The sequence below is a fragment of the Spea bombifrons genome, chromosome 5 (genome assembly GCF_027358695.1).
Source record: "Spea bombifrons isolate aSpeBom1 chromosome 5, aSpeBom1.2.pri, whole genome shotgun sequence".
Taxonomy (NCBI): domain Eukaryota; kingdom Metazoa; phylum Chordata; class Amphibia; order Anura; family Pelobatidae; genus Spea; species Spea bombifrons.
The window spans coordinates 101,394,814-101,538,992 of NC_071091.1; positions in this window are offsets into that span (position 1 = coordinate 101,394,814).

Genomic DNA, 144,179 nt, shown 5'->3' on the forward strand with positions numbered 1-144,179 from the left:
TGGTCCAGTTATGGAGATTATAGTAACTGGCCCCAAATGAATGCTGAGTGCTGGGTTATGATGTCATATCAGGGTGCTCATCACCAGAGGCATACATAGAGTGTGTGAGCATGGATGTGTATAAGCAAGTGTGTTTGAGCTTGGATGTGTATGTGTGAGGATGGATACGTATGTGCATGTGAGCGAAGACATGTACTACCACAACAAGAGGACATAGTCTTAAGCTAGAGGACAATGGTTTAAAAGTAATATCAGGAAATATTACTTTGCTGAAAGATTGTGAATACATGAACTAGCCTTCCAGTAGAAATGGTAGATATTAATGCAGTGAAGAAATTTAAGTAAGCATAGGATGGGCATATGGTTAAGCTCTAAATAAGATAAGGCCAGGGACAAAGGAAAGAATTTGGAATTTGGGCAGACTAGATGGGCCGAATGGTCCTTATCAGCCATCACTTTCTATGTCTCTATGTGTGTCTAAGCATGGACGTGTATGTGAGCACAGATGCGTATGTGAGCATGGATGTGTAAATATTTGTGAGCATGTATGTATATGTGTAACAGTGTTTGAGCATGTATGTATAAGCCTGTGCAAATGTGAGAGTGTGTGGAAAAATGTGTGCTACTTTTATGTAAGCTACAGGCAAGGGAATGATCAGGAGATACCAAATATAATAATGAATAAGAGGAAAGATAGAGAAAAAAGAGAGAGATGATAAGATGGGGGAGAGGGTTGAATAAAGAGAAAGGAGAGAGATAATGAGAAGTGGTAAGGTAAGGAGAAAAGAGAGATAAGGTGTCAAAGGAGAAATGAAAGAGATGAGATAAATAAAAAGAGAAGGGAGAAATGTAGGGAGAAAAGAAACGGGGGATATGTAGGGAGAAAAAGGAGACAGAAAGTGGATGCGGAGATATACAGAAATGGGGGAGATTGGTACTCCCTGATAGTGATACACCACCATTCCCATCATTATATAGCGATCCAGGTGGTGGTACATCATGATTCTTGTCATTATATAGTGATCCAGATGGTACAGCATGACTTCTATCATTAAATAGTGATCCAAACACAGATGGTGGTACAGCATGACTCCTTTCACTACATACTGAGCCAGACACAGTTGATGGCATAGCATAACTCCCATCACTATCATTTGAGCCAGGTACTGATGACGGTACTGCATTACTCTCATCACTATATGCTGGGCCACACACTGACAGTGGTACAGCATAACTCCCATCTCACATCATCATTTTCTTTTTTGCTTTTTTGTTGCTTTTTTCACTCTCTCACTGGCTTACTCACTCCTACGCTCTCTATAACTCTCTCTAACTCATGCTCTCTCACACTCACTCTCTTTCTCACACTTACTCATGCTTTCTCACACCCTCACTTACTCTTACACTTTTTCACTCAGTCTCTCTCATGTACTCACACTCTTACTCACTCTCTCTCTCTCTCAATGTCCCCCTACCTTCTCCACTGAATACTTCTGCATCCCTGTCTCCTTTCCCGCAACTTTGCTTTTTCTCTTGCCTCTTTTTTCTTTCTTCTATATTAATTTTTCATCCACTTCTCCAGATATTAACTCCATTGACCAGGGATTCCGGAGCTCTTCTGCATAAGGACGCACCATGGAGGGAGAGGGTGTGCATGGAGGCTCTGTAACCTTGTTAAGGCACCACCCAGGAGGCAACACAAATAAAATATAGAATTTGATGGCAGATACAAAACATTCGGCCCATCTAGTTTGCCCATTTTTTCTGTCCTCTGTCTCATCTTAGATTCAGGATAGCTGTATACCCATCCCATGCTTGTTTAAATTAATTCCCTGTATTAACCTTTAACACTTCTGTTGGGAAGCTCTTCCATTTTCTACCACCCTGCATGTAGATTTTAAATATATACCTCTTCTGCTGTGTTCTTTTGAATGTCATTGTTTTAGGAACTCTCAGGACCAGCAGCATATTCTGGTATAGACCGTCTAGCCTTGGTCTGACAAAAGCAGCTATAGAAATGTCATATGTTTAGAAACCACAAATGTACACTACACACACAATAAAGGATTCCAAGAGGGTATTAACCCATTAAGTAATAGAAGGTCATGAAAAGCCCACAGTAAATCCATAGCACCCTGTATGCAAACATGCCTTTTCCATGTATTACACACACTTCTGGCACTGAACAGGATAAACATTTCGAAAGGTCAACCCTTTTACAATATGTCATAACATGTGTAAACAACCTAATGTGGCTTACGTTCATAGAAAATAGATTCAGTAAAGTGTTTTTTTTTTTATCTGTTGTATACTGATGAATGACTTTCTATGTTTATGTCTGGGGTCACTGGCTGAAGTTTACTTAAATAAAACATCCGTATTATAAGGCACATTGTGCTGTCTGATTTTTCTGTAATTTAACAATGAAACATAGAACTTGGCAGCAGATAAGAACCATTTGGACCATCTTGTTTGTCCATCTTTCCTGATGTAAAGCCTCTTTAGTTTGATGCATATAATAGCTGTGTGGTGCCTTTAAATTTCTGTGTGGTCTGTTTTACAAATGCCATATAAGAGATGCATTCAGCCAAATGCATCTGCTCCACGTGATGTACTCATGTCAGCTCTGGTGCTGCGGAACGCTGCGTGTAGGGGTCTGGTGCGGGGGTGTAAAATCTTCCCATTGATTTCAGTTGGAGCACTTTCCTGCCACTGATTGCCAGCTTAAACAAGAAAGTACTTGGGTTACTCACAAAGCACTTTCCTATACATTCTTCTATAGTGGTTGTGTCAGGGACATTAAACTGTCTTTGGTCCTTGGTCTTGTCATATCTTTACGGTAGCCATATGCACCCTCGCCGTATAAGCTTCTACTACTTCACATGGCTGTTCCGTTTATCGACCACATTCTAAGTAAAGTAAAACTACCTTTCATTACATCTAAGCCTCCAAGCCTTGCATCTTATCCTAAAATTTCTACTTTTTTAAAAACAAAAAATTATTTCACTTTAAGGTCCCCCTCTCTCTTCTCTCCTCCAAGCTGATGAAATATAGATTGTGTCCTTACACAAATCTATGATGGTAGAAAGAAGTCTGTTACCAGATTATATTTCAAATACCATGATTAAGGAGCCCTTTATCTGTCAACATTTATGAAAAATACTTTCTAGGTAGACCAAAGGCAGATTATGAATGGAAGTTCATTAACCAACATTGGAGGGACAAACGTAACAAGGAAGTCTAAGGTGTTGGCAGGACTAACTCTAGGTTGTCTCTGGAATCTCTGGGTGAAGCCTTCCTTCCTAGAGTCTCCGGGTCAGGTTCTTTTTTCTGTAGCCCATATACTTTCTATCTGACAATATATATATGCCAGCTCAGCTGCTCAAGTCTACCCAGGATGCTCCTGCACTTATTATAACCCAACTGTATTAATGCCTCGTTGTCTATGTGAGGTCTTGTGTACGGAGAAGAAGGACTCATACTTCTTTTGGGGTTTTAAAATCATAGATGATTTCTTCCATATACTTTTTATATACTTTTTTATATATACTAAATTCTATCCATTTCACCAACCTCTGGTTGTTGAGATTTAAATGACAATTATTAGAACTGAAAAAAAAAGAAAATACAAAAACCTCTCTTTCTATACATGATGTTCTGTGGCTGCCCAAGGTGTCTACTAGCAGGTTGTATGTGAAACCAGCACAAATGTGCCACTGACCAACATATCTGCCAGTATTATGGTATATACACATATTAAATGATCTCTATTTCAGTTTTTTTTAAACTTACTGCAGTGCCGGTTGCAAAATAATTTATAATTACGTTAAATGGATCTATAAGTTATCATACGTTGTAAAAAAAAAAAGGTTCTTTAAATAGCGATCTTTAAATAATCGCTTGTTTTTCTTGCTGCCTATGAAGGAACCGTCAGGAATGACATAAAATAAATATGTATGAGAGTCAATATTTATACAACATGCCCTGTTCCCACTGGAATTTCCTGGGCATAGATTTCATTTGGTTACAGCAAAGACTTTTTTTTTTAACCTGAAGACTTCTACTAACTGAAAAATCAATTTAGTAAGAACAATTCTCACAATTTTTACTCAAAATTCTTTAGAACCTTTAGGTAGTGATGGTAGGTACAGAGGAATTTTTTTATTAAATATTCATGCAACAAAGAGTAGGTACAGAGGAGTAGTTGTAGTGGTAAGTTGTGAGGCAAAATCTTTCATATGCGTAAGTTGAGTACTTTTCTTTTTCGTTATAAGATTGTAACACAACAAAATCCAACGCAACCCTACAGTATCTGAGCTCCAGGTTTTAAAAAAATATATTATGCAGATTTTTTTAATACTCAATTTGTACCATACAGTATTATGAGAAAATTGCCATAATTCTCAGATTTATGTGGACAGAATCTATTAATAGCCACAATCCAGAACTTTGGCAAGAGGCAACTGTGGTTAAGTTTTTAAATGAACAGTCAAGCGCTCGAAATTTTACTTTTTAATGCATATTGGAGCACATATTGCATGGACAGGAATGCATTTTGCACCTGGAACAAGTGTTCTTTAGTAATTGAAGTTGGAAAATGAGACTTCTGTTATCATAACTACTTAACTACTCCCCTGATTGGCTCTACTAAATCCTAAAAGCATAGGTATGTAAACATGCATGTATGCAGTCAGGTGTGTAACTAGAACCCCCCCCCCAGCTTCATCAAGCAAACCGTTCCACCTTTGCCCCAAGGAGCTTATCAGTGCCATACTACCCCCTAAACAGCTTATCTGGGCCATCTTTGCCACAAATAGCTTGTATGCGCTATCATTACCCCTTCCTCTCTCCAAAATATTCTCTGAGACACATATGTAAACACACTTACAGAAATGTACACATGCTAACACGCAAACTTACTAACACACACCAGCACACTTATTCAAACACACACTCCCTCTTACACCACTTACACATGCTCACACACAAACATACACATTCATGCTCACACACACTTATACATACACATTCATGCTCACAGACTTATACATAGGCATTCAAGCTCACACATATTTATACATACACATTCATGCTCACACACACTTATACATACACATCCGTGCTTACAGACACTTATACATAGACATTCAAGCTCACACATATTTATACATACACATCCATGTTCACACACATTTACACATGGACATTCACGCTCATATACACTTATACATAGACATTCACACCCACATACACGTTAATAGAAAACATACATACCCTGTCCCTCCTGCTCCCAGGAGTTCTACTCAACATGTACAAGAAGTATATTATGGTATATCCCCTGCTTTCATTAGAGGCCACTGGGGATGAGTTAGATGAAACAAAGGTCACCCTGACATAGTTAACTTGGAGGTTCCTGTATGCCAGGTATATTTAACTTCCAAAAGTCCTCCACAAAACAATCACTTTTCATTTGAAGCCGCCAAACAAGAATCAAACATCCACATGCTTTTTATATGAGGAACAGCAGGTACTTTCTTTATATTCTTCATTCAGTAGACTTTGAATAAACAAGGACATTGTTTTCTTACCAGCTCGCAGTAATTGCATTTTATGCATTCCTTTGTTCTTTCAATAAAAGAACATTTCCAGAGGCAGTAAAACCATGAAATTTGGAAATAACAAAATATATATGGTATGTCAGTTACATTCTTTCATATCAAAAAATGTTGGCAATGTGCGTGAATTAGAAATGTAAACAAACTTTTTAAAACAAATTAGGAAATTCTGATATTTGTTAATAAATATTCATAACTAATATATTCCCTAGAATATCTAATGAAAAACATTATATTGGTTCAATAAGCTTCTTTTCCGTACATTTTAATTATCTCTATTCTAGATTCTATGGTACCGGATTACCACTCAAAAGCTAAACTTTTGATCATAATTCTTAAAAGGAAACTCCAGTTTTCTAGGCAGTCTCTTGAAAAACAATACTGTATATTAAAATACTTTGTAACTAGTTTAATAGTTTTAAAGATTAAAAAAAATAAAGACTTGGTTGCTTAAAGCAGCCTCACGCTTGTAGGGTGGAAGGACCATAGTGTGAAATCATGACTATGTATCAAGGACCTGCAAAAGAAATTCTACAAAGTAACCGCCGGTGAATTCCATCTATAAAGTTATGAGTTATGGAATGTTAACTTGTGTCATTGGACAATACTTAAAAGGTCAGTTCTGTGCTAAAGTTTTAATTTTAGAGCAATCTCCATAGAGCCCAACATTCGGTTGCAGCGCATGAAATGTGTCACTAGCTTGTTTTACGGACCTATTGCTGTAAAAACTAGTGATTTTCGTAAACGTAATCAGAAACCCTCCAAAAAGATATATATAATTAAGTTTACTAAACTTAGTACTTTTGGTAGGCTGATGTCTCTTTGCTACTTTTAAATTACAAATTACAAAAAAATCAGCTTTCAGACCTTAAGATAAATAAGCATGAAATTACGATAGAGGATAGCGTTTAATTTGGGTAGGTTCTAATTTTAAAATGTGCAAAGTCTGTATTTTTTTTTTTACATTTATTGGGTCCAACTTCAAATACTTTTATTATTTCTCTGAAATCGCCATAACTCATACCCGGACTGGTAGATATTTATCTTAATTTGCAATGCTCTTCCTTGCTGCTGCTTTTTCAATTAGTCGAAGTGGTGTTTATAAATTAAAATTAAACTTGAAAAGACAATAGCATAAAGGTAAAGTAGGAAATTATAAGTAACAGACTTGGAGCTGCTTCAAATGAACATTGTGAACCAGACCATAAGTCCAAATATAATAGGATGATGAACTGGAATATTAGCTTGAAAGTTGTGTTAATGCTTTTATACAAAAAAAACCCTGCAAACACTGGGGGGACTCCATGAAACTTTTTCCGAGCGGGTCCTTATTTATTCACTTCCGTGTGGCGAGGAGCTGGATATGTGCAGCAGCACGCTACTTTTTTTCTACTTGTGTAGCGTGTGGCCAGAGATGGTCCTTACTTGGGTCCCATTAGGTCCATGAGACCCAGGTGGCACTTTGAGAGGGGAGGAAAATTGCAGCTCCATTTTTTCTGGATATATTTGTGGAGTAAGAGCAATGTTTCTGCACCGCTCTTTCTCCGTCAGTCTATCTATCGTGCCTCTTTTACCTCACTTCACCAAAAAGGCAGAGCCTCATACCCCAGAGCCCCAGCCTCTCTCCTGTATGTAATGAAATTTACAGGGGGGGCATGGATGAAAGTACGGGGGCAATTATAAAAAGCTATACACACATATATACATAGATACAAACATACATACATGTACACACAAATGTGTGCAGAACATTTATAAATTAACAATCTGCTTAGAGTGTAATAAGAAAAAAATAATGGAGGTGCTCAGCTGGAATACCAGGAGTCTGTCACACTCTCCTCCTCTTTCTCTTTGCCTCAACCTTTCCCCCATCTCTCCTCCTCTTCATCTCTCCCTTACCTTTCTACCGCCCCAATTTCTCATTATCTCTTCCATTCATCTTTCTTTCATCTCTCCATTTCCTTTCTATCTCACATCCCCCTTTCTCTTTATCACTCCCCTTTCTTTTTTATCACTCTTTGTTCTGTTTCTCGTCCCATCCTTTCTATTTATCTATTTTCCACTTTCTCTTTACCTCACCTTTTCTCTATTTCCCCCTTCCTTTTTATCTCTACTCTTCTTTCTCTTTATATCTCCTTTTTCTCCCTACCTCTCCCCTTTCTATTTTATCAATCTTTTTTTCTTTGATACCCCTATCTCTTCTCTTCTGATTTATCACTCTCTCTTTTCTTCAATCCCCTATCTCTCATCTTTCTCTTTATCTCATCACTTCCATTTCTTTTCATATTTCCCTTCTCTCTCTCTATCTCCCCTTTTTTTCATTATCTCCCCCTTTCTCATTATCTCTCTCTCATGTTTCATTATCTCTCACTTCCCCCCACCTCTCACCCTTTCTCGTTTCAATTTATCTCAACTCTCCCTTTTCTCTTTATTTCTCCTCCGTTTATCCTGCCTCCTCTTTATCTCTCTCCTTTCTCTTTATCTTTCCACTGTCCACCTCATTCTTCTCATAACTCTCCTCTTGCTTGCTTGCAGTCACCAATAGCATTTCAGTAGGGGGGGCATGTTATTATGTAGGGGGCCATGCCCTCTCAGCAATTCCACTGTGTATCAGCCAAAAATACGAGGTATTTTCATGCACTCTATAATGTACTAATTTTTTTGAGCCCATCAAAGTACTAAAGTCGTCTCAAGGATATTTTTAGTGAAAAAAGGGCAGAGAAAAAAACCTGTTTGCCAAACTGCTGAAAACATCGCCTGCCATTAATTTGAAGTAAACGAAAAAGAAAATGATGACATGGGAAGGCAATTGTGGGTATACTACAGGCGCTAACATTAGGTTTGTTAGAGGTTATAATTATATGTAAGGCCCGGGAGGTCTGGATGCTTGTCATTACTACGGTATTTTTGTAGAACTCTTGATCGGGTTTTCATTTTCACATAAAACCACTTTGTGAAACCACAAAGTGGTTTTGTTTGTAGAACACCAGAGATTTAAATGAATTTCTCATTTTTTTAACTCTTTAAGTTGCAAGGTGGCACATAATGCATAAATGTCTCATTATCTCTCCCCATCGCTCTCCTTTCTCCCCATCTCTTATTATCTCTGTCCTTTTTCTGTATCTCAACTCTACCATTTCTCTTCACTTCTCTGTATCTTCTCTTTATCTCCATTTCTCTTCTTCTCTTTATCTCTATCTCTCTTCTTTCTAATTGTTCCTTCTTCTCTCCCCTTGCTTGCTTGCAGCCCCCGACAAAGTTTCAGTTGGGGGGACACAATATTATGTAGATAGCTACCAATTAGTTGCAAAATCACATATAAAATCTCCTTAAAAACCCACTTTCTTGACACATCTCTAACTACATCCCCCAAAAGTGGTGTCCCACATTGGATATTTAAAATGTAGACTGTATGCTATCTGGGCATATCTTCAAGAATTTTGTGATGTTTTCTAATCCCGGTCTAAAACACCCTCACTTTCTCATTCTTAATCACTCCGCCGGACACACTGACTAATGAAAGCTTAAGGAGAGCGGGCTTCATTAGAATTGAAATAAAGTATCGGATCAGTGCGGTGTTTGAGCAGGGAAAGTCACCCAACATATCACATCACTGACAATAATGGCGGCCTCCAGGGTAAAGTGAATTTATTGGAACAAAACAAGAGAAAAAACTAATTTGTATCAATAGTTTATACAGCACTGGGTTTTATGCTCAAGGACAAATCTTTTTTCCTTTAAAAAAGCTGGTCTTGACCGCACGTTAAGAACTAAAACTGAAGATGACTGTACTGTATGAGATTATGATGGATCTCGTGAGCTTTGAAACCTATCATTTTTACAGTCTTTTATGTCATAAAGCATTAAATCTGTGCCAACATGAAACCTGATGGGCTGAGTGCAGTGCCGAGCCGTGACAAGTCTGAATAGAGACCCACAATAGGAGTAAAGACATAAGTCTCTAGCCCCAGCACAGGAGAGCTCTCCATTCTGCGCTTTGGCGTTTGGAATAATGCTCGGCTGTGTACAGCTTTCTGTTTGCGCAGCCTGTCATTATGCTAGTATTCCCTCACCGTGGGATAGAATTACCGTTTTTTTGTTTAAATGAGCAGCATCTGCTGGATTGGTGTGGTCAGAAAGTGATGTCATTTTCTCGAACCCTTTAAACACCAATGTTTGTGTTTTGCAATACATTGAAATAAGCCCGAGGTGCACTCAAAGGGTTAAAATCTGTTTTAATTGTGTATCAAAAATGGGTAGCAATCTGTTGCTCTGATGAATTTGTACACATTTCGGATGCATATATATATATATATATTTTTTTTTTTTTATTATTATTTTTTTTTTAACCTTTGTGATATATACTCTGGTGAAGCTAAACTGCTTCTCGCCTTTGGTCTATGTCATACTTAACCAAACAGTGGAAGCTGTGAATATGGTTAGATAGAAACACAGAAACATTGAATCTGATGGCATGTTTGAACCGTTCGGCCCATCTAGTCTGCCCATTTCAATTCATTTAAATCTGTATTAACCTCTTTCACTTCTGCTGGGAGGCTGTTCCACTTATCTACCACAACCTTGGTAAAGGGACCACCAGTAGGGAAAGGGGACATGACTGCTGGCTTAGGCCTTAGGCTGCCTGCCATTATTCCCCTTTCCCATTGGGCAGCGTGTACAACATTGCAGGTTTTGGGGTTAAGGGAAGATGAGAGAGATGGCTTTTATCTCTTTCCCCCTGGACACCGCTCAAGCTTTGTTGAAGCTGAAAGTTCATTCTATGGTTTGGGATGTTGCTTTTGTTGTGTCGTCCCCTTTGCTTGTTAACTTTGTCATCCAGGCGCTTGCCCTGAAGACGGCTTATGGCACTGGGAGTCTTGGTCACGCTGGCGGAGGAACCCACTGGGTAGCTGGAGGGTTTTAAAGGTTATGTTACGGTGTTGCAATAAAATGGGAAGCAGCGCTACTGGTATCCACATTATTGATCACACCAAAAACAAGAAGGGCAAGTATAGCGGGTCTGATTGATTAATTCTTCAGCCTTGCTGTGGTGGGATCTCATAGCGTGGATGCTAATGTGTAAATATTAATAAATTATGTGACAAATGGTTATATTCTATTCTGAAATAGACCGCTACCAGTGGAATGTCTGGGTTGTCACCATGGTGTTAGCTGAAATTGCCTATTGCCCTTCCCGCTGAGCCTTTGTTCCATGCCATATTTCCTTAAGTATCAGTCAACAGGAGCGTAATAAATTAACTCATTGGAATCCAGATGCAGAGAGCATTGCAATAAATCAATGTGATTGTCCTGTTCATATTAACTATCTGTAGAAAGGAAGAATGTAAAAGGTCTAAAGTACAACGAATGGAACTCCCACCAAGCGTTTTTAGCCTTATGCTGTTGTCCTATGGTTACAAAGAATATGTTTATAATATTTATAGGAAAAAGCCACATAAATAGTAACTATGAGATATGTCTCATGATCCGGAGCGAATTTTCACAAACTTAAAGCCTCTTGGAGATCGGAACATGGCACGTGATTGCGTCATGGCACAGAATGCAACATAACTACATACTACATATCAACACGCGACTTTGTGGCATTTTCACATGTTTCAAGAATGGTCTGCTCTAGGTTCTCCTGGTAGAAAATACCATGGATGGCGAACTGCAACATTTTCTTCAGCTACAGTCTCAACTTTAGAGCTTTCCTTTCTTTTCTTCCACGATATTTATGATAAACGGGGGAAGTGATCCATCACAAATTGAATGTTTTTGGTTTTGATATTATTTTTACACGTGTGAAGGGTATTTTGCTGCATTGTTCAAAGATTTGACAATAACAACGTGAGGTCTAAAAAGACCATCATGCACATATTTCTTCAGGGTGTTTTGATACCATCAGAATTTGGATGAGACACATTTTAGTAAGATTTGGGACAAGATTCCTTTGCTGAGAGAAAAAATTCTGCCAGGAAAACAAATCCATATCGCATCTGTTCTGCTCGTTTTGCGTTGGACTGTTATTTACAACACAACAGCAAAACAATTTTACCACCAAATGCAATTTTCCAACAAGAGACGAGTCAAAGTCAACAATGAAGAAGATGAGTCAAAGTTTTTTTGCTTCCTTATTACTCTTTACCTGCCATTACTTATTCTTCTCCAAGTTAACTGTTTCAGTGAACCCAAACTGGATATGGAGGGACGTTATCCCACAGAATCAGTCAGCGTTTTTGTGGATGATAGTAGAAGTACATCTGTCGTGAACAATGTAAACACTAGCACTAAGTTGTGTAGCCGTGGAAAGAACGCACAGTTCGATTGGGACCATACCATGTGCAGTAAATCTGTTTTCACAGAACCCCGGCACTTCAGAAGGAATGCTAGAACCATGACAACTGCTGGCTTGGGGATGAAGTCTCCAAGTATGCAAGCCTTAGTACCAGGTGGCCAAGGCAGTTGCCTGGGGTGTCTTAATCAGGGGGGCATTCACCGATGCAGGAGCTGGGCCGGTTGGGGAGGTCATGTATCTGCTTCTAACCACCCAAAAATGAAGGAAGCACAAGGTTTGTTCATACAGGCCGCTACTTCAGTGCTCCCCACATTGTATGCTGGTGATTGATGAGACCTTGTATGAACAGACCTTGCGCTCCTACCACGGAAATCAAGGAGATAGAAAAGGAAAGGAAGAAAGGTAAGAGACAAAGGGGAGAGATGCTAGTAAGAAAGAGCAGAGAGGGTGAGAAAGGGTAGAGATAATGATAAATATGAGAGATAGGGAGAGATTAAGGAGGAGGAGAATTAAGGAGAAAGTAGAGAGATAAAGAAAAAGGGGATAGATAATGAGAAAGGGAAGAGGCAGTGTGTGTTTTGAAAGTTTTGTGTTAGACGTGTGCATGCAAGGGAGAGCGTAAGCCAGGATGTTTGTGTGTAAGGGCAAGCGTGAATGTGCATGTACAGTGCTGTGTAAAAGTATTTACCCAGTCCCTATTTCTTCTATTTCTGCTATCTGTCATGTTTAAATGTTTCAGATCATCCAACCAATTAAACACAAAATGCACATTTCGGGTTATCATTGTCTAATAGTGAGATTCCCTTGTTGGGCTGACTCATTTAGTTGTGACAAATATGCGAAAACAGAAGAAATTCGGGAAGGGATACATACCTTGCTACAGCACTCTATATGTGTATGGGTATGCAAGAACAGCCCTGGGGGCAATAATGGAGTGGAGGAACCCAATGAATGAGGTGCAGGTCTGGTACCTTGTAATTTAATGGGCTTCATTGGGGAAAAAATTGTGCCAGGTAATGGCTAATACCCCAATGGCACATGAGGGCCGGATATGGAAGGGGGTAAGAGAGCCTTTCTAAGGGGTATAAAAAGGAGGCCTGGAACGGCAGTTACCAGATTTTATTCAAAGAAGACATTTTCCTGCCCATCCTCTTTGGTAGCCGGGTGCTCAGGTTTTGAAGCTGGTGGAGTTAACCATCTGTAGGTGCTGTTACTCGTGGTGCACAGAGATGTAAGTGCGGGATGCTCCAGGGGCACTTGCCCTTGTGATTTGGATAGTTATATGGCTGCTGCGTGTAATGCATGCCTGGGTGTGATGGGTCAGCTTCCCCTGCATAAGAACTAATTGATCATCCATGCAAAAGAATGGGGGAGGCACAAGAAAATATTCTTTTCTGGGGTGCCACTTCGTCTGGAACCCGGGGTGTACATAAAGAATACCAATGGCCAGAGATGACAAGGATCATAGGTTATAGACACAACATTATTAAGTACCTGGGGTCCATGCACTAAGAAATCTTTTGGTCAGTTGAGTTATAGATTCACTTAACTGAACATACTCAACTAAGAACACACGCCCTTACATGCTAACGCTTACACAGATTCACAAGTAAGTTGCTTGTGAGGGCATGCGAAAGCCTTCAACTTTAAATTCAGGTGAGTTCAACTGAATCCTGCATGTCCTCTCCTGAAACTTTCAACCCTCCCAATGAAAAGGAGATACTTTTGTATGTTATTGTTTCTTTTTTTAATAGGTCTGTGATACTCCTGATAGGCCCATATTTTGAGTATAAGCTGAGTTTTGTCTTGGTGTAAAGTCTTTTTTATTTTATTTATTTTGTTTTGATCCATGGCTATTAGATGTTACAATTTTCACTGTGAAAATTAAGTTCAGGACTACCTTTAGCTAGAATTTATGTATCATTGTTTAGGGAATCAACGAGGTAAGACTTGAATAGGCCTCTCTTTAAACATTAATGGGCAGGGGATTTAACCCCAAATGAAGACAGCCTGTAGGGACCCACAGCCCAACAATGATTCAAATAAACAATCGATAATGGAAACGCTCTAGCTGACTAATCCTAGAACAATCCTTTGTGTCCTGCAACACCTGCGGATCCACCCCAGGTCCATATTCAATAGCAGAAATCCTCAAGAAACACCAGCACATCTGGGAGTAATGGAAGCCATTATAACATTGAAGTCAAATTTGCAAGTAAAATAAAGTAAAGTAAAATAAAATTCAAGTAAAAACTTTATTCCTGTCCTTGGACAGCAGCAGCCAATAACTTCAACCAACAGGACCAGACTTCACCCTTGACGCGTTTTGCACACCAAAAGCCAGTGGCTCCAGCATCCAATCTTCTGTTGGTTTTGCCCGGTATGCCAGATGGCCAGACGGTCCTGATTACAGGTATCAGAGAAGGTATATGTTTACTGTTTTCAGTAGGATACTCTGTGAGAGCGGCTGAATGAGTGCTTACCATTGTTGGGTCAAAGTGACAGTCCAGGGCAGTAGCGTACCTAGCGTGGGGCGGGGGGGGCGGTCCGCACCGGGTGCCGCTCATCAGGGGGGTGCCAACTTGCGGCACCCGGCACCCCTCCAGAGACGGACAGTAATGTCCGCCGCTGGAGGAGAAGGCTCGCAAGGGAGCGGTATCGTTGGTCTTTAACAGACCTCCGGCTCCCTTCAGTGATTTTAAGCTGGGAACCGGCTTAAAATCACTGAAGGGAGCCGGAGGTCTGTTAAAGACCTCCGATACCGCTCCCTCGCGATCTGCGCGGCAACTGCTGCTGTGAGCCGGGGTTTGTTGTTTGATCCCGGCGCACAGCACTGAAGCCGCGCCCACCGCCGTCTGTGCCCTCTGAACCGGAAGAAGACAGAAGAAGAGGAGCGAAGAGGAAGAAAAGGAGCTGACTGCTGTTAGAAGAAAAGAGGAAAGGTAGGAAATCATTCAGTGAGAGTGAGAGTGGATTGGTATGTGTGGAATCTGTGGATTGGTATGTGTGGAATCTGTGGATTGGTAAGTGTGGAATCTGTGGATTGGTATGTGTGGATTGGTATGTGTGGATTGGTATGTGTGGAATCTGTGGATTGGTATGTGTGGATTGGTATGTGTGGAATCTGTGGATTGGTATGTGTGGATTGGTATGTGTGGAATCTGTGGATTGGTATGTGTGGATTGGTATGTGTGGAATATGTGGATTGGTATGTGTGGAATATGTGGATTGGTATGTGTGGATTGGTAAGTGTGGATTGGTATGTGTGGAATCTGTAGATTGGTATGTGTGGAATCTGTGGATTGGTAAATGTGGAATGTGTGGATTGGTATGTGTGGAATCTGTGCATTGGTATGTGTGGAATCTGTGGATTGGTAAATGTGGAATGTGTGGATTGGTATGTGTGGAATCTGTGGATTGGTAAGTGTGTGAGAGTGATGGGTGTTATGCTGTACCATTTCCAATGTCTTTTTCATTATGCTCTAAAGTACATCATAACTCCCATCACTCTATACTGTTCCATACAGTGGCAGAGCTGGGAGACAGAGGCCTTGCACCCCCACCGCAGGACTCCTGAAAGGTAAGTGAACTTCAGAGGGGGGAGAGGGTAGATAGTTAGGAGGGGGAGATAGGGAGAAAGGAGTGAGACAGGGGGATAGGGGGTAGATAGGGAGAAGGGAGTCAGAATGGGGTTGAGAATGGTTAGATAGGGAGAAAGGAGGGTAGCAAGAATATTGAAATAAAGAGTCAGAATGAGAGAGCAAAAATGAATGGATTAATGTGTGGATGAATTGTGTGAATGAGTGAGAGAATTAATGAATTTGTGAGAATGCATCAATGAATATGTGTAAATAATCTGTGTAAAAGAATAAATGATTGTGTGAATGAATTGTGTGAATGAAAGTGAATTAGTGAGTGACTGTAAAAGTGTTTGTGTTAATCATAGGTGTATAGTTGATTTGTCAAAAAGGCAAAGATGGTATAAGCAAGGTGTTTATTGGACAAAAATGGCACAGGCAGGGTGTTTATGGGACAAAGATGGCACAGGTAGCGTGTTTATGGGACAAAGGTGGCGTACACTCGGCTGTTTGGGAACAATGCTGACTCATGCTGGGCTGTTTGGGGGCAAAGATGGCACGTCCTATGTGTGTGTAATTTGGGTGCTGGTCAGGGTCTATGTGGGCAATGTGGACGCCGTTTTTTTGGAGGGTTATTAAAGAAAGCACTATTATATGTTCAGTAAATGTTATTTAAACGTATTTATTTTACTTATAAGTTATTAATTTATTTTTTCAGATTTCTTGTTGTTTACAGTTGACATACAGTTTACAAATTGGTGCAATAAATATTCTTGCCAACATAATTTTGTAGATGTCTTTACATTTGGGGGGGGGGTGCCACTTACAGGATCCGCCCCGGGTGCCAAATACTCTAGGTACGCCCCTGGTCCAGGGTATAATGCCGAGTACTGTGTATATATATTTCTCGAAACCACCTTTTAAAATAACATTTTGCCCTTTGAAATGACACGGATGAATTTTCCGTTTCAATGGAGAAAATAGACTTTGTAAAATGTTTGGACAAATTATATAAAAACTATGATATGAGTTTTATTGTGACTGACAGACACATACACATAACAAGAGTTACGCAGGACGAGTACAAGGACATATAAAATGAGTTTAATTTGTGGCGTAATGCAAAATGTCTGCACGAGAAACTACTATTTCCCAAAAACAAAGGTGTAATGAACATTCATCCTGGATCCCCTGCATTACAATCATCTCTGGATTTGTGACTTTTATAGAACATTTATCATGATTTCCAACAAGATGTGAAACTACAAGCGCCAGTGTATAATCTTCAGCTGCAAGTAGCAGTTATCTGAAGGATAATAAAATGTTTTGTTTATGTTTAGTGTGGTCATTTCACATTTGTTACTTAATGGTTTTCATAGTAACACCATCTTGACATATTAAGATACATATATATACAATTACATATATGTACTGCACGTACACTAACAAACAGCTATACAATGTAATCCAGACGTGTCTCCAAACAGTTCTTATTGTGTTACACACTAGGCAAAAAAAGTGCATTCTGTATTTTGTAATTGGACGACCACCTTGCCTTACCCCCAAGACACTTTTCTAATGTTGTTGTTGACTGTTGACTTGATTAAGTAATTCATTAATATCATTAATATGCGTGTACATAATTCATGTGTCTCATGAGTCACCTCATGTTCACTTAGGACCATCTGATCATTTCTTACTTTATAAAGTCACATGGTTTAAATATGAAAAGTATTTCAGTATCACATTTTCTTCAGTCAAAGATATTAATTTATATAAATTAAAATAAAATAGATAGATAGACAGATAGATAGTACAATGGCACCCCCTTGTGGTGATTAAGTGTTATACAGGCTACATGTAATTGTAAGAAGTTGCATAACCTACACATACAATTATGAAAAACATTACATTTTACGGCTTTTCTATAAGAAAAAAAAATATATAGTTAATAAGCATGTCTAATTCATATACATATTTAACTGTTTGAGGCTTACTTAGGTAGGAATCTGCACCAGATTACACGGAATACAGAAGACAAGTTGAAAGAAAAACTCTAGCAAGTTTCTCAGGTAAAATGCATAGCAGAATTAATGAAATAACATTGAATACTGCTACTTATTTCATTATGCATTATACAGGGCTACAAAAAACTCACTGGGATGGAACCTTGTCTGTATATAATGAAGCCAGGTATTTTAAAATCTACTTGCCAACTCCCACTGTAATAAATAAATCCTTTTGGGGTATATCCACTATATTTACTTGACGGCCTCTTTAAAGCCTCTAGGTGTCAAACAGTCTGTTTAGGGTGTAAGAATGGCACAGGGAGGCTGTTTGGAGTCACCAAAAGGCTTTATTGGTGGCAAAGATGGCACAGGCAAGCTGTTTGGGGGCACAGATGGAACAGACAAGCTGTTTGGAGTACAGAGAAGCTATATAGGGGCAAAGATGACACAGATAAGCAGTTTGATGGCAAAGATGGCACAGACAAGCAAGTTTTCAAATATGTGCAATAACTATTCTTGGCAACATTAAATTTTTTTGTGGGTGTTTTCACATTAGAAAGTGTGTGTGGGAGGTGCCGAAGAAAGGATACGCCTGGGGTGCCAAATACTCTACGCACGCAACTGGATACGAGTGTCTGCTTTAAGTTTTATTTTTCCCGCTTGCAAACCCTTGAAAAGATTCTATAAACACCCCCTTTGCATTTGCTTCTTTCTCTGCCCTGCAGCTTCTAGGCTCGCAAGAGATGTGCTTGACTGAACACATCTCCTGCTCACCAAAGCGCATGCGCATCATACTCATCCCCAGCCAGTGTAATGACAAGGGGTGCTAGATCAGGTTGGAATTGTGATGCAGGGGCAGGTTTCAGGCCTAGAGCATGGCTGAAGGGAGACAAATGTGATGTATCCGATTGAGGACTTCTTCCCGCTATAGCCTTAGTCTTCCGTTTAGGAGCCATCTCTAGGAAATACAGAAACAGGCAGGATAGAAACTGTAAGTAGGGACACACGGCTTAAAAAATCCACATGCAGGAGACTGTGGCTAAATATCCCATGGGCTGGGAATACGACGAGATAGCCCACGTACTGGCAAACAACTGGATAGCCTACGGACTGGGCACTGTGGCGAGCTGGTGGGTGCCTGCTCGTTGTGGCCGGACTGGCAGGGGCCCGCTCTCTGTGGCCCGACTGGTAAGGGTCCGCTCTCAGCAAACAACCAAGTATCAGAGTTCAAGCAGGCTCAAGTAAGATGGATAGCCCTCAGGCAGGGCGTTGAACACATGACAGGAAATCCCACAGGGTGGACTCAGGAAATTTCTCAGGCAGGGCACTTGGACACATGGCAGCGGAGGCTGGCAGGGTTGCTGGCAGAAAGCAGCAGACTGGCAGGCAGCAGTAGACCAGCAGGAAACAGGCAGACAGTAGCAGGCCAGCAGGCGGTAGAGGATGCTGACCAATGCACAGTACAAATTATGATCCAAAGAATAGACTTAGTCCAAGCCAAATGTCAGAAACCAGAATATCATGATCAGGGTATCAAGCGACAAACACTAGAACTAGGTCAGAGTCCAAAGCCAAGGGTCAGACACGGCAGACATATCAGATGCAGCAAATGACTAGCTCAGTTTACAAGAGCAGGAACACAATGCTCTAGCACTGAGGCTTGGAGCATGCTAGGTTATGTAGGTCCTTGATGAGAGAATGAGGGGCAGATGTGACTCCAGAGCATGCAGGCATTATATGTCCATGGAAAGACCAAAAGAACCAGCAGCTCAAATAGGTGATTTACCTACCATGCCCAAGGTTGCTGATTTGAATCCCTCCGGTTCCTGACAGCCAGCTCCAGCAGGCTAGCAGAAGAATTCCTTGGGTTTAAAGAGACCCCGACCACGTAGAAAGTCGTTTAATATGTATTCCTCATTGGTGGACCAATCGACCTCCTCTCCAGTTCAAAATTATTGAAACAGGGCCTCACAAGGATTATTAGGTAACCCCATGTGATGTTACGTGACCCCGTGGTAGTATGGCTATTGTGTGTGTTCCAGTACAAATGCTAGCACTGCATGTTTAGCCTTATTACCACAAGTGTTCAAAATAAAATAGATTTTCACAAGGTTTCTTCTAAATATGCACTAATATTTCCATCACATGATAAGATGTTGATACTAGGAATAGGGGCAATACACAGAATTCTCAAAGATTTTCAGAAGGCTCTTTTGTCCCCAAAGAGCCAAATGGAAAACAATAGGTTTGTAAAATATTATTTTTGATTTTCTATTATTAAAACTCCAGAATTATTAAGTTAAACGAATAGCGTCCTCACTTAAATGGTCTATGCCTGAGAAATTAGACAATTAGTATGTCTGTCAGATAAAATTAGCAATAAAACTGTAGTTTTGTTCAGTGTGTTCAATGACCTTTATGAAGATAGTGGACCAATTTTGGTGCAAAAATGCTAAATTCCTAGTAATCAATAGAAACATTTCATTGGTCTACATGGTGCTAAATGTATCTATAATGTATTTTATAATGTATTTTATATATCTTCGCCGGATTTTATCTATATATGAGATATCCTCAGTCCTCGTACGCCCTAAAAATGATTGCTTTCTTACTCTTCTTTATTTATTATTATTTATATAGGAAGGAAGAGTGCTTTTTGTTTATTTGCTTGTGACATGAAAAATGTATATTGTATCCAGATGAATGCAAGTATATCAAGCTGGAGTTTTGTTTCATATTATAATATTTTGCAAATGGTTGAACGTTTATGTGCACACAAGGATTTGGTAATTGAATTATATTGACAATGTTATTGTTTATTTATATAAAATCCATCTTTTTATGATAGTTTTGGAGTTAATAATATTATTCGGTGGGTTCCCATTATGATATGTAGACTGGTGAACAACTGCATGTTGGAAACTTTGGAGGAAATTGGTTTTGCTGAACGTGACGTGTGTTCACTTGTCGTATAACATATTACTCAAGCTAAAAGCTAAACAGAAACCTTTTTTTTTTCTTTTCTTTTTTTTTGTTTTTATGCACAGCATAAAGTAATCAGGCAACTGTATATTTGTATGTGTTCTAGCTCTGTCATCGTGGCCCAATACACTAGACAAATAATGGTAAACAATGGAAATGCACCCATTCGGACACTCAGACTAATGAAAGTCTATAGAGAGAAGGGACTTAGCATTAGCATTTCCATAAAGAATCAGCTCAGTGAGCGGGGAAAGTCACCCCAAATATTACATGCCTGGCAATGGAGGCCTCGAGGTATACGGGAAAAGGAAGTTTATTAGAAAAAAGTCAGATAAAAACACTTCAGTGATTTATTTCCCTGTATTTGCCTGTAGCTGCCCCCTCCGCAGTGCCATTCGTACTGTGAAGTGCTCTTTGTCTGTGCCTTTTAATGCAGTCTGTGGAGAATGTGAAGGCTCGGCACAACCTCCATGATGTAAGTGGGATGGTTGGGAAGATCCGAGATCTGACTAGCAATGTGGTAGTTCTTTACTCTTTAGCCTAGGAAGAGAGCTGGGCGGTTGCTATAGATCCAATAGCCAATGTGTCAATATGTTGACAAATATAACATTGTATACTAAATATGCATTGATTTTCTATTTTTTTTGTTCACCCAAGAAGACCTCCTACATTGCTAAGATGTATCAGAGTGTTTTTTGGCAAAATGATTTGTCCTGTAACTCTCTCATGAGAGAACAGAAGTTTATTGTGTACTAAAGGCAGTGGATTATGGTTAGGATGTCCTTAATGACCATGGAGTGGTCACGACCAGCTGAGCTGGCTTGTTGAATGGTCGTGTCTGGGAATCACGCTCTTCTTTATTTGTTACAAACCACCTGTTTTTGGAGTTTCCAGCTGCAATATCTGGATTGTTCTTCTTCCTGTGCTATTTCCCTCCTTCCTCTATCTTTTGCAAACACAAGAATTCAAATTTAAGTTTTTTTTAAATTTACTTGAAGGTTGCGTTTAATTACTGTTACCTCCTGTGTTGCGAGAAATATATCCTTTTTGATGGCACCATTTAGCACAACAAGCTGTTTTAATGTTAAAAAGTTTGTAAGGGTTATATTGTATTTCTTTACCAATATGTTTCCAGGTTTCCATACAATTTCCATAAAATGTATTACAGCAATACCTACAATGTGAAAAAGTATCCTGGTCCTACGTGAAGTAGGCTAATAGGCCTAAAAAAGCAGCACATGATGCGGTGATCCAAAGAAATTCAAGAAGATTAGAAACAAAGTCATTGACATCTTTCAGCCTGGAAAGGGTTACAAAGCCATTTATAAGGCTATGGGACTCCAGTAAACCGGGGCGAGAGCCATTATCTACAAATGAAGAAAACTTGGTACAATGATAAACATTCCCAGGACTGGTCGGCCTACCAAAATTCCTCATCAACGACACAGCCAGGAGGTAAAAAAAGAACCCAAACTAACATGTAAAGAACAGAAGGCCTCACTTGCCTCAGTTAAGGTCCATGTTCACGATTCAACAATAATAAAGAGCAAAAGGGCTATCCATGGGAGAGCTGCAAGGTGAAAGCCACCGTTGACCAAAAAGCGCATTTTAAATTTGTCAAAAACCATCTTTATGAAAAACGCTGAAGGAGAATGTCCTAAAGCTCAAGCGCAGTTGGGTTAAGCAGCAGCCCACAAGCAAGTCCGTCTGTGAATGACTCAAAAGAAACAAAATGAAGGTATTGGAGTGGCCAATTTAAATCAGATTGAGATGCTGTGACATGACCTTAAAAAGGTCGTTCATGCTCAAAGGCCCTCCAGTGTGGCTAAATGTAAAAAAATCTGCCAAGAAGAAATGGCCCAAATTCCTCCACACAGGGGTGTACCTAGAGTATTTGGCACCCGGGGCGGATCCTGTATGTGGCACCCCCCCACACACACACTTTAAAACTACCTGGCCGAAACTGAATATGACCCCCCCCACACACCATAAAAAATATAACACTTTTATTTAAATTTAAAGTAAGTAACACACCAAAATAGGACAAAACAATTAAATAACAATATATATATATATATATATATATATATATATATAATTGTTAACAGCAATCACATTCCTATCATGCCCAGGCATACCCAGATTCCAGGAGGCACTCGCAGACTTGGCATGATAGGAGTATGATTGCCCTATCTACCCCTTCTCGCTCCCTTCTGCCCTATCTACCCCTTCTCACTCCCTTCTCCCTATCTACCCCTCCTAACTATCTACCCTCTCCCTCTTTGAAGTTCACTTACCTTTCAGGAGTCCTGCGGTGGGGGTGCAAGGCCTCTGTCTCCCAGCTCTGCCACTGTATGGAACAGTATAGAGTGATGGGAGTTATGATGTACTTTAGAGCATAATTATATAATGAAAAATACATTGGAAATGGTACAGCATAACACCCATCACTCTCACACACTTACCAATCCACACGCATACCAATCCACACGCATACCAATCCACAAACACATACCAATCCACACACATACACCAATCCACAAACACATACCAATCCACACACACATACCAATCCACACACACATACCAATCCACACATATACTAATCCACACACATATACTAATCCACACACATACCAATCCACACACATACCAATCCACACACACACACCAATCCACACACATACACCAATCCACACACATACACCAATCCACACACACACACATACCAATCCACACACACATCCACCAATCCACACACACATACACCAATCCACACACATCCACACACACATACACCAATCCACACACACATACACCAATCCACACACACATACCAATCCACACATACACCAATCCACACACATACACCAATCCACACACACCAATCCACACACATACCAATCCACACACATACCAATCCACACATACACCAATCCACACACATACACCAATCCACACACACATACCAATCCACACACACATACCAATCCACACACATACACCAATCCACACACACACACCAATCCACACACATACACCAATCCACACACATACACCAATCCACACACATACACCAATCCACACACACATATACCAATCCACTCTCACTGTATGCTTTCCTACCTTTCCTCTTTTCTCCTTACAGCCTCTTTTTCCTGCTCTTCTCTCCTCTTCTTCTTCAGTTCTTCTGTCTTCTTCCGGGTCAGAGGGCACGGACAGCGGTGGGCGCGGCTTCAGTGTTGTGCGCCGGGATCTGACAACAAGCCCCGGCGCACAACAGCTGTTGCCGCGCAGATCGCAAGGGAGCGGTATCGGAGGTCTTTAACAGACCTCCGGCTCCCTTGAGAGATTTTAAGCCGGGTTCAAGGGAGATCCTTGAACCGGCTTAAAATCACTCAAGGGAGCCGGTGGTCTGTTAAAGACCTCCGATACTGCTCCCTTGCGAGCCTGCTCCTCCAGCGGCGGACATTACTGTCCGTCTCTGGAGGGGTGCCGGGTGCCGGCAAGTTGGCACCCCCCTGATGAGCGGCACCCGGTGCGGACCGCCCCCCCCGCCCCCCGCTAGGTACGCTACTGCCTCCACAGTGATGTAAAAGACTGATTAGCAGATATCACAAATGTTGGATTGCAGTTGTTGGCGCCAAGGTTGGCATAGCCAGTTATTACGTTTAGGGGGGGCAATTGCTTTTTCAGATGATATGAGTAATATAGATTTTGATTAACTCTTTACCTTCAGTAAATGAAATTATCACTTAAAATCTGAACTTTATGTTTTCTTACGTTGTCTTATAGGCTGCATAAGCCTGGCCACATACTAGATGAGTAAAAAAAACATAGCGTGCAGCTGTACATATCCAGCCATCCTGCACTTATGTCATCAGGCAGCCTCTGGCCTTAAAGTGCCAGGGCTGCCTCGTCATTGGCAGTCTGGCCCTGTGTTCTGTGTAAATGATTCTTACTTTCTTTTATCACACGAGGATCTTTGATGGAACTATAAAATAAATTAGCATATATAAGAAATCACTATCCTGTATGTTAATTTATAGATCCCTGCCTGACCCTGCCTGGAAAAAGTAAAGGAAATTATATATACAGTCTAGCATACAGATCCAGAGTCTTCTCATAGCACGCCTTGTTGCTAAGTGACAATGCTACAAGTTTCATAACAAAGACAAGATTTTTCCAATATTACTGTAAATATGAAATACATTGGAAAGATTTGTTATGACTAAGAATACTAATCCAAAAATAACAGATGAAGAAGATCCTTATCGTCTTCCCCTGATATTTTAATATAACATCTACTGGCAGGCCACGACTGGGACCATTTTGCAGAATCTCCCATTGACTCCTGCTTATTGATATTACAATAGCTTTATTTTTACTTCATGAAAGACTGCCGGTGTGAAGTCACATCATGTAAATGTCATGAAGCACATGATGGAACTAGCTGAAGAAAAACTGGGCAGAAACAAAGATTTTTCTATGACAGATTACTTGGGCAGCATTTCCCGCCATTTTTAGAATATGAGCAAAAGTGTTTACCAACGTTTATTGCCAAACCCTGATATGGCTAGTTTAGGCCTGATTCTCATGGCTGCCTGATCCGATCACTGGTTTACTGCCGCCCAATTTTCTGTGCAAATGAACAAAGATAATGTCAACTTCATCAAATTTTCCTTTGGTCACAGATTCCTAAGCTCAAAGTTTTGTTCTAGTATCAATCTGTACTTCAGGCTACTTAACATACCAATAACTTTCCAGAAGCAACCATTATCCTTGTTTCACCCATGTCTTTCATCTTGGAGAGATGTTATTTACCCTCTGCTTTAATTTTACTGAAAGTTAAAGCAGATCTCAAATCAAGGGATCACTAAATAATGTGTTTATAGTTTAAATAGGTAATGTAAAAGTAATATAACATATAAAGAATGTGCCACTGCATTGAATTACTGAAGTGGCTCTGAAGTGGCTGCGTCTAGAAGGTGATTACAGAAGAGTAGCCCAAAGTGTGATTCTGACTTACTGTAATCTAGCCACATAGCATCCAGGAGATGATATGACAAGACTGAACAAGAGAACACTTAGGTACTTGAGTTCAGGAAAATTGGAAAAGGTACCAGGTAGAACGTATGGCTTCAACTTGAAGGTAATAGAAAGGAACTCTAACTGTACCCTGAATTGGAAAATTTAAACTCAGCCAAGTGGCTTGTTTAGATTATATGTGGTCAATGATCATCAATACTAGTATCCCGTGTAATAGTTCTTGACACCTACCTGGCTTAATCTGCACAACGGCAGTATCATATAAATAATCTATGCACAAAATAAAAACCTCTAGAGCAGACAATGTCTACCCATCACACCCTTCCAATGCACTATATAGGTTCCAGCACCAGGGGGAAACAATATACACCCCTATGGTAAGGGCTGTAGTTGTGTTACACCATTTTAATAATATTCCTGGACACCGGTACATATATTGCAGGAGACTTTTGAAAACTATTACAAATCTTTATCTCCACCTCTCCATAGACATGTCATTATAATCTTGTTTTAGTTACTGATTTGGGGGTAAACCTGAACATAATGGATAACGTCTTCAATATGTGAAATAATGGTATTATTCTTTATTAAACTGGTCATAAGTTTGACATTTGGTAGCTGTGTATCCACAGAAAACATGACCCAGATTAATGTGATGCGTCCTCCAGGGTATCTTGGGAAGATAGCGGTTCTGGTGCTTACATATTCTAATGTTCGTATTTTTTTCTTTAAAAAAAAAAAATAGATTACTAGCATAATCCCATTAGAAAGAACGAAATGATTTTTGTTAAGTTCATTCAACTTTGTGTGTCCAGTGGGGGATCCTATTTATAATGGAATACGGGAGATTTCAAAACGACTGATTGAATTATATACCCCTGTGGTTTATTCCTCCCAGAGCTGGACCTCTGCCAGGCCATGTGGTTGCTGCATGCGAAAGTCAAAGCTTGGTGATTAAATGCATTTCCTGCATTCAATTTCACTTTCCCCTTATACTTTGAAGAATCAAACATTAAGTTTTCAGTGCCGTGTTGTTTCCAGTAACTAAAGCAAAGCTTGTAATTGAAAGCTGATTAAATGGTGAAACATCATTTATGCAAAAGGAAAGCATCACCGAAACCAAATAAATAAATATGTTTGAAAGCCAAAAAACTAACAAATAGCATGTGTTCTTTACTACCGTATAGAAATATACCATAAATCTTCACCCGGAGCTGTGGTTTGCCCATATACTGGAAATGACATCAATCAGAAGTATAGTTGCCAACACGCTGCCGCAGTCAGGATAGAATATGGTGGTTATATCATACAGCAAAATTAGTTGAAGCTCCGCCCAGATTATAGGGTGGTACCAGCCACATGACACCTAGTCCCTGGTCCCATCCACCCATGCAATAACTCATGGGAAACCTAATCTGCCTATATTCAATGATGAGGACTTTGGATTGTTGGGATATTGGTTTTGTAACACTCAATGGAGTTAACCGGACCTTAGGTGTGGAGGAAAGTCCAAACTCAGGAGCAGGACGGTCAGAATGAAACAGCCCAAGAAACTAACTGCAGACAAAGTAGGCAGAGAGAAGGGCAAAACAGGCCAGGTCAGGAACCAAGGGCATGCTGGACAGGAACCAAGCCAAATCAGTGGACAGGAACCAAACCAAATCAACAGACAGAAGTTGTGAAGTCATAGGTTGTAGCAGGTCAGCAACCGAATACACACTGGACAAGAATCAACCCAAAACAGCAGACAGGAGTTGTGGTTACAGGAGTCTGGAATCAGGAAAGAGACAACAGCAGAGGGTCAAGGACTGATCCTTGGGGACACCAACAGAAAGTTAAAGAGGTGCAGTTGTCTGGTCAGGGAAGCTGACAGAGAAGGAACGGTTAGACAGATATGAGGAAATCCATGAGAGAGTATCTTTCATAGCTATAGAAGAAAGTGATTAAAGAAGAAGCTGTAATGGACAGTATCAAAAGCCTCAGAGAGATTTAGGAGTATTAGAAGGGAGAAGTCACCTTTGGCTTTGTCAGGGAGCAAGTCATTGGATACTTTTTTTAGAGCCGTTTCGGTAGTGGATGAAGTAGTGAACTGACTTATAATGGATTGCAAGCTTTTCAAGACTATCTAGGGCTCTCCTTCAGGCATATTATATTGTATTATGAAGTAAATGGTGACTTCCACCGCCTTTTAATTGGCAGTGTAGTTAGGTAGTGAGTAGGGTTAATAGGGTTGTGTGTTTAGGATATAGGTGTCCAGTAAAGCAGTGAGTTGGAAAACATACCTGAAGGTTTTCACGGGTGTCCTTAGCTCCTGTTGCCTTGACGTACGCAGCCTACAGTATCTTCTTTCTTCACAGTGCTAAAAAATTGCCTCTATCACTTGAGCTTGAGACTAAAAAGGATACGTACATAATGCTTTATTAAAAATATTGGGCTGGGTGGGCAATATTGTTATTATGGGGGCACTATTTTAGCTGTGTGTCTAGGTCATATTGATATCTTAGACTTGAAGATAAAGCATTTGCAAGTTGCCAGGCAATATTAATAGAATTTTCAAAGAATGTTTGGATATAAGAATTCTTAGTGGATCTAAGGAAGTTGTGATTAGAATTGCAAAATAGGGGTGCAGACTTCAATTTGCACCCTGACACCCATTACTCCCAAGACTACTGGTCAACTCTCTACACTTCATATGTTTAAAGGTGATTGGGCGATAATGATAATTGGAGGCACAAGGATGAAGATGGAGATCGCACAATTCTAGTCCCATATGATTGTATATGGACCATGCCGTATCATCAGGTGGGTAAAATAACCATAACACTACCTGCCTGTATCTTGCAGTATCTGTCAATGAGCTATAGTTCAGAGCACAAGTTTATATATGCACGCCAAGGATTTATGAACAACATATGGAAATATGAAAAAAAGTAAATTCTAAACATTTAGTGCATGTTTGTTAATGTGTGCCATATGTTTATACACCCCATTTGGATAATACATCCTTGACTCATGCAGAGAGTTTATTTCATGGAAACATTTATTATAAGTATTCTTATACATGAAAGTGTCTAGGATACACGTATGTTTTTTTAAGTATCAGTCAATCCCTATGGTAAGTAAGCACAAATAAAAACAAAATAGAACTTAGAACTGACTTTAGATGTAGATAGCATATAGTTGCATTGTACATAAGGTTGAAAAAAAGAACTAAGTCCATCAAGTTCCACCCTTTTACCTAACCTTCCTACTCTTGATCCAAAAGAAGGCAAAAAAACCCTAATTAAGCTACTTCTGATTCTGCCATCAGGGGAAAAAAATTCCTTCTTGACTCCAAAAGGTAATCAGATTTCTCCTTGGATCAAGAAGCTCTAAAATGTTCTATTGATAACCCTGTATGTCATGCCTAAAAAAAATATCCAGACCCCTCTTGTAGGCATCTAATGTATTTGATAACACCACCTCCCTTGGCAGTGAATTCCATACCTTTATTGTCCTCACTGTAAAGAAACTTTTGTAGTCTATGAAGTTTCCGGCCATCCAGTCTCAGAGGGTGACCGCTTGTTCTTTGTACATTTCTGTTAATGAACAGGTCACTGGAGAGCTCTAAAGGAGATTGTAAAGGAGACACCTGCAAATTCTTCCATACGCATGGAAATATGTAAATAAATGCATGTATGAAGGGGAACGGCCGCCCCTCTCTAGTCTCATTTCTCTTTTCATCTTTTTTAATTAAAGTCGAGTTCTCAACGCAACATATACACCAAGCACTTACGTCTGAAGCAAAATCAACCCCTATTGTAATAATGCTTCCTTGAGCTAGATGGACGCTCCAGCTATCATATGCACTTACTGTGTCCCATTTGAAATAGCTAAACACGGTACAGATGATGGGTTTACAAAAATATTTAACAAAGATATTCCAGCTGACCAGAACTTTTTACTATCTACACGTTTCACCTGTGTTACAATGAGACCTGTGTTACCTGTGTTACCTGGAGCCAACTCAGTGACTAGCGGTCCTTGCGCCTTACAAACTAAACTGGGTCAAGAAGGAGAAGGATTAAAACCATGACGGAGAATTCTATTCTTGTTTAACAAAAGAACGGACACTTCCATTTTTGCGCCCTACTAATACTTTTATTTTCTTATAATTCTCAACAGAGTTCTCCAGAGACCAAAAACTTCCTGATGACTTTGCTGGTTTGCTGCCGAAAGTTGCATCTAATGGGCCCCTTATGGGTAACAATCGAAAATCAGAAGACAGCTGAGTATCTTAATTGAAACAACATCCAGTTTGTTCTGCTACAGATTTTTCTTATAAGGACAAACCACAATTGTACAAATCACATAGACTACATATATTATATACCTTAGTGGTATTTCGTTTTTGTTCCCAAGTCAGCTATTTTTAAAAAGAAACCGATGAAACAAATATATAACGACAAAGAAAACAAATGTGTTGTGAATCTATTTCATTTGCCACTTTCAAAAAGCTGGATTATTATGTGACGATTGATGTTTGTTTGTGGATTACGACCCCCACAATGACTATTGTCACCAGACGCTGTCAATTAAACAGACTAAAAACCTATTTACAGAGCAAATGTTCCAGGAACTGTAGTTTCTAATTACAGAAAGCTGTATTAATGATTTACGGATTAAATCAAAATGGCAGATGTGAGTTTCTTTTAATGGTAAAAATATTTTCCAATACTAACAAATCATATGAGTGGTAAATATGAAAGTGTCTTCAGAATGACAAAATGACAAACAGGGTGAGATGGATTATCTGTGATTAATGAACAATTTCAAGAGCTACTATGATAATATATTGATTAATGATATATATATATATTTAAATATATTCTTTTGTTGGTGTACATTCTATTTTGAATAGAGAAAATAAAGCCATGCATGGATCACCCGTTTAAGTTATACTCAAATAAAACGAATAGAAACCAGAAAAAACAGGAAACAGGAAAAAAAAACCAAAATCAGAGTTACTGTTTTGCAATATACCGTATTGACCCGAATATAGGCCGCATTCTTTCCCCCCACTTTAAATCTTTAAAGTGGGGGAAAATTTGTATCATACGACGCCCGGGACATGCAGTTCCGGGTGCGGGGCAAGCAGCAGGGTAAGGATCCAGATCCCCCGCAGCGCTGCAGGGGAACTGGATCCTTATCTCCGGCAGCCGGTGCATGTCTGCGCGATACGCATAGACAACTTCCGGATACAGGGTGTACTGGCTGATCATGAACTACCAGTAACTCTTAAGCTACCAGCTGGAGACCTTTGTTTTAAGCACCTTGTGTTTTTTTTTACTCCTTTGATCTGCAAGGGAGTGCTGAACGGTTCAAAATATCACATTGTATGAAGGTAAATTACAGGGAATACTAAAAAAGTTACTTATGTTTAATGCTGTGTAAAATCACACATTTCCCAGTGTGAAGATCGTTAAGTAACAGAAAGTAATAGCCTATTGTCCTTTTTTAATTATGGTAGATAGACAACAATAAACAGTGTATTATAGAAATCCGATCATAACAGCCATCTTGAAAACATTACAGGTGAGGTCTCACGAAAAAAGATATTTAATTCCTTCCTATTTTAAACTCATTTTTTCTCAATAAACTCCCTTTATCTGTAGACCTGGAGGCCGCCATTGTTGTCAGTCATGTGATATTTTGGGTGACTTTCCCTGCTCAACCACCACACTGAGCTGATTCTTTATGGTAATGCTAATGATGTCTGTTCCTCCGAAAACTTTTATTTGTTAAAATATCAGACCCGACTGTCAAGACCTTCTATTGTTTAAACTGATGCTAGTAATAAAAATAGTTTGGTGGCAATTAACATTTTACATTTCTTTTTTCTTCTATGGCATTTACTTCTACTTTAGGCAGGAATTAACGAAGTCATAGGCAAAAAAAGCTTGAATGTAGTAGCGTCCAGTTTCGGTACCTCTCTTATAAATAAAAACAAGAAACACTTCTTTATTTCAAAATTTTATTAAACGTCAGATATGGAATTATTTGTCCGCGGTGCGGACTAAAATAACTTCAGCACCGCGACACTAAACTTTTATTATATGTTACACAGTGTCAAATATTATTCAACCAACAAATTTGACACAATCAAATCAATAATTTATTGTAAAATGAAAGCAAACATAACCAATTGTAACCATTTACTAACCACTTAATAACCGAATAAACAAATAAGTAACCTGCTGGTATGGGCGTGACCACCTGTATCCCTGCTGGAACTGCCGGCGTCCCCAGCGCGGCAGTCACATGACCATACGATTCACAGGGGCGCATGCCCCTGGAGTGTCCTGCACTTACACCTCTGTGCACCACAAATAACCATACCTAGATGGTTAACTCCTGCACCGTACCAGCTTAAAACCAGAATACCCGGCAAAATGCCAAAAAACAGGGGAGGGATGGGTGGGAAAATTTTTCTGAAATGGTTGCCACTATAGGCCACGACCCTTCCTTATATACCCCCCTAGGGAGGGTAATTAACTAATTACCCCCTCCCCCTCTGGCCCTGCACCTGCCACCAGATAGCTCAGTTTTCAGCGGCAAATTTTAGCTTAGTCATGCCTTAACCCTTTAAACAGGCTTGACCAAGGGTACCTCGTCCGCACACATTCATGTGGCCCCTTTGTCCAATTCTTTCCCTCCGGGGCTGTTCTAATCAAAACTAATGTTAATGTAAGTTTTACTTGTAAGCCTCTAGTATCATTTGAAATGTAATTACATCAACTTTAAATCTTTACCAAGTTTTAAGCTAAGCTGCAACATCTGATGTAAGAGTAAACATAGACTCGACATTGTGGTGCGCGGCATAACCTAATTAGTACTGAGGTAAAGCGAATAGATCAAAATACGATAAAATTGCACATATAAAATGCATTGGAGTCATAACAAAGCCTTGTAGTGGGATTATTGATGGAAGAATAATATATATATATATAAAAAACTGGCCCAGACGCAAAGGAAACATATAATTTCAATAAAATGAAGCTATTATGTGTTCAAAGAAATGGCTGTAGGGCCAAACTCCCTTGGCTGGATTATCCGTAATGTTGTTTACTCTGTCTAGAATGAAAAGATTGTACAAAAACATGTTATGACACTCTGTGTAAAAAGGATGGAGGAAACCATAATTAAGCTGCCATGTGCTACATAAATTCAATGGAACAAATTATAAAAAAAAGAAAAAAATCATCATTAAGTAATTTCCTTTTTTTGGGGGAGATGAGGTTGGGCACATTTCATTTATTTTAATGCTGCATACATTTATTAGGGGTAATGTATAAGAAACAATTGATCTGTAATTTTGCCATGTTGAGAAGACCAAATTTTGCCCCAGAATCACTTTTATGCAAAGTTCCCTTTGTGTTTGTGTTGATATAGTGTATCTGTTACTGTTCACACTAAATTAATTCCCATGTCCTTGCTTGAGAAACAATTTTTAATTTCGCAGTATAAAAATCGGTTTCAGGATTCATTATGCCAGATTCTTCAACCTTGTCCTGGAGAGTTCCTTGGGCGTTCTTTGCTTACATCCATATGGTGTTAGCATACAGGTATAAACATTTACTGGGCTAGTGTGTGAGATGAACATGCATGTTCACCCATAATGAAATCGAGCAACATGCATTACGGAGTGTGCACACATGAAGGAATGAACTAGGGATGAAAACTGGTCCTGGCACTTTAAGGCCAGCAGCTGATAAATGACATGGATGAGGTCTTACACTACACACTTACACTTTTTCAGCGTGTGACCATGTGTGTCCTGGAGGGATGTCATATCCGCCATACCAATGACAAAAATGGTAACTGGAAGACTCTACTAGGCACTGGCCCACCGAACATTGGCTCCGTGTGCCCAATAGCAAGTCCGGACATGCGCACATGATTGATTGATTTTACTTGATTAAAGAATTACCGTATTTGCTCGATTATAAGACGACCCTGATTATAAGACGACCCCCCAAAATCTGAATATTAACTTAGGAAAAAAAGAAAAAGCCTGAATATAAGACGACCCCAAAGGAAAAAAGTTTTACCAGTAAATGTTAATTCATGTAAACTATTTTTTTTAATAAAAGCTATGATTGAGAAAAATATTTTTTTTGTTTTTATTTCTTGTATTTTCCAACCTGTCCCCCAGTTACGCACATCTGCCCCCAGGCTTGCCACTCCAATATGGCACTGTGGCCCATGATATGCCTTTTAACCCTCTATATGCCAATGTGCCCCATGGTATGCCTTTTGACCCCATATGTGCCACTCTGCCTCCAGAAATGCCTTATACCCCTATATCCCATTCTGGCATTTAGGGGGTTAAATGCATATTATGGGGCAGAGTGGCATATAGGGAGGTATAAGGCATTTCAGGAGGCAGAGTGGCATTAAGGGAGTTAAAAGGCATTGTATAGAGCACTCTGCGTCCAGAAATGCCTTATACCCCTATATGCCACTCTGCCATTTAGGGGGTTAAAAGGCATATTATGGGGCAGAGTGGCATATAGGGAGGTATAAGGTATTTCAGGAGGCAGAGTGCTCTATTAAATGCCCCCTTAACGACACTCCAGAAATGCCCTATGCCCCCATTTAACACACACCCTATACCCCCATTTAACTAACACACACACACACACACACACTCTCTCTCTCTCCCCCCCCCCTCTCTCACCCCCTCTCTCACCCCCCTTCCCCCGCTCTCCCCCCTCTCTTACCGGTGCTTCCAGCCGGGGCAGCGGGTTGACGTCGCCTTCTGCTGCAGCCGGAAGGAGGTGTGGCTAGCAGCGGGGGTTTGTATGCGTCCGTCGCGTATACTTTCCCCAGCTGTCAGAGATCAGAGTTCCCCGCCCCGGTGCGGCACCGGGGCGGGGAACTCTGATCTCTGACAGTCGGGGAAGGTCTCTGCGACGGACGCAGACAACCCCCGCTGCTAGCCACACCTCCTTCCGGCTGCAGCGGACGTTGTCTACGCGGATCGCGTAGACGTCAACCCGCTGCCCCGGCAACACAGCAGGAAGCACCGGTAAGTGTGTGTATGATGGGGGGGGGGGGTCGGGTGAGACAGGAGGATCCAGGTCCCCTGCAGCGGTGCGGGGGATCTGGATCTTAGTCTCCTAATCAGACCTCTATTTGAGGTCTGATTAGAAGACGACCCCGATTAGAAGACGAGGGGTATTTTTCAGAGCATTTGCTCTGAAAAAAACCTCGTCTTATAATCGAGCAAATACGGTACTTCTGGGAAGTGTTTAGTCAAACAGTACCACAAATGATGTTTCTAATGGTGCATTTAATTACAAAAAGTGTAACATTCAGTAGGGTTGATGTAGCAGCCAATGTAAACATTGAGAACAGATATAAGTAATGGAATGAAATGTAATTTTATAGCCTCCTTACAATGATTTCTTAGTGCAATAGATGACATTAAAAATGGATTACAATTGTCCGCAGGGTCAGCTAGTCAGACTCGAAATATGATCTAGAGAATAATTAGAGTTTCCAACATCTTCCTAGAAACACAACTCAAATCCAATATGGAAAATCATCACATGGGGTCCTTCTTTATAAAACTTCAATAGGCCAACTTGTATGTATATATTATACACAAAACATACTATTTTTTATGGATACTGTATAAATATTTTACTGTGTAACTGAGGCTAAAACTGGGGCCTACAAGATGATTTGGCTTGGCATGGGACGCACAATTTTACAGAACTAGAGGAAATGATTTGCTTTATTTCCAGTCTGTAACTAATACTCTTGCCTGAGTTAAGTGGCTTAAAGGTTGAAGAAAAGAATTAATATTTCGTATTTTTTATTTTCAACATATGTTAGTAGTTGTAGAAGTTAAAACAATCCCCCTTTAATTAGCTTGGACACACTGTTGGCGAAGTGTTCTTGGTTTTTCACCCCGACTATTCGTTGATATTAATGCAAAGCATATCTTCTGTCCCCCCACGCCTCCATTGATTGATTTATAGTATAAATGCTCTACAGTAGAAAGGTTCAGTGGGATCCGGTGGGACGTTCAGTAAGATGATCTCCGCTATCACTCAATGGCAAATTCCAAAAACACTATTTAACCCCTTAAATAAGTGGCCAATTATGGAGACTTCAACAGTAGACTGCCAAAGTAACAATCTTACCAAATTATTTCTAAAACACTTATTTGTCATTATGTAACAAGATCATTAGACAGCATTTCAGCAGAGGAAACAGGTGTCAGGGTATAATGTATCTACAAAATGCATACTCTTAAGGGTTGGTTTCAATCATGAACTATGTTCACTCTTCGAAAATTGATTTTAAACTATATTAATGTTAACAAGGGTAAAGTGCTTGGTTTCCTTTGACTGACATGTTTCTATGATAGACAGGGTTGTAATCTCCGTTCTATATTCCGTGGCTGTCAGATCTCGTTGTAACAGTTACCTGCTTACAAGTCCAAGTGATGTCAAATTGACAGCCAAAATTTGGTAGCTAGAGGTTTTTACGTCAGGACTACAAATCATCTGAGGAATTATGTCAAGTCAGTAATGTAAAAGTATTGATTTTAATAGCAGTAAAAATCTTGTCTTTATTCCTCAGATTCACCCTAATTATCATTCTAGTAAAGAGCTGGCCATGTAGTTAGAGAATGTTTTTAAGTATAAAAATTAACTTTTATAAAATATTTTTGGAGGGTTTAAAAATCTACACCACCAACCAGAAGATGTAGGGGTGATGAGATCTGGCAACTAAAATACTTGGTTTAGTATAGAAAAAGGAGAGGGGAGATAAAGGCAAGGAAGACAACAGAGAACCGAGAGGGGGTAAGGGAAAGGAGAGCATAGAGAAAAGAGAGGATGGGATAGGAGATAGAAATGAGAGGATGGGGGGGTGAAGAGAGAAGGGATAGGTGAGAGGTAGCAAAGACAAAAGAGGAAAGAGAAAATATAAAGAGAAGAAAGAAAAGGGAGAGAGAGAATAAAGAAAGAAAGTAGAAGGAAGGAAGGAAATAAAGACACATTTCAACTTGCAGATATTGATTACTTTTAGTGGCCCAGACAATGTCAGTCACCCTATTCTTTCACCTCTACTTTGCACTGATTGGATTGTTGGCCACATCCATGGTCTACAAATCTCCAGCGCATGCAGAGCTCAATACTGTAGCTGAGCCTTTCTGCCACGTGAGCTTGCATTACGCATCACCTCTCCTCTACGCATACTCTGATTGTTTTCCTTCTGGGACCTGCTAAGTGCGGCAACGGGAAGCTTTCAATTTTCCAAAAGCTGCCAGTCATCCCCCCATTGAAGAATTTGGACTAACATGGCCAACAGCCCAGTATTTTTCAGGACATAAAATTACCCAGGGCAAGGACTTGCCTTTTAACTCCAGATGAAACCTAATTGGTAGCACACAGAGATCTATGGCATACAAATTCACCAATTCAATCTCTTTCGATTTTAAAGCTGGAATAAACCTTTTACTTGCTATGATAATATCAAACTGGGAAATATGACATTGGATGCCGCTGCAGATGTAATTTGTTTTGCTTATCACATTTACCAACAGGGAGACTCATTTTAATTCACCATGGCTCCTTTCTAAAGCATAGAAATACACCAAGCAAATACCTGGACAACATTTAATAAACTATAAACTTTGTGCTCATCACAACTGGATTAGGTTGGACATTTGGGACAGTGCAGATTGAACACAATGTCTCCTAAATGTTTTCTGCTGGTATTTCACTGGGCTACGTGACCACCCTTTGTACACATACTGAGAATATGCACAATGACTGCTTAAGGATTGACAATACCGACTCCTGATGGCTGGGCATAAAAAAAGTTGTTCTGACTGTCCAGGGAAACTCAGTACTGCTGTCAGTAATAAGTTTGTATTTTGTCCCCCCTTACAATGTTGCATTATTCCCTAATTATTTATAGTTACATTATAATGAATTGCCCCAGTCAACATCATTCCTAGCATTATTATTATCATTATCATTATTATTACTTTTATTATTATTGATTAGTGCAGGATTGTGCATTTATTATATCAGATCTTATCCTGGGTTGGTGGCCCTCAATTATTTTCGCAAGAGCAGAGGTGGTCATATATGAACCGATAACTACAGCTTTGAATTTAGACCATAAACTACTGCCAAAGGGCCAACCGCTTGACCAACGAAGGCTTGTTAGTAATAACCAATTAAACTTGTTCATTCTGTGACGAGATTAATACGCAGCCTTAGCCCATCAAATCGAATAAGAATCATAGGAGTTTTACAAAAGGGATGTTAATATTGTAGAACACAAACAGTTAATGCCATTAGTGATGAAACGCCTGCTCTGCCACACATCGCCTCTAGGGGTCTCTGTTTTACCACCAGATTTATTGGGATCGGCTTACTTATTGAAACAAGGTGGTCAGATGAAGAAGCTAGTTTGACACTGGAGACCACTAATGCGCATATTTTCAACTTTTCTGCTGTGAATGTTTTATACATTAAGTGTTAGCACACCCCTCTACTCCCGCTACACACAGTTTGCACACACGGGTTGACATTTCAATTGACCAAAAAAATACACCAAGTGAATTAATATTAAGTTTGGCAAAAGTGTCTCTGATTTATACATGGGAGTCTGAAATTAAAGTACCATCATACTATGAATCTATGAAAATATCACGCTCATCCCTCTTATGAAACATATACAAATTAAAGAATAGTGAGAAATTAAGAGGTTTTTATTTACCGGTATATTAATTAAAATTAAGTTTTCATTATTAGCAGACATATATAAAAATTAGAAGTCAAGTGAAGCAATTCATGCTAGTTTTCCTCATTTTTGCGCTCCCTTTGAACATTATATAGGATTTTATTGTCAGCTCAAGTAAGAATTGGTAATATACTTTTGGGACTGCATTATTGTAGTGGATTGTGCACTTTTTCTGTAGATACTACTTACAACCATGGAGTACAGCTGGTATTTTTATATCTGAGGCTCCAAATCAAAAACATGACAGCAAGATGGCAGCACCCATGTACAGAAGAAAAGAACAGGGGAAAGTTTAAAAAAAAAAGTGAATAAAAAAGGAGCCCCAGTGAACACTCCCTCATCTGGAGTTAGGAAGGGTGTGTGTAAGGACAGTGGTGTATTCTGGCTAGGGCGGCAGGTCTTCAGCCCCTCTGCCGCCAAACAGGGAGCCTATCGCACCCTTGGGTGATAAGGGTCCCTATAACACTACTGTTCAGTGGGCTGGTTAAAAGGGAGATACGTGATCTCCCCAGCCGGCCTATTAACACTATGGAGGACTGTGCTGAGTCCTTAAAAGGCAGAGCGCTGGGATATGGCCCTTAGGCCTAACTGAAGACAGATACACCACTGGTAGGGCCAGGACTAGCTCCCAAGAGACTTGAAAGGGGTGAGAAGTTAGTAGGATTAGGGCAGGGAGCTGTCTGAACACACTGACCCAGAGGACAGGCCCTGATGTATACCATGGAGCCTCATACAAACCTGGTACATTCAGTTATGGAGATAATGCTTCCTGTGTGATATGTGAATAACCATTAGAGAATAATTAACTTGGTAATGGGGTCCTGGGAAGGCAAGATTAAAACCCATAAAATTAAAAAATAAAATCTTTTAGCTCTACTCTCACAATGCACTCACTGTTTAGGATAACCTTTATGTGTTGTCTCGTATTGGAAATGGGAAAATGTCCAAAGCTTGTATTTAACTTAACCAAGTCCCATTGTAGGGAATGGTAACAACTAGTTCAGACTCCATTGCCTTACCAAATTGTGTGTTATTTGCAAACACACCGATGTGGCTTTAATGCCCACTGCAAGGTCTAGGACAGAACCCTTGACATAATCCTCAAAGTTATCAACATGCTTTCAAATAATCTCCTCAACAAAGATGCCATAATTGTTGACACTATGCTAGAAATGAGAGATTCATTGATGATCAAAAGCAATGGCATCTGGACACTAAGCAGTTGTATCACTCTGTGGTGTGTGGGGTAATCACGCTTGCCGCAAGCTTTTCATAGTATTAATTTGCAAAGCTGCAAATTATTACATTATGAGCATGTTGCTGAAAGGTATTATGTGCCAATTGTAAAAAAAAATTGGATGTAATTGCTTTATTTCTATGAAACGTTTAAAACTCGGCATCTTTATTTTTTCTCTTTAGGGAATGTGTGGTGTGATGCCAGAGTTCTGCTTTTTATTGTTCATTTCCAGGCCTAAATATGGCCATACACTAGGATAAACCATAACTTTATGAGTAGCATTTTCAGATAAAAAAAAGAGAAAGTAAACAACTTACAAACGCCAGACTCCTTTATTGCTCGCTTCCCTCAAGAACAGGCAGCAGGTGCACAGAAATGCCTTCAGGTCAGATTCGGAGCCTCCAAAGCTATACACAAACCCAATGGGTCACCAAAACTGCGTATCCACAAATCATCCACTGAATCAACACCAATAGGTGAGTATAAATATATTCTTTATTCAGACTTTGGTAAATAGCAGGAGAAGAACTTAACTCATTCTGCACATACATGTGAAAAATAAAGTACACCCTCTTTGAATTGTTGTTTACTTAGTTTTTCACACATGGCTTCTCCATTTTGGCTTTATTTTTGTTGAATAACTGATGGCACTGCATAATCCATCATGTGTTGTTGTTCATCTTTATATTAGGTTATATTTACCTAATTTTTAGACCTGCTAAGAAACAGATGATTGTTAATATGTCCTGAATTCATGTACTTTATTTTTCACATGACTGTAATTGTTTAATCATAAGCTAATTTAACACGTATAAATATCCCCAGGCATGAATTAGTTAAAATAATATGTGTAACAACATTAAAAAAGTACCCAGGTATTGGATGCTTCTGGGTCATGGATTGCATTGGTTATCTATCAAACTTTGAAGCGTGCTTGAGAATTGGATATATTAAATGTGAAATTATAGAAAAACCTTATTTGGAAAAATGAAAATGAGAGAGTTAAAACACAATATTCAGTACAGAAATTAATAAAAACTTTAACTATAAGTTTTAAGGAATGAAAGGGAATTAACAACATGGATAAAAATGCAAGTTTGCGGAAGTAAATAAAAGTTCAACTCATAAATTCACTAAAGCAAACTCGCATTTTCCCTCAAAACCAATCACTATGAACTCTCATACTCCTATACTGCAGGAGATGTGGACAGATATTAGTTGAAAAGGCAGGCATATCAGTGTCACAGGGAGCACCCTAAAACAATAATTCATATGTAAATATTTTCATGTGTGTTGTTCATTGAGAAAAGGTGCACCTTCCCACTTCTCCACGTCCCAATGTTTAGTGCCACTGATTGGCTGCTTGAAGTGTGAGTGTCTGGTTATGGTAGTGTGTGTTTTAGTGTGAGTGCCTCTCCCAAAATCAGGCTCTGGATCCACCCCTGAGCCCATGGGTGATACAGCTTGAAACCCCACCATAGACTGGAGATGGAGGTTTGTACACCCCCTGGTATCTCCACAAACCCTACCTCCTTTGTGGCCTCTGCTGATGCAGAGCGCCCGGATATGACATCATATCCTGGTGACCAGCAGTAGCAAGCAAACTGAAGGCAAAGAGAAATCGTTTGTGGGGAGGTCTCTGACGGTGCTGCCGACACCTTGATCTGACCGTGCTTGCCGTGAGTGGAAGCTTGCCGCATCATATGTGATGATGTATCTGCCTGAATCATAACATTCTAAACTTGTTGTCACTCTAAAACTCTTCATATTAAGTGTTAATAGCCCATCACAGATGTTATTAAGTAAATGGTGACAACTGGATAATTCTTATAAAGGCCCTTTTGAAAAAAAACATGATTAGTCAGGATGTAATAAAGTTCTTATCTAAGTCACCGGTAGTCAGTCGGGGATCTGTACAAGAAACAAAAACTGTCTGCGCTTCTTACCCTAATAAAGTTGGCAACAAATATATAAACATAATATAAATGAGAGGTTTTGGTTATATGAATTGGCCAAAGCATAATTAAGCTCACCCGCCACGTCAAGGCATACTCTCAATAGGGTGAGACAGTTTTTGTTTCTTGTATACATTGTACTACACATTTGTATTATTTGAGCCTGTGACTAGCTCAGCGCACCGACATTTTTTCTTTTCCCTGTTTGCACATATTTGAGGTTGTTGGCTCCTCATCAGTCTGGTTGCAGCTTGCTGTCCAGGGGTTAATAGGGAGGAGGTTTAATTGCACCTCCCCCAAGACATTAATAAGGTTTTGGTAGCCGTATAAACTGCTTTGTGTGCCCACTATGTAGGAGGTGAGAGTAGGTTCTCACCCTATTGAGGGTGTGCCTTGATGTGGCGGGTGAGCTTAATTATGCTTTGGCCAATTCATATAACCAAAACCTCTCATTTATATTATGTTTATATATTTGTTGCCAACTTTATTAGGGTAAGAAGCGCAGACAGTTTTTGTTTTTTGTATACATTGTACAGCCAATACACTGTTTCTTGCAGCATGCTTACACCTGTTTGGTAGGCCTCGTATTATACATTTGTATTATTTGAGCCTGAGACTAGCTTAGCGCACCGACACTTTTTCTTTTCCCAGTCGGGGATCTGTGATCTCAATATACCAGTAAGAAATGTACTAATTGGGATGCTCGCTCATCATTAAAAAAAGGATGAAATATTTTGAAATCAGCTCCGGACTTGATGATCCTGAGAATTCACCGAAAATTATGTTCACTAAAAACAAAATGTTTTTTTGAATATTTTTGGCAGTTCTGATATTTTGATTCACACAATACACTGTTATGATTTTACGTCCAAGACATTAATAAACTTTATATGTGTGTCTGGCAACTGCGTATTTCCTATGGTGTTGAAGGCAGAGTATAAAGCTTCTAAAAAAAAAAACCCACTTGTTTGCATTCTGAGTGCTGTTAAATCCATCTAAATTTTGGCTTCTGCATTGGTTGTGTAACTTGCTGATTTTAACCTGTTGATTTCCAGAATCTCTGCATGCCTATGAGAACTATAAAATAAACTAATAGATCCGTTCATATCAGGCTTAGGTTGCTGCTACCCCCAGCCAGCTGCTATCGAGACAGAACCTGAGCTTTCTGTGGATTATTGGAACTAGTGTCTAAAAAGTAGTTCGCTTTTACAGACTCGGTTTATAGAGATCAGCATCAGGGGTGAGCCTAGGGTTGCTACCCCTGGGTGCAGGATTTCTTTAGCGGTTATGTCCATTATGGAGTGCCTGGGTACCACGCACCCACCATACCTGCTTCAGCACTTCCCTGATTAGCATATACATGTTGCTTCAATTTTAGACCAGATCCCAAGTTACATCATGGGAGATTCATATTTACATCATATCCGATTCTGCCATGTTTAACAGTTTTATGTAAAGCAAGATCATGTAGGTAAATGAATACTGTGATCAATGGATCACAAATCTTTTATGCTGTTACTACATCTCATTAAACATTGTTTGCGTATTTCTGTATTTCTATGTAAAAATGAGTCTCGGTTCAGGACACATAATCATTCCCTGTAACGAGATGTAAGTGTGAAGGCCCTCTGTATAAACTATCCTTCCTTCCTCATAGATATTGAAATTATGATAATAAAGGATAATCTTTTTTTTTTTTAAACAGAGAGTTTTGATTCTTAGGAAGAGCATCTTTCAGACATATGCTTTTACTTTGGTCAAGATGGAAGCAGTTTTAACTGTGACTGAAATGCTGATATGCAGCCAACAAGCAGGGGGTAAGTCAGTTTAAGTGCTTGACGTAAACCCACAGTGGAGGTGCTCGCTACTTAATGGAAACAGAGCATCAAAGGGGCCGAGCATGAAATACAATCCACCAATACGCCTCATCCGGGAAAGCAGAGCCTACCTTCTACCTGTGTGTAGAAATCAGATGATCTGTGCAAGGCTGATCCTAGACCAACTGGCACCCCTCGCGTTCTTTACCATACCCTATGCTAACATATGCTAGAACGGTACACTGGCACCCCCTATACACGCATGCTCAAACACTGTACACTGATACACACAGACACTGTACACCGACATCCTCTACACACACAGGGGCGTAACTGGAATCACAGGGCTGCGGTGCGAAGATCACCCCGGAGCCCACCAACTTCCAAGCACCATGTAACATAGTGCCACCTTTACTCCCAAACAGTTGTGAGTGCCACCTTTGCTCACAAAACAGCATGTCGGTGCCATCTTAGGAGGTAAGCACAATGGTGCAGGTAGCGTTGTCAGGGCATCCGCAAACCCAAATTTGTCCATCAGACATCCAGATAGTGAAGTGTGATTCATAATTCTAGAGTGACTATAAAGTCCTAGATAGTCAAAATGACTATCCCTGAAATCTAAAGATTAGATATTACATCAACAGCTATGCAAACACTGGCCTCTATGTGGTATAATAAAATAGAATCCTACGGTCAAGATGTTACTGCTGAATGTATCATCAGAAAATACATAGCATTTTCTTCATTTTTTTTCCCTAACATTTTTTTTAAATAATCAAAAATGTTAGCGGTTACATTGTATAAATTGAACTTATGAGATTTTCCAAAAAATATTTTTAAACCTCATTCATATTGTAAACTTCATTGGGATCTTGTCTAATTATATTGTCAATCCGATAAGCAAATCAATCATGCAATCAGATAAAACTTTCCGCCGTTTACCGTAGCGATAAAACCCCTTTTTACCCTTTGGATCAGAGTGCCTTTTTATACATAACCTTATTGTGTTTTTTAGTTAAGACTTAAAAAAAAAAGCTGCACCATGGATTACATTTTTATTTGTGGGTACAGGTTTTTTAACAGATGCTTTAAGGTATCTTTAAAAAAAGTGTATATTAGCATTCTTTATTTTTTGATATTTGAAAGGAAATATGTAACCAAGCAACAGACCACCAACAATTATTGAAACTTCAATGAAACAAAATGCATTTCTTGGGGGTATAGTCTCATAGTTGTAATGTACTTCTATGTCCGCTCCCTATGGTTCCCACCAGTTTTGACGGCTCAAAGCAGTTGCTGTCAGAAATGCATCTCCATCAAAACCAAGGGATCACCAAATACGCATGCACACAGGTGGAGCTTGTTAGTCTTCTTAGAAATCTGAAGTCAGAGCAGGAACTAATAAAAGTCTATGGATGAGTGGAAATCAGTAGCACTGCCATAAAGAATCGGCTCAATGTGGTGTTTGAGTGGGGAAAGTCATCCAACATATTACATGACTGACAACAATGGCGGCCTCCAGGTCTGCACATGAAGAAGGTCTCTTGGAATAACATGGGATCAAACCAGTTTTTTTCACTATATACCACACTGTTTTTTTCTCTTCATGGTAAAACGTATCTTTTTAATTAAGACTTCCCCATTAACCAAGTTTTATGGCGTGCTGTAGGAACCAACTCAAAATTTGATTGTAAGTAAGGGGACAGGTCCATAAGTTTCATCGATCTCCACTACCTTTTTTTACTAATCCAAAATGTGTACAGACATATTCATGAAAAACAGAATTCTAAGTGAGTTGTTCTTCATATGATGTTTATTTAAATCAAAATGCCCCCCCCCCGCTAGCCTTCACGCCCTATGGTGCCATTGCTGTTATCCATGAAAGTTCTAGGTTATATTAACAAGCCTTTGAGCAGATGTTTCAGCCTTTCCCTAGCGGTAACATCACTAAAGGACTACTACTGGCCTTTAAACAGACTAAGTCAGCCTTCGGATAAATAATAAATAAGCTCCGTTTCCCATGTAAAGTTTATGTGAAAGACCCACGAAATACACATTTTTCTTATTTTCTCATATGGTGCTTTCCATGGAAAAAAAGAGACATATGCAACGCAGAGACAATGGCATTTAAAACAAAACAAATAATATCTTACGTTAAATATACAAAAATGAAAAAAAACAAGGTGCTGAAGGTCAGGATGCCAGGCTCTTTATGTGTTGCTCTCATTGACACAACTTGATTTAGGGAAAATAAATCAAATCTAAATTGGGACCACCCTGATAGATGCAATAGGTGAGTCTGCCCCCCCCCCCGGAATTCAGTGGGAAGTGCAGATATGACATAGAAACAAAGAATTTTGGATTACGAGATAGCTGATAGTATGACGGCAGCTTGCATGGAGAATTGGAGCCGCTCTGAAGACAGGGCTCTGGGGGGTAAGAGAGAGAGGGGGAGGGAGAGAGTGGGAGAGAGTGACAGTGTATAAATGTATGCTAGTGGCAGAGTAAGTGTGTGTTAGTCTGTTGTGTTAGCATGTGTGTAAGTGTATCGTGTTAGCGTGTGTGTTTAAGCGTACGGTGTTAGTATATGTGAAAAGATGCTGTTAGCATGTGTGTGTGCATGTTACTGTATGGAGTATGTGTTAGTGTATGGTGTTGGCATGTGTATATGGCTGGTTGTTACCATGTATGTGTCAGCATATGGTGTTACAGTGTGTGTATGTTAGTGTATGGTGTTAGCATGTGTGTATGAGCGACTCTTAGCATGAGTGTGCGCTAGCCTGAACATGGTTGAGCCATCACTACTTCCAAACTCGATTGGGAATGAGTTCACCCATCTGTATGCTCGGTACGTTAAAATGATAAAAAAAAAAATACAAATTCGAGACAATGCTTAGGATCAGCGTGGAAAACACATTCCTTTATCACTAGGAAACATCCTTATTACCGTGTAAATGTTATAGTTTCTTTGAAGTTCTCTGCAGACCCTATAATGTTCAAAGCTGTTTATTCTATGAAACAGCTTCTAGAGACATTTCCATTTTACAATTTGTTTCCAAAGCTGAGATTGATGGGCGAGTAGTAAATGGTGAATAATATACATGTTAATAAAAACGCTGTTCAAACTTCATTGAATTTATAACGTGAACCAGTTAGTGAATAACTTATCATACCATCAAAGCCTTATCACAACCTTCATCCTAACATTATCACCCTTCTCACCCCACCTTCTAAATGTTGCCTCAACATAATAATCGGTATCTTAACAGAAGACCGGTAATTCAGTGGGGTGAAATAATCATGAAGATCCTCAGAAAGGAGAGTTTCCTTACTTAACTTCTACCGCTTCTGGTAGGAGGCTGTTCCATTTACCTACCACCCTCTCAGTAAAGTAAAACTTCCTAACGTTACATCTAAGCCTCTGACCCTAAGCCTATCTTCCTTTGAAATAAACTTCCCTCCTGCACTGCGTTAAATCCATTTAAGTATTTAAATGTTTCTATCACAAGCTTTAGTCTAAGCACGCCTTTATCTTTACGCAGAGGAGGATTGTGTCTGGACTGGGCTGGGATTAGACATCTATGACTGTAACATTACATATGCATGGAAAACAGGAGTACATATGATAAAGAAAGTGGCCATATTGTATTAATTACTTGAGTATAACTATGATCAATTTAGACTAATTTGCCTAATGTTCTTGGTGATTCAATGAAGTCCATCCATCGGTTCTAGATTCAGACACATAGCACATCTCTTTCATAGCTATGTAGCTTTTTTTAATCTTAAAGTATTCAGTTTATTTATTTTTTTTAATCCTAAAAAAATAATTTTTCACCTGTAGAATTTCTAAATGTACTTGTTTAACATCACTTGGGCTTGCAAAGTTTATAGACCTATAGGAATAATTATAAATTATAAATTATTATTCTAAATATGTAACCATATAAGGACAATACACTTGAAAAGGACATGAAGTCGAAACGCGTTGTGTTTTTAAAGATACTTTTTATATTTGGGGAAATATAGGTTTTTATACCCTAATTGAAGAAGTCCATGTAGACCCCAAAATGGGAATCACGTTCTCCCAGGGAGTTCCTTTGAAATGTCTAGTAGATCTACACTACTGATTCTTCACGTTTGCTTTTGAGAATTATTTCCAGTAGGTTTGGTGACTATTCCCAAATATATCCTCCTTTAGTTGAGTTCAGAAGTTAATGATGTTATGTATAAAAGGTGATTTTATCTTAAATAATATGGATTGTTTCTACAAAGCAATTCTGGAACCCTCTGTAATAATATAATAATATGTATCCACTCAGCAGCACATAGCAACAAACTCACTTTTAATACATAACCCCATTGTACTACATGTCACATCATATTACATACCCTAAATAAAAAGAAGAAATGCTAACGAGACTCAAACATGACATTTTAATGATTTTAGCTTTACTTAGGTGTGAATCTACAGAGCCTCAGTCAAGTGTGAATGGGCCTTCACTCCAATATAATATATTTATTTATTACATATATTATACGATGTGCCATGCATGTTATATCGGTTTCTACCACATGGAGGCGCTATTGGTAAATAAAGGGGACAAACCCAAAAATGAACACTTTTCACGTCCTAATTTCTCATTCCTAAACGGGCCTTTTATTAAAAAAAACACTTCGTCGGTGCATTCTAGAAGTAATCATTTTTAATTCTTAATAATTCTTCCTTTATTGAACTGTATGTTTTACTGACATCGTCTATTAAACCGACTACTGTCAGCCACCATTGGAGTGACATGGAACCCCAACTCCAACGCAATAATATGCGTTACCGGCTAAATTCTTCGCTACTTACTTGTACATCTCCAGCTGCAAGAGAACTCCACAGAGGTTGCCTCTGATCTTCACACACACATAGCTAATATGTCTTCCATCTGTCATACTGCCCTAAACATCTGATAGTTATTGAGTCTTTTGTAACCTAACACTTAGTTTACCCTCATGGTTTTGAAAACTACACAGTAAGGAAAAGTTTACGATGTAGTTGTTATTTTTTTGGCCTGCTTTATTGCATTATTGGTTGTGGCAAAATAAACACAGAACAGGAACAAATGCTGAATTGTGAACCCCCTGTCATTTTACAATATTTTTTTCTCCTCTTTTTTTTTTGTTTCTTTCCGAACGGTTACAGCTCGGTATCCCGCGCTCCTCTGCGTGGGATGTTACCAGTGAACGAAGTTACTGATCATTCACCGGAAGATTAAAACCACTAATAAAGGGGCAGCATCAAGACTTGTACCGCTTTGAAACAAATTTTGATGTGGGATTATTAGACTCTGGGTCATCGACTCTGATACATTACTTTTGGATCATAAGGCAATAGAACTTGGTGTCATAAAGGGAAAGTTGATGTGAGAGTTTGCAGGAGAGTTGTGTTCCAGGTCCTTGACTTCATTATACATTGTATCGGACTAACCTCTATGCTGGAAAAGTTTGGATGACCCTGTATAATGCATAGTTACATTTCTCCCAAGTTTCCTAAAGAAAACCTTGAATGATGTGTTATACAGGACTAGCTCAGCCCTTTCTTGCTGGAGGAACTTCTGAGTATTGGCCCTTCATGGAGTTTAAACACAACATTCCTCCAAATTCCTCCGGCAGCTCTCTCTTTAGTGAATAAACTCCATTGGTTTGGTGAATAAGTGTTGAATAACTTGGAATAATGTGGGGTAGAAGCGTCATTTTGCTTGGTCCCTTTTCCATAGGTATTTCTGTCTCCTAGATTGTGAGATCATTTGGCAGGACTCTTCTTACCTTTGGTTTCTATAACTTCAGCTGTGACTAACTACTTCTTATGTCGTGTTTACTCATTGTACAGCTGTACAGAATATGATGATGCTATATACATCAATAAATAACAAGAGTTGTAATACTGCACACATCATATATGCACAGGTGAGCAGTCCATCATGTAAATGGTTAAATGGTTACAATTATGAATACAATTTTTCACACCTGCCTAAAACCAATGCACAGTACTATATATATATAAATATATACTGTATATATAAAGAAGCTTGTAACTTAGAATATATACTTTTACCTTAGAGGCTATCCCTGTAGATCATCTTGAAGATGTGTCATGTGTCCATTTGGAGACTTAATGTTAATGATCATTAATGTTACTTTTAACCTGGTCACGCGGTGCACACATGAAGCATACATGGCTAAAGTTCTTATTTCTGCAAAAAAAAAAAAAACCCTTGCGTCATATTTACCAATGTGCAGAAGATTTGGGCAAAGAGATTGTGCTATGTGGTGGTTATTTATAAACTGCATTTCTGGTAAAAGTGATCTTACGACCAAAGCGACAAATACAGTGTATCTGCTGACCGGACTATTTCATTCTTTTCTATGACACTGGGCCTGACCATCCAACGGGGCAATATGGTTTTTGCCCCCCCCCACCCCGAACCTACCACCCTAAGCCAGACTACATCGCTGAATACATCCCACCCCTCAGGAGGCAGAATGACTTTAATTCTGCACCCATGTCAGCAAAAATATATAATTTCAATGTTTATTCCTCTTTGTTTTTCTTCTACAAATAGATTTTGTAGAACACATAATTAATCGTATAGCTTTTGTGATGTATTGCAACAAATTGCCCCGTCTTTTTCTTTCAAATTAGATTAAAACGCAAAAAAAGGAACACATTGTCTTCATAGCATATAAACGGCATATGTTATAAATAAGAAAACGTGTTTCATATTTGGGGGCTTTTAAAGATGTATATTTTGTGGTTATTTTGAAATTAGGAATACATTGTTCCATTTGCAAAAGAAGAAATAAACTTCTGGTCAGAACCAATTTGGGGATATATAATGATAAATGAAAGTATTTTGTGTTTGTGCCTAATGTAAAGAAAGCCGGCAGATGTTTCATATGTGTTGTGTGTTTAAAGTAACAACATAAACGAAAATTTTTAGAACCCTAAACACTCATGTTTTGTATGTGATACTTCCTCCCCTAGGCTAATATTGGCATATGTTCAATGTTAGATGGAAAACTTTCCGTTTCAAACATTTTCTCACAATTGACACATTCTGTTCTCTCGTCCCTAGTCAGACATTATTTGATTTGCAACAATTCCCTGATTTTTAAACATCTTTTGACTGATAAATACATTATATGCTTAGATATAGGGCAAGACGCTCTAGAGACAAACTCCTCAGCCTACCTACAAACGCAGAGGCCTTCCTGCAATAACCTTTTTGCCATACCCTGTAGTGTATTGGAACGTCACCCTTAATGTTTCCGTACATTAGGTGATTGAGCGTTAACCAACCTGTATATGTTTATTTTTGTAAGCTGGAGGCTAGCCAGGCCATTAAAAATAAAAAAAAACAGCTATACATGAAATAAACCCATGGTAGGAGGTCATCATAAATCCACTGACGCAGGATCATTTTCCGCACCATTGCCAGGATGATATGGGTCAATTTCAAAGAGGCTGCATGGGATGGGATGCCCACTCCAAGAATCACTATTGATGGTGTGAGTGTAAGCTTAAAAAAGGTAAGCTGTCTCATGAAGTTAACACAGTCTCCTCGAAATGATTGGATACCTGAGAAGGACCAAAGGTAAAGCTAAATCCCTGTCCGTTGAAACAATATCTAAAAGCCAATAGAAGCAACCCTCCACCGATATCTCCAGCAAGGCTTCTCGTTTGGCAATGTGACCTATTCTCGCTTGTGATCTCTTTTTTTATGATCTTTGTTTTAGGAGATCCTATTAATCCAGCATTCTCAGATATCTGGTGCCAGATTAACTCTTCTGCCTTGGGAGAAAAATATGTTCCCTCTGCTCTACTGTAACAGACTAGTGTAGAAACAAGACATTGCAATTTAATAGCCAGTAAGGTCATAGGAAAGGTTGTCCTGGTTTATCCTGCACATGTCTGCAAATTCATGGTTGAGCCAAACGTGATTTAGTTTCTAATTAAAAAAAAAAAACAATAAAAACCTCCTGAAACTCATAGCCAAAAAGCTCTTCACTCTCAATGCATTCACTGCATATTAACATTACATTAACCCCTTTGTGTCCAGTGATACACCAGGTACATGTTTAAAAAATGGTCCTACAGGACCTATGACGTACCTGGTACGTCAGTGGTTAATATCGCTTGCTCTTAGTTCCAATCCCCACATTTGCTGGGACACTGCTGCTGCTGCTTACTGCTCCGCGTGATCAGTCTACATCTGATCCCCTGCTTCTACAGCCAATTACATAGAGGGTCAACATCAACAATGACAAACACAATGCTTGTAAGAACTGCTTTTGTTTCAGTTCTTTGCCTCTCTCCTCCTCACAGTGATTGTATTCTGAAGAGAGACAGAATAGTAAGAATACAGTGTTCACCTGGGTGACAAGGTGAGTTATCTAGGGTTAGGATGAGATTTAAAAAGAGAAAAAAAAGAAAACCCTAAAACATCAGGAAGCTTACAATAAAAAATTGTTACATACAGGGTGGTTTCCAAATCAGGGCAAGTTAACAAGTATATTTTTGGAATATGTTTCTCATATATACTAGCTGTGTATAATTTATACACTATAAGCATGTAAAACTGTGAATAAAGGTTTTCTTTAAATGTCTTACATACATGAATATTATTTCAGAAGAGTTTGTCCCCCATAAATCAAATATATTTTGCGTTGGTACACTAAGCGAGAAAGAGGACAATTACAATTCATGAAAGACATCCCTAAAAATTACTTTGGCCCAGAAGTGTAAAATAGCCCTGGTCCTTAAAGGGTTAAATGTGAATTGCCAACATGATTATATGCATTCATTCAAACTACCTATAGCCTGCGCTGTCAAACTGTTTTATTTTTTTTACTTATATGTAATGTAAAAAATATGCCCATAGACGCTAAGATTGGTGGCAGCCTGTGGCAGATCCAGCATTATCTAATCAATCACAGGCTGTCTGAACCAATCAACAACAATCAGCGACTCCCAGAGTATTATATCTTGATAACGGGAAGTTAACATGACTGCTCCCTTAGTGTACAGATGTAGTATTGTTTTAATACATATATATTGCTTGTTTTACTTGTGGAGACCATCCCATATCACATATATGTTAATTAGTGCACAGATCTGTAAAATGTAGGACCTGGGAAAGTCACTGTATACATTCACCATCCGCACTAGTGATTTCTTCTCTATACTCTCCATACATGTAAATTATTTCCATTTATGTTAAAAATGTATCAAGCAGAATGCACTGATTTGGGAATACATGCCGAGAAGCCTAACAAAGTCATTCTAATAGTTTTGTACGTGACAGACATATGTTCTTCCCAGGATATGCGTTTTAGACCAATAATTCTTTTCCCAGACTACCCTGCACCTTGATCACAGTTGTACTTTTTGCGGTCCTTAACTATAATGGCTGAATGCCCTTTTAAATGGATATTTACCCTTTTCAAGTGAATGGAGGGATTCTGCAGAATGTATTTGCTCTCTTTACCCCGGCCCTGATCTCTTTGGCTTGTACGAGGTACCTTTGATCAGACACATCTCCTGCTTTTAAACATACGGTATACCCACCGCACCTTGGTACTGCTTAGCTCAGGAGTGTATAGGGGTCTAATGAGACCCCCAATATGCACGTGCAGAATGCTCTCACATTGATTTCAATGGGGCCCTACGAGGGAGCTTCTCCTAACATTTTTCCCTCCTTTTAGCTCTAAAATGCATATTAAAGTAATTTAACGTGTATTCTTCATTGGAAGGGCTGCATAGGACACTGGAGGGTCGCCTTAACCTGTAGAAAAATTTAACAACCTCATCCACAGTCAATCTTTTTTTTTGCTACAGGGACCTTATATAATAATTAAATATTATACGGCCTAAGATTTTCTGTAAAGCCTACACATTGTCTGTCATTTTAGGCACAAAGATTCTACATATGATAAAACTATTAATGTAAAACTTTTTATGGAAAAAAAACAATGTGTTATTTTGGAGTAGAAGTACTTTTTAGAATTCTGGTCACCGTTAACAATATACTTGTAGCTGCTTTGATGTAGATGTAATAAAGTGTTTGTTTACAGGGAAACGTTCCAGGTCAGGATTTAAGCTAATACCTTCTAACGTAAATAGCCGTCTGGAAAGAGCACCGGTGGGCACGTTCATTCATTTATAAGAGACATAACATGGTCCTTAATGTAAAAGGAGGTCAATAATTCAATATGGTGTGAGACTTGATATGCTGGAAGAAAAGGGCCGACTAGGTGGGCCAACTGATTCCTATCCATCAACACAGGCTGTATTCTTGGATCAAATATCGTTCACAATTTTGTTTTGGTCGTTCACTGAAAGTCAAATCCAAAGGAAACATTAATATTTCTAGATCCTAGAAAAGATATGTTTGTTGACCCCCCCAAATTATATATATATATATATATATATATTCTCTCTCTCTCTCTCTCTCTCTCTATATATATATGTATATGTATATGTGTATATATATATATAAAACACAATGTGCTATTATTATTATTATTATCTTTTATTTATATAGCGCCAACAGTTTACGCAATGCTAGTAGGAATTTATATCTTTAATAGTCATATACAATATGTTGTAAACGTTATTTTTATGCATATCCATATAGTGTCTGTTTGTACATACACACATACAAACAAACGACTGAACATTAAATACTTTCGTTATTGACCATGAGCTGAGTCCAAATTTGCCAACATAACAAATGAATACTTAACTTAAATGGGTTTCGGCCATTAAAGGCGATTGGCATCAATGACGTTACAAAAAAATCGTGAGGGCAAAAGTTGAGAAACATTATTAAAATTGAAAACATTCTACTCTGTGTGCAGACCTCACGACGTAATGGACACCATCCCAAAATGATGAAAGAGAAAATCACGTGCAACTCAATTATGATCCGTGAAAGGGAATTGTTAAAGGTAAACACCTTTAGCGTATTGCGGGATGGACAGGCGGGATTGTATACAATGTTTCATCATGAGCGTTATTAATACACACAATGTGTTAATAACTGAAATTAATAACACAACTGATTTGTAGATGCAAACGTTTATTCAAAAGGTGGGCTTGACAACGGGTCATAATCTAAAACCAGAGGGTCAGAGGCTTAGATGTAATGTGGTAGATAGATGGAACAGTCTCCCGGCAGAAGTAGTAGAGGCTAATAACTAATTAAAAATATAGATTAAATTAATAATATGACATTAAAATATATTCCCGCTGTCTGAACATAAACTATTTTAGTGGCACTGCTTGCTCAGGCATTAGTTCATTATTTTTGTATCTGTTAAAGACAGAATTTAAAAAATATATAAATATGTCATGGAAAGCACAAGCACATTTTACTGATAAATCCAAAGGAGATTTCCCAAAAACAACTTTTATTAAGTTGCCGATAAACAACGTCCCTGGTCTTTCCTACATGTCTACCGGTAGCTAAACATTTCTACCAAATCCATAATAATTCCCATCTGAAAAGGCTTTAGCAACAAATGTAAACCCTCTGGGAATCCATGGCAGCTTCATCACTAACGATCTACGTGTTTGTGCCCCAAACATCAACCGTTAGCTCAATTAGTCACTCTTAGGTCAAACTCGTTAAATGCAACCTCTCAAGAGAGTTCACTTGCTTCGCCTTTGATAAAGTCTGAGGACACCGAACCTTCAAACTGTAAGGGAACTCCTGGAATTTAGATGACATCGCATCTGGGAATGCGTATTGCCACATGAAGCACTCTGTCTGAAGTGCCAAAAAATATCAACAAAGCCCTTCGTGGACCACTGAGGGTTTAGATCTGAACAAGGAGCCTCAGAGGTCTCGAAGGATTATGTTACTTTCATATTCCTTGATGCACTTTTGCCCTCTAAACAGCATCGCAAAGTTCTTTAGACTTTCTTTCTTTGGAACCCTATGCCAATATCCATTTTTGCCTTTGTTGATGATCTGAATTCAAGATACAATAGACGATCAGGTTCCTCAATGGCCACAACATCTTGGGTCTGCTTCTTACTCTATGCTTTCTGACCACATAGGGACTCAAGCCAACAGATGAATGAAGTTCTAGGTGAGATGTGTGTTCAGGTTCATTTATAAAGGTACGTGGGACAGCGGCTAGTGGTTACCTAATGGTAATGAACCATTTTAATAGACCAACCTCAAAATGTATACATCCTATTCCTCTTCCTTCACAGCTGTCCTAGTTAGCCCAATTCACAATGGTTTCCACTTGGATAAGAATTTCTGAATCCAATTAACCATCACAGGCAGAGAAACGTATAAATTACCTGTTTTCTGCATATATTGTCTCTGAAACAAATAGAGAAACAAAGTCTGCTTCAAATAACCCACAATTAATTCTACATGTTCATGTATACACACCGTGTAGTGCAGTCTTATATGTTTATGCCATTATGTTATCCATTGTACAGCGCTACAGAATATAATGGCGCTACATAAAACAACGTGCAACATCTTGATAAATCGCCCCTTATGTTTAAATAATAATTTAACCAATAATATGTGATAATATTAGTCTAAATGGGATGCTATGTATATCGTGCAACCCACCTCTTGTGAGCTCTGTTTAATACCTATAATACTTAACACACATTTTTAAATAATATTGCTTAGAACAGCTTTGGAACCTCACAGGAACTAAGGCTTCGTATATCCATCACAATACTGGCAAATACAAATACTGAAATACTGGCTTTATAGAAAAACAAAAGTATCCGATAGACTGAAAAATGAGTTTGGCTTGCCAGCTGCAGTTGGTGATAATAACTGAGTGTGAAAAGCTGAAGCTTCTGTGGACATTTCTTTGAAAATTACAACAAATATGAGTATAAGATTCCACCCTAAAATCTAAAGGGATACCCTCCCAAGTAACAAAACTAGTCATTAGCAAACGGCGGGAAAATAAGAATATATTGGCACAAGCATTCTACTGATTTAGAATACCAATAACTAATACCTGTAGGGGCAGTGAATTATTTACCTTGGATGATGCCCTGGGCATGACCCAAGTTGGTGCCCCCAATCTACACAGGCTCTGCCACTTAATGACACGTGGCATCAGGAACAGAATAATGTAAGGGCTGTGTTCGCTCGGCACTGTACTCTATTGTGTAAATGGGGTGCTTGGGGAGACCGGAGAGTAGAGGTCAAAATCCAAATCAAAGTTCAAGTAAGGAAAGAGTCATATCCCAAGTTGAAAGCAGTCAATGGAAATAGGCAATGCCAGGGTAACAGTACAAGTTACATCCAGGATAAATAATTAGATACAGATGTGCCTGGAACCGTGTCTCTCTAAGTCCTGCTAGTCTTGATTATTGTACGTTATCTGAATTACTTGGAATGTAACTTCTCAATGTCGGCTTCACCAGTACATTCCAGTACATCCAAACGTGTTCCAAATTCTTGCCTGCCCATTATACACACCTGCATAATATAATACGATTTTATCAATTAATCAAAAAAGTACACAAAACAAATCGAGAATTCAGTGCATACCCAGCAAATGCCATTGGAAAAACCCCTATCTGAGCCATAAACATTGGGGATTCCATCACACGTATATGGCCATATGATGTTTAGCCCGCCAGTACGTCAAAGTACCCCAAGTTAGAAACCCTGGAGTCATTGGCATAAGGGGAACATGGCCGTACCAGCACTAAAGGGCGGTGCATATGGTATTAGGGCAGGAAAGGGTTAACCCAGCAAAGGTCAGCACGAGGATAGAACGCACAGAGAACAAGGGAAGAAGTCACAGGGAACAACGTGACTGTAGGGGGAAGGGGACAGGGCTCCTCTAAGCACATGTGCAGGGGGCAATTACTAAACACCACAGGAGTAGTTTCCCACCCGCCCTCCCCCTTGTTTTTTGTCTATGTGTTTCCATGTTGGCTGGTGTTTTCTTTCCCCCTTTCCCTTTTTTTCTGCTTCTTTTCTTTTCTTTGCTTATGCCGGAGGAGTTCCTTGGAGAAGTTTGAAGGATAATGGGAGTGGCGAGTTGATGGTTTTGGTTAGAGGTTAGAGTTAATGCCCTCCCTGTACAGGATTAACCAAAGCGTTAAGGTGGAGCTCCCCTATCCGACCCGCGGTCGCTTGGGCGATTGTGGTATCCGGCGGAAGGGGTAGTGTGAATCCATTGTCTGTGTTTAGGTTGGGAACCCTCAGCTGTTTGTACACAGGTGTACAGAAGACTGTATAGTATTTTTACAGAAGTTATTATTAAAGTGTTTTTTAAATAATTTATAAGATGTTAAATAAAGTTATGTCGAGACATTTGTTAAATAAATGTCTCTGCCTTTTCTAAATCCAATCCTGCTGGTGTCTGTCTTTTATTTGGGGTTTGGGAAATGCAGAAACTCCTGGGTATGGGCAGTGCAAGGGTCATGGTGAGTCCTATCTACTTTTTCAAGGCTGTATTGCTTACTGAATCAGTGACACTGTACCGCATTTTAACATAAAAGAAACTCTAAAGCAAAGAAAAAGGTGCTAATGCTACATGTCCTGAAAGAAATAAAATATTTTTCAATGAATGTCAAGTGAGTTGGTTCCTAATATTCAAGATGTCATTCAAGTTACAGGGGTAACTGGTTGAGCTTTAAAAGTGCTATTCATAAAGAAAACCCATCAAGTTTGTCATTCTAAATCTTTCAAAACTGTCTGTTTGAGCTACGTTTAGTTGCCATCAACTTCAACTTGACTGCTGCCACATCACACTCAACTCCTCTCGAGTTGAACTGTTAAGCTGTTCATCAAATCAGTCAAGTTAATTGAGTGAGCCAGGGGTCAAGGCTGCCAAATGGCTGATTGTTGAGATGGCAGCTATATTGAGTTTAATGGATTTCTTTCTTAATTCACTTGTTGAGCTGATTTTTGTCGAGATGAAACACTTTTCAATTTGAACCAATAGCTCTATATATATATATTAACCCCTTAATGATAAAGCCCGTAAATGTACGGGCTCAACATGCATTGTTTTCAATGGGTTAAGGGACCGCCCATTGTCCTTAAGGGGTTAATAAGAAAAAGAAGAGTTCCTATACGTTTCATTAGATAGTCTCTGCACCCACTTTATCATAGGACTAGGACTATGTAACTTCAGTATGCCCACACACATCAATGACAAAAGGCCGTGCACTATTACACCAGGTCCGCCGTTCCCATAGAATAACCTTATCACTGCATTGTAGCAACCGCAAAAAGAATTTGCTCCCCCCCCCACCCTGAGAACTGTATAGCTGTCATCTTCTCTAATAAAGTAATAAACAGCACATTCTGATATTCTCTTGACGGTCTTTCAACACGCTTAGTTTTGCACAGTAGAATAATATTGAACTGCAAACACTTACAATCTCGACGAATGATTTCTTGGATCTGCTGAATATTTGAAGAATGAGAAACCTTTTTAAATGTCTCTGAATCTGAGAAAAAAACTTTTATATATAAAATATAATGTTTAACATCTTGGTTGCCTTTCTAGGTCTTCTTAGGCAAGTCATCAGTGCTTCCCAAGAATCCAAGTATACCTAGTATATGATTACTGTTTGTTTAATACATTTTAATGTATTGTTGAATACATGTCCCTTGACTCCTATCAAGTTCCTCGAGCCTTTGGTGCTCCCATGTAGTATGTACCACTGATTGGTAAACGCTGATATGAATACACTTTACAACTGTGGGCATGGTGACTACATTGTAACAGAAGGTATATTGGTCACCCTGATAAGGTATACCTTGGTAACTGAATAGGGGTCCAAGCAGCTGGGACGGAGTGTCAACACCTTCTAAAGATAAATCAGTGGTCCAGAGAATGAGCAGCAAAACCGGTGCTAATAGGGGTAATGGAATTTACTTACACTGGAGAGATGTGGAGCAGTTCTACAATATAATACTGATTTATCCAGAATGCGGACAACCCTTGGATCAGCCTACAAAGACATGAAAAATGAGTACGGTAAGGGCAGACAGCAGCTGGAATCAATACATGGCATAAACTATATGTTTACAGGCAAGTTTACATGTCAAGCATAGAAACATAGAAGCACAGAATAAAACATTCTACATTACAAGCCCCGTCATTCGTTTTTATCCGAGGTTGATCTAGTGTTAAGCGTTGGTATAGGGACCAAACCCAGTATAGCAGTACCTCGACGCATAGAACTGAGCTGTGGTTCAATATATGATTTCATTTATTAAGAGCGGATCTCAAATTGCAGCAGCCCACCGTTGATTGATAAAAAGTATAACGATTACATATACATATGCTTCTTCTATTTAACCAGAAGTGCCTTGAGGCTGAAGTCTGATGTTACTGTGGCCGAGCGCCAGCCCCTACAACGTACTCAGAAGCCAGGATTCTATCAAGACAAGTAAGTCCTAACCCAACTGGGGTTTAAACTAAACAAAACAAAAAAATTAAAAGAAATCATTGTCATTCCAGGAATTACCAAGTGGTTTCTCAATAATATATTCCCAATTAATTAGTTAGAAGAACAAAGGGCGCTCAAAGGGGTCTGATATGGAAATGATCAACAGTGTTCTTCAAATCAAACCACAAATGTTCTATTACACTGAGGATTAGCCAGTTGTGAGGAGCTTTCTTTTGTGTTAATCGAAAAAGTAAAACCTTACAAACAAACACAAGCTTCATGTAATGTCTAGTAATATACATGTGTTGGTACATTATGCTAGTGGGATATTGAAAACCAACGGAGTATATTGGCCCAGGTCAGTAGGTTTGGAGGGAAGGTGGTCCCTGTGTTATAGTACTGTGGACAGATCACCTTTTCAGGTAAATGGACTTATATTACTAAGACTGGCATTATTATTATTATTATTATTATTATTCACACTGGTTTATTTCTTTGATCTAAATGTAAAAGGTTGGCTTCCTTCTCCTACATTGATATTTTTTTATGCCTCAAAACAGTTTTGGGCCACTATGGTGTGGGAATTACCATATTTAACTATTTCTGAGCATTATTTTTAGGCAGTATCCATTTTCATGCATTTTTTTCGCTACTGTAGCATAGGCTAGAATATTAAAAATACCCCAAGGCTATAAGAGGTCCATCTGTACCTAATGTTACCTGCACGGTGGGACATATTAAAGCTCAATAAACTTGTTACTGTTTTATTGCTGTAGTGCAGAAGTAGAGGCAGTACCAGGTCTACTAGATGAACTGCTCTACAGACCAGGCCAAGTTGGGAACAACATCTGCTCTTGTTTAACTGGATTGCCATAACTCCTTCCCACAGTGTTTGTGGTGTAAAACCCATCCTAAAGGTCCAGTTCAAACTAAATGAGTTGATCAAGGCCCTAAATATACATATACATGGGAAAATAATCTCAAACTATTAAAAGCATACCTTCCAAATTTAGAAGCGACACTTCCTCTGTCCCTCTTTCCTCCCATGATGTCCACCTTTCCTCCCTCTGATGCCCCCTTTTGTAGGAGCTCAGAATGTTTGCGGAGTATGAGAGTATCAGTGTTCTACGGTCCTAACAGTCATGATAATATGCATTTAAAAAGAGGAAAATGTATAAATTATGGTATGTAAATAAAATGCAGTCTTCTTCACATAAATAGCAAGAGGTAAAAAAGCTCACATATGACGTCCCAGCAAGGGTGTCCTTACTGGCAACGACTATAATCACAAGCCCTGAAACAAAAGCATTCCTTATCTGAACTATTGAGAGGTAACCAAAAAATATCCAAAATGCAACCCTCAGGTGACCTTCAAAACTAATGCATGCTTATTAGTAAGCAATGTATGTGACAGGCGCATCGTCGAGATAGGGCTTGTAAAGAAACACCAAACATTTACCCCGCTGTGAACCCAAATAATGGAGACCACACAGATATGATGGAAAATAATTGTCCACAGCTTTATTATAAACCATAACAGAATAAATATATATTAACATATATATATACATATATAGATATATATTTAGGATAAACATATATACAACATACCAAACAATAAGTCATTGTCCACAACAAATAACACAATATAACCTTCACACATTCCCCACATATCAACACATAGACAATGACCCCCAAATTATAACATATAAACCTCACTATACCAGTGAGGTGCACACTAACACCAAACCAACAGTAGGTAGCATACCGAGATACCCCTACCACCCCAGGTTCTGAGCCACAGACCAGCTCGAACCTACCAAACGAACCAACCATACCAACCAGACAACCATAACCAACCAAAACATCCCCATTCTACCCCCCCACCTAACCAATCCAGCCCCGCCGCTGTGACCAAGCGAAGCCGAAAAGGAAAAAAACGAAAAACAGGGAGGGAGGGTGGGCCAAAAACAGGTAAGTGGCTCAAATTAATTGTGACAGGATCTAAAATGTCCGCCCATTTATACCTCTCACTAAAAAAACCCCACCCATCAGAACTACCACCAATCATAACCATTAAAACCCCTAGGGCCCTCCTCCTATCTCTGTCAAGGCCTGTTCCGCTAAGCTGCGCAGCTCCTCTGGCTACAGAAATGTGAACAAGTCTGACCCTTCCATGAATGTTAGTAGTATGGGGTGAGAATGTTCTTTCATTTGTAGTCTAGTTCTTGGTTTAATTTGTCCGTGTAAGAGGTGAGATAATGGGAAGATTTTCATTGTGTGGCTCTTAAAAATTGTAGGTCAGAGCATATTAAGCCACCAAAACTGCCTTCAAGATAAATAGTACTCTACATTGTAAGCTTGCAAGCAGTTAAACTTTACCTAATTGTGTCGGTTTGTCTAGTTCATGTCAAACCCTGTCAAACATGTGTTGTATGAAGCGCCACGTATATTGTTGGCGCTATATAAACAATAATACGTACGATGAGGCTTTACTGTCCCTAAGTAGAATGACTGCGTCTATGGCTTTAACAGGTCTGTTTATTTTACTGCGAACTAAGTGGCTATTGTTATTTCAGAACCAAATGCAACATAATTAGATCTTCTGAGTAAATCAGAATGAACAGAAATTACTCACCGAAATTCCCAGAGACCGCCACACCAGAGCCGACTTCATTACCGTATTTAACGTAATGATACTTTGGAATCTTAAAGTTGGTAAAATTAAAAAAACCCTCAAAATTAAAGAATTCAATTCCCACCCTTCATCTTTATCAACACCAGAACCCGAGAAAACATATTTTTTCGTTATTCTAGGTGCCGCATCTATTGCGGACTATAATACTCATCATCCGCAACCATCATACCAAATACTAGCAATTCATTTTCATAAAAATTTTTTTGTTTTGATTCAATTTTGCATCCATCAACACGGACTTAGAATGCAGTGATGTGGTTTTGAAACAATTTCATATTCATTTTAATGAGAATCTAGTGGTTGTACATTTTTTTTTTTTAACATTGTACATCTTCCCAGTAAATAAACTGCAATCTGGAACCAATTTTCCAATAGTCTTTTTAAAATTGTTTTCAATCTTCCTTTACTGTTTGGTATACCCACAACACAGATTATAACAACTAAAATAACCACCTCCAATAAAAAGTTATTGGCATTGGTACTCAGGCACTGCAGCTAGTGATATAAATTATTAACCCTTTCAAGGGCAGTGTGCCATTTTGCTACACTGCATTACTTTTGTTGAACCACAATGTTGACGAGTTAGCAAATGCCTGCTTACCAAGACTTACAGAAGATATGGAACCAGGGCTGGCCCTAACGTAGGTCAGTGGCGGATCCACAGCCTGATCTGGGTATGTCTGTTGGTGTGATGGCCCCACTCACACTAACACAGTCAGACACGCTCACTAACACGCGCACCCAGCCACTCACACTAACTTACCCATGCGATTAGACTAACACACACCTCTTGTTCTAAAACAAGAGGACATTGAGTTGTGTTAAGCAAACTGGAGTTGTTAGTCAAAGTAAATCGTTTATTTACTAAACTAAAACCTACAGACTACAAACAAAACCACATTTGGAGTATATTCACATGAAAAAAAGAAACAAAAAACAAGCAAAACAAAATCCATTGATGTTGATGGTGGTGGGCTAAGGAGGTGAAGCCCTGAGTATTTCCATGGGAGTCCTGAATGAGTACCCTGGGGCTGCCCATTGCTTCTTTAGGGCAGATTTAATGCTCTGTTACTTCGTCCTCAGTACTCCACAATACTAACCTTAAATAGCGAAGCAGCTTGCACAGAAACTGTGAATTGCACTGAAGTCAGGGCTCTGTGAGATGAGCAAGGGAAGAGGGAAAGAAGGAGAGTAGGAGGTGAGTAAGTCAGCGAGTAAGAGTATATACGAATGTATATGTGTAAAGGTATAGTGTTAGAATGAGTGTATGTGTACAGTAAGTGTATGGTGTTAAAGTGTGTGTGCGTGTGTGTGTTAGTGTATGTTGTAACTGTATACATCACTGTATTTTATGGTCACAGAGAAAAATATATTTTTTTCATGGGACTACACCTTTAACAGTGGCAGAACTAATGAACTAAGAGCCTTGGCGCACACAATTATAAAAACATGCTAAAACATAAATAAAATTATTTTTTGTATTATTTTTTTGCAGCCATAAACTTAAAAACATAGAACATTGTAGGGTCTATTCAAGGGACATTCAAGATAATTGCAAAATTGAGGCCAAAATAGCTGAAATAATAGCTGAATTGGAGATTTTCCCAGCACCTGTATTACCCCCCACCCAGTCCCTGTATTTTCCATTCTCAGCCTGTGTATCATTAACCAAGCCCCTGCGCTGTCCCCCAGCTCTTGTATTAGCCCTCAGTTTTTAGAATGCCATTCCTTCCACAACTGCTAACCTTCTTTTCATGTGGGGGAGACATTCCTTGGTGGCCGTGTGTATACGGAATGGGTGAAGCTGCATCTGGTTTCTTATGGCTGTGTTAGAAGCACAGGATTTGATGTCACATCCGGAGCAGGCGTAAGCACGCGTAAGCAGGCGTAATCAGCCGTAAGCACGCGTAAGCACGCGTAATCAGCCGTAAGCACGCGTAAGCAGGCGTAAGCAGACAGACCTGCGCTTCCATTTTGCGTTTAAGTGGTCTGGTGATGGGACATCCTAGGTTCTCTGTCACTGTGCTCCTTGAGGATTGTGGACACAGGTCCCATACTACATCTCATACTCTGCCCCTTCCCTTTAAATATATAATGCAAAATGTTATTGATGATTAGCATTGCTTACCGCGTTGCTTTTGTGAGATAGCAAGAGCTATACACACAACTGTAATGGACCCATTAAACACTAAGTGTTACAGACTGTGTTTATCCACACATCCAAGGTCATGTAAGGATACATATTCTTCAGGAACTATTTTCCCAGATCATTTTGCTGTCAGAATTCAACAACAAATGCTTTTAATAAACATGTCCCGCAAAGGGAGTGTAGTTTTCTAGTTATATCTCTGCATGGTGTCTTCGGAGATATACTTGCCCAGCTTGGAGTATTAAAAGTGTTAGAACTCTAATAATGTCTGCTTGGGGATGCTTACATCATTTGTTTTTAGTATGAAACTACCGTTGCATTCCGATCATTAATATTGATGAAAAATTATTTTTAAGAGTTGGATAGTAACAACTTACTGTATTTCCCCATGTATAAGACGCATTTTTTAAAAAAAAATTTGGGGTCTAAAAACTGGGTGCATCTTATACAGTGGTGGTAGATTATTTATTTTTTTTACCGGAAATACTCTGGGGACCTGCTGCTTACCTCTGTGTTGCCCAGCAGCGTCTCTTGTTCCGTCGAGGCGACACAGGAACCCAGTGGAGTCACGTGAATGTACATCACATCACATGACTCCGCTCTGATCCTGTTCGAGCAACGCAGAGGGAAACAGCGGCCCCCATGGAAGTCTGTGAGCGGCACCAGAAGATCTGCAGTTCAGGTAAGGGTGTGGGAGTAAATGAATGAATATATGTGTGTGTGTGATAGCATGGATGCGTGTGTAGGGGCACAGGCAAAGTGATGTGCATGTACTGGCTGCCTGAGCATGATAGGAGTGTGATTGCTAACAATTGCTAGCAGCAAACATCAATCACACTCATATCATGCCCAGGCAGTCAATACAATAACTTTATGTAATATATATTTTTTCAAATTTCGGGCACCAAAATTAAGGTGCGTCTTATACATGGGAGCATCTTATACATGGGGAAATACGGTATATGTATAATGTAAACAAATGGGTGTGCATCACAATCCTGGAGACATGGTACAAGCAGAGTGCTGGGTTGTATAGCGAGAGGCATTAGTATCAGGAAGAGGGTGGAGGTTCTGAAACTTTACAGATCTCTGATCCGACCTCATCTAGAGTATTGTGTGCATTTTTGTAGACCCCATCTCCACAAGGAAATTGAGATTTTGGAGAGAATTCAGATTAGGGATACCAAAATTGTGAATAGTTCGCAACATAAAAATTATGAAAGACTAAAGAATCTTAATATAGACACCTTGGAAGAAAGAAGAAGAAGAAGAAGAAGAGATGTGATAGAAACATTTAAATACTAACAGAGATTTAACAAAGTACAGGAGAGAAGTGTGTTTTGAATGCTCTTATAATGTATTTAATGCCCACAGTGACCCTTATGTTCTGCAGAAAGTTTGTCAAACCATGTAATGTACATCTAACAACAGAGTTCTCAGAGAAAACCTCCAAAGTGTCTCATTCTCTGCAGGAGTGTCCAGATTTTCAGGCACGGTTAGGATGAACAGTCTTACTGTCTAGTTTTTATGGCCAGTAGAGGGTGCCGTGGGCAGGGACTAAGGGCTGGCACCTTTTGGCCTGGGGGCAGCCAAAGCCAAGTGGTCCCATCAACCCATTGCAGCCCACCCTTGGTGACATAGACGCTGGCACACACTTTTCACACTCTTTGTCTCTCTCATTCCCCCACTTCCTTACCCAGGTTTGCTTGAGTACCTCTCGAGGGGTAAGGTAGGTGCCCTTGTACCTCAATGAAGAGGTCTCAGAAATGTTAGGGGTATACTGGGGGTGCAAACACCAATGGATGCAGAAGAGACACACTGCCTGGCACCACAAAACACAGCTTGTTTTGCAAAAAGACAGAGATCATGTGTTGCTAATGCTAGAAAAAAACACTAGCCCTTTAACCAGCTCTTTATTAACCACTTCTGAGTCCTTAGAGGGAACATTTGTAACAACCGAACACTAAGTACACCAAGAAGCAACAACATCTGTTGCTAATGAGAAACAGCTACATTTGTTGCTAATGAGTTTTATAATTCTTTATTATGAGGCATACTGTATGCCAGGTGTTTGTTTTAATATCACTGGCTTATGTATGCCCAGAAGTGACACCCTGCATTTTGTTACTTTAAAAAGTTCTGACTTCACACATGTGGAATCCACAGTAGGGCAGGTAGGAGGATAGAGAGATGCATCTTGCAGAGGTAGCAACATTTTGTGTTGGGCAGGAGCATAACCCCCAACATTTCAGGTGTAAAAATTGGGACACGTGTTTTGGGGGTGGTGAGGGACACAGCAGCCCAGGAAATGGGAGACATGGCCATGCACCCTGTTTATCTGAACATCCAACTCAGTATTTGAATTTTTACCTCCTTGGGACTTTTGGGAGGTGTGCAAGAGAGGCAGATGCCCCATGCCCTGCAAGGTGAGTGGCACATTTGAGCCACATGGCTGCTAAGCCACGGTGCCACCTTCTGATTCCAGAAGCATAGGTGATGTCAACGCAGGGCAGAACCTCGTAACCAACCCCTAGTTAGGGCTCTGCTGGAAAGGGTGTTGGAAGAATTTATTAGACATACTTTGCTGCCATCCCTATTTTATCTTTGTTATTGTAACCAAGACACAACCCACCCACAACAGCCTCGCAATCACACTTCACAACACAACATACTAGTTCAAATGTCAAATGACTTCTAAAATTCCAGCTGATGATTTATGGCTATTTTTGTGGCAAAGCTTAGGCTTAGCCCACTTTTTTGCATGTTTTTTTAATTATTATTTTATATTCCTTTGTATATATGCAGTTTTTGCAGGCACATGGTGATAACAATAATGAACAACAGACTTCATGAAAAAAAAAAAATTATTTCATTATTATTTAAAGGTCAGGTTATTTTGCCCATAGTGTTGTGCAACTTGATTCAAGTATACGGAGGATATGGGTGTAAATCCTCCCATTTTTCTCTCTTATAAAAATGATGGATTATTTCCACACCGAGATCTGTCAAGGAATGATGTAATATTTGTTGTAATGTAAAAAAAAAAAACAACACACAAAAAAAAGAAAAATCAATCTTTTTTTCATAGTTACGCCATTGAAGCCGCGTTAAAGACGATCTACACCCATCCCCAGAGATCAGTTCTTAAAACACAGGGTGTATTTCGCAGAAGTGTAGACATGAATGAGCCTACATTTCAACTGTTTATAATCGTACATAAACAAGCATATGCTAGCGTTACTCATTAGAGTTTAAATAACATTGTGGAAGCGGGAATGATACACATTCATCTGGGGCTTTATAATAAGGAATTGTAAGGCTGTTAATGCATAGTCGGGGATAGATATTATCACTTCACTCCCTTATGAGCAATAGAGCGATAGTTACTTAGTATTGCTTTAATAATATTAGCGGTAATAAAAATATCTGACTACAAATAGAACGGATCCAGTGTGGTGTACATTGCCTAAACCATGTGTCCGGAACACATAATATATTTTAAAAGACCCCCATCCCCTTTATATTGTTAGCTTGTGAGCATCGGCTGTCTTTGGCTGCGTAAAGACAAGTAAAAGCTAATAATAATAATAATAATAATTAATAATAATAACAGTAAATGTGTATAAAGATAACACTTACACACCAGGTGAATGCTAATTACCTAGTAAACTGGGCTGCTTTTGTTATATATTATTTTCTGTTTCAAAATCATTAGGCTTGCAAAGGATTCAGATACGTGTGAGAGTTTAGGGATGGCTAATCGGTTTTGCTTTGTACATTAAGGGCTAACAATTGTTGTCATTCACTAAGGAAGTTTGCTGGACATTTAAATACTTGATGTCACTATGATGTATACATGGCCAGCCCCTTCAGGAAAAGCTTGGTTGGCCCTGTATAATGCTATCCATTTGTCTTGGGTAATCCTGGTTTTAACACCTTAAATATTGATGAATGTGTTTTATTTCAAAAGTACCGTGACTCTTGTCTATTCTCCAGGCTAACGCGGTAATTTTGTTCCATTCTATGTAATATCATGGAGTTAAAAAAAGTTTGTTTTGTTGAAAGCACTGCGTTTAACCATTTCAACGCACAAGGATGCCGTTATTGTTGGTTATTGGCTAAATCGTGAGTGGTAACAAAGTTGATGAGAGATTAAATATTTCATATTGCTCAGCAGGGACGGGCTACAATGGGTGCGGCGGCAGACACATGGCTCCGGAGGTGCCCACCGGGGTCTTGTAACGTACTGAAGACAGGGCGAGGTAAGAGGGAAGGGAGGGAGAGCAGTGCGAGCTGCAATGATGATAGGAGACGGAGAGGGAAAGATGGGGGAGAGGAGGAGCAACTTCATGTAAAAGAATAAAAATCTGATACAATCCAATCGTTATCAATCATCCAATAGTTATCAACATCTGTCCATAAACAGCTTGAATTGTAAGTCCCTTCTTTATACTTCTATCCTGTACAGTAAAAGCACCATGCAGCATAAAGTATATGTTCTAAGCAGACACATTTCTCATGTTTTTATTGCATTCTATATGGAAAGACTGTAAGCTTGCGAGGCGGGGCTCTCTCTACCTAATGTATCGGTTTGTCTTAGTCTGTCAATTCTCGTCTTGTCAGACCCCTCGAATATATGTATTGTATTAAGTGCTGAGTAAACTGTTGGCGCTATATAAATAAAAGATAATAATAATAATAAGAAAAGTACAAACTAGCTATTCTATGTGATTTGTGGATCTTGAACACTTTATGTGCTTGAAATGTATGGGCTTCTTTAGATTTAAGTGCTCTTCCTGACCATTAAAGTCAAAGGAAGCTGAGCTTCCACTGTAATCAACAGGAGTATTGTCAGCCAATCACATGTATGCTAGCTAAATGCTGCAAAGACTGCTGCTACTCTCATTGGCTTTTGTAGCAGCACTATAGCGCACACACAGGAAGTGTACATAAATACACTTCCTGTTTTCATTAATGGTAACAATGGGGGTTGGGATTGCATCGAGACATTTTAAGAATGTGTGCAGTAAAATGCTTTAAAAATGCATTAAAATAATACTAATAAAATTATTGTGGAATAGACTGGGGATTTACAGAAACACATATTTGTCATGGTTGTGTTAATTTCAGAACAAGAGCTGGTATTTGGTAAACCACTTATTTTCTTTTGAGGTTGCTATGATGGTAAAAGGTGGGCCCGACTATTGCTTTGTGTAATTGTGCACCAGCTTTGTTCTATAGACAATTAGCAATATCCTGAATCCGTGTGGTTTTTCTGTTGTGAATTAATACAATTTTCCAAAAGGACATTTTTTTTTAATGTGATCGCCTCAATTAACTTCAGCTGCGGCTGAAAGCAAAGCTAAACGTTTTTAAGAAATATACATTTTTGTGTTTTTTAATACATATATCCTTATTCTCCAAAAAAAAGAAGTTATATTAAACAGAGTAAAATGCGTGTAATTAGTGGCAACGAATATTAACCTTGAATGCTGCAGGAGATGATAAACGTGCATAGTAGGTTTTTTGGTTGTTGGGCCCTTTGAATGAATGGCCATACTCCAGCTGCATGTCTGTAAATATTTTGGGGTTTTTTTTTAAACAATTAGTTGTTGTCTAAGATTTCCAGAATGTTTGGTTGCGAGAAAGGCCACCAGATGTAATGGTGCAGCTGTATTCATACTGTAGCAAAAACAGAAGAAGAAACTTCAGCTTCTGTCTCTGAAATGTCCATTAATGTGATTCAAGCGAATAATGGGGGAGCTCGCCGAGTCTCAAGCCTCACACCTGCATCCTCCAAGCCATTGTCTCCCATCTCTAATAATTGATTTAACCTCAGAGCCTGTCATAAAGCACCCTGCATCCGTTAATATCCCTATTCATTGCCCGTGGCCAAAATAATATGTTGTGTCGATGCAGATACACCATTTGGGTTTGTTCTCCTGAATCATGATAAATTACAGCATAAAGTGTTTGTTAAGTGTTTGGAACTCATTTCTGTTATTTTTTTTTACTTTCTTTTTTGCTGTTTCCAACCCCAGTCCAGCACTTATTACATTACAGAAGATGATTGTATGTCTGGGAAATGTTACCATTGGTTATTATGGTAATCATGATTACTGCAGGTTATAAACCTTTTCATCAACCTTTGGGATTATTCCTTTAAGAACCAAAAACCCTTGGATGGAGATACCCTCATGTATGCATAAAAAAAGGAAATAGATTTCTGAGAGTCTGCTTTGTTCAGGGGCCAGTTGGTAAGTAAATTTGGCAAAGATGATACCTTTATTGGCTAACTAAAGTATAATGGAGTGCAAGCTTTTGAGACCATCTGGGTCTTCGGGGGCAGTTGCTGTAAGAGACGCAAATGAATGGATGTCACACATACACAGAAATACACATTTTTAAATGTCTTTGCAGCAGGAAAGGCTAAAATGGCTATAGATTTTCTGAAATAGGGTGGAGAATAGAAGTGGGCGCCATGAATGAAATAATAAAGTCATGTTCTATCTACACATCTATATATAGCAAAGGATCACTGGAGCTGCTTATAACGCGGACACATTAGCATACCTGGAATCTGTATTAGTATCTGTTTTATGGCTGTTTAGTTAGTGTCTTTAAGAGTAATGTTTAGCCCAATCCACTCTACACATGTTCAGTTCTCACCAAACCAATTTGGGGTTTGCCAAACCCTTCTGGCAAACATAACCTTATCCTTTGTAGCCCAGCAATATCCTATCCTGATTCTTACGCCCTCTTTGCCTATGACCCCCCAGGACTGGAATTCAATACCCCAGGTATAAGATGTGTGCCAAGCAAATGCATTGGGTGACAACACCGCTTAAAGGGACACTTCACTAAGAAGCACCCCCAATAATCAGTGCATATGAAAGTACGCTGTAGGTATTTTTACAGACATTATGCAAAGTTGGGGAAAAATAAATGCTGTATGTACAATCAGTGGCAGGAAAGCAGAAGCCAAAGACACCTCCTACTAATTAGCTGGGGGTGAGCAAAGGGGCAAATACATGTGGGGGGATTCTGAAGTTAAAGTGCATATGATGGCTGGAGTGTCCCCTTAACGAGAGACGAACAACGTGTGCAGGGCAGCTGGGCAACAGTCTTCATGTTCCCCAATACAGTTAGATTTAGTAAAACCAACATTTAAAGAGTTTGGTTATGCAGAAAAGCAGGAGGATTACATTAAAGGTCTCAAGAGTTTAGAAAATATTGGTTTGATTTTCAGCTACTTGAGAATCCTGAAATCCATTAAAATGTCATTTAATCTTACGGTAAAAAGCAAAAATGTAATGAGTACGCTTAAATTATCTATAATATCAGACATGTATTATAAAGAAAAAAGGTAAAATAATAAATGTGGTCAATGTGATCACACTGAAATGCGTAAAGTTAAAAAAAATAAAAAATAAAGCTTTTAACGGTTTTAAGGAATATTAAATATATGAAACGATGCTTTATGATCTGCTACTTAACTGATATCATTTTTTCCCACTTTATTTCAAAAGTTCAGTATCTGCTTTCTCTCATAAGATTAAATGAAGGAATCGCTCCATGGACTGCAGTGGATTCTGTTACCCAGATAAACATATCGGCGATAACTGTGTCCCAAATTTCCCATACGCAGCAACAAAAAACAAATTGAGATAAAAAATATATATTTGTTACCTTTATGTCTTTATGTCTCTCAAAGGTTTGTTACTATCATTAAATTAATTCATCTTTGTTTGTTGTATTTGAGTGGTACTAAGGGACTAATTTAAAAATCCCAACATTCCAAAAGGTCTGGAGAGGGACGCTTTTGTTTGGGGTGTGTGAGAGTAAGCAGATGAGTAGGCCATTGAGGTATGGTATGTGGACATTATAGTAGCTTTTAAAGCTGGAGAACAGTGTGGTACCCAGCAAACATTCTGCGCTCCTGGAAAAGAGGGACTTCAGGGAAGTAAACAGGGAAAGAGGAATTTGAGTCCTAGATACGTCTTGCCTAAAGGACGACAGTTTGGAAGCATATTTCACCTCAACTCAATGGCAAAAAGTGACAGAAAGTGTATGCTGTTAGATTCTGTGTCAGTGTACACATGAGTGTATGTGTGTTAGTGTACAATGCTAAACTATGTGGGGTGTATGTTTAGTGTTAGAATGAGCATGAGTGTGGGATTGTCAGTGTAGAGTTGGAGAGGTGTCAGTATACAGTGTTAGACTGTGTTGCGTGTGAGTATATAGTGTTAGAGTGAATGTGCGTTAGTGTACAGTTTAGTGTGTCAGTGTACCGTGTAAGAGTGAGTGTGTATGGGGGTGTCAATGTATAGTGTTTGGGTGGAGTGTCCAGGTACAGCTTTAAAGCATGCGTGTGTTACATTGTTTGAGCGTCAGTGGATGGTGGTAAAATGCGTGTTAGCGTATGGTGTTAGCATGAGTGTGAGTGGTTTTATATAGTGTTTGAGTGTATGAGCCAGCAAGGCGGTGTGAAGAGTAACATGCAGAGAGCAGGGCATTGAGCAGTGAAGAAGCTGTACACAGTAGGGGGCAATTATTTCCTGTGCCGGGGTGTGATGCACCCTGTGTACCTGGCTCAGCTGCCCCTGCATAAGATATAATTGCTCTGTACCCTACTCTGTATAGCTTCCTCACTGCTCAATACTGCTTTAAAAGAATGGGAGGGGGCAAAAGAATATTCTTGCCCCTTGGTCTAGGACCGGCCCTGGTCAAATCAATTATTACTGAAAGAGAAAAGTAGAAAAAAAATATTCTAGGAAGCAAATTGTTACATTTCGAGGAATGTAGTCAGATGAAAGCAATGCTCATTCCCAAGGGGAACATTTGGATTTCAACAATTCAGAGTGTTTATTTGATTAAGAAATGAGAAAGTTAATATTATCAGTTGGAAGCAATAAAATGCTTATATGACAGATAAGCTTAGCAAACTGTGACATGTCATATCATAAGCAGTCTCATATTCACCTTGGAACATACTGGAATGCTCAAGAATATCTATGGCATTCTATTATTTACCCCTCTCACTGCTGTCATCATGGTATTAAACGTTTAAGTAAAAAAAATGGTATTCTGAATGCTTACTTTGCAAACTGGGACAGAGCTGATTGCGGTGCTCTGCTGTTCCGCTGTTCCGCAGAGAAGCGATGTGGTTCTGCTACGCACAGAACAGTTCCAAGATGTGTCAAGTCTTTCACAATTGTTTCTGCCTCGCGTACTGCATGCCAAGAAGTAATGTCACATCCAGGCGTGCAGTACAGCGAGCTAATTATACTGTGAGGGATCCACATGAAGGTAAAAGGGTGGTGTGGGGCAGAGACGATGTACCTCCAAGGGGACGATGGGGGAACTGGTGCAGGAAGGATATCCCTGTGGGGAGGGTATAGAGATACACCTGGACCACCTGCAGTAGGGGGCAGTTTGGGGTTGCAGAGAAAGTACAGTGTCCCGCTTTATCAGTCTGGAATGTTGGGAGGGTTTTGCTGTTCGAAAGGGCTACTTTTTGGATAACGCAACTCACACAACCAGACACCTCTCTATTAACCATAGACAGGGTTTGGAACAAGCAACTAGCACAATTCTAATACATCGCCTAGTTTATTAATGCTGATGGTCATGCTTCTCCGAACTCCAATTTTGGGTAGTCTTCTACTGCCGGGTAGCCATAGAGTGGACATCAGGAAAATATACAGTATGTGCTAATGTAACCGTCTAGATGGATTTTTAGACATCTACAAATAACTCCCCCAATTCTTGTTTTTCCATGAGTTGTAGTCATGGGGAGAAAACAGGGACAACAGCTAATGTATATTTTCTTATGTATTTATCAGAAGTCGTTAACTCTCTCACTAACTACTCTTCACAGTCTGATGAGAGAAAGAGGGTAGCTAGAATTGTTCTATCATACTATTTCTCTGATGGTTCTTTATGCGGTACTTCAAAGAGAGTCCATGTTGTTAAACACTTCCTAAAGTTAAAGAAAACTGGACAGCGCTTACATCATGAAACGATGTCATAGAGGCAACAAGAGGGGTAATGACAAATGAGAAGGATTTGGGAATTTTTATAGACAACAAACTAGGCAACAATGTGCAGTGTCAGTCTGCTGTTGCTAAGGCCAGTAAGGTATTGTCGTGTATAAAAAGGGGCATCAAGTCGCGGAATAAGATATAATTTTGTCTCTGTATAAATCAATGGTAAGGCCGCACCTTGAGTATGCTGTGCAATTTTGGGCACCTTTTCTAAAGAAGGATATCATAGCACTAGAAAGGGTGCAGAGGCGGGCTACAAAATTAATAAAAGGAACGGAGCAATATAGTTATGAAGAAAGGTTAACTAATTTAAATCTGTTTAGTTTAGAAAAACGTCGCCTCAGAGGGGATATGATAACGTTATATAAATATATTCGGGGCCAATACAAACCATTGTGTGGAAATCTGTTCATAAACAGGACTATGCATAGGACACGTGGTCATGCATTTAGACTGGAAGAAAGGAGATTTAGACTAAAGCAGAGGAAAGGGTTTTTTACAGTAAGGACAGTAAGGATGTGGAATTCTCTGCCTGCAGAGGTAGTTTTATCAGAGTCTGTACAGACGTTTAAACTGCAACTGGATGGATACCTGGAAAAACATAATATTCGGGGATATAATCTTTAATTATGGGGAAACAGCTTATTGATCCAAGGAGAAATCTGACTGCCATTTTGGGGTCAAGAAGGAATTTTTCCCCCTGGTTAGTGCAAAATTGGAAAGAGCGAAGCCGGGGTTTTTTGCCTTCTTTTGGATCAACAGCAACAAATTAACAGATATAGGAAAGGCTGAACTTGATGGACGCATGTGTTTTTTCAGCCTATGTAACTATGTAACTATGTAACTATGTAACTATGTAAGACTACTCTGGGCTGAACGGTTGGGAAGAAGGTACAAAGCATCAAATAATGAATTTACGTTCTAGGTGCCATTGTATTGGTGTTCCATTCCCTGTTGCATCCAAATTACATCACAAAGTTCCTTATTACATATGGCTTGTCTTCCTTATTGAGAATTTGACCTAGCAAAGAATGCTTATTTTGGCAGAACTGCTGACGTCACCTAACATTTTCAAAATGGTCACCCACCATGGATCCTGCCTACAACTATAAAGGAAGACATTATCCAGTTTCATGGATTCCAAAGAATATGGATGACATTTGGCAGGATTTATCGGGTCATGGAGACATGAGGAAATTTCTATGTGGCTTGGCCCATGAGTGAGATATGAACTATTAAAACCACTAAAAGAAAAAAAAAATATATGCGTCTGACGGAAAATAGGTGAACCTGTTTAAAGTCTATGTTTGGGTGCTATCCAAAAAGTTACTTTTTGGCTTTGCGAGGCAATCATTCATTTCTTATTTTAAAACTTTTTTTTTCTATCCAGGCAGAAAAGACTGAATGAAAACAAACCCAGACTGCTTCAATGTATTTCTTACTGAATTGGAACTGAGTTACTGTAATCCCAGACCTCTCAGATTCCATGTGAACCAAATTTGTGGTTTGATGCTTCCTCTTCGTTAGCCCTTAAAGGGTAAGAGTAATAGTTACACTAGTAACAGCAGAAACGATTAACCCTTCCCATCTCTTATACTCAATATTTAACTGCGATAGATGCAGAATATCAAATGAAATGTTCACAGCCTAACACCCCAATTCCTACTACTTCTGTATGCCAAAATAATTCTTAAGTCATGTAAAAGTTTGTTTCATCCATTCGTATTTTATTAACACCTGACCATCATGTCACACAAAAGTAGGCATTGGTAGGCTGTTCCCACAGTAACTAAAAGATCTTAAACATATTCTATGCTGTTTTTTTGTGGTTAAACATAGAAACATTGAATATGATGGCAGATAAGAACCATTCGACCGATCTAGTCTGCCCATTTTTCCTGATGTAAAGACTCCTATCAGTCCTTCGTTTTGTCTTAGGATAGCTTCATGCCTGTCCCGTGCATAGGGTAACCATATGTCCCTGATTGTCCAGGACAGTCTTACAACGGAACTTCATGTCCCTTGTTTTTGGGACAAAATTGGCACTGTGAAGATGTTTTTTGGGACGAGGTTGGCAACGATAAGCTGTTTTTTGGGACAAAGTTGGCAATGGGAAGCTGTTTAGGGGACTAGATTTGCAATGGGAAGCTGTTTAGGGGATACATTTTGCAATGGGAAGCTGTTATTTGGGAGTACGTTGGCAATGGAAAGCTGTTTTTGGCAATAGGTTGGCAATGGGACGCTGTTAGGGGACCAGGTTTCGGAGCTTTTTTGTTACAGTTAGTACTAGGAAGCTGTAAGGTGACAAAATTGGCAATGGAAAGCTGTTTTTGGGACAAGCTTGGCAATAGGAAGCTGTTTTTTGTTAGTTAGTTCTAGGAAGCTGTTGGGGGACACGACTGACAATGGGAAGCTGGGTTTTTTTGGACAAAGTTGGCACTTGAAAGCTGTTTTTTTTTGGACCAAGCTGGAAATGGGAAGGTGCTTTTTGGGACACAGTTGGCAATGAGACCCTGTTTTTTGGTCATTGAGTAACAATAACAACGAGATGTCTAACATGTATAGAAGTATGACAATTTATGTAGCCAATGATTGGGTAAATACTGAAAATATGCTGGTCCCAAGCATAACTTTGATGCAATGCACTCATGAAAGTAAGTGTCCAATTCATCTAACACTTTTGATGGGAGGCTGTTCCATTTAACTACCACCCATCCCATTAATATAAAGCTTCCTTCCAATACACATTACGTTAGCCCTTCAGGAACAATAAATATAAAATTACGGATCTGCTAACGTTTATTTCTTTCAAACACTAGAGACTATAATTGTTTGTCCAAGTTAAACAGCACCTTAAGTCGTCTTAATAAATACATTAATATAATTCTAAATTGGCTCAAACTGAAAAAGAGAAACAGCTGACCTTGAAGTTTTGCCTACAGTTAAATGAATTGTGAAAAAAATGAATACCCAAAATCTACTACAGATTTATGGAAGAACCCCCCACCAGGTGTGTAAATCTGACACCATAAACAAAAACAGAATTTCGTTCTGATGTCACTGTTATGCAATAGTATCAAAGTAGCATCTGCATCTAATGTAAGTCACCATGTGGATTCAGTAACTACTCTGCTCTTATCTACCAAACGCAAAGCTTTTATAGATCTCGAAAGAATGTATCATAATGCGGAGAAATGAAATGTATTCGGGAGCATACCTATATATTTCAAAACAAGGAAGGTGATGTATTCTACAATGACTAGGCTCGGGGCAGCATGCGTTCTCCAGTGTCCTAGGCACCGGAGAATAAAATTGTGATGGAGGGATTGGGGTCCCAGATTGGTGAGGTAGACCTCTGCAGCGGGATAGAGTGGCAAAATTTGGACTGCCCTGTCAAATCTGGACAGTTGGGAGGTATGCAAAACCAATCTTTATTGTCAGAGAAGCTGACGATCAATCTGTTGCACTACCGGGTTCCGCTGCTTGCATGGCACACACGTGGCACTCCAGCCCTATTGGGTGACCTACGTATCATGTATGTAGCTGGCATTCAAAAGGTTGAAGGTGCTGTTCCACCTAGACAAAACATCCGTGTCTTCAATAGCTCTTACGGATTCTACACTCAAATGCTTAACAACCGATTTATGACTCTCTATATTCTGTCAATCTATTTACACTCGTAGTTTGATCTTAGCGATGCAGACAGATCAAATAGCATCCTCCAAATTAGACACAGCTCATATTGGGAGAAACGTTGTTTTATATTCTCCTGTGAAGTCAGCGGGCTAAAGTAATTTGAACCCTGAATGAGTTATTACGACTTCTTCAGCCATCATACCCAGTGACTTGAAAGACGAGGATAACCAGAGTGACTTTGTTAACCTATTACAGGTCATGATAAATGACACCAGGACAGCACTTTCCTTTCTATGTTTTCCCTTTGACCGGTTACATTAATCTTTAAGTTGATGCCAATGTTCTCCGAGCCAGCGCTACTATGTAGTTATTGTATTAATTGATCCTTTTAAGGCTTCAGTCTGAAAACTCCTCGTTGTACATTCTTTCCATTCCAGATACTCATTGCCAGCATGGCTCTCCACCCTGCTACCATCCTTATGGGAAACATTATTATTATTTTTTACGTAACAGTGTAAGCCTTGGTTCTTCAAATGTTGTTTATGATGAATCATGCTGGAGTTATATTTTTTGGCTTCTCTTGAGTTGTTTTCTATTACATGCAGTACTATGTGATACACCCTGTTGGATTCATTGGCTTCACTTCCTTACTTGCCACCATTATATCATCACAAGGGAAAACATGTACTTTTTACTTAAAACTGGAACCCATTTTTATGGAATGTCATATTGTTAAGCAATGCATATTTGAGGCTAATGTTTTTTTTTTGTTTTTCTAGCATTCTGTTGTTAATGCTTGTGCGCTTGAGAATATTTACGGAGTCTTGCTTGCACTTTGGGTTTTGGATTTTTTGCTCGACGCTTTTGTATCTTGAATCAGGCTGTCTAAATGTGTGGTTTTATACCCTGCACGGACTGTGACCTCGTTCCTGCTGGCTCCCTGTGTACACTGACCTGTACTTCATGCTTTTGCCTAATCCTCATGTACTGTGTTGTGATCGGATTGTCTAAACCCTGATTTGTCTGCCATAGTCCTCTGCTGTGCGGTGGAGACCTCTGTAAGTTACTCCTGTCGTCTGTCGGTTCCCGTCTCAGTATCCTGCTGTGCTGTCGTCTGCCAGTCCGTCCTGTCCAGGACTCCTGTTGTCTGCCCATTGAAGACAGATAGCTACCAAGTGCAGAACTAAGACTACAACAGACAGCCGTCCGCAAGCAGAGAGTCAAGTCTACAATTTCCATTCAGGAGCACAAAGGCCCTCTCATGATTTGGTATCCGCAGACCAGGGGTTGGCACCGACATTGCTCATGGTGGACATTTACTGGGGTCTGTGGTGGACAATTTTATGATGTTCTATGGGCTCTCACAAACCTCGCCACGGACTCTGGTGTCCTTGTACGGACACTTTGCCTATCCCTGGCCGAGACACTGTGCCTAAGATTTTTGCCGCCCCGGTATCTGTTCGTGATCAGCTGACATTCATAAAAATAAAGTATTATTATTAAAGTGGTTGAAGACATGATATTTTTTTCTAGCACACATCACAAAGGGTAGCTGGTGTGACGAAATTTATGTCGTACAAAAATGAGGGACACCTGATTCTTTTTATATACAGTGGTCTTCATGCGGCATGCTTTAAAAACATAAGACGGCTTAAACATAAGCAAGTTCATCTGTTGTCTGTTTAAAAAAAGCGAGATTAACTTGAATTGGACAACTGGAATTACCCATCGGAAAGGCTGTTGGCAGAATACATTGAATCATTTTAGGGGCAGTCTCAATGTTTCGAAGCCAATAAGAGAGATACTTGATATTCCAAACTATGTTGATTGCCTATGTAAGAGACTGCTCTTTTCGTCTTTCACAGGAATTGCCTACGTGTCTATTTTCGCAGGCAGTGCCAATGTGTTTATTAAAACTTTAGCACTAACAGATGTATTTAGCAGAGTTTACAGCATAAAGGAGTGATACAATAAGTGGAGTCATAAACTAAGTATAGTAGACAGCAGGGCCCGGACTGGAGGTAACGAGGCGGCTCGGGCACTTTAAGGCCAGCAGCCACCTCATGACGTAAGGGTGTGTGATGGCTCGACATGGCAGGCCACGCGTTATGTTTATATGCTTATGCACCGTGCAGACAGAAACTCTGCAGCACGATAAGCTGCTGAAGAGACAGATCGGATGAGCTGTGGATGATGTCCACTAGCGGCCCACTGGGCCAGGTATGCCAGGTGGCCAGTCAAGTATGAATGCATCACAACACACACCAGAAACACTGCGCCAGAATCACATTTTATACAAATGTTCATCAAATACCGATTTTCTACGGCCATATTAAAATAATATTACGTGGAATCCAGCGAGCAATCCCCCTGCCAATTTAGCCAAATGAATAACTATTATATAGAAGCAACAGAAATGAAGAATTCTAGCATCGCGAGGAAGCTAGAGGAAGAACTCAGTAGGAAGAACTAAAAAGAAATTCGCCACGGCATGGAATAATTACTGTACGTGTTTCATTTAGGCTTTCCAGCTGATTAACATAATAACTGAGCGCTTTACCCCGAACAGTGGGGGGCTGAATGAGATGTATAGTTTCCTTTTAGTAAAAAATATATTATCGCTACTAAGGGGGTCACGGAAGGGGGGACAGGATATTCTAAAAGCCAAGAATAACAGGAAAAACTGGTCAACAGTGTCCCCACTAAATGTTCAAAGTGTATATAAAATAGATAATTTCCTCCAGATCACTTGAAATTGAGCATGAGAAAAGTAATGAATCACTCAAACAATCCGTTAAAAGTGCTGTTTCATTTAGACAAAATATTAATTTCTTCCTCTAGTATGCTAGAAAAAAAACCCCTTATAAAATCTGGCATTTCTTTAGTTCCTCTGAAGGTCTAATTGCATAAAAACAAGTTTTTTCAGTTTCGGTGTCTGCTTTTGTGTCACATGACAATTATTCGTAGAGAAAATTATGAATGATTAGAGAGGGAAGGGTTTGGGTATTGAAGAGGACTCAGAGTGATTTAATTGTAAAAAAAACATTAATAATAATAACAACATTAATAATAACAATAATACAAAATAATAAATAAGGAAAATGGTTTGCAACTGGGCATGAGCGGCGATGATTTTTCATCTTCCTGAATATGTAATGGGCCGGTCAGAGGAGATCAGATACTCATTCCAAAATATTTGTACTTTGATTAGAAGGACAACGGTTCAAGGTAAAAAACATAAAAAAAAGAATTGTTTTCTAACAGAGATTCTCCCTTATATTACAACGCATTACATATTCAGCCCTGGAGGCCAACGGCCGCCTAATGATACCATATTTTTATTTGTTATTTTTTTATTTTATATTTATTTTATTTTTATTTTTTATTTTTATTTTATATTTCCACCTAGATTGTGAGTCCCCACGGGAACAGGACCCTCCATTCCTCTTGTATCTGTATGTCAATTGTTGTATTGTACTTGTCGTTACCTATAACATTTTCATCTTGTACAGCGCTGCGGAATCTGTCGGCGCTTTATAAATAAAGTATAATAATAATAATAATTTTTTATGCTCGGGTAGAATATCCAGCGCTGCAGCACCCGAGCTGCCCCTCCAGAGTGTGTTATGTGTCTCTGTCTGCCAGCGGCCCACCAGACATTTTCCCTGTTAAGATGGCCAGTCCGGTGCTGAACGTATTATATACCAAATTTTATTGCCTTACATTATATTTGATCTTAGATGAGTAACATGACATCATATCAATCATTTATTCTGATGTAAGAATCCGATTCATCTTACATGATTTCATCTCATATTCTCTAACATCACTAACCTGATGTAAATATGGCGGCCATCTGCATCTGCATTTTAATTTTAATGAAGTATTGTAAAAGTAAAAAAGTTTTGTATGTAACACAACAGACAGTATGCGTAAAGCCCGTAGCTTCCAATCAAATACGTACAGTATTTACTAAGATTGATGTTTTTAGGTGTGGTTTCTTTGTAACACTTAAAAGCTGCAATTTTTTTTTTTTACCTGTGATGTCATAATGTGGACACAAAAGACAACCAAAAAGCACTAAGTTATCTATATCACGGGAGGGACGTCCTTCAGATCAAAGACGGATCTGCAGGGAGCCCTTTAAAGTCTAAACGTGTTACTAGCCCATACAAATCAACCGTTCATGGACAGACTAGTTGAATAACTAGTAAAATTACTAGTAAAATAACGGAAAATCTGTAGACATGAAAAGTACTTTTTCATTTTCAACCATGTCCATGAAATATTGGTCTCTTATTTTTTTCTGCTTAATATTATATAAGCTTAGTATTTTCCACCAGTTTTTGAATTTGCGTGAGAGTTTTGATCCACTAGTAGTCAGGATCTGAATAATTATTCCCCTTTTTCTGCCATATTGTTAAAGAACCGTCCCTCTTTCGTGGCAGCCTTTTTTTTTTATTACCGGTATCAGATTAAAAATAAGTTTTTAGAAATATTGTGCTGTTCTTTTTAAAATAGTTTTAGTTTTCACATGAGATACGGTTTCCAGGCAGCTGCCTAGTAGCAATTTGTTTGTCTTCTTGCTCTGTTATCTTACCCCATTCTATTTGAAAAGTACCCTGACTCCTCACCATACTGACTTGTGGTAAACAATAAAATGGCTCAGTCTTAATCACCCACCTGGACGTCTTTTTTCCTTGAAATATCCCTTTTGGATTAGTTTTTACCATTTTATTAAATGTATATTCAATGAGCAATCCCTTATGGGCAAGTCATGGGCATGTCTTTCCCAAATAGGACTTGATGCGCCAGTGCACAAACTCAAACCAGGACTGGCTTTAGTGATCTGTCTGATGGAAGTCAAACCGTTGCTTGAAATGGTCAAAACATTTTCCAACTTTGTTTTAAAAGAAAACATTTATGTCAGATAAATACCCACACTAACTAAATATTTAATAAAAACAAAACAAAATCCGGTGTTAGCTTTTTTCACGTCGGATCCTCACTAGTGAAGTATTCACATGGCACGCTACTCTTCGGCAGCCATAGTCTGGAAACAATAGACGACCACTCCATGGAGTAGAACGCGTCATACATCTGACACACACATGTCACGTGCCCCAGGCTCAGTAAATGACAACTCACCACCAACCAACAATAAGTACCATCTGGCTCTTTATACATCACAGCCGAGCTTCTGTATGGACATCAAGGTACCAGACATCCTACAAAATGCTTACACATCTACCGCTTTGAGTCATCCTGTTTCTTGGTCCTGCATTCCGGGTTGTCATAACAAAATTAAACTTAGAAATTTCTGGGATTGGTATCCTTAAAGTTCATCCAATTGTAGCATACATGCTTGTTAAATATATGATACATCATTATCATTACCTTGCTAGCCTACATGTTCCCGTACATGTATTACGTAGAATCCTCTTGTTGATTATCATGTAATCAACAAGAGGATTCTACTGCCAGCTTATGATGTTTCTGGTGGCAGGAATCCCTCTTGAAAAAGGTTGTGACTATTCTCAAGTTGCATTGGTCCTAGCTTGACATGAGCGAGGACCTAATGTTGGAGAAACAGATGTGCTAAGCCAGGCTTTGGGTTTAAGTCCACGCTAAATCACCCATTTCTTCTGAGGATTCTGAAAACAATACCTTATGATCCAGTCGGGATTCAGCCTCTACCAGCTTTAGATGAATATCCACAACTTATTTTACACATGAACAGTCCTGATCAAAACACCATATGCTCTCAATTTTCCATACAACAACCAATCTGAAGGCGTATCGCTTATGTTCTGTCGACCCTGGCACCTACTGGATACACCTACTGTTCACCTACTGGATACACACAGCGGAACGCTATGTTCTTATTTCAGCATGAGGTTTAATCACTAGAAGGAGAGCTGTCAGGAGGGTTTGTGGAAGAGCTGTGGTTTCAGCTCCTTGACTTCTCTTTACATCATGAGGGTCTACTTCCAGGGAAATTCTGATGAAAGAAGATCCTGTTTGGCCCTGTATAATGTATAGGTAAATCGGTGAGATTTCTACAAAATCTCATAATCTGTTGAATTATGCAATATACAGGGCCAGATCAGCTTTGCTTGCTGGAGAAACTTGTCAGTGTTGACCCTTCATAATGAATTATGAAGTGAGACAGTTAATACCTCAACTCTCCTGCCAACTTTCCGTTTAGTGAACAAACCCTGTGTGTATCCAGGGCTGTAATAGTTATGGAAGTTAGACATTGTGTTTGCTCCTGCAAACGTTCCTCAGCTGCCAACTTGCCAATCTTGAGACTATGAGACTTTTCCTACTAGACTTGGGGTTTTGGCTTCCTTATCCTTCCCATACTAACTCTAGGACTGCCTATTCTCAAAGAGCTTTCTCTACTGTCAATAGCGATAGAACCAGGACACCATAACCTGATACTCTTTCAGGATATTCCTGTCTAAGATGCAATGTACAGCATTAACAAGGAAAAGTTATCAGCCGGCATTCTCTGGTGTAAGATTTGTGATACATATGAGCTAAATTGTCAAACAAAAGCTGTATACCAAACACGCAACCTGGCTGCTCCCGGCAACTTTATTTTGCTAACTTCACTCATATGAATGGGAATATTGTAACTGCTCACATCAAAAGGACTTGTGGCAGGATACATGGCAATGTAATTATGCTTAATTTATACTTTGGGTATAATTTCACTTTAACGGTATTCTTTCTGGGCTAGGATCTAAGAACGCATGCATGCTATGCCAGAATCGAGACTTTCAGTTTCATCTGGCTTTTCTTTACTCCTTAAAAAAAAAAGATAATGAAGCCTTTTAACTTAAACAGTAATAAATCACAATTTGGTGTGATAGACTTAATGTATGCAGCACATGTTATGGGTAGCTCTTATATTGTATGGAGGCAGCTTAAAGGAACAGCCATGCCATTTTATTGATCTTCTACACCGAGCTTCCTTCAGAAAAAACTATTCTAACGCTTGAAACCCACCACCTTATCTGATGTGGACATGATTGTTACCCAACCCACTATCCATGTATGCCCATTTAGTTCTGATCAGCTCTGTTTGATTTAAGGTTCCATTATAAAAAATATATAAAATAATTATATATAAAATAATTTTCTCACTGAGCATATAATACAGCACTGTATACAGTAACATAGGTCGGCATTGACAAAAACCTGGTTTTATTTCACTTTCTTCCAATAAACGTCCTTAACCTGCAGACATGGAGGCCGCCATTGTTGTCATGCAATATTTAGGGTGACTTTCCCAGCTCAAACATGGCATTGGGCTGATTCTTTATGGTGGTGCAAATGAAGTGCACTCCTCCATAGAGTTTCATTATTCTCCAGCTCAGTGATTAAGACTGAGCCATTCTATTGTTTACCACAGGCAGTATGATACAGGGTCAGTGTGTTTTTGTACTACAATGGGCTAGAACACATAGCTGATATGCAAATATAATGCAAATCTCCCTTTTTATGTATGTTCGTTTCTGCAGTGATTGGGGTACATTGTGATACTTCTTAACAGCTCTACTCCTCCTCTATCAGGATGTCTTATGTTATATTTTAATATTACTAATTTTAATGTTATTGTTCATTTTGTATCCTCCCTTTACTGTATTGGCACTGCTGTATAAATAAAACCTATAAATCTATAAATAAAATGTAAATATTATTATTATTGTTTTTATTTTTTTTTATACTAATTTGTCTTCTCGATCATGCTAGACCTCCAAGTATCACATTTCCTGAACCCATTCACCCAACTGCAATAATGTGAAGATTACTGGAATCCAGCAACAGCAGGGGGCCCAAAATTGTTCATTACCCTCTGAGGCCTGGTACTAACTCACAGAGCCATATGTGTGCTTGGACACTAAATAAATTGCATGAAATTACCAATCCCCACCAATCATAACATTTTGCCGTCACACTAACAATAAATACATTTAACGTTACGGCACAAATGAAGAGAAGCTCCCAGGGAGCAGGCAATCATTCTGGGTAATTAAATGCATCCACGCCGTATTCTGCAAATATTACATTTTAATTAATTATATCCATATGACAATAAACATGTAAATAATATATATATATATATATGTATATACAGTATATATATATATATATATATATATATATACATATATTTTAATATTATTTATTTATTTTTTTCCATTATTATTTTTTTATTCCAAAATGGATCATTTTTAATACACATTTTCCAGTTTTGTATAAATTGAATTTTAAATAGCGGATAACATTTGGGATGCTTTCACTGAATCAACGTATTGAAGATATGCAAACATCACATTTGGCTATAATAACCAAAAACGATCTAAAGTATATGAATGCCGAAAAACTGATCCATTTACATCACCAGTAGGTAGCGAAACTATCTCCAGAAATCCACCAGGGGGCGTGAGCAGTATTCGCTCGCAGCTCAAAGTTTAGTTAGCTGTATGGACAAAATAATTGTATTTAGGTTGCTCTTTTTTTTCAGTTGCCATGGTGACACACCAAAATAAAAGATAAATATGCAACTGTTGAGGATTTTCATTTTCTTTTTATTCTAAATGTCATACTTTTTTTTTAAATGTTGTTTTGTAAGTTGATACTGTGTCCAGTCTGTTAAACTACAAAGTCTGCTAAGCACAAGAACTTTATTATTGCCAAAAAAGAACATGGCACAATCAGCTGCTCTCATACTATTATATATTGTATTACTTTGGAACTGCAACAATTTCAATAAAAGAAGTCCTCTCTGCTGATATTTAAGAAGAACCAAAAACCACTATATATATGTTGCCAAATATTGCTAATCTATAGGAAAGTATGCGTTAGATCTTCTGTTCCTTAAAGGGGCGCTATCAACAAGAATCAACAGGCTTTTCCGTTATATTAGATACTCCCATTGAGAGACAATGGCGGAACTCCAATGCCCTTGTGAATATAAGTGTATGAAGCGTAACTTCTGTTTGTTTTAAAAACAAGATGATGATGTTAAGCCACAAAATTCCTCCCAAAGTAGAATCAAGGTGGGTAATCTATCTCAACCCAAATGCTGGACCAAGCATTGTCACGGCCAGGGCCGGCCCTGCCATGGAGCAGAGTGGGGCAATTGCCCTAGGCGGCCCTTTTGAAGAGGCGACAATTTGCCGTCCCAAGCGCCTTTTTTTTTTTCTTCAAGCGGAGGAGAGAGAGGGGCGCCGAGTGGTTTTCGCTTATTAAGTTTTCAGTACCCGCTTGGCGCCCCTCTCTCTCCTGTGAGCCCTCTAGCTTGGTCTCGGTGCCGGCTGGTAATGCTGAGCACCGGAATATGATGTCATTTCCGGCGCTCAGCAGTGAAGCAGCGCACACCGTGGCAGAGCAGGGAGACTCGCCGCAGGACTGCTGGAAGGTAAGTGAAGTACAAAGGGGGGGGTAGGGTAGATAATGAGCAGTGGCGTCGGCAGGGAGGCTGCATTTCAAACTTCGTCCCAGGCGGCACTATGTCTTGGGCCGGCCCTGGTCACGGCGATGTATCTATCTTTGGAGCTGCCCTAAACCTATAAAAAGGGAGCACCACCAGCTGCCCCTTTCAGCGCTGCCTTACTGCTGAGTTCCAGGATACGATGTCATATCATGGCTCTCCAGCTTTAAAAGATGTGTGATGACAGACGGAAGTCAGCTATAGAGGCTGTGCAGACGGGGAAAAGAAAAAATGTCGGTGCGCTAAGCTAGTCACAGGCTCAAATAATACAAATGTATAATACGAGGCCTACCAAACAGGTGTAAGCATGCAGCAAGAAACAGTGTATTGGCTGTACAATGTATACAAAAAACAAAAACTGTCTGCGCTTCTTACCCTAATAAAGTTGGCAACAAATATATAAACATAATATAAATGAGAGGTTTTGGTTATATGAATTGGCCAAAGCATAATTAAGCTCACCCGCCACGTCAAGGCACACTCTCAATAGGGTGAGAACCTACTCTCACCTCCTACATAGTGGGCACACAAAGCAGTTTATACTGCTACCAAAACCTTATTAATGTGTTGGGGGAGGTGCAATTAAACCTCCTCCCTATTAACCCCTGGATAGCAAGCTGCAACCAGACTGATGAGGAGCCAACAACCTCAAATATGTGCAAACAGGGAACAGAAAAAATGTCGATGCGCTAAGCTAGTCACAGGCTCAAATAATACAAATGTATAATACGAGGCCTGTGCAGACGGGGCATAGTCCTCCATGGTGTTAGTGGGAGTGACTGGGGAGATCAGCCCTACTGTATTTTTCTTAATTAGCGATTTTCAGCGATCGCCATGGAAACAATCCCAATAGAAGTCGAAGAGGCTAAAAAGTGAGGGATGAGATGAGACATAAAGCTATCCTAAATCTAAGACCAGTCCGAGGACTGATTAATGAAAAACGGGCAGACCAAACGGTTCTTATCTGCCGTCTGTGTTTTTCTGCAATACGTGATTGGCTGTTGAAGCCTTGCGGTAGACTATTTTTCTTGTTTCATTTTTTTGTGAATGTAGCAGATGTTTTCAAAATATGTAAATATTATAATATTTCAGCCAGGCAATGTGTTTATTTAGCCACATGTATGATACATTCAGAAAGCCCTAATCCTCATTCTAGTAGACTTGTTGTTTTGATGTTTTTTTTTTTTTGTACATCCAGAGAGTGATTTTATGATTTTTTTTTGCTTTCTGTATCTGGTACTCCTTCCATACTGACCCTCAAATGAACTGGCCCATTGACCTTGTGTGACCTTGTTGAAAAATCACAACATGTATTGTAAATGCCCTTGTGGTCTATTTCTTAAGACATAGAGACAGATATATATAGCATAAATCAGCCATAATTGTTTTGATCCAAAGTTTTAAATGTGTCGTTATTACATTATAGATCTTCTGAGATTCACAGGGGTTCTAGCAGTAGAAATAAATGATAAACTTTCTAATTTAACTTCAATAATTGCTTGCATGACAACAATTGTCAACAATAAAATGTTTTAATATGAAATATATTAAGAGAGTGTATTATATCCGTATGTATATACTTGCGAGGGCTTTACTTGCCAATAACAGAGGGAGGATGGATTATGGCAGGGGTGTCCAATCTGCGGCCCTCCAGCTGCTGCAGGACTACATCTCCCATAATGCTCTTTCAGCTAAGGGGCTGGCTGAGGAGTATGGGAGATGTAGTCCTGCAGCAGCTGGAGGGCCGCGGGCTGGACACCCCTGGATTATGGTGTTATAACAGACCCATGTCCTCATAGTCACCCTGTGGGAAACTTTGCCCATTCATGGGACCCCTTAGCCGCTAAGGGCTAGAGATAGACCAGAAAGCGGGCATGTTAGCGCTCCCCTTGTGAGAGATAAAGACGGAGCATATGGGTTTTTCTGGGTAACATCATCATCAAACTGACTAAAAGCATGTCTGACAGTGTACCGAGGCTTTAGCCAGAGCTCCCTGAAGCTGTTGATTTTTGTAATGGTTTAGTTTTTAACAGCAATGGACCAAAAAATGATCATGGCAATGTCTGCTTTTCACACTCTCTGGCCTCCTTGATAATGTTAAGAGTTTGTCAGATGCACAGGCGCTCAGAAAGCACAATTCACTTGGAAGCGCCCTGTTCCCATGGTTAGAAACTGATATTTTGTGGACCTGAATATAACTGGATTTTCCCAGACTGAGTGACTTCCAATGAGTTTATACACTAAGTGCTGACGTGGCAATCATTAATATTAAATAAGATATGGTATCTGATGGCTGATGACAGCTTTGGTGAAGAATAAAAAAAAAATAAAAAAATAATAATAATAAAAAAAAAAAATATATATATATATATATATAAAAATGAAGGTCCAAGACCCCATATTGACAAATGGGGCGATGATCTCTTAGTCGCTCAAAGGTTGTTTTGATATATCAGATCTACATAGATGCACAGAAGAGTAATCAAAAATAAATATTCGACTCCTTTTTCTATAATAACAAAAAAAAGTCATACATTTTTTACGTGAGAATTTTAAAGCCAAGTATTTTTTTTTCATCTTCCTGGTGTTTGTGTGGGCCTCTTGCAAATGATAAACTAAACCGAGATAGTTTGTTTGATCAAAGAGACTGGCATGAAGCCACAGATGCAAGTATATTATTGATAGGACTGGGTTAAAAGCATGGCTGAAAGCATTTATTTCCCTTTTTTTTGTAGGCCGAGAAGGATAATAAGTACAATGAAAAGTACAATAAGGACCTCTTTTGTTTCTATTTTTCGATGCCTCCCCTGCATTTGGTTTCTATTAATTGTAGCTGTAACTAAAGAGATCTTTGAAACGTTATTTTGTAGCAGCTCCAAGGAAATCTAAAAGCGTTTCTATCATGTCAACAGTTTTTTTTTCTTTTGTTTTAAAAAAAGTCTTTGATGCACCTTATTAGGTTGGATTCCTTTTAAAAAAAAAAAAAATATGGAGAGATATATTTGCTCCCTGCTATACAGCAGATAGGCTGGCTCCACCACTAGATCCTTCCTCCATAGGCCAAGTTGCCCTAGGCCAGAATATGCCACCGACTATATTACAAATTATGAACATCCTTTGGCCCTTTGACATGTAAGAGACAAGCTGGAACCGATGCATCCATGTAGTATTGGACCTGGTCAATGGTCAGTGAAATTTGGTGTTAATACACACGTCGTTAATTCTGATATGGGAGACATATTGTTATCCAGGTCTAGCTGACATGGTATATGCATGCACTGCTGGCATTCAAATGACCAATATGCCCTCCACTACATATTATTACTGTTTACTTCGTATTAAAACACTCACGCTAGCCCTTTGAGTGCATCAGTGCCAGGGTCTCATTACTCATTAATTGGGCACACTTCAGTAGATACAAAGAAGCCTTTATGCGTAAAAGTCTTATCCAAGTGGAGTGAACGCTGTCCTCCTTAAAGCTTTAGGTTTATTTACTACAGTTTATGAGGTTTGCCAAATTATGGGAATGCATTGGAATGAACAACGGATACCCACCAATATCACTTTGGGTCAGCTATTAAAGATGGCGTATCTTGGCCCTTTGCAAAGTACAAGGCATATTTTTTTGAGAACACCCAAGTTTAGCATCCCATGTCAACTACAGAACATGCTGAGTTCATGCCAAGGGCATCTTGTAACAACTAAGGTGCATCTAGTTGCTGCTGTATTCTATGTTTCGTTCTGAGGTCATCCCTGTGGTGGTGGCCCTGATGCGGAAGTCCTCCAGGAGGCCAGGATATTGCAATGCATCACTGGGAGAAGCAAAGCACCAGAGAAGAAAGAAGAACGAAGAAGCGGAGACCAGGAAAAAAAAAGAAACAGGAATAAGAAGCAGAGCGATGGAAACTGAGATGGAGAAGATAGGGAGACAATGAGAGGCAGAATGTGAGTGAGAGAGTGAAAAAGAGAGTATAAGTGAGGGTGAGTGACCAGAAAATGTTGTCTCTGGTTATAAAAAGTCCACCGAGTTTGTTGTCCCAAACAAATGGACTTAAAAGAACAGTGAAATGTTTTTCCAATGTCTAGTGTATACTAATGTTACAATACTGAGGGCATTCTATTTGCTTGGTTTCCCATTTGTGAATTATTACATTTGGCTCAGTACGTCGATTTCATGGACCAGTGTAGTCTTCGCACACATTATTCCTCATATAGCATTTGGATTTTCTTTTACCCTAGGTGCTTTGTTACGATTTACTAAAATCCTTGACCTGTTTCAACTTCCTTACTTACGTTGTGTTGGCACTTTTGCCTCAAATGCTAATTGTACATCGAGTAAAACAACGGCTTCCTGCCAGCTAAAATAAACACTCTGCTTCATTCACTATCATATTACAGGACAGGGATATTTTTTTATTTGCTTTTACTTTCAGCCTCCAGCTCTTACCATTCATGTCACATAGACATCTGCAGTGACCTAGGAAGTGACCCATAGGTGTTATTTTACTCCAGATTTACTATCGGGCAGCCAAAAAACAAAAATGCTCACTGCAAACTATGTAACTGCACTCTTCAGCCAGTTTTGAGTGTTTTTTGAGTGTGTTATTCATCAAAGAAATAAATAGGTTTTGGACGATCATCCCCAGCTCTGGTGCTCTAGCTGTGGGTGGATTTCTCTTCCTTAATGATGTGAATTCCAATATAAAGGAGTCTATTCACTAAATAGTCGAGAAATGGTCAACCCAGCAGACAAGACTTATGTTTTAACATGCCACAACTGACAAAGGATCTCCTAGATTCATTAATGCATACTTCTGCAAGTTAACGTGAGTGTCTGTCTCTTTTTGGTGATCTGTCCTCTTTTTGGACGCCATCGACAGGCAAGACTAGGAGCACGTGGGAGTGCGAGGTAAACAATGCTCCAGCGAGGGTACCTGGCAGTACCCTGAGCTTATACTAGCCCTGATCACTGGATAAGCTACAGGTGTGGCAGGAACCTGACTAAGAATAGTAGGGGAGACAGGGACCACAGAAGCTTCAGAGCCTTCAGGTGGTGCAACGGGCGGCCAACCAACCTTCCATTCTCCGGGTTACTGGCTCTAATGCCAGGATTCCTGACCAAATGAGAAAGAACATGAAAGAGTTTATAGCAATCAGTGCATGGCTTTAAGTGATGATACCTCTGTAAAAATGCATGTGAGTGAGCCTGTTAAGCGTGCATGCGCATTATGGCTTGGCGTGTCTATTTATATCAGTGTAACAGCAAAAGGACCGAAGCAGCTTCCATGACAAATGTGAAGAATGTATTTTTATACTGCTACATCCCATGGGTACTTTGTTATGTGGGAACAAAAACACGCTTTGCATGATATTCCCTCTAGCTTTGTTTGTGGTCACCTTACTGTCTCCTTAAATAGACTTCCCGTGGATGATCCGATACAGTTGCATTGGCTTAGCTGGACCAAGTTCTTTGCTTTGACCTAAATCATCAATTACCTACAGAGAAAGTGGCTACATGGCCGTGGTGCCATACCCAGCTAGTCATGGAGGATCTGCTGATTATTGTTAAACAACGTCAAGTCAGAGCTGATGCGACAGAGAAGGTAATGTATAATAATGTGAAGGTAATGTATAATAATGCGTCTTTCCCTGATTTGTTTAGCTGTGCTTGTTTCACTTCATTTCAGCTCCTTCATTGATGGGGTTCATTGGTTTTGTGATAACTTGGTAAAGCTGCGGTATTGTATGCTACTGGTGTGTTATGTTTATGTGTTTGCTTTCTTGTAAAGCTACTTGAAAAAAAAATATAATAATAATAATAATAATAATTATATATATATATATATATATATATATATATATATATATATATATATATATATATATATAATTTACTGGAACCGGAAACTTCTAGTAGAGTCTTGATTCCCTGTACCTCACTAGTTTGTATTTAAAGAGAGCAGTGGTTCTTTTGTAAAGGTGTAAGCTGTAACATAAGATTGTGTTACATTGCATTCTGTAGCCTAGAGCTCTCCAATTTCAGGTGTTCACTGGCCTGTGATGATCTACTTAAAAGATCCTTCTTTTTCACGCTCTTGTCAATCTCGGTAATTGAACATCACCATGAAGAGTGAGAATTAGCTTAATGTCTTATGATCATACATCAACACAATCATTTTGTCACATATCAGCATTTCTGATAACCACAGCCAAAGGAAAACAGTTTCTGCTTGACCGAGGTTCAGCCATTCCACAGTCCACTCCTATTCCTGCGACGTTCATTATTCACTAAATCGGGTGTTTGGGTTTCAGTTGGACATTTCAGTTCACTGACTTCACTATCTATTATTAAGGATCAACCTCATCGAGCTTCACCTGTATGAACGGGACAGCGTGGATCATAAGCTAACATGTGCAACTCATGGTTAAGTTGGGTTTATAGGCTTCCTTGTCTTTGAAGACATAGAGAGTGGTTGACTAAGACCTATTAATTTATTCAAATAGATCTGTTCTCCAAACACTTATCTGCAATTCTTACCTTGCAATTACCGGCACCCTCACATGCAAACCTTTATTAAAATGTCCATAGGCCAAGCAGAAATAGACATTGGCAACGTATGGAGCACATCAACATATGGGTCATATAAAGAACAAAGCATCTATTCCTTTACATCTCATGGCAACCAAAAAACAATTGCACATAGTTTGGCTGCCTCATGGAAAATATTCTGAATATTATTAGAAAAGCTGCCTGTTATGATATCTGATGGGAAACCAAGATGGCGGCACACGGCACCCAAATCAACATGTAGTCCTATGGGATATATGTCTCCATATGTGTTGTGCTTTATTTCCATAAGTACTAAAAAAAAAGGAATGTTCCAAATCTTCGAATGATATTCAGCTCATGAAAGAGTTAAAAGTTGTTGAATTAGGGTTGTCCCATACATTTCCCTTACAAATTGATGCCATTATTAAGAAATGTGCCAGGGCTTGTCTTTGTACATATGTTAGCGATCACTGTGACAATATCTGTATCTTGAACAATTATTGTATATCATGCTACACATTCTTTGCAATTCTTTTGCAATTATTTCAATCTTTGCCACCAGACTATACACCTACTTAACGTCCGACATGTAAGCACAGTTGTGTAATTTTATCAGACTTGAAATGTTAGAAATGTTAGCGATATTTATTTTTGTTGGACCTTAAATTATTCTATTCTATATATCCCAAGAAGCATTTGTAGAATTCTTCTTCCCTTATGTTTGCCATTATGATAGCGAACATATTTCTTGATACATAAATCGTGACACACACTACATTCTTTTACTACAATTTTTATTTCCATATTATAGATTTTAGTTTATATATACTAAATAGTTATGTATTTAATCATATGCAAATTCTGTTAATGATATATATATATATATACATATATATAAATAAATAGATTCCTATATTCAAAATTAGTTCTCATTGATCATAAAATAATTTGTAATTGATTGTAATTAATTATAATAGGATATACTACATGAAATTTCAAATATTTGTAATCATATTTTAGTACTTATTTATTATATACTTAAACTATAACTATATTTATAAGTTTAAACATTTAATTTTATTGTTAAAATGATTTACATTGACTTCTTATATTTGTATTTATATGAGCCCTATTCATTTCCAATTGGTTAAAATCTAATTCTGGGACTTTTTAGAATTTTTTCCTAAATTCTAGAATTAGAAGTTAAAATCTAATGCTGGGAGTCTTTAGAAATGTTTCTTAAATTGAGGTGTAAAATCTTCAATCTGGGGTTTCTCCCTCGTAAGATATTAGCTGGGTAAAAAAAAAGTCAAAGCATTTACAATAGTGTGAACGGATCTAATATCTTAACCCCTTAAGGACAATGGGCGGTCCCTAAACCCATTGAACACAATGCATTTTGAGCCCGTACATGCACAGGCTTTGTCGCTAAGGGGGTTAATTTATGATCTGTTCTTTTTTAATACTAATCTAAGCTAGCGACTCACAGCAACATAATCAACGCCACCCATTCTCTTAGTGTGACTTTGCCTTTTGCTAGATTCACCTTGACATATCCGGTCGCATTTCATGGTAGGCAGTCCATATTTGACTTTAAGTTTGTGTGCAATGACCTACATAGCCGTGACACAATGAAGCATATGTTTCATCACAAATAACACTCTTATGGACATTATTTGGCTTCCTCTAAGCATTAAGATGAAATTGAGTTAATAAACAAGGAGATGGGAAACCTAATAGCCCGGACCTGATCCCTTTCTTCAAAGATGGATAACAATGCAATTGTGTGTTGAGAATCCAAGCCTCGTGAAATCTCATATGCATAGAATTTGACTACAGGAGACTTGTGAAATCCATCTAGAATCCCCATTTACTCATGCGAACGGGTGCCTCTGTGCTTCACGCCAAATGTATTCTGCAACGGATTCCGTCACACCATGTGGCCATATATTTTTAAGCCCGCCACTACATCAAAGTACCCCAAGTTTGGCGAGTCCTATCTGATTTTTCATGGCTATATTGCCTACCAAGGAGCCGAATCAGTGGGACCAACTCATTGGTGCATTTTATATCCTTCTCTGGACCCCATTAATGAGGCACTCGTTTGGCAAGCGGGTGCAATCCTAAAGTTTCTTCAGAACCTCCATATATGCACAGAAAATAAATAAATAAAAAATAATAATAATAATAAATATATATATATATATATACATACAGAAAGGGGTGTGTACAGCCTAAAAAAGCATTAAAGGCATATGCATTCAGATTCCGGGGTACTGCTGAAATAGTCATACAACAAAGCAAGAGATCAGCGCACACCCAGCACATACTATTTAAAAAGCACCTATAAATATCAGGGGTTCCCAAAAGTGGGGTGCTCTGACATAGTGATGGGCTAAGAAACGTACGGCCATATAGCGTGAAACTACCAATATTTATGCTTTTTTAAGGGTTGCTGTATTTTTGGTGTATATACTACATATATGGTGTAGAAACAATGTAAAGAAAAAAGGTCTTTACAGTTAATAAGATTCATACATTCCAGTTTTAACATCCACCAAAGGCATAGCCACGGAATTCCATGCAAATTTTCTCCATGAACCATGATAAATTGTTTAAAATTACAGTAAAAATTAGCAACTTAACAATAGAAGACAAACAACCTAATGGGAAGTAATTATTCAAATGTGTTTCTCCAGCCCCAGGGGCATTGTTTTCTGTAAAAAAAAAAAAAAAAAGTATTATTTTTTTTTCCATACAAAAAGTGTTAAAATATAAAATTATAACGTTTGCTCTACTGCGATCATTCGGGTTTTCTGATTTAAAGTTAATATTTCTGAATCGGTCAATAAACGTAGAATGAAGAATAACATCTAAATTTGCTTACTTCTCATTTTCTTCTGTGAGATAAAAAGGACATTTTTCTTTAAGTGAATAGTTCCATGGAAATGGCTAAATGTGGGAATAGTTTGCCAAAAATCTCACAGACCCATTTAACTACCCACACATACAAATCTCGCATTGTATGCCCATTTGATTTTTTTTTTTTGCATTCCTCCGCACATTAAGTCCCGACATAGACAGTGATAATTTACTGCTAGCAAATCTTTTCAAGGGAGAAATTATTGCCATCCCCATCCAGCCAATATGTGACATTTTAGCTGAAACAATAATGTTTTCAGATCACGCCAATGAATGTTAGAGGTTTCGCTTACACTGAAAAAAGACAGATGTAAGCAACAAATCATCTTTTTTACAAAAAAATATATATATTTCAATGAGAGGAGCACAACAGCACAGTGTTTACAGAATCCTAAAGCTGTGATGTGGTCATAGAAACGTTGACTGTTGTGGAATCTTTGTACAGTTGTTTTTAGGGGTCTTCCACCTTTACCGTTCGCGTCCGGTTAATAAAATAGTTCTTTTTTTTTTTTTTCTTTTTTCATGATTGTAGTTTAGACTTCAAACACCGGCCAAGTAATCGTCTTGGCTTTCTGGGTATTGTCCATATTTTTTTGGCACCGTGTGCGAGTAACACCCTCGATTATTTTGAGTCATCTTTGACTTTGAAAGGTCAACAGACTGATGTTTTGCTGATAAGGTTTGAGTGTTTTCTGATTATGATCTTGCATGGATCTGTTACAAGGCATTAAAAAGCGTGAGTCCGCAATCTGCCTGCTTAGGAATCTATGGACCAAGTCCACCCCCCCCCGGGTTATTTATCTTTGCATCACAAGGCTTATACCGAGAGGATATATTTGTAACTGCGATGGAACTTGCTGGTGGCAACCCCTAAAAGCTCAGGTCTCTAAACAGCCAGTAGCTGAGAGAAAAGTGGGTGCCTATAGCCTATTAAGGGATATACTTCAACATAAACAAGGAGTGGCAGAAATTGTGGTGCCATTGTAAATGTGGAAGCTCTGGATAAGTGGGGTACCCAGGATCCTCCCGCCATGATCTCACATCTTGTGGTATAATGGCCTTTATCCTAAGAACAGAACACTTTGGGGTAGACGTGGTAAATCTCAAGTGATGGATTCTCCAAGGCTTCTCCCCAAGAAAAGGCTCAGAGTCTTCAGGTCACGTGTAGGCCAAAGATCAAATGATGACCCCCAATGCAAAAGCTGCCAAAAAATAGTGCGGTAGGTAGGAAGCAGATTTGTTATTCTAGAACACATGTAAATATAAAGCCCATTTTTCCAGTTGCATGAAGAAGATAATTCAATTTTGACTTCAAAACAGTAGTCAAATAACTCCTTGAGTCATCAAATTAACGTAATCTTGTATGTCGCCTTTGCCAGCAAAGTATTCATTTCTTAAAATTAACCAGCGCCTTTGCCAATGCTGCTTCACTTGGTAATACTTTCCATAAGAGAAGCCGCTTCACTTGGGAATGCTTCACATACCAGCAAAATAGGACAAATATTAAATCACAAATAGGACATTTGTTATTTCTTTTAAAAAAATTCACATTAAAAACAACATATTTTTTTTACCATTAAACAAATAACAACTTTACACAGGTGACGAATATGTTTGACACAAAAGATTTTCATGTATTTCTGAATTTTTATTTAGTATAATTTACTGTATAAAATTTGTTTGGAAACAGCACCAATTATAATACTTAATATAAACGAAGGAATGCACTTTATATGTAGCCACTGTATTTTTATTACGTGCTCTGCTGCCGCTGGGTCGCTTACCACCAGGTCTTCTAACGGGTGGCTGTCTAGCAGGCAGTTCCTTCTATCGCCCCCTGCTGTTGGGACGAGTGATCTGCTCCACCAATCGAGGTGCATGGAAGAGTCTTCCATGTTTTTTTTTTCTCAAGATTTATAGAGTGATTTGCAGAACTGCTCTGATTACCCTTTTTATTATTGTTTTATCATTTAATTCATGCTGGTACATTTTTGCATCCTGAGTTTCATTTTGTATCAAATAGTCCTGGGTAGGGAACATAACACGCGTTGTAGGTTTCTAGCTAGGTGGAGTTACTGTCAACGACCCAATAACCCAGACTCTCAATTGCAGAAGCTCAGGATCGCCCGGTGAGCTCCAAAACTGTAACCATAGATGTGGCTGGTAGGTGCCGCTCATCCAGCCAGAAAGGTTTTACATGTATGTTCTGTTGTTTGTGTTAACATTGTCATGTTTTATTGTTGTGGTAAGCTTACATAAGGCTTTCTACCTTTCAGAGCTACATTGGGCCACCTTGCTATTCCGTGTCATTTGCAAAATATGTACTTGAAAATGATACAAGGCTTTGTGGAGCGAATTGAAGGTTCTAGGAAATGGCGATGATGATTATACTACCGTTTAGAACCACTGTTGTAGGAATAAATCCTGATTACCATGCATCCAATTTTAGGATATTGCACAGACTTGGTCCATACCTCCAAAACTGAAAGGCGACTGTCTCTTTCCTTTTTTAAGACATTGAGTTCATTGTTATAGATGATATTGCAGTCACCAGAGCCGGTGGTTAGGGGGAAGCGGAGGCCGCCAACTGGAGGACAGATTTGGGTGATATTCAACCGTTATATGGGAAATTTCTCACCTCTACAACCCTCCAAAGTCTTATACCAACATATTTTATAGTACAACCAAGAGGACATTGAACATTAAAAAGGATATTAGAAGACTCAGTTTGACAGACAGAAACAAACCAATTGTATAAGTCAGAAGAATTCTGATAGGAAGCTTACAATCTATAGGAGAACTAGACAAACTAAATACGATCTAGAGATCGCAATCTAGACCAATCAGAAAATGTATGCACTATAATTAGACTTTGATTGAATGTCATTTATTAATCAGCAATATGGAAACCTAATCTGAGACCTTCCCTTAAACCGACTGCTTTACATATGTCAGGCAGTACTAACCATTATCAGGACTGCTCTACACTCCAAAAACATATGCGTCTGAAACCATTTCAGTGAAAAGGGAGGATAACCATTATGCAATCCACTAAATAAAAAAAGAGGAAATGTATTATTTCACTAGATGGGCCTTCAAAACGATGTCATTCACCACACCTACCTTACACAGCTTTAAATGCATTACATATTTTATTAGAACCAAAAACTGTTTAAGCAAGCTCAGATTGGCTAAATATGTTACATATTATGATTGAAAGGCATATAATAGGAAGCAGGCATTTGGGAGTAACGGCCCTCACCACACCTGGGGTCCATCCAGTGGCAAAGTGCATATCCGTAACCAGCATCGTAAGGCTATGAACCATCGTATTTTACGGGAAAAGATATGAACTCCATATGGTTAACCGCGTTTATGTGATATACCTCACAATGTATGCTTTTCATTTGGGTTGTTGTTTTTTTCTCCAGTTTTCAAGATGAGTGGATTCCTCCTTTTTGAATCTGTTGCTATGTCATGGAAGGCCTATTTAGTGCTCTACTAACATTCTATCCACCTTGGAACATTATCACTTTATTCACACTCTTGAGTTGAGATTTGGGGCTAAGGATGGGAGTAAGGAGGCAAAGTTCAGGGAGAGGGGGGGTATAAAGGTCACTGGAGGGAGTGTAATTTTGTGAGTTATAGGGGAGGACATGCTAGTTCTCATTACACTTGCATGCCCCCACCAGCAAATCACACCTGCAAACAACATTTAACTTTACTGACCATTTTTTTGATATTTGTTAGAAGAATCAGATCCCCTTCTAAGTTTTTATATTTCCAACTCCCGCCTCTCCAATTGAAAACTTTAAAAAAAAACAAACCTATCTAATGCACGCATGTGCATGTGTGCGGCCAGAAAGGATATGGAAATCACTGAATTCCCATCTCATGAGCAAAATGGCTAGGTATTATTTTTGTCGCTGTGCTAGAATACTACTAGATTTTTGGAGGGATAGCTTTATTTTATATGAGTGGATTTGCCTTTCCATTTAGTTCTCCCTAATTAGTTTAGGATATTCAGATGTTCTAAGGTTATCATTGCAGAAAGAAAAGTGTCATGGGGAATTAGGTCAAACGGAATAGACAATAAAGCCTACCTCTCCCTGCCTGAAATGACTTATTCTATGGATACTTTCTTTCTAGACCGTGAACAGGGAGTGCTTCCCGAGGCAGAGCGTGGTTTCATTAGCGTACCTGCTCCCTTTTTGGGTGCTTTTTTTGTGTAATAGGTAATAGGTACGCTTTGCTATTGGAGAAATCTTCTTGTGAATTGAATGTTATCTCACAACCTCCAACATGATCCAGTTATCCTTCCCATATGTACAGATGCCTATGTCATAATCAAGTATTGTGGTCCTTGTGGTCGTTTCAGGGACAAGTAGGTGGTGGCTTCTTTATGTGCATTCAGATGGATAAAATGTTAAAACTACCATGCTAAACACATTCAAGATTCAATATGATCAGTAACAATGGCGACCCTTTTATCAGATAAAACGTTTAGCTTTAATACAGAAGTGCGCAAAACAGCTAATGATGTAATCCTTTTATGATGCAGAATCATACTACCTTTTATTTAAAAGCAACAACAATTATAGGTGAGATTTGTAAATGTCGTTGGTGCAAACGGTGATATACTCTGTCCCTTTTGGGCGACCAGGCTCCCCAGTGTGTATCTGCGTAACTGGCCAGTTGCAAGGGAGGTCGCGATCTCCCCATCTTGCTCATTCACACTCGGGAAAACTGTGTCGAGTGGGCACAGCCTCCATAGCGCGCAAAAAAGGACAATCAGCGACCTCAAGAAATGCAGTGCTGGGATTTGGCGTCATATCCCCGCGCTCAGCATTCTGTCGGCTACAGAGAGGGTAGCCGGGGGCAGTTTCCGGGGTCAGGCTTGGTGCCGAGGTAGATCCATCACTAGGTGAATAGAGCATGCTATTTGAATTACAGATGGACCTAAAACATATTGTAGTTTCTTTCTGAACCTCCGACCCTTGTTCTGTATCCCTACTCACACAAAAATAAACAAAAACTTTTACAGTTTCTATGGCAACAACCTCCTAGCACACAACCTAACGTTCCATGGAAAGTAGCAATATTTCTGGAGATTTTTAAACATACATCACTGTTGTTTCTGATGATGCATTAGGTTATGAAAGTGTTACATTTAGCAGAGTAGATGGAAAATGTGTTTAACTTTTTTTACATGTGAGTATTTTGTTATTTTAACAAGAAGTTGTATGGAACAATTTAAAAAGTCTCAGTGCCAAAGGTTTCACACTGTTTACCAACATTGTATCTCCTGTTTAATGTAACGTGTCCATTGTTTTACAGCGCTTACTGAGTTATATGTAATAATAGTTACGCACGTCATAAAATGTATTTAAATCTTCAGCTTCGGGCAGGCCCGGCTGGCCATCTTTCACACCGGTAGAGCCGCTGGCTTCCATCACTACATACTAGCCTCACCTATCGCTTCATGTGCAGTACTGTAGTGTGTGAAAGAGAGAGGCGCAGAAACACTTCTCAGAAGAACAAGAAGAAGCGAGATAGGTAGAGGAGCTGGGGAAAAAAAGATGAACACACGAAAATGGCAGAAAACTAAATTCATTATCCGGAAATGAGCTGACCAAAAGACAGTCTACTTGTGTACAAAACCCAAAGGAAACATCTCTCTGGGGCTTTACAGTCACACAGTATGTACACTTATACAAGTAGGGTTTGCACAATGACACCCTTGGGACACAAGCAGGTCTTTTAGACGATTCCTCGTTAAACCGGCATGCACGTCAAGTTGGTAGTAAATTAGCCAATGGCCGATCCAAGGTCAGAGCTGGTAGATGAATAATCTCCATCTTTCTTCATTGTAGTCACTAGTGAACTTCCTTGGTTCACACGTCTTGGGAAACTCCCAAAAACGCTTCAGGTGGTACATATTATTCATTATTATTCTGTATAGGGTAACATGTTAAATTGTTTAATGCGTTGCTTTTTTTTTTCTAAAAAACTGAATTTAAGAAGAAAGCTGACTCTCAAGCCATTTGCATATGCAAAGGAAAATCTGTTAAAAGCATTACACTGTGTTAGCTTAGAATGTGTGCACTTCCTTGGCTCTCCCTAAATGATGCCTTCATATAGCAATTGACTTCCCAGAAGTCATGGCTGGTGCTGCAGAGAACTTGGTACACAAAGATGGTGTTATTTCACACACAAATATGGAAGATTTATTTATGCCGGCATGTTGCATTTTTTCCCAGTAACATTAGTTATGATTATATAAAATATTAAGGTGGAACTATTTAATAAAGAAAAAGTTTTTTGGAACTAAAATAAAAAACATGCTTGCATATATATATATATATATATATATATATATATATAAATATGCATTTAGCATTCTTTATTTGATGGTTCCAAGAATAAAAAATAGGCATAAAAACCTTAGAAAATGGGCATCTGTAGCCAGTTATGAATTCAGACAATATGAATATAAAAAATCCAATGAGTGAAAGAGAGGGACTAAAAATTAGGAGAATTAGAATGGGGTAAAGTACATAGCTATAGCTTTAAGGGCTTTTAATGACTCTAGTCTGTCTGGAAATCCATGATAGTACATTACAAGAGAAGAGGGACAGTCTAGTATCCCATAGAGATCCTGGTATGTTCTTTTCCGCTTGAGTCTGTTTTTGTGCCCCCTTTGGTTGCTTGAAAGAGCCAATTAGTGGCAAGAAAGTGACCCCATTTAACTTATTGGGAGTGTTTTGTGAGTGCGTCTACAGGGGGTCTCGTAGGAGAATATGTGCGAAGTGGCAAGCAGCAGAAGATGTTGCATCTGCTGAATCCCTTAATGCATTTGCAATGTAACCCCCCGCCCATAATTTAAAGGCAACTCTCGGCTATCATATGTATTAAACTACAAAATTAAGGCAACGTTAGCCTAGAGTATGGTGACCTGCTCCCTAGATTATCCAGGACACATATAATGTATATTACACATTCAGCTGACCAGTACACATAAAGTGCTGCCCCCTGCAGCATGCTGGCTGTATAAACTCACAGAAGGGTATCAAAAGGGTATCAAAAGGGTATCAGTTACTCAATCATACGTCCCACATACTGCTGTGCAGCGCTGCTGGACAGAAACACATCAAATGCGCACAGAAAATATCCTTTTTGGTTATAGGTTTAGGTTTTAAAATGAAATAGGATATAGCGCCTATCACAATAGTTAAAAAATGTTCATAAAGAGTAGGTGGAACAGGACCTTTAAATAGGTGTGTTACAGGTAACGATCCAAGTGTCTGACCGTTAAAATGCCGTCGCGGTAGGAACACAGGTGGTTTGTACAATTGAAGCCGTGGTTCACCGAGACCTTGGGTCCCATCCAAGCAGATTTAGCACATCTGTTCAGGGTGTGGATTTAAAAATCCCCCTATAATACGAAACTGACCTTAAACAACACTGTGAAAAGTAATTATATCTCAGGTATCGTTTTCTAATGCACATTAACCAATTTGCCAAGTATTTCCTTAGAACATTTTTTTTTTACTTTAATAGATTTTGATCCTGGAATCCTTCAAGCGCCTCCTGTCATTTTTAAGTATTAGTTTCCAAAACTAGAAATTGTAGGTGAGGTCCGACTAATTTGTAAACATGATGATACATTACTAATCTTACTATCCACTGCAGCTGCAGAATGACTTTCATTAAGAAGTGCTGTTGAATCCATCGTCTATAAACATTACAAAATCCCTCGCCAGGATACATTTCCAAAGTATAATCAGCCCTTCTCACAGGAGAAACAGAATCATGTGGATTCAGATCGGAAGGGCCCTAATTCGAATGGGTTTCTTTACGGTAAGCGGGGGCAGGAGGGAGGTGGGATGTATGTATATGTGTTTGTGTATATTTATGTACGTGAGCATGGATGTGTAATTGTTTGTGTGAGTGTGTGAGAGCATGAATGTGTACTTGTGTGTGTGAACATGGATGTGTTATTATGTGTGTGTGACCATGGATGTGTAGGTGTTTGTGTGTGAGCATGGATGTGTAAGTGGGGTAAAACGGAGTAAATGTGTGAGTATGAGTAAGTGTGTGTTTACATATGTGTGCCGGAGTGTATGTTGGAAGGGGCAATGCTAGCACAGACCAGCTGTTGAAGTTGGGGGGTCCCGGGGCAATTTTTACACCAGGGCCCTTTGGTTTCCTGGCTGGAGCAAGACAACTGAGACAACTGAGCATCAACTGAGTGATGCCATTGTGTTTGGATGGATGTATTTCCTGCTCACCTGTAGCCCCTATCAGACTGACCAATAGCAGAAGATTCACCTGTCTATTCATCTGTGCAACCTCTTATTCAGCTAATTGGGACTCCATTAGCATAGGCAATCGTCCTGGGGCATAACCGCATAGGACCAAGGCCTATTCGTCGTGTGAGTCTCCACGATGCAGTGATGGTGATCGCAAGGAGACGTGCCCAATACAATCTGGTTCTGTGGCGTGCCCGACAAACATGAAATGGACCTCGGGTTGGCAGCAGTTGAGGAGAAAGCAGGTAGGAGACCTCAGCACTGTTGTATAGAAGTACCAGCCGCCTGACACTTTCATTCTTTCCTTCCTTTCTTCTTTCCTTCCTTCATTCATTCCTTCCTTCCTTCCTAATCCTCATATGTCCCTGGATGGAAATTTGGCTTGCAAAACATTTGGATTGACATTAATTTTGCAACCTTTTGTGTTAATAACAAAAAGACTATAATAATAATTATTTTGGCGACACAATATTCCCACTTGCATTTACCTAAACAGGTCTCATTCAACTCATTCACATTTCGGATACTCTGTTGATATGCCAGTCCGCATGAATTTGCCGGGCAGCCAAAATGTGAGGATTCTCATCCAAATAAGTGAAAGTTAAATTCTGTAACACATATTTAGTCTCTACAGTGAAGAATTAAAGCTGCAATTGGTTTATTTGGGGGTTTCTGGGTGTGTCGTCCATTTTTATTAGTTCAGATGACTGTGAGAATTCGACATGTTCATCCCATTTTCATGTTTTTCCAATTACTTATTCCCTGTTCCTTCTCAGGGGTTTTTGAGACATTACGTCATAGATTAGACAAACCATATGTGAAGTAGCAATGCAGTAGCTTTGTTTGTTTTGTAGTATATAAGTTTGATTAAGGGACATTTCGTGTAACAGAGATCATCAATATTTATTTACATGTACTGTGATACGTAATGAGGCTGGTGTTGAGCTAGTCTAATATAACGCAAATAAATGCTATAAAAAATCTTTGATGAACAGGGATTTTTGTAGAGCACAATGAGATTGGCTGGAACTGTACATGGAAATATAATTGTATACAGAAGTCTAATAAAATGTTGACTACAAATGATGATACCACCCTGTCATGTCTTGTAGACAACTAGAGTATAGACCACATTAGCCAGAGAGTTGTTGGGATATTAGGACCAAGGTTTTCTATTATTTAAGACTAGGCAGTAGACCTGTTCAAATGGACCAAAAATCATTCTGACAAATTTTGTTTGGTATTTGGTCCATTCGTTTTCCATTGAATTCCTAGCTTCTCTGTTTCCGTGCCCCTGTCTCCATGCCCTGCCGCTCTGCTTCTTATCTTGCTGTTCTTCTGTCTTTATCCACTGCTCCAAAAAGTCTTGGTTCCTTGTCTGCTTCACCGTGGACAATGGAACAGGCACATGACCTCCTGTGAATTTTCACAAAATCGTTAAGCTTCCAGGTACATCCTCTCCCGTAGTTGGATGATCATGGGAGAAGATGTGCCCAGAAGCTCCGCCATTTTGCTGAAGTTCCCCAGGAGGTCATGCACCCATTCCTTCCTCCACAGAGAAGACACAAGAACGATAAGATGCAAGATCAGAAGCAGAGCTGTGTTACATGGAGACAGGGACATGAAAGTGGTCGGCAGAGGAGGTAGGGAGACATTTTGGCAGAGCATGAGAGAGAGTGAGTGTGTCAGTGAGTGAGAGTGAAAGAACCAACAAACTTTAAACCAAAATTCTGATCTTTTTGCATCGTTTTGTTTGCAAATTTTGTTAAAATCACAATTCTTATGACTCTGAATGGACAAGTCTACGAGGCAGTATAAGGAGAGAGGGTTTTTGTCTAATAAGCTAAAGCGGATTTTTATGAATTAGGAAAGTGAATCTACGATAAAGTTGTCATGTCCTTTGGATTAAAAACATAAAGGTATTGAGATTTGGGTCACAACAAATCTACCTTCAATGCTACAACTAGTAAAACATAATAACCCGTAAATCTAAAATGTATTACATTTCATAAATCATGACAAATACTGCAACTAACATATATAGATCATGTAAAATGTAGATATTGGTGATTAGAGGAGTAATCTCACTTACTTTTTGTGTTTTTGCTGATCTTTAGATCAACCTATGAGAAATCTGAAAGGATAAAACTGACGGACCAGCTGTGTAACTATATAGCCTATTAAGCTGATCATTTTAGTTCCACGGACACATGGCAACATTCGCTGAGAGAATTCGCTAAAACAATGCCCCTCATTGTTATCCTACAGACAGAATACTATCTCAAAACACCGAACTTGATCCACCATTAAAACGCGTCAGGTTTATCATCTCCCACGTATCCCGTTCCTCGAGTCATTCCACAAACCCCTTGAAGAAGGACGATATTTGCAACATTTTACATTCAGTTAAGAAAAAAATTAAATCAAGGGGTAAATTCTCAAAAGCGTATAAAGGCCAGCCAAAGAATGTGTTTTTCCAAATCTGTTGAGGTATTATTTCAGGTTAATCATTTACTGCGCCATTCCGGCACATTCTTTATATGAAACATTTTAATAAATGCCTTGGATATACTGTTGCTCTTTCCACCTACTGCCGCTTCTTGTGGCTTCTTTCCATAACATTTTGCTTAATTCTTCACCATGGACCCACAGCTTACGGCAGGCTTTATGTCATTTCATAATTTGAAGCACAAAATTGGGATTTTTGCTATAAAATGCATATAAAAGGTTGGTTGGGGCACTTATTTCAAACATAAAATTGACCGGATTTGGGGAGTTTTAATGAAAGAAGGTAATCAAAAGCAGATGTTTTAGAGGAACTCGATTTTACGTTCATTCAAAGAAGCTAAACAACCTCAGGAAGAAATTTGTTTGTAGCTGAAGAATATGAAGTTGTTCCAATTTGAGGCACGTTTAAGTAACTAGAGACATACTTTGAGCATTCAGTGCAAAATAACATAAAATTAATAAGAATAATATGTATTCATCTGGTTTTCTGCCACTGAGAACTAGAGTTTTAAAAAGTCAAACATGAAAAACACTTTCCACCACACACTCATATTCGCACAAAAGAATCTACAATTAAACTTTAATAAAATTTCATAAGGTATAAAAACATGAAAATAAGTATGAAATTGCAGTTTTATTGCCTTGTGTTAAATTATAAATATTAAATAAGATATGTAAAAAAATATAAGATATTGTCCATAGTAAGAATGGACCACTATACAGTTTTTGCTTCCTGTGGGTATTCCGACCAGCACAACATCCAGTCAAAAGAACTGAATTAAATAATAAAATGGGACTCCCAGATCTAAAGATATAGACCATCTAATCCTCAAAAGCAAGCATACCATTTAAGGTAAAAGAAGAAATAACAAAAATCCATTAAAGTCTTAAAATGAACTTGGTTTTGGTGGTTTGAAAGCGGACGAATCGTACATTTTTAGGTCATTGTTAAATAAACATTGTTTCAGGCAATATAACACACATTAATGATCAGTCGTAGGGTAGTGCATAGAATAAAATGACCGCAGTCTCTGTTAGTTACAGAAATTATGTATAATCCAGGAAAGCCAGGAAAGTCCAAAATAGTGATTTCTTCATACCTGTTATGTTCAGAGCTATCCGAAGGTAGGAAAAATCCATAGGCTGTAACAATGTTTAAATTAAAAGGAAGTTGTTGAACCCAAATTTCTCTTGATCAATAAATGCCATTAATTTCACAATTTCTAGTGTATGCCAGATTGATGGTCCTCAAGTGGTTTAGACAACTCTGGGTTGACCTTCAGGCATGACCCTGGCTCTATAATGTCCATTGTTAAGGTAACTCTGCAGGGGTTCCCTACCATTTAGGAACCCTGTACTCATCCAGTATATAGTTAACAGGTTTAACCATTCAAGGTCCAGATACATGTGGAATACATTAGGAAGTAGGGCATTATTCCAACTTTTGACCCTCGGTGAGTTAAGCAATACCTCATTCCACTCATTTTTGAGGGGGTGTCTACTGGCAGACAAAGCGGAGCTGACTTCAGTTTCCAAACTTTATGAGTGTCTAGCAAGTATTTTCAAGAAACTAAAGACGAAATGGAGAAGTGAATTAAAAATAATGTGGGCACGCGGGAGCTATGATAGAGGTCTGTAGTGCAGCTTTATCAATTTCATAGCATCATGGGCCAGTCAAGGGAGATCAAAATATATCATTTGGACACTTTGTTCAACTCAGGCTCGTTTGCTATAGCATACTTGAATGCCAACTCAAGTGCACTTGACCCTTAGTGAATTAGCCCGCCTATAACAAAAGCCATTTGCTTCTATGTTCTTTATATATATGTACAATATATCTTAAGTGTGTTATACACTGGCTGAAAAATCTATAGTGCAATCTATATGTAGTGTAAAGTAATTTATTATATATATATATATATATATATATATATTTACTACCACTATTTACTATAATGACAGAAACAACAAAAAACCTCAAATTTTAAATATTGCTACATTTGATTCATTTCTGGACTTTTATACTACATAAATCGTTGTCTGTTTAACTGCAATATCAGAGGCTTCATTAAAATAGATGCGTCCGTCACTATGATAGAATGTTTCCTTTTCATATTTCTTTTCATTCTTGTCGCTGTTTTTATGTTTTATGTTATACTCCATGTATTCAGGTTCAATGTATTCTGACTTAAATGGTTAGACATTTCTAATACATGCCGACTATACTGGAAAAAGTTATGGTTCGGGTCCACTACATCGAACCTGAAGTGTGTATTACTGTATAATGTAATGTACACTGCAGGCAAGAGACGGATTAGACCATTGTGTTGCTGCTACATTCTATTCTGTAGTAAATATTGGACAGATTTATTTCTTTGACCGTCTTTGAAGGATTCCACACTAAAAGAGATGTGGCTAAGGCAGTATTTGGAAGTTGATGATGAATTTTAGTGGATAGAACCAGTGGCATATTCGGGCCTAGTCCGGCTCTGCCTTGGCTTGCCTTGACTATGTGAGGAGGTGGCAGTCCCTCTGCTACATAACCTGGGGCGCCACTACTCCATGGGCCGGTTGGGGTGATCTGTCTCTTGTAAGTGTTTTGAACGGGGCTGTGGGCTGAAATGGGTTGTAAAAATCATGACTATTAATGTTAAATTTCGATAAGATTTGATGATTGCTTATCATGAGAATGCTTTCTTTTATTCATGACATTGAACATTTAATGGCGGATCTTTCATGTTCCATACTGATCTATCTCAAGGTGTTTTTCTAATTTAATCCCATTAATTGAGTCCCTAGGGTAACAGAGAATGTGAAACAAGAGATGTATATAAAGGACTTTTCTGTCCTCGCTAATGTGTTAATTAGCCCCTATAAAGTAGAAGCTGTAAACCCTTGTCTTAATAACAGCAGCAAGAGACTATAAAATGAAAAAGGGTCCCAAAGGAAGCTTACAGATTAAAAACATCTAGGAAGCTGATTGTATTTCTAGATAGATTTTAAACTCGTACCTTATTTATGTTTTAATATGTATTATTGTTAGTTTTGTATATTGACAGTTTTAATGTTTCACTAGTGATTCTGCTGACGCTCTATCAATAAAATGTAATATAATAACACATAAATTATTTATATTGAAAAAGGGAATCCATAAATAAAGCAGTCATTGTATAAAATGATATATACAATGATAAAATGATAAACATTATATATAAATAGGGTGAGCTTTATATATAAATTCCACCTCTAGTCCTATCCATTCCATACTTAATAAGGCTGCCTGGACCAATATAAAACAATCAGTAACTTAATAACAGTGGAGAGTTAACTTAATATGAGGGGATAATCATGTAGAGACCATAAAAAAGAACACAAGAGACGCTTCTAATGCATCATGCGCTTTGTGTTTATGCTTAAGGGTGCTATGCACATAAGAAGGCAAAGAGTCTATTATAGGTCGGGCAGTATAATACTTCATTGATAAGAATGTGATGTCACCATATATTCTTTTATGTCCTGGAAGTCTTGAGTCAGTTTTGGAATTTGTTTGAAGTCATAGAAAGATGATCATTAAATCTGAAAATATATAGCTGCATCAAGTCAAAACGTTCACAAAATGTCTTTGTGTTGTTGGTTTTTAGCAAGACAAAAAGAGTTATTTATCTCTGAAATGGACAAAGGGGATTTCCTAAGTGTAGTAAACGCTATGTAGTAAATATGTGTAAATTAACATAAGAGATATCCACTATGCTTTAGATACTTAATTATTAATATTAAGTATTATATTGCAAGATACATATTTGCCAGGGATGTGGATTATAGAAGCAAAGTTTGGCTCCTGATTCATGTCTTTTTATTTCTACCTTTCTCTTCCCTACCTTCTATTCCATAAAGGCAAACAAGATTGTATACTGGGCTACCAGCATGTTCTTAGCTATGTTATTAATCAAGGTGTTATTAATCAAGATAATGATGCCAAAGACATACTTTACTTACAGCCTGACATGTTCTCAAGGACTTTATTAAAACAATTAATGTGATTTTCACACTAACTCAGTGATGGATCCCATATGTGTGTGTGTATATATATATATATATATATATATATATATATATGTATATATATATATACACAAAGTCCAAAATTAACAATTGCACTCCAATTACCACTTTTTTCTGCCCGGTGCCAAGTAGCTGCAACAGCAATTCATATAATATCCAAAAATAGTTACCGGCACGTTTCAGTCTGTTTATTAGACTTTCATCGGGACAGCCTGTCCTGATGAAAGTCTAATAAACAGACTGAAACGTTGATTGGAAAACTGGAGCTTCTTGAGTGATTATTTAAAGAAGTCCCTGGAGTGCCGGTAACTATTTTTGGATATTATATATATATATACCGTATTGGCTCGAATATAGGCCGCACTTTTTCCCCCCACTTTAAGTCTTTAAAGTGGGGGTGCGGCCTATATTCGGGGTCTAGCGCCCGACGCCCGGGACATGCAGTCCTGGGCGCCGGGCAGGCAGCAGGGGTAGGATACAGATCCCCCGCAGCGGTGCAGGGGACCTGTATCCTACTCCCCGGTACGCTCAGACAGCCTCCCCTGCCAGCACTTCCCACGGCAGGAAAGCGCATCGTGTGGACGGTCACCGGCTGCAGCGATGCGGGTAAACAGCCTCCGGCAGCGGAGGTTGTTTACCCGCATCGCCGCAGCCGGTGACCATCCGCACGATGCGTTTTACCTCTGCCCCCAAGACTTACCAGAGCAGACTCCCGGGTGTCTTGCGGGGCCAGCGGGGGACATCCACGCAATACGCGTATACAAATTCCGGTGCTGGCACATCCGCTGAGTGCCGGCACTGGAATTTGTATACGCGTATTGCCTAGATGTCCCCCGCTGGCCCCGCAAGACACCCGGGAGTCTGCTCTGGTAAGTCGGGGGGGCAGAGTGGTAGCATATCTCGGGGAGGGAGGGCAGTGGTAGCATATCTCGGGGGGGGAGGAGGAGGACAGTGGCAGCATATCTCGGGGGGGAGGACAGTGGCAGCATATCTCGGGGGGGGGAGAGTGGCAGCATGTTTTTTTGGTGCTTTTTTAAAGAAAAAAACTTTTTCTTTAAAAAAGCACCAAACTTTTAGGGTGCGGCCTATATACGGGGGCGGCCTATATCCTAGCCAATACGGTATATATATATATATATATATATATATATAATCAGCTAAAAGTTATATCAGATATTTTCAGGAATCAATTTATTCTCATAAGAAGCTTCACTATAGCCAAATAGCGAATGCAAATCAATTCAAACGTAAAAACGTAAAGCTCTGGCAAATTATTAAAACATACACTTTTATGTATATATTATCTTGTTTACGTATACACTTTTCAGTTTGTTGAGGAATAAATAAAAGGACAGCAAAAATTATTTTGATTATTTTCTCTGAAAAAAATATATAGATTTTTCAAGAGAATAAGATTCATTTTCGCAAATGATACTGATATAAAGTGATTTTTTATTTCTCTGTTAACATCTGTTTTTTATTTTCCTTTACCACAAGTGCCTTTAATATTTTTCTTGAGATATGTTTTACTTGTGTGTTGCTTCAGCATCATTAAGACAGAATTATACTTCAAACATGTTTCCTGGTCCTAAATAGTAACATCTAATTTTAAATTATAACAAAATAAAATGCAGTTTCTGTTCTATAATCTTTAATGTGGCATGAGGGATATTCATGGATTAAACAGAGGAAAACTCATTTTCACTGGACTGTGATTATAGTATGGTTGTTTATTATATTTATATATTATTTATGTATTTAAATATCTTTATTGTTGATAGGTAGGTTACCGATACTTGGTAAGAGAGCTGACCTTATGTCTCTCTGTTTGCTTGCCAATCTTTCTAGGGGAAGCTCTTCACCGTTGTCCGTTGTCATGCCATTTTTTTGTGACATGGGCCAAAAGGGACATTTACCCTATGTCAGATCTTAACTTATGGTCAATTATCCCCTGAGCTCCCTCAACAGCTGTCTGAAGGTGGAGGTCTCTGCAACCACAAACACATAGCTCTTCATTAATGTGTCCTCCCTCGAAGTCTATGTGCCAACTGTTGTTGCGGAATATAGCGAAATGATGTCATCAAGCAGCACTCAGAGGAGGAAGTGTAGAAATATGTGACGCATGTGGCGCAGGTGCCCTCATGCTTCACACTTACCAGGAAAAACAATAAAGCCTTTCTCCAGAGCCTTTCACAATTGGCCTGGGGAGAGGTTTGCCCTGGAGAAATCTTGCCCTGGGCCCTATTGTATTTAAAGTTGACCATTCCCTGCGGGTACCTCTCCCACCATTAACTTATACTTCTGTGTTTCGCTAGCTAATGTGGTGTGTCAGGACTAGCAAAGATTTCATCTTCCTTTACACATGGTGGCTTGTTTGGTAAAATCTATTTATCTTGCCAGCTGGCTATGTCTGGGAGCTGGGTGGCCAGTGAAGTGGAAGCACTGGGTCCTATGAGGTTCCAGGACATAAGCAGTGGTCTGGCTGTTGTCTAGCAGCTAATATACCTCTGGAGACCCCTGGAGTTATACACCCTTTAAATGGGTCATCATCATAATAATTACATACTGTAGTGTGACTTACCATAACCAACTGGTGATAAAATAGCAAAAGCTGATGATGATGATGACAATTCCAGACATGGACACCTACGCTTAAAGAGGAGCTTCAATTACAACATTCAGATATGTATAGGAGTATTTAGGAACATCAATCAAGACATCTTTTGGACAACTGGATTCAAGGCTGGGAAAGCCAAGGCTTTTGTTTAACCTCCCTGTATTCATTATCTGAAATGGCACAATACTGACCTGCTTGTTATTCATAATGACATATGTTAATAAGAGCAATTCTGTTTAATTCTAATATCAATTTCATAAGTAAGATTACTGAGCCAGCGCGTAAAAACGCTCTGATGCATAATCGTAGTTAACAACACCAAACTGAACGAGGCAGTCTCTTAGTTAAATGTAATGTTTTTCATTATATTGGTTGATGATGATGAAGGGCTTTATGTGGGACCAAACTCTTATCTACAGAACAACAATAAAACACAATATACAGCGGTCACTTCAATAGAAAGCGTTACTGTAAACATACATTCAGAGCTGAAATAAGTATGTCTATGATTGAAGAGTACTGATTTACTAATACTTTGCTTCTAATTGGCATGCTTTGTTCTTGCAAAATCTGGATCTGCCTCATGCTTTTTATTGTAAGTTTCAATATCGTTTGCCACAACGGCTGGGTCTGTAATTTGCTTTTCTGAAGGGCAGATTTAGGGAGCCATTGAATGTAAGCAAACAAAAGACTTACTGTTTTTCTTTTAAAGAAAAAATAAATACAGAGGTATTCACTAGAACTATTAGCTTAATATATAATATATGCAAGAAAAATAACCCTGAAAGTACCAAAAAAGGCATTGTGATGTACTGCATAGTCTGCTGGCATCCAAATATTAACCTCAAGGATCCGCATTTATTTATTCTTTAATTATCATAAAATACCTTATTCTGTATTGTTTTAGACCGCATTATCTGGGCTGGGCTGACTTGAGGAGATGCTGGAAACTTGAACTCTTGAGGTCTGGACTTTGGGAGCAGTGGCTTCATTCTGATTGTCATGCATCTACTATACACTTGCACATTAAGCATAAATCTTCATTTGGTGTCTGCAGAAGAATATTTTTTCTCTAAAGATGATTCAAGGGAATTTTTGAATTTAATAAAATTAAAAAAAACCCTCGAAACTACTTCTTGACAGCGGGACAGCCGAACAGTGAAAATCGGCCTACATGAAGAATGTAAGGATCGAGTAGGGGAGTATTTTGTTATGGAGGCAGGAGTGTCTCCCTACCTTCTCCATCTCCGTGTTCCTCTCTCCATGCCCCACAACTCTGCTTCTGATCTTGCATCTTCTTGCTCCTTAGTGTTCTCTTTTCATTGTTTGTCTACTTTTCCGTGGACAACGGGACAGGAACATGATCTCCGGTGAATATCCGCAAACTGGCGGCGCTTTTGGGAATAAGAGTGTGTGAATGAGACAGTGGGTATGTGTGTTAGTGAGAGTGAAATAACCGATGTTTTTGTTTATTTCCTTGGAGGTCCCTTCTCATTTTCAGGGATTTGTACAAATTGCAGGAATATACAAATTGTGTCCAAATTTCCAAAAAGGTCTATTATGGAGAACTCAATATGTTCGTAGAACGATTTTCATAGGTAATAGGTATTCAGTAGGGGGCTTTATAGAGTGGGAAAGCAGATGAAGAACGTTGTGTAATATAGATAAGGTAGATAAGCCTAGCAGAGCATTTTTCAAGACGGTCAAGGTGTTTCAATAGTCGAGTTTGGAATTGATAAGGGAATGAACCAAGGTTTTGTGGCTTCTTGGGTGAGGAATGGGTGGATGCGAAGATGGTGCAAGTGGCAGGATCTGGAAAGAGACTGAATGTGAGAAGAGGTTTGATGACCCCACGGCAGTAGGCCAGGTTAGTAGGATATATAGTTGTGTTGTTAATGGAGATAGAAACTTCAGGTACTGGCGTGGAGATTAAAGGAGGGAAGATAATGAGTCTGCATAAAGCACCGTTCTTAGGTTGATGCTGCAGGGCTACTTAATGGTCTAGATGTCTGTGGGATGTTGGAATGTCATATTAAGTAGGAAGCTATATTCCTCTGTTGTTACTGAAGACTTGGATGTTTTCAAAGATCATATTTTCCATAATTTTAGCTTCCTCATTCATATTTCTGAAAAAAACCTAAAACAATGACTTATTTTGTTGCTTGAAACAAGCTGTTGGTTCTGCTTTTGATAGAGAAGATGGTATAAGTGACGTGACAAAGTCAACAAGATAAAACAAACCATGATTTCTAAAACAAGTAGCTTTTTAACAGCTGGAAAAAATGTAACAATGATCCCTTATTACCATCATTATACATTAGAATTGTTCTTTTGTGCAGTCTTACTGTGGTTCTTTCACCCTTTAGAAATTATTAAGAAATCTTTCAAATGCTTTAAAGGCTGGCATCGCAAAACTAGCTAACAGTCGTGCCAGAGCCTCAGTGGTTTGGCTGAGTGAGATAAAGCTTCTCTTGCAATTGTGCTGGAACTGTTTTGACTGTGTCTAGATAGTATGGCTTACTGGTTTCAGTAGGACTGTCTCTGCTGATGTAGTCAAAACTTTCAATTCTAATCCATTTGAAATGTCCAGTATGAGTATACATGCTATCCTTTGACACATTTAAAAGGAATATTCACTGGGCCCATTATCTTTAATACATTGGTGTCACATGTTATACCTCAATAAACCAGCTGAAGTAGACACAAGGTATGTTCACTCAAAACAGTGTGTAAAAGAATGTATGGCAAATAACAAAACACATCTTAAGGTAGATTTATTTAGGAATACAAAATGAAAAGTTGTATGCCAATAGACTCTTTAGAAAGCATGTAAAGAGGTAAAGATGTGCACAATTGCACATGTCTGTCCCAACAGAGGGCCACAGATCCATCCAGATACAAAAAATGACCACACACACTCACCACACAGCATTAACTGGAAAGTTCCCAAGTATGCATACTTGAGTACATGTATGCATACATATGAGTACATACTTATATGTATTCAACTGGGTATGACTGTATAGGAGATATTTGTAAAATGCATTATGTTCCCTGCCCATTCAGCTTGGCTGAAAATTAATGTCCATTTTTAAATTGGGAATTAAATTCATTGCCTGGTGCGCCCATTCACTCTCTCACGCTCCTCACTCACTGAGAGTGAACGAGAATGAGTGTGGGTGAATGTGGGCCCACGTATTGCATAGTTTTTTCAATTCATGATGGGTCTGGCCTTGTTCTTGTGGCTTTGTACAAATCGCAGAATTAACCAAAATTCTGTAAATTTAAAATTATATAGTGATCCAGACACTCAGGGTGGTCAGTAAAATGCCTATCATTATATAGTGATCCAGACACAGGCAGTGGTACAGCATAACTCCCATCAGTATCAACTGAGCCACGCACTGATGGTGGTACAGCATGACTATTATCACTATAAAGTGAGTCAGACATTGACGGTGGAACAAAATAACTCCCATCTCCAATCATAATTTGTATTTGCATTTTGTTGATTTCTCATGCTTTCCCTCGCTCAAACTCTCACTCACGCTCCCTCTAGCGTTCCTCTTGTCTGAGCTGTTCCCTTTTTAAACAAAAAACAAAAACTGTCTGCGCTTCTTACCCTAATAAAGTTGGCGACAAATATATAAACATAATATAAATGAGAGGTTTTGGTTATATGAATTGGCCAAAGCATAATTAAGCTCACCCGCCACGTCAAGGCACACTCTCAATAGGGTGAGAACCTACTCTCACCTCCTACATAGTGGGCACACAAAGCAGTTTATACTGCTACCAAAACCAGATTAATGTGTTGGGGGAGGTGCAATTAAACCTCCTCCCCATTTTCTTTTCCCTTTTTAAACAAGCAGGGTTAAATCCCTGCCAGTGCATGGAAAAAGTGCATGTAATCTTAATGATGGGTAGAAAAATTCTAGTTAGAAAATCATAAGCTACAAAGAGCTAAGATAATAGTCAATGGGTTAGTGGTGCATGGGGTGTGGATGGACTCTTTTACACGACAAGATCTTACCAGCTTGTCTTTCTTCTTCTTCTTTCTACTTACAAGAGTAATAATTATGTAAAAACTAAATTTTAAGCACCTGTATTTTCTTCTGTTGTACAGTAGTAATAAGGTGTACCACGGGCAGGATTTAGTTATGATTTTTCCCTTTATTCATATTATTGGTTACTATAATATTCTAACATCCTTATGTGTTATGAATTCGTGCAGCTGGCTTATTGGTTATTTCCAATGGTATGACCCTTTTTATTACTTTTTAAAATGCCCCACATGTCATTGGACTCTGTGAATTCTGTTCATCACTGAAGAAAGCCCTTCTCTGGCTAGGAAACACAGTCACTTAAAGAAAAGCAGCATCCTATGTATTATAAAACATATTAAAGCATAGTCATGCTTGCTCAGAAACCAGTGTTTTTAGTATGGGGTCTATTAACGTACAACATTTTATTGAGAAAACAATTATTTTTTATCTCCAAAATCTTTTTTCTTCTTTAGTCCAATAGATAATGCTGTTTTTGGACTTCCCGTGAAGTGGTTTAAACTCTGTTTGGGCGGACTAAATTTTCCAGAAGCTGATGGGATGGCTCTGTTATGCACAATAATATTTTGCAGAGTTTTATGATAATAACAGGATTCCTACTTTTGGGATTTGTGGAAGAAGGAAGTAGAGTGTGGGAAGATTTGTGTACAATTCCACTTAAATGAAGGCTTACTGCAATTAAGTTCACTCTCTGCTTCCTATATTATCTGTCAACTATAATTGCATGCATTCGTAATGCAATGCACACAGACCTCTGGATTTAACAGGGAGTAAATGTAGTGGCATGGGCTTCATGGAAATTCAAAGAGGTCCGATGGAGCAGCAGCAAGGGAGGGAGGAACAAAAAAACACCTGGTAGTTGGCAAAAAAAACCTTTTATTTATTTCTGTACACCCCTGCTGTCAGAGGGGTTTGGTCTGCTCTCCCGCTAACTGGTCTCCTCCCTTTTCACTCTGGTAGTTGGTTCGTCATAGACACAGAGTCCCTGCCTGGCAGAGACACAGTTGGCAGGCTGCAGGCACAAGGTAGATTTATTTCAACCATGTATTGCAGCAAGGGTTAGTTAATACTCCAGCTCACATGGCTCTTGGCCAGTCTGGTATGTTAAGCATCATTGGAAAATGATTACTCAACAACTGGAGTGCCAAATCTTAGTTTTTATATCATTATGAATTGGCAGCTGCTGTGGAATGCACATCTCATGGTTCTTAGCCATCCATTTGGTTGGCTGAACATCATGATAAATGTAACAGCACCTTGAGTCCCACATGTTACCACAACTGCTGCAAAACCACCATGTGTGCTTTTTTGGTTACAAGCTTTTATATTCCTTTTTTTACTCCCCTTTAACTACTCTAGTTGAGCTAGCAATAGTAGGAATAGTTGCTGGTAACTGTAGATTGGGCTTTGGAATGGGCTGCAATAAGTCTTCAGTGCAAACGCTAACTGTTGCTGACTGTGACTGCACTTACAATAATATTCACAGCATTATTACTGGCTGAAGTTCACGGGAATTGTAGTCATAGACTCGGGTTATGGTGGCCGAAACTACACACAAACTGCAGCTCCTATGAAAAACAGTAATCCATTACTTACTGAACACCATAGGAATTGTAAACTAGGGTAGTTGTGGCTTATCTTTACCACCCCCACTATTGTAGACTAAAATTCTCATGTTGTCCAGGTTCATGCTGGTCTGTACCTACTACTAGCATCGTCATATCATTTTCCTATTAATGTCTAACTAACAGGGGGTGTGAGGGCAGTGAATGTATATACATGTGTGTATGGACAGGCTTGTGTAAGGGCAGTGTATATGTATGTGTGTGTTTATGGGCACGTGTGTGTAAAGGCAGTTTGTATGGGCAGGTGTGTGTAAAGGCAGTGTGTAAGGGTAAGTGTAAAGGCAGTGAGTAAGGGCAGGGTATGTGTATATGTGTGTTTTATGGGCAGTCATGTGTAAGTGTATGTGTATATGCATATTAATGGGCAGGTGTGTGTAAAGGCAGTGTGTAAGGCCAGTGTAAATAAAATAACCTCTGTACAAAAAATAGCTGGGGGCACCATTTTTCATTCTTGCCTCAGGCGCAAAAATAGCTAGCTGCGGCTCTGCCCCCAGGAACAAATCCTGCGGACATCAATGGGTATTACTATAAGAGAAATTGTTAACTCGTAATGCCTGTAATTTTTTATGAATGACACAATGAGCTCTGTGAAGTACCGATAGAGATTTGCTTCTCAGATGAGGTCATATATCTAAGCTTAGCTCTATAGGAGGTGTTTAATGACATGCTGGCATTCATAAAGGACTCTATTGTGTTGTGAGCTGAAGCACACTTCTGCTTTAGTGTCTAGCCGCAACATGATGAAATAGACACTGAGCACATCTACAAAGCTTAAATTCATTTATAATTGTAAAAGAAAAAAAAAATTAAAGTTCTCAACTTGCTTTTATATGTATCTTAGACCAGTATTTTGTGTGAATACACTCTCCCGGTGCTAGGTCATGTCTTATTTTAATTTGAAGGCTTTAGCATGTGCATAGTTAATGCTTACATATTTTTAAATATAAAATGAATGAAGTAGTCAGCATGATGAAGATCTCTGTGTGCTCAGCATTCGTTTCCCTATTTCACAGCACAGCCAAAATAATATTGTAAATAATTTACTTGTCTATCCACATATACATAAATAAACACATACGAAATGAAAGAATGGGCAACGCATTTATAAATCATAGCAATTCATTCTGGGTTCATCGGGAAATAACATTTTATTTTCTAAAGGGAAAGTGTGAAGTAATGCATAGGTCAGTGAGGAGACGTTAATCTTGCTTATTTAACTATACATTATACAGGGCTAGCCAAGGTCTTCCTGCACCGGAAGCTCACCGAGGTTGGCCATTCATAATGTAAAGTGAAGCATCTGAAACACAGCTCTTCTGCTAACTTTCTTGCCAACGCTGACCTTAATGAATAAATCTCCTGGTGTGACATGCCACAACTGGAGTGCGCTCGCAGCCTCTAATAATGGTATGATCCAGTGGAGCAGTGACTGCATTGAAGTGATGTAATGTCCACTCACCATTGTTTTTTTGTCACCATTATGTGGGCTCTTTTTTTGTCAGGTTTGTGTGGTCTCTATATGAAAACTCCTCTCTGTTTCACCTGCTCTGACCCTGCTCTTACATCTCACATACCGTCCTATCCAGCTTTATAGTAGTTGGGCTGGGGACTTTTGGCCATTGACCTTCCAATGTTTCCACCAGACACAGAGTACCCGTTGCATAAAACTTATTCAAATTGCTTCTTCCTTGTTTTGGATAAGACAAATATGAATACAGTCCATCTACATGCTTTATTGAGTCAAACCTGTACCCTTGAAGTCTTCTCCCCAAGTTCCTGCATCTCTCTATGCAATGGCGAGAATTATGCATTAGTCACATTATTTCTAAGGCAGAAATGTGTGTTCCTAACTCGTCATGCTCCTTTATTTCCCCTCCACTCCAGTTATAGCCCCACTATTTGGCCTACTTGTCCACAATGTTGATGATCAGAAAAAAGGGGGATTCTGTAGCGTACGGCACTGAATGCACCTGCTGATAGTGTGTTGGTTTCTCCACTGCTATCCTCCAGTATTCATTCAGTACATTTTTATTATTTTATCGGGAGACAAAGGGGCTGGACCTTCATAATGGCCTCTAGGTACCTAGGGGACCTGGAATATAAATCTGGTCCTGCATGACAGCAAAGAAACCTGCGTATGCATTTAGTGCTTCCCAGAGGGGTAATGGGTTACACGTGAGAACCCCCAAGTTAATTGGTTCAATGTTTATCTTTCTTTAAGGTATATCCTACCTCTACTCTGGTTTAGACATTTTTATCCTTATTATTTTATGGCGACTTTAGGTGTTTTTAAGTATTTTTATTTTAACATTTGCTTCTTATTAGAAAGGACAGCCAAGACGACCCAATAATTCCTACCTTACTTTGTGTTTCTTCTGTTTCCTCTTCTATTATTATCCATAATAGTTAAATAAGAAGGATTTTAATTTCCTCCTGTCATGCGGTGTCTTACCATGTAAGGTTTAATGTAATCTTTTGGTGAATCCTCTAAATCTCCTCAGAGATCTGGTTTCTTCTTTGTTCCTCTTTTTTTTTAACATTCCACCCCTTGCCTTCCCAACCTTTAAATCCTCCCATTCATAAATTCACTGTCCGCCAGACTTGTCTAGGGTTTGAAGTAATGGCAGGTCAGACCTTCCTAGAAATTCAAAGCTACTTGTGTACAAACTGTTAGCATATAACACATTTCACCCTTAAATCAAATCTGATTGATGAGGCAATTCACTTCCCCAATCCAATTATTTTCTGTAACAGCACGACACACATTTTTAGTATTTTTTTTTACATTTATCAGATAAATATTAATTATTATTAATAATAATAATTATTATTAATTTTTTACAACATTACTCTGTATTGTTTTATTTCATTTTATATGTTCCTAATGTAATTTTAGTTTCTAGAAAAAAAAAATACATTTTTCTTTTAAAATTTTCTAGCCTTTACACGTAATTTATGTTTTCATGCGCTGAACAGCTGCATCGGGCTTACAGCCATATAGAGGTTTAGGAACAGACAAAGTAATGCCCCGGAAACAAGTCTTGCCAATTTTTCCGTAGAGTTTCATTTCAATTAGAAGTCGATGGGAAATGTAGAGAAATCTCCTCTCTATTAGCCAGATGTCAGCCAATAATAACCGGTACCTGCTTTGTCTTGGAATCACGAACATGGGGATTAGAATAGCATGGGGTGGGAAAATGTATAGCTAGATTTTTGTAGCCTGTGGGAGTGGAATAACAACAATGACTCCTAAAGAAACTAAAAGGAAAATATTAATGGTAATAATAATTAGTATTATTTTTATAGCACCAACAATATATTCAAGGGGTATGACAAAACTAGAAGTGACAGACTAAGATAAGCCGATACACGCTTACACTCGAGAACAATGGGGGGTAGAGAATAATAAGGTGCAGATAACGTGAGGGGTAGTGGCATAGATGGATGTGGGAACAGAGAGAAACATGGGGGAGATAAGAACAGGTTATACATTTTTTCAGAAACTTTCAGCTAATGTATAATGGTAATGTTCTATTTTTTCTCCAGTAAGCCACAGTTTACGCTAGCTTGCAAAGTAATATCATTGTTACTCTTGATACTGGCAAGTAAAATCGTGTCACAGAACGTTAAAATCCTGGAGACTCTTCGGGGCACCAAGCTTTGGCAGAACATGACCATTCCATACTTGACAGCCCTTCCAGGTTACAATGTGAAGTTTGAACAAAAGTTCCAACTCACATTTTAAAGTCACAGGTTACATGCACTTGGATTTCTGGAATGTGAGTTGTTTGTATGTTTTGTGGGAGCTTTACTCACATTTTTAGCCAACCTGCAACAAGGGCTGACTTTAATATTGATTGGACCCTGGGCAGGCATTTACTTGCCCCTCCACTCCTTGCCATGCAGTCACACCCTCCACTCCAACACCAAGAAAAACACCACAAAAAAACCCAAAAGTACTTCCCACACTGACTCTACAGATTAGGGGGAGGTTGTTAGTGAGTGCGGTCTTTGCTCCTTCTGACTCTAATGTGACTCCACGTGAGACGTCCTTATCCCAAATGCACAGGGCAGACACAGAGATTTTGCTCACACAGTGTGAGCGATGCAGAGGGAAGCAGTGGGCCCATAAGGAGGTGATCGCGGGGGTCGCCCGGGCCCCCTAGGGTGGTAGATTCTGTAGTAGTTTTACTTTGGTGTCCTGTTGCATTACACAACTTCTCCTGAGCTTCAGCTGGCACACAGCCACCCTGACATTACCATGTGTAGGCCTCTGTAGGCCTCTTCCTAGGCAGCATCTACAGGAATAGAACTGGGAGATGGTAGACTGGAAAATGGACTGAGGAAACTGGCAGATGGCAGTGGAGTCTGGGAGACTGGTAGATGCTGCAGGCCCAAATACAATGCTCCAGCAATGAAACTTGGGAGAACCCCTGGTATATAAAGGCCCTAAATTACCTGTTGGGCTTGTGATGGGAAAAAAACTGGCGACAAATTGGAGAACAACATGGGAAGGCAGGGATCTCAGTGACCACAGAGCTATTTGGTGCTGAGACCAGTAGTTGCATGGTCTGCTATGCTCATGGCCACTTGCTTTCCTGCCATGAACTCCATACCTGTTCAATGATTTGCAAATAGTAGACTTATGAACATCCTGACACACCCCACTTCCGCCCCCATTTCCCCCTGGGGGATGTCCCACTATGAAAGCAAGAATTCCCGCTGGTGTCAGCTGGCAGTCCTGGCTGCATCCTGCAAGGGGGGGCTCCAGGTGCCAGAGCCTAAAAGTCCCCTAAAAGTGCCCATGAACAGAAATGTTAACCAGTTCCAATGATTCCTTCAAGCCATTAGCTATTACTCTAAGCTTCTTGTTTACCTTATTGAGCAACCTGTGCTGTGCTCTCATCTTGGCTGGGTGCCCACTTCTAGTGATAGTACTAAATCGTCTACATTTATAAACAATATGTGGACTGCTGGCTATGTAAACTCTTTGAAATTACTTTGTAACCCTGCACAGCAAATCAACAATTCTTGATTGTAGGTCTTCTGAGATTTCTATTTTTTCTGAAGTATGGTTGACATGAGCAGATGCTTCTTGAGAATAGTAAGCTCAAAATTCCTGACTGTTTTTTTATTTTATTTCGAAGTAGCTATAAAGCACACCTCCAACCCCGTTTCATCGATTTGACTCCAGGTTTGTTAACTGCTGACTCCAGTTAGCTTTTGTTAAAGTTATTAGCTTAGGGGTTAAAATACTTTTTCCAACCCATACTGTGAATGTTTGAATGGTGTATTCAATAAGGACAAGATCAATACAATTTGTGTTACAAGTTAAAATAGATTGTGTTTGTTCAACTTAGATGCAGATCATATCATATTTTAAGACACATTTATACATAAATTATGGTTAACTTGCTTTTTATTGACACTGTATATAGAGTATCCTAACGAATCATGAATCTCTCAATGGAATTTCATGACTATATTTTTATTTAAATGGAAAGAATTGTATTATATGTTAAAGTATTCCTTGTAAAACGTTTAAAAAAATACCAATGTCATGATTCCACAGGTAGTTTCTTCTGGGTTTTGTAATTTCCATTAAGGTGTGGTAAAGCTGCCAGCTGATTTTGCGAAGAAAGTGAGCATATCTAGGTGGTGACTGATCCAGTTTGTTCAAGTTTAAAATGTGTAGTGCTTTTTCTGTTTCTATAATCCCTAATTGCTGGCAATTCATTTGCAAGATGCATGAAAAGTTTTACAAGAGCACTGAAACAGATTTTTATTGGTGGACCACCGATGGATTGCGCTACTTCCATCATCATTCTCCAAGCCATGTAAAGCACAATTTCTCTTTTTTTTCATAATCTGTGTAGTTGACAAGACATAGCCTAGAACGTTGACAAAAAATTGGTAGCCTAAACTCAAAAGAGTAAGAAAATGATCAAAAAATGGCATGGGCATAACAATGGGTCATAGAAAGGAATGTTTTGGGTTATGTTAAAGTATTGGGGTAGAGATCCAGCAGAACATTGGCTAAAATGCTATTCTTACATCTCTGAAAATCTTCTTAAATGTATTTTAGCACTTGCATTTATACATTCCAATAAATTATTCTCAGGTTTGTGTATAAATTTACACGCGCAGAAAACCAAACCCGGCATTTAGGGTCTCTGTGGAGCGCAAACCATATTATGGGCTTTTTGGTGGATTTTATGAATAAGATCCTGCACGGATATTTTAAGAGCTATAACGCTGCTGATACAGACACACCCTGAAGCAGCTGTCTGACATCTTACGTTTTACTGCCGCTAGAGGTTCTGAGATACGCTAATGTACAGCCGTTCTTGTGTTTCTCATGTGTGACGTTAACCCATTACTGCTAGAGGTAGATCAGCACTTGAGTCTACACCTGTTGTTTCTGTAAGTCTAATTTTTATGTTATATACTACTTGTGATGTCCTGTTAACTCATGGTAGAGCGCTGTGGAATATGATGGCGCTATATAAAATAATATTCACTAAACTGCGTTTGTTTGCATAAAAGTAGCATGTTTGCAGTAGCAAAATCACACGAAGCCAACTTGCATTAGCACCGGTGGCCATTTTTCTATCTGCTGTCATTGGGCACTAATAGATCAATTTGATTTTGTTTGCAATATTTTTTTTTAATTTGTGGCACCATCTTTTTATTATTTTGTTTTTTTGGATGGTTCCTTCCCTTAGGTCAAAAATGGGGATTGATGGCTTTGCAAATTGGTGATTCTACAAGGTGTTATGTGAGTGTTTGCGTGCGAGGGCATGCAACCTCAGTTGGGTCACTCACTTGACTCCCCCTCTGGTTCATGATCTGTTTCAATTATTCCTTTCCAGGGCACACTCTGTCCAGGCGTAATGCTTAGTAAGTAAAGCTGTTTGGTCGTTTTGTCAAATGACCATGAAGTTCTGGGGATCATATGACCTGTGAGCTATGTCTATTTGACTCCTTCTTAGATTTAGTATCCATTGTTGGCTTTCGGTGGTTGGGAATTTTTAAGCACGCCATCTAAAGATGGATACAATGATCATTAACAGATAAGCTAATAGGTAAATTAAGTACAGCGGCCTATTTATCTTTGGCCCTGTCCTAGGGCTAACCCAGAGCAGCGCCACAGCCATCCCCTCTGTGCTTCTTTTCTTACTGCTGAGCACACGGAGATGATGTCATATCCAGGTGCTCCACCGTTTAAGGACCCCTGGCACCGGGCAATAGTCAGCTATAGAGGGCTCATTAATTAGGTCAGACTTTTAACAACTGATGTATTCCGTATCTTTACAAAATAAAGAAATCAATTCTTTTTTTTTTTTTTTTTACTTAATATCCTTTTAAAGTGCATTTGCCACATTCATAAATGCGACTCTCAGTGCAATCCCATTTCCATGATTTTTTTCTATTAGTTTATTCTGCCCCTTTTAGTGGAATAGAATTAATGTGAGGTTTGTAAAACGTGTAATAAGAAGCAAACTTCACCGCTGTGAAGAAGAGGAGTCTTTCTCACTGTATGTTAAAAATTTATATGGAATTCATCATGTGCTATTAATAAAAATTAAAACTGTTTCCCTTAAAAAATGTGACATTTTAGTAAAGATCACACAAGTTGCAGATGCATACTCCTCCTCCTACAGATATTTAAGTGCATTCGTTAAGTGGGATAACAACCATTACACCCAGACACCATAAAATCTTTTATTAAAAACATATTACAGATTCAAGGATCATTGCCCAGTTCTGAACAATTCCAGATCAAAGAGTACACATTGTATCCAGATTTGGTAAACCATCTTTTGTGAAAGGTTATCCATGCTGCATTGTGTAAATGTTCCATTGTTTCTTAATTAGTAAAAATTCATATTGCAACTTGCCAACCAATCCCACTTCAAAGATACAGCTGAACTATATGGGGTCACAAGAGTGCAGTTGCTACCAGACATTAAGACACAAGGGTCCCAGACAACTACACACCCTCCTCCGACCTCTGGTACACACCTCCATGACTACTGATTGCATCTCCGAAGGGACATACTACCCATACCCAATTAACCAATAGCAGTCCAAAACTGAAAAACTGATACAATGTTTCATGTTTCAACAAATTGAAGTTAACCCTCTATTATATGCTTCTAATAATCTGTGTAGGACATCAGAAAACCTATTAAAATATAACCCTCAGCATCTTTTCTTTGGGCACCAATAAAAAAAATTCTTGGGCCACAATTTCTGTGTGACATCACCATCATGTAGAATGTGAGGATTACATCATGTTGCATGATGTAATCATTGGAAGACCATAGAAAACCATTAAAATGAGGCAGCCTTTGAAGTGTGCCTAAGGACGCTATCTTTATAAACATATTTGGTCCAAAATGCATTCCATCCATGACCAATCTCATTGTCTTTTACATTGTAATCCAAAAGTTTATTTTGCTCCCCGTGTAAACAGCCCCAACTGGAATAGTGATTATTGGTAGAATGAAAGAAGTGTCTGATTTCAATGATAAAAGATGAAAAGTAGTCCGTATTTTCCAGTGCCATTCCAAATTAAAATGATCATCTGTTTGCCTTGCGCTCCTTCAATCTCACGGGATCCTTATATAAACCTGTCTTCAACAGTGAGTCATGTTGTGTTTATCGTTACTCAATATTTTGTGGCTCTAAGCGATGCAATAAATTTTGTTAAATACAGTTGGCTGTTTTTGTTTAAGAAAAAGCTGGTGCCCATTGGTAATACTTTGAATTTATTTGTGAGCTTTGCATTGGGTAGTGGTTCAGAAACTTCTGCAAATGGCTAAACTTATTATAAATCTTAAAAATGCAAAGCATGCAAAGGTCACCACAACAACCACTGGCATGATCGTACCCCTCAACTGCTTGATCATGCATGATCATACCCCTCAATTTCAGCTTTCTTACTGCATGTTTGTCACGTTTTCACGCTGCATCCGGAGCATGAATTATATGGGTTTATTGGCTATTTCCACTTTCAGCCTCTGGTGGCCACTCTCCCTGGTGTTGGAACTCTCCATCCAATCTGATGTTGTCAGCTGGGTCTCGTTTACAACCTTATCCTGTGCTAGGAAACGAAGCCTTGCATTGTGAAGTGTTGCAGACGTATGTTCTGACTCTGTCATTAGTTCCTGATCTGTTGCTACTTTCCGTGCCCTGCCAGAGGGCTACCAGCCAAGCGACTTGTCTGAGGGCAATCCGGCCAATAGAGAATTCTGATGATTATTTCCATATATTTGAAAAGAAAAAAGATTTTCACAGAGACACATATACTATATGGACAAAAGTATTGGGACGCCTGGCCATTACACCAACAGGGACTGTAATGGCATTGCATTCTAAATACATAGACATTAATATGTATATGGTCCCCTTTGCAGCTATAACAGCTTCCACTCTACTCATTTTGAACAATGATTTCCTTCCAACTTTGTGGGAACAGTTTGGGGAAGGCTGTTTTTCTTTCTCAGCATGACTGTGCCCCAGCACACAAAACAAGGTCCCTAAAGACATGGTTGGATGAGTTTGGCATGGAAGAACCTGACCGGCCGCACAGAGCCCTGACCTCAACCCCATCGAACACCTTTGGGATGAACTGGAAAGGAGATTGAAAGCCAGGCCCTCTCGTCCAACATTAGTGCCGGACCTCACAAATACTCTACTGGATGAATGGGGGACAATTTGCACAGAAACACTCTGAAAACCTTCCCAGAAGAGTGAAAGCTATTATAGCTGCAAGGGGGGGGGGACTACATTTTAATGTCCACGTATTTAGAATGCCATGTTATAAAATTCCCTGTTAATGTAAAGAAACCCTGGAGTCCTAGGAGAAAGGGGAACATGACCCTGCCAGCACTACAGGACGGAGCACATGGTATTAGGGCAGGAAAGGGTTAACCCAGCAAGGGTCAGCACGAGGGTAGAATGCACAGGGAACGAGGGAGGAAGTTACATGGAACGTGACTGTAGGGGGAAGGGGACAGGACTATAAAGCCCCTCTAAGCACACGTGCAGGGGGCAATTACTGAACACCACAGGAGCAGTTTCCCACCCGCCCTCCCCCTTGTTTTTGGCTATGTGTTTCCATGTTGGCTGGCGTTTTCTTCCCCCCTTTCCCTCTTTTTCTGCTTCTTTTGCAGGATCCGTTTTCTTTGCTGATGGCGGAGGAGTTCCCTGGAGAAGTTTGAATGATAATAGGAGTGGGAGTTGATGGTTTTGGTGAGAGGTTAGAGTTAATGCCCTCCCTGTACAGGATTAAGCAAAGCGTTAAGGTGGAGCTCCCCTATCCGACCCGCGGTCGCTTGGGCGATTGTGGTATCCGGCGGAAGGGGTAGTGTGAATCCATTGCCTGTGTTTAGGTTGGGAACCCTCAGCTGATTGTTTGTAGACTGTATAGTATTTATACAGAAGTTATTATTAAAGTGTTTTTTAAATAATTTATAAGATGTTAAATAAAGTTATGTCGAGACATTTGTTAAATAAATGTCTCGGCCTTTTCTAAATCCAATCCTGCTGGTGTCTGTCTTTTATTTCGGGTTTGGGAAATGGGGAACCTCCTGGGTATGGGCAGTGCAAGGGTCGTGGCCAGGTATCCCAATACTTCTTGTCAATATAGTGTAGCTATCATACATATTAATATGCAAATGATAGGTAAAGTACAACAAAGATAACAAAATGATGGTTTTGAATGCTGGATTCCGTTATGATTTTATCTCATAATAACATTTAATTCTACTACTTCTACTAACTTTCAGTTTTTCACTAGATGTTATATATTCAATTTATTTTAAGAATATATTAAGAATACACATCCGCAAACAAGACCTGTTCTTGTATTGCCTTGGAAAATGAAACCATATAGTTATTTTTACAACCAACGGAGCATATACCTAATTACTTAAATTTTTCAAGACTGTAACTAATGACTTCCTTTCTCAGCTGACCTGTGTTAGATGGGAACTGACAAACATGGAGCAAAGGGTGAAAAGTTTTGGCTGCTCAAGTACAAATACCCCGAGGCTTGATCTTAGAAATATAGAATTTGAGAGCAGATAAGAACCATTCGGCCCACGAAAGAAAAGTAAAACAAATCAGGTCTATTACTTCTATTCAAGTCAACGATGGGTTACGTTACATTTTATTTATAGAGTCCCAGCAGATTCTGTGGCCCCAATACAATAAGAGAGACTGAAAATTAACAATAACATTTCAATTTACAAGAAATAAAATATACAAAAAGGACAATAAAAGAAATGCACGCGAGCTCACAGTCCATTGCAGAGGTGTTTAATACATTTTTAATTGAAGCACGTATGGCTCCTGAGGACTAGGTTTGTTCACCCTTAATCTATTGCAATGCATCCTCTAACCACTTAAGGTCACTGGTGAATGCGATCATGTGTTCCATCGTAAACCAGTGGCTATTTTATAATAGCCATTCGGTGCTGATGGGATTATTTTATCAGCTTTTTCTATAAGTTATTATTTTTTTAATGGCACCTTTCCTTCGGCTGATTATGGGGACTCAAAGGGCAGGCAACATCATATGAGTTATCAGTCAAGGCACACGTACTTGGATACAACTTCTTGAATGCATGGTTTTTTAAAAACAAATGTTTCCATGGTCGCAGGCAGCCATATTTGTCTTCCTGCTCAATGCACCAACCCCTACTTGCATGAATCAAAAAAAAAACCTATGTGAAAAGCAGAATATCAGTCACCGACTGGCAAAAAGAAGTAAGTGAAGGCTGCCAGCAGCCCACCAGGAGCCTCTCTACGCTGGGGAAAAAGCATCTTCAGAGATCACTAAGTGGAGGACACAGAGTGCCATTACATCACAGATGGCATCCTAATCCCAGTTTATGCTCTTGGGGTAAAGTGGATCTGTCAGTTTAGCAAAATCCAAAATTTTACAGTTTAGTATACTATATAAATTTATGTAATTATGTTAACAGTTTAAAATAAGTAACATGTTATTTTAGAAGCATCTTAACTTCTTGGTCCCAGGATCAACACGATTTATGTTTTTTCTCAATTAAGTTACTTCTCCCATATTGTTAAGTTGCTGTTGTTGGTTGGTTTTTTGGTTGGTTCAAGTAGCCTTTATAAGGTTAAGTCAGAGAAAGGAGTAGGGAACTGCAGCATTGGGAAATAATTACTTACACTAGTGTTAGCATTTTTTAAATTATAAATCTATCCAAAAAGAAAAAAGTATACTGTAGGTAGTTTTGTGTACTTAACGATGCTAAAAGTCGACAGTCCTGTGTTAATCCTACATGTTTGAGCCTATTGCAATACAACACAAAACTTATATTTAAATTGTGCAGAAAGCTTGACACTAAAAATATATATATTTTTTTTTTTAGAAAACCTACAGGTTAAAAATGTTTTCTTGATTTTATTCTTTCTTCTCTATATTGTTCTGCAAATGATTTTTGTTTGTTGATTTACTAGTGCTGGAAGTATGACTTATTGGTGAATTTACAAACTAATGCATATAAAATATTCTCTCTGTTATTCTCAATCCTTGGTTGGTCAAGGGATCCTCAAAAACATTTCAGATTGTCATCTGGATGGCACAAGAAATATTTTTTTGCTCATAGTTCACTTATAATAGCATACGATTCTTTGTGGTCCTCTCCCCATGGGTCATGGCACTTTAACCCCTTAATGACAAAGCCTGTACAGGTAAGGGCTCAAAATTTATTGTTTTCAATTGGTTTAGGGACCGCCCATTGTCCTTAAGGGGTTAAAGGCTGGTGAGTTCCATGATTTAGAACTTGCAGGGACATTTTGTTGTCTCATGGTTCGGTGTGATTCATAACGTGCTGGTGAATCATGGTTTAATGCGGAGCACCTGCTGTTAGTGCATTATAATTCTCATAAAACTCAATGACCTATTTCATTCTTCGCTGGTAACGATTAATATGAATTTAGTTAATACCAGCTTCATTCAGTCATTAAAAATAGGAAAATGGAGAAAAACACAGGAGGGATATCAACAAATGTGCCCATTTTATAACATTATATTTAAGTAATTTTTAGCTTCAAATACTGAGGGGAAAAGGAACATGTTTGAACCAGACTCACAGCTTTCAGCCCATGCTGAATCAAAGTGGTATATTGTATCACAAGCAGAGGTCCAACAATCACATTTGGTACAAAAACTTCCCCAAGATAAATTCTCAAATCCTGCACAAAACAAATAATCCATAAATAGAGCTCACAAAGGGAAAGAAGATCTGGAGACCTGTCAAATGTGTGTATTTTATAAAATTATTATTAATAATAATATTGATGATATAAGATAATTCCTATGCATGTATGTATGGTGGTGTCTAGTGTTATGGATTCTCATTGCATTGCTCAGGGAGTGAATTGGCGTTGTGACAACACAATCGTGGACAATGATTCATGTCTTTCCTTGCTTGTAGTGCACCTTATTGGTGACCTTTGGGTCTCAGTTTGGGTCTCAATTGTGTGGTCTTTCCAGTTCTCAACCTTAGCCTGGCTCTTTGGTTTACTCTTTGACTTTGAGTTAGGCTTTGCCCCTGGGTTCTGTTTGCTAATGGTATCCAGAGGTTCAACTGAAGGATATAACATTATATGTAGAAAACCTTCTCTCCTGGTGTATTCCTAGCCTCAGATGTGGTGGTTCATGTACATGCAAGAAACCAAATGACACGTATACTAGAAAACAGTATTCTACATAACAATGTATCATATAGAATTCATTCAAATCACTAAACAAAAACGATCAGATGCCATTATAAAGATATCCAACATTACATTAATAACATAAAAAGGCATGCAACATTCTAAAGAAAACTATGACTTTATTCGGTTCTCCTCCCACTATATGCCCCCCGTTCACCAGTATGCCCCCCAAGCATATGACATTTCCTGCAACCCGCATGTTGCATCAATATATTACTCTGATAAAATCGGTTGCGACTAACACCTCTACTCATTCTTCTTTGTTTAGTTATGCCAGCCGAGGCTTTATGTTTAGTGAGCCTATCTCCGACTCTTAAGCTGCACTGCTGGAGACATCCTTGGAGCCTTCTTGTGGTAGATGCTGACCTCTTGCCATGTGTGTAAACAGTGATGTTAAGAGTGACATTTTTGTCTTCTGTATAGTCTCACATGGTGACGAAGCAACTTGAAAAAAAGTTATCTACTGAATCCTTTCACAATCGCAAGCAATAAATATCTCCAGGCACACAACTCATAAACACGGAGAGGAAAGCTTAGTGCTCACCCATCTGGAGTGGTTCATGTTATTTTTGCATGTTTGCCTTTCACACTTGGCATGGCGTGCTATTATCACACTTTTGTGCCATTGTAATGTTTTATATTAAATACAGTGGAAAGGATTATGCAGTATGTTTTTGTCTAGAGCAGAAAAAGACAGTCCTAGGGGTTTTCTAATGGTCTCACCAGTAAATACTACCTTGTCTGTTCATTAGCACATGAGCTTTAGCTAAACGTTAGTTATCTCAAGCTTGGGTGCATGCGAACTGCTGATGACCGAGGTCCTTGGTTTCCTATGTGGGCTGTAATTTAGGCTTTCTCTCCATGTAGCATCTTACTCATTATAATTTATTGTTGTAAGTATGGTGAGACAGAACATTGCATAAAAACCTACCACCTCATAAACTGCGTACAGATGAGATGGCAGGAATCTCCTCCAGAAAATGCCTGGTCAGAGGAGTTATTCATGCGATTGTCGATGTTACACAAGAGTCATGTCCTCCTAGGTAAGGGGTGTCCAAGTTTTTTCTGCAGTGGGCCACTTCATCAGAATTGTATACATGCGCGGGCCGCACTCATTTTTCACTGTGAGAAAATATGGCCTTTAATAAAATATGCAGATTAAAATAAAGTAAATTACATTACTTTTCCTCTCACTAATTTCTGGGCCTAGAAAGTTTTGTGACTACAAATTCAGGATTCAGGATAATTAAAAATGAAATAGTTCTATTTATTCTAGGGATACACCAAAATGAAAATTCTGGACCAAAACCTTCATGGTTCACTTAGCCAAAACCGAAAATGACCCCCTACCTTTAAAAATAATAATAAAACCTCACATTTTTAATAAAAGTGGGTAACACACCACAATTAGACAAAAAAAATAGCAATATGACTTGGCATGATAGGAGTGTGATTGCTAACAGCAATCGCACTCCTATCATACCCAGTCAACCAGTAAATGCTGGTACCTAGGCATGATGGGACTGTGCTTGCTGTGATTGCTGTTAGCAATCACACTCCTATCATGCCAAGTCAGCCAGTACATGCTGGTACAGGGTGGCTGTAAGTGATGTGCAGACCCCATATTGCTGGCAGCATCAATACACAAGGGGGGCAGCTAGCTAGGTTTCAGCATGTACTGGCTGACTTTGCATGATAGGAGTGTGATTGCTAACAGCAATCACAGTCCCATCATGCCTAGGCTACAGCACTTACACATCCAACCAGTAAATGCTGGAACCTATGCATGATGGGACTGCAATTGCTGTTAGCAATCACACTCCGATCATGCAAAGTCAGCCAGTACATGCTGGTACAGGGTGGCTGTAAGTGATGTGCAGACCCCATACTGCTGGCAGCATCAATACACAAGGGGGGCAGCTAGCCAGGTTTCGGCATGTAGTGGCTGACTTGGCATGATAGGAGTGTGATTGCTGACAGCAATCACAGTCCCATCATGCCTAGGTTCCAGCACTTACACATCCATGCTATCACACACACACACTCATTCATTCATATACTCATTCATTCACAGATTCATTCCCTCATTCACGCATACTCATTCAAACACCCTCCCCACCCTCTTACCGGCACTGCAGCTCCTCGATGCCGCTCACAGACTTCAGCAGGGGGAGCGGCCTCCCTGGTACTCGGTACTGAACAGAGGAAGCAGGACTGGAGCAGAGTCATGTGATGTCACGTGAACTCTGTCAGGTTCCGCTTCCTCTGTGCAGTACAAAAGATCCTCCCACAAGTAAGTAGCAGGGCTCTTGTTGTAGCAGGGCTCGAGGTGCGGACCGCGTAAGATCGGTTGCCCTGGCTGCATGTTGGACACCCCTGTCCTAGGTGTTCTCAGACTGGCTTGGGACATTAACTGTATCCTTGGGAAACTGTATCCTTCAATTCTCTTTCTCTCCTCTGCCTGACAGTTGCTGGATGATACAACTCAACAGTAACAATGATAAAACTTGGATTTGCAATATAGTTCTTTTAGATGGCAAGTTTATAACCAGTGCTGACAACCAAACTATGTAATCTTGCAGTAATGTTATTAATACACCTTTTTTTCGATCACTCTAATATCATTTAATTAATTATAAAATATTTTTTTCTTTGCTTTCCATTCCTGATGTAAATAATTTATATTATAAAGAATTTTCCCCTCAGTAAGACCATCGCTGGCCATCACTGGAGTTTTCTGTAAGTATTCTTACAGCTTACTTTTAACCATTTAGTATACTGGGATGCTAGGTTCATTAGGTATCTGCTTTTGTCGTCTGGTTTTATAAATATATACATATCTACTGTATGTCAGATTGGAGTCCTAAAGTCTATTTCCTTATATTTGAAGATAAAAGTCAGTGCTACCATAATCAACTTCTCTTTGAAGTCAACCGCAACCTCAACAAACTTCTTCTGCATCTTTACCAAACCAGAAACTGTTACGTACACAACCATAAACAAACCCTTAGTTATACAGTAGAACACGAACGCAAGGCATAATTAGACTTGGGCAACTAAACCTTTTTACTGAAACTTCAGCATTCTGACAATTCTTATCAGATATATAAGTATATAGAATGTTCCTACACAGCAAGTCCATAGTCCTGCTGAGTTATGCCAAGATGTAGATAGGATTAGGACCAGTGGACGCATTAAGAGTGCTAATCAATAAAATAGATATTACAGATAGAGAAGATTTGGTTTCTGATATCATGTAGTGGACCAGGGTCCTTACAGTAACACATCAAGTCACGGAAACTATCGACAGGTAATAATTAAAGTATATTTTAGGACAAAAAGTGTTCCAATTATTCCCCAATAAAAGATATATTTCCCTCATACCTGATATGGTCTTCTAATTTGGTAAAACCTATTTTTTTTGACATTGACGTTGACCGAAAAATGTCGTATTTTAATTTTCCATACAGATGAAAGGACCCAAGTTGGTATGAATGTGAAGTTAGAAAAAAGTAACCTTAAACAGATGAAATAATTAAACCTTTTAACTTTAAAACGTTGTAATTTAGTTATAAACCCATCGACGTGCATCTCTGTAGATATTACTTTCACCCTTCTTTTAACATATGTCTTTTTCTATGCGTTGTGTAATGTTTTTTCTTATATTTCACGCAGCACCTCTTAATAAAGAAATAATGAAAGGTACATATAGTTGATTAGTATTTGCCAGTTTAAGAGTCATTTAAGTGCTATTCTTGGATCGTTCCTTAACCGATATGTTCTCTTGCGGAGACTACACCTTTGGATTGGAAATCTGTCTTTTCTTTGTCAAACATCTTGTTACTTACTCGCCATCGAATCCCTTGCAGTAATTATACCCGTCTGTATTGGGCAGTTATGCGCACGTTTTTTTTACTCAGGAGTTCTGCATCTTCTTTTGCGTGAGCGACTTTGCAAGCAGATAAACCGGCGATTCTGTCAGCGGCCGTCACGAGCGTTTAGAAGGGGATTTAATGTTTGCCGGTCGAGGGACTTTGCAATTACTTCAATATCTCTCCTCCAGCCAAGGTAGCTGCGTTTAGTAACCATATTAATCTAAACTGCTATGCGGCGAGGCAGAAGGGTAATGTAAGAAAAGTCATTCTGGAACAAAGTTTCAAAAGTTGTCTTGACCTCATCAACAAATGGGATGGTCCTGCTGTTAGAACAATCATTCTAAGGGTCGCTATGGATTATTAGGGCCACGCAGTCTGGAGTTCCTTCCTATTTTATACTGCTGTGATCATATAGATCATATATCATATATAAGGCTTTCTGATACCACGTAGTGGACCAGGGCTTTTGCTTCCAGTATGTTATGGTTGACATCCCTAATTAAATGTATCTTTAAGTAAGTGTATCCTTAAATGATGGCACATCCACAAGAGCCTGTATCAGATCCATTTGGGTAACACATTTGGGAAGTAACTACATAGAATCTTCCCACTAATATTTCAAACTCATTTGGAAAGTTCCAAGGTGACTTGTCGGAAGTGGCCAATGACACCCCAGATAAACGAGATGAACTAATTGCAGCCTTGCCAGAACTCTTCGAATTCAGGAGACTCATACCCCTGATTGTGTTTGTCTCGAAATACCATCCAAGTAGCCCCCCCGTACGCTACTAATGGCCTAGACCACCTTCATTCTTCGCCAATGTCTTTTACAGGGGTTGGAGCCAACTTTACTCATGGTGGACATTTAGTGGGGTGTGCGGTGGACAATTTATCAAGCTTTTATTGTGCATCTTCATCGGCAAGCCATTTGTTGGAAGCTTTGTTTGGGGATGAAAGCTGGTGTTTTATAAACTCAGAAACATGAAATCAAGAAATGTGATTATGATGATTCTACATATGTCGACATACTTTAAAAAACAGGAGAGATCCCGTCATATAGAGAACAGCCGCTTCATCTACGCTGGCCCCTATCCTGCAAAAGAAACAAAACGCTCTTAGTGGCTTTTTTAATGCACCATGACAGAAACTTCACATTTTTACACAGTTCTAATGTCCGTTATATCCCATGTACGCAAAGAGGCTTAGATGTAATGTAAGGGAGATTTACTTTACTGAGAGGTTGGTAGAAATACATGGAACAGGCACCCAGCAGAAGTGGTAGAGGCTAATATAGGGAGGGAACTTAAACATACATGGCACGGGCATTTAGCTATCCTGATTCCTAAACCTAAGACCTTGTAATAACCTAATTGGTTACTGTATTTGTTTCTTTCCTCTTGATTTTCTCACTTGAGCCACAATATATTTATATTTTTTTTTTAACTCAATAAAATACATTCAAAAACACTGCAACTAAAATCCAGACTGCAAAAAAATTCAGCCTGGCCATTTTTCACACAGATACCAAAAGAGTCCGTATTTTAAACCGCTTCATCTCAGTTTAAAACTCAAACAAATGAATCTTGTCACGCTGGAAAAAGAAATGCGTTTTGGATAAAAACACTCTACCTCCCTGATATTCAGTCTGTTCCTCCATGCTGGCACCTAACATCTGGTCTTGATTTGCAGGATTTCTCTCAGGTCAAAACTACTTCGCGAGAAAGTTTAATGCCACCGAGCATTATAACTCATGTTGTGAGGCCCTGTCTTCACAAACTCACCAAAAAAAAAATGGGCCTAAAAAAAAAAAAAAACCTCTTTGTGCTTTGTCGAAAGAGTATTCCTTGCCGTCAAGTTCTACTAACACTGCGCTCTTTACACCATGTTGTTTTTCCCCTGAATTTCTCCCCCTTTCATTTTCTTTTCTACAAATTAAACATACACAAAGCTATTGTTTGTTTTATTATGTGAAGCCGGTGATGATGGATAGATGATTGCACAGCGACTGTTTTCATTGCGCTTAAGGAAACATTCATGAAGATGTAGATGTAGATAGAGAGGAACCAGGAGACGTGCCGATGATGGTCAATGTGAACTTATCGTGGCCAGCCCTATGGGTTCCAGTGCCCTAGGCAGTGGCGTTATTTTGGCATAGACAGTTTCTAGTTCCAGGGAGACTGTAGCCCCACTGCCACATAACTGGGGGGTAGATTGCGTACTGGGGGCAGATGGCTCCCAAGTGCTCCACAGTGGTCCGACCGGCATGAACAATGAAAAGAAGTGTGCTTTGTTGATTCTCGGAAAAATTGGGTACGGTTACCCATATAAAATTGTACGTTTGGGTAAAATAAACCCAGTTTCGCATTTCTCGGCCCTTAGAATATTGAACATGAAAATAAAAGTTGGTCCTATTGCCGGTCAGCTTTTATAAAAATAGACCACCTCTAAGATGGCCAACAAGATTAAAAACATCTATCAAAACATGCGACAAGAGGGGGTTCCCCAGAGACTGAAAAAGGGAACTGACGAAACAAAATGTCAGTTCTAGAATGAAAAGAATCTTTTTAGCATGGATGTGACATTGTAACATTGGTGGATTTGGTGGATTTTGTCCTTTTTTATTTGTTTTATTGTGCTGATGACTGCGGAGGGAAGGTGGAGGGATGTTTGAGGGGGGGGATAAATGAATGCAATGTAAATCATAGTAGCCCAGCTGATCAACCAGGAAAACTGCTTTCAATGTATGCTGTACCTTTTATCCATCTGCTACTGATACGAGTGTCGCTGTCGACGGTGGTGAGGTCTATGAATGTTAAGTAGGCAGAGAAAGAGCTGGAGACTTGTGCACTTTTATCACTTCATGACATTTTGCTATCAGAAAATTAGTAGACCCCCAAATCCACCAATGCAAAAATGTTACCTCTATGCCAAATAGATGACAACTAACACCTAGCAAGCAAACTCCTCCAATGGAGCTAAACATACGGTGACGTTCTACAGCCTCTTTATCTCGTGAAGCTCTATATGAGTATGTGACCTTTGTGGTGTGAGTGACGTCTTGTGCGATAAGGAACACGCTCATTATAAGGAACTATATTAACTTTAACAACGTACATTCTGTTACATATAGACAACTAATTGTAGTTCTATTTATTGTATAGTGGATAGCACTGCGCTTATCATCAAACTGAATGTGGAAGCGTTAAGCTGAAGCAGCTGCATTCACACATTACTCGTATGTTCTGATTTGGAGATTTAACGAGACTCCATTCAGCTCTGGCGTCTTCACTGATCAGCAACCGTGGCTTTTATTAAATTAATATTCCAGACCTTATAATATCTGAATGTCTCCATTAAAATACATTTACAGTTAAATTCAGGTTATCGAACATTTTTTAATGCAAATGCATGGAAGGATTTATCAGAATCTGTCCTTGGCTTGCAGGAAATGCATTCTTCTGATCGCATATACTGCTTACTGGTGCATACTCGCTACCAACCAATCCCAACGCTGGCTCTTAGGAGAGTCCAAGGGGGTCTAGAGCAACCATGCAAATGTGCACAAAATCTCACCATTGACTTCCATGTGAGCTTTTTCTTGTCAGTGATTGGCTGCGCCAGACTCCAAACATGGCGGGGTGCTGCTTCGCTTTAGGAAAGGTTAGTCCTTTTTTTTTGCAGGGAATGCATGTTAAAGTAAGTTAATTGGCCTTTTTTTTTTTACTGGTGAGATGCCTAAATTGGTAGCCAATCTCAGGGTTTGGTGAATAGATGAAAAATTCCTATTATCTTCTATTTCAAGCGGACCGTATGGCTCTTCATCCAGCTCATTTCTATGAAGAATGGGTAGTTATCATGTTTATTTGCTTTATTATTAATAAACTAACACACGCAGATGGGAATGAACACTATTAAATGATCCATTCAGTACCCCACAGTGCCCTTTAAAGACCCTGCATAACACCCACCCTAATATATTTCATGATCAAACATATTATAAAGAAAAATAGAGACTTTTCCTTAAAACGTCTATCAAAAGGAACAAGCTATGGTTTGGCTACGTCTTCAAATTATTATTATTTCCATCTTTAGAAGTTCCCGTTTTTATATAATCAGTAGTTCTCATAATAATTCAATCAAGGACATTTTCACAAACATGTTGAACATTTTTGTTAGGTTTTTGTTTCCAATAAAACCTACGGGGATTTCTTTGTCATTCAGGGTTTCGATATTTTCAGAGAAGTGAGTGGTTCTTGAATAATTCATGAATTAAGTAAAACATTATTAATTACTGGGTGCATTCCAAGATTTTTATTTTTTTTTTGGTAGGAAGGAAATAGTTGAAACTTCAAATTTTTTTAATCCAAATTAATCCGATTGTTTTCATAATCACAAGCACTTTAAAGGGTAAAACATTTCCGTAGAGAGAGGTTTTCAAAACCAGTTAAGGTTAAATAGGGAGACGTTGGGATTTTGGGATTTCCTAGTTGTAAATGTTTGTGTCTTTACAAGGAATTATTTCTTTTGTTAGTGTGTCATAGTTACTTCTCATACAGATGAAGTCGAGCGCTACCTAGGGGATTCTTGGATTTCCATAAACTAAGATAATATGGGACAAGAACACAAGGGAAACTTCATGTTGCGTCCAATGTTTGTTTGGTGGCTTTGAGACACAATAATGTCTCTGGGTTTCTTTCAGATGTCTTTGGTGTAAATTAGTGTTTGAAATGATGACATTGGTTTTAAAAACATTTTTTTATCTAATTGTTTAAAATAACAAATTGGCTTTTGAAGTCCATGAATCATCTGCCTAATGCATGTATTTTCAAATGGTAAGTTAGCTAAAGGGACGTCTCTCCAATTGGTAGAAAGAGTTCAAAGAACCAAAAAGACCTGGTTGGTATGCAGAATAAACATCATGAGTAATGTTGTTACTAACCTGATCTGACCAAAGGAGCATATGGTTAAATAAAGCTTTGATTCCTTGCATGGTAGATAATCTAGTGGTGCCCTTAGGGCAGAGGCAAGTGGGACTCCTGACTCAAGTCCACCACTTAAGAGGACCCCACTGCACCACAACCCATGGCATCTCCAGGTCTGAGTGAAGTGGAGCTGAGATATTCTTTCCTATCCCAGCACCTTGCTTCTCCCAGACCTGCTGAGTGTGAGGAAGAGAGGCAACCTTGGGAAAGGGGTCTTACGATGCTTCTTGCCCCAGGATGCCATAAATACATAGGGAGGTTCTCATTAGGTATAGACACATAAACTGCAATTGCAACACATGTCATGACTATATCAGGATATGATTGTTGTGGGGTCTCTTTGAGGTCCTTTAGAGGAACCTGCTCTAATATCTATCTATTTGTGTTTAGAAGAGTCTAAAGATGTTACATAATAGGATTTAATGGTGCTGGCATCAGACGGCGGACGATTATAATGCTAATCGTTACCCTGCCTTCTTGCACAGACTAAATAAAGAAAAGGCTCCCGGTCTTGGAGCTTCTATAAAAAATGGTTCAGAGAGACTTTGAACCTCCTGTGCTGGCCCCAATTCAGTGACCTCTAAAGGTTTTACTCCTACAGAAGGAAATCAAAGGCAAAATGAGATTTCTTTGATTATGTAGCCCTCGACACATAAGTTATAGTCCAGTAATTGAACCATTTTTTTCCTTAGATGACATTTAATTCAGGTCAAAAGAGCCGCACCTCATTTAATTCGAATTTGAATTATTCAGAAAAAATATATATATTGTAAGAAAACATATATATATTATTAATTTTTAAATAATTAATAATAGTAATATAACTAACTTTACAAAGCAAATTAATCAAGTGTAGTCGTTCCCCATTTTTAATGAATACGTGTAACTATTGTATACATATCCATCAGCAAACTACAGAACTTTTTTTTAAAGGGACTGTAAATGTCCCAGAGAACCTCAGCAAAGAAGAATACATGGTAATGTACTTTAATATGCAGGGAGAAGCTGCAGCCTTGTTGTTCAGAAATTCAAACCGCTGATTGGCTGCTTGAAGCTGC